This window comes from Rhipicephalus sanguineus, chromosome 6 (genome assembly GCF_013339695.2).
Source record: "Rhipicephalus sanguineus isolate Rsan-2018 chromosome 6, BIME_Rsan_1.4, whole genome shotgun sequence".
NCBI lineage: Eukaryota > Metazoa > Arthropoda > Arachnida > Ixodida > Ixodidae > Rhipicephalus > Rhipicephalus sanguineus.
The window spans coordinates 79,201,876-79,319,576 of record NC_051181.1 but is presented as its reverse complement, the minus strand read 5'-3'; the positions used below and the strand labels follow the sequence as shown (position 1 = coordinate 79,319,576).

The following is a 117,701-nucleotide window of genomic DNA, read 5'->3' as shown; positions in this document are numbered from 1 at the left end:
TAACCTCGATGGTAAAAGGTTGTCTATAATCACGTTAAGAAGCACAATGCCTTATTTTTGTAAGTAATTGCATAGCTCGACTTTGACTCAGGCGTCCAACACCCATCGTTATCTACCCATTATCTGCCCATCACCCAGCATACACCCAGCATGTCCATCACCCGTCGTCCACCCATCATCTGTATCCACCCATCATCTGTCCGCCATCTGTCCATCACCCAGTATCTACCCACCATCCGTCCATCACCCGCCATCTGTCCACCATCCGTCCATCACCCACCATCTGTCCACCATGCGTCCATCATTACCCAGTACCATAATCCACCAAGATGGTGGGTAGTGGGTCCCATCATGCCCACCATTGGGCAAATTTTCAATAGGGTTAGAGCATTTACAATTTCATTATCAGAAAAAGACATCCTCATTAAATGGCCAGTCTCCCAATACGCACCTGTTATCAGGAACTGATGACGGTAGAAATTCCCAGCAAATTAAAAAAATATATATTAAATACGGAGAAAGGTGCAAAATCAAAGCCGAACCCCAACCATGCAGTAATGCGTTAAGGGACACATACCAAAATCGTATGGCGTACAGCGATGGTGTACAGCGATGGCAGTCGTACAGCGATGGCGTAGTGGTAGAGCATCAGCTTCGCATGCAAGAGGTCCGTGGTTCGAATCCCGGTGCCGGACAATTCCCAACCGGATTAAAAAAAAATCCGCGTGATGATGGAATTGTGTAAAAAGGCCTGGGGTGCAGCCTCCCTGGCGACCACAGCCAGCAATGCACTCCCTCACCAGTGCAGGATTGGCCACCCTGGTGTAGTACTTGGCCACTACCTCCCACATGAATACACCAATTAACCCTCGGCCCTCAGTCCCCAGCGGCTGCGAAGCAACTGACCAAGGCGGCGGCCAGACCTGCGACGCAGCGGAGGGTGCTAAGAATCTCTGGGTCCGGACAGGCCGCCATTGGAATCTGAACTTGGCTACGTATAACGCTAGAACTTTATCTAGTGAGGCGAGTCTAGCTGTACTATTCGAGGAATTAGAGGGTGTTCAATGGGATGTAATAGAGCTCAGTGAAGTTAGGAGGCCCATATACAGTGCTGAAGAACGGACACGTCCTATGCTATCGTGGCTTAGCTGACAGAAGAGAACTAGGGGTGGGATTCCTTATTCATAAAAATATAGCTCGTAATATAGAGGAATACTATAGCATTAATGAGAGGGTGATATGTATCGTAATTAAGTTTAATAAGAGGTACAAGATGAAGGTGGTACAGGCCTACGCGCCTACATCCAGCCATGATGATCAACTGGCCGAACGCTTCTACGAAGACGTAGAATCAGCAATGAGCGAGGTAAAGACACAGTATACTGTACTGATGGGCGACTTTAATGCAAAGGTAGGCAAGAAGCAGGCTGGAGATCATGCAGTTGGGGAATATGGCATCGGTTCTAGAAACACCAGAGGGGCGTTACTAGTAGAGTTTGCAGAACGCAATAATTTACGCATCTTGAATACCTTCTACAGAAAACCGGCTACTCGTAAGTGGACGTGGAGGAGTCCTAATGGCGAAACTAAAAATGAAATAGACTTCATAATGTGCGGCCACCCGGGCATTGTACAGGATGTGGAAGTAGTTAACAAGATCCGATGCAGTGACCATAGAATGGTAAGATCTAGAATTCAACTACACGTGAGGAAGGAACGGCAGAAACAGATACGCAAGAAGCCGATTAATGAACTAGCTCTAAGAGGGAAAGTACAGGAATTCAGAGTTTCACTTCAGAATAGGTATGCGGCTTTAACCGAGGAAACCGACCTTAGTGTTGACGCAATAAATGATAATCTGACTAGTATCATTAAGGAGTGTGCAGTGGAAGTCGGGGGTACAGTCGTCAGACAGAACACTGGTAAGCTATCCCAAGAGACGAAAAACCTCATTAAGAAACGACAAGCTATGAAAGCCTCAAGTGCAACAGACAAAATAGAGCTGGCGGAGCTTTCGAAGCTAATCAATAGGCGTAAAGTAGCCCACATAAGTAAGTATAATATGGAGAGAATTGAGCATGCTCTAAAGAACGGAAGAAGCCTCAAAGCTATGAAGACAAAACTGTGCATAGGCAAAAATCAGATATATGCATTAAGGGACAAGGAAGGCAATGTCACAAACAATATGGATAGAATAGTTGAGGTAGCGGAAGAGTTCTACAGAGATCTGTACAGCAGCCAAGACAGTCAGGATGATAACGTAAGAAGCAGTATTAGCGCAGAGGAATCTGACATCCCACCAGTATTGACAGGAGAAGTAAAGAAAGCCCTAAAGGGAATGCAAAGAGGCAAAGCCGCTGGTGAGGATCAGGTAACATCAGACCTGTTGAAAGACGGTGGAGAGATTATGTTAGAAAAACTGGCCACCCTGTATACGAAGTGTCTTTCGACGGGGAGGATACCAGAATCTTGGAAGAATGCCAACATTATCTTGATCCATAAGAAAGGGGACGTCAAGGACCTGAAAAATTACAGGCCCATAAGCTTACTGTCCGTTGTCTACAAGCTATTTACAAAAGTAATTGCTAACAGAATTACTACGACATTAGAGTTCAATCAACCAAGGGACCAGGCAGGATTTCGTACAGGCTTCTCAACAATAGACCATATTCATACTATCAATCAGGTGATAGAGAAATGCGCGGAATGCAACCAACCCCTATACATAGCCTTCATAGATTACGAGAAGGCATTTGACTCGGTGGAGACATCAGCAGTCATGCAGGCACTGCGGAATCAGGGCATCGACGAAGCCTACATAAACATAATGGAAGAAATCTACAGCGGCTCCACGGCCACTATAGTCCTCCATAAAGAAAGCGAGAGAATCCCAATAAAGAAGGGCGTACGGCAGGGAGACACGATCTCTCCAATGTTATTCACCGCGTGTTTACAGGAGGTTTTCAGGGCCCTAGATTGGGAAGAATTAGGGATAAGAGTTAATGGAGAGTATCTCAGTAACCTGCGATTCGCTGATGACATTGCATTGATGAGTAACGCGGGAGACGAATTACAGCTCATGATTACTGAACTGGATACGGAAAGTAGAAGAGTAGGTCTGAAAATTAATATGCATAAAACTAAAGTAATGTGGAACAATCTTGGCAGAGAACAGCGCTTTGCGATAGGTGGAGAGACACTGGAAGTTGTGAAGGAGTACGTCTACTTAGGACAGGTAGTAACCGCGGAGCCGAACCATGAGAGTAAAATAACTAGAAGAATAAGGATGGGATGGGGCTCATTCGGCAAGCATTCTCAAATCATGAATGGTAATCTACCACTATCCCTCAAGAGAAAGGTATATAACAGCTGCATCTTACCGGTACTTACCTACGGAGCAGAAACCTGGAGACTTACAAAGAGGGTTCAACTTAAATTGAGGACGACGCAGCGAGCGATGGAAAGGAAAATGATAGGTGTAACCTTAAGAGACAGGAAGAGAGCAGAGTGGGTCAGGGAACAAACCGGGGTTAAGGACATCATAGTTGAAATCAAGAAGAAGAAATGGATATGGGCCGGGCACGTAGCACGTCGGCAGGATAACCGGTGGTCGTTAAGGGTAACTGACTGGATTCCAAGAGATGGTAAACGCGTGAGGGGGAGACAGAAAATTAGGTGGGTAGATCAGATTAAGAAGTTTGTAGGTATAACGTGGCAGCAGAAAGCACAGGACCGGGTTGATTGGCGGAACATGGGAGAGGCCTTTGCCCTGCAGTGGGCGTAGACAGGCTGATGATGATGATGATGATGTAAGCAATAGGAAACGTATATCAGTTTCATCTCTATAGAAAAGAAGTCCGTGCGCCAGCGACTTCTTTTCACGTCACTGGTTACGTAACAGTGACACTTGCGCAATCACGCTTATAGGACATACATAAATTGAAGGTGATTACACCGACATGCATGCCCACTTAGAAAGCGATAAAGACGGAATCACGCTTATAGGATGATTGCTTTTATGCTGCCCATATAATATAACAATAATTGTGAAGGTTTTAAGTCCCAAAACCACCATATTGTCATGGGGTCGTGGCGTCGACGAAGGCAGCAGTCGGCGTGTGCAAGATGAAACTCCTTATTTGGCCGAACTTGTGGCCGGGAAACGGAAACTCAGACTACAGCAATACACACTGTACACTGATAGCGGTGAACAGAGGGTCGGCCGTCGAAAAACTGCTCTGCGGCAAGGCGCGCCGGCATTTTATACATGCGGCATCAAACATTCGAGCCTTATCGCTGGTGGCCGCGTTAGTTCCAGAATAATCTCAGCTGTTCGCGTTTTCGCACTCAAGCCTATAGGAATATTCTAACATAATCTGCAAGGTTTCTAGCCATTAGGGCGCGGCTTGCGCAAGGCAGCGGCATACGCGTGCAACGGACTAGATAAGAATAACAAAAGAAGCGTGCGTGGCAATATGATTATGAGGGACGCCGTAGTGGAGGGATCCGAAAATTTCGACCGCCTGAGGTTGTTTAACGTCCACCTAAACATAAGTACACGGGTCTCTTGCATTTCGCCTCCATTGAAAGGCAACCGCCGCAGCCGGGATTCGATCCCGCGACCTTCGGATCAAAAGCTGCCCATATTTATCGTGAAGGTTGCTCGAAGAGTAATTGCAATTACTTTAATTAAGCTATAAGGACTACTTATTGATTTTGCGAACAATGCCCACTCGGTAACGTAATTCGCCGAACGGACAGATGGAATCTTTCATTTTTTGTGTGCTTTCATTTCACGAGAATTGCGACAATTCCCAGTCACCGTGTCGGTGAACTTCCGTGGCTGCTGTAACCTTCGAAACTGGCGACAGTTAGGCACACAGTTAGGGCTAAATAATATCATTCATAATAAATGATGCACTTCACTTATGAACTTTACACGCGGGCAATGCAGAAATGTATACAGCGTCGAAGGTAAAGGGATATTTTCTTATTTTCCGGCGTCACGCCATCGTTGCCTCTACGACTAAATCAGCTGATATGTAACGTCCTTATACAGAAGATTTCAATAATCAACTCCCACAAAGGGCCGTTTGGTGTATAAGCTTCACTGTGCTTACATACATTAGGCTGAATATTCTTCGAATAAAGCATTTTTATTGTCATTGTCAATAGCACAGCTATCTTCCATGCTCTCTTCGAGTATAAACCTTGTCCGTCTCACCTCTCAACAAACGAATATGCACTGGCTGTTGCGGCATTTTGTCTCTAACAGTCGACTGAAAGTTTTCGCCCGTTCTATGAAACATTCTTTCTAAGTACTTCTGTATTTTGCGAATTATCCTAAGGTGTTACCCAGGTGCATAGTAGCACCCATGTATTACGAGGGTCATTCAAAAAGCAAGGGCCATTTGGTCCCCAAAAAATAAATATTCGTTAGTAAAAGCTTTTATTGGCGGATTTAGTTCAGTACAAACCTACTTCACTTTTCTACACAATCACCTTTAACTTCTAAGCACTTTTCGTACCGCTGCACCAGTTTCTTTAGTCCCTCTGCATGGAAGTTCGTCGCCTGGGAATTCTTTGCTGTTTGAGTCGGTCGGCAAGCATATTTGGTACCCTCCTTGCACACACTGTGTGATATCCGAGCTCCTCAGTTACAGTCCTGAAAATTTTAGTGCGGCCGACAAGAGGACATTCATGCGACAGACCACTAACTGGCAGTCGTCGAATTAATCGCAATTCTTCATCCACTTGTCGAACAGTTTCAGTATTCTGGATTTTGGACCTGCCACTCCGCTCTTCGTCGTGTGAAATTTGTCCGGCCATTTGTGAAGTCTCGACATCTTTTTGTGACCTTTACATCACTCATCACTTCAGGTACATAAGCTAGGCATAACTCCCCACAAATTTGAGAAGCTGATGATCCTTTTGTCTCCAAAAATCGAGTTACACCTCGCACTTCACAACAGGCGCGAGCAACGATTTTCGCACACATTGTTGTTTGCATTCCCCGAAAAACAGACGACTACAGAGTCAGAACAATAACTTCGGGATCTTCGCGAAGAATTAACAGATGGCTCTGCACGAAGAAATCTTCATTCTGACGCGTAACGCGTAAATATTTAAATATTAGCAAACGGCCTTTACTTTTCGAATAACCCTCGTATTACTACATTACAATGCCAAATGATTATAGCACTCCTTTGGCTACCGCCCATTCAATTGTTTATGCATACCAACCGATTCGGCATCTCGCAAGTTAGGTCTCTCTCTCTCACACACACACACACACTGACGTCAGCGCAGCGCGTATCCGGATTACAAATACGCGCTACGTATATAACGCATAGAAGCGTTAAAATGATAAAAATGTCCCTGTGGTGGTGTTTGCACTGTGGACCTTTTGTACCGAAATCCGCTGTTCCGACAACTACGCCACGGAGCTTGCCTCAGTAGGCAGAAAAGTTATAGTTTCTCCTCAACGGCGAAGCAATGAATGCGATAGCAAGAAATTGGAATGTCACGGGAAGAACAGCTTTCTGCACGCTGATCAAGCACAAAGGATGCAGGCAAAGAAAACACGCAAGGCGTGTGCGAACTAACAACTGTCACAGTTCGACACTTGCAGCGCGCTGCTCACACACAAAGAAGGAGGCGCGAAAAGAACGCACAGGTATACATAGGACGAGCGCGAAGTGTCACAGTTGTTACTTCAAGTAACCCCTGCTTTGGTTCTTCTAGCTAGCAGATTACTCTTTTCGCAAACGCAGCCGCTGCAGCGAGCACAGTGACCTTTAGTGACGAAAGCCAACAGAGCGCATGATGGTCCGTTATTAGAGAGAAATGCGTGCCATATAAACATGGGCGGAACTTCAAGACTGCCCAGACAAGAGCAAGGCATTCGCGCTGTGTAATGGAATAGTTGCGCTCGGCAGCTGTAAGGAGGCGGTTGGCGTAGGCGATAACGCGGTCGCGTCCCTGTTGTCGTTGGGCTAGGACGGCTCCGATTCTGTGACCACTAGCATCGGTTTGGATCTCTGTCGGAGCGGATGGATCAAAGTGGGCAATATAGGCGGCGTTGTCAAAAGTGTGACGAGGCGAGAAAAAGCGGCGGTTTGAGCGGGACCCCACGTAAAAGGCACGTCTTTCTTCAGAAGTTCAGTGAGTGGTCGAGCAATGGTTGCAAAACATTCCACGAACCTTCTGAAGTAGGAACAGAGTCCCACAAAACTCCGGACGTCTTTGGCTGACTGGGGTACAGGAAAACTCGTGTCTGCACGAATTTTCTCTGGGTCCGACTGCACAGCTGAAGCATCGACGAGGTGGCCCAAGACTGTAATTTGCCGGCGACCGAAGTGGCACTTCGACGAGTTCAATTGGAGGCCAGCTCTGCGGAAGACGTCAAGAATATCTGACAAACGCCGAAGGTGAGTCTCAAATGTAGGCGAATATACAAGGACATCGTCGAGCTAACAAAAGCAGGTTGTCCATTTGAATCCTTGTAGCAGAGTCCATCATACGCTCGAATGTGGCTGGGGCGTTGCACAGACCGAACGGCATAAGCTTGAAGTGATATAGGTCATCGGCAGTTACAAACACAGTCTTTTCTTGGTCTTTCTCATCCATAGCAATCTTCCAGTAGCCAGAGCGTAGGTCTATTGAAGAAAAGTAGCGCGCGCCGTGTAGGCAATCAAGAGCGTCGTCAATTCGGGGCAAAGGGCTAACGTCCTTCTTCCTAATTCGATTCAGATAGCGGTAATCAACGCAGAAGTGCCACGTGTCGTCTTTCTTTTTAACCAGCACGACGGGTGACGCCCAAGGGCTCGATGAGGGTTCAATAATGCCTCTGGCCAGCATTTTGTTCACTTCTTGTTGAATTACCTTACGCTCTGCGGCAGACACCCGATATGGTCGGCGGTGAATGGAAAGAGAATTGCCGGCGTTTATGCGGTGCTTTACAAGATAAGTCTGGCCTGGTGGTTGATTATCGACGTCGAAGATGTCGCGCTAAGAAGCCAAAAGGCGGCTTAGAGCGGCTGATTGCTCAGGTTCGAGGTCCGGGGCGATCATGTGACGTAATGCCATGTCGAGGCATGTGGTATCCGGCGGTCGACAAGGAACATCTGAGCACACGTCGGCAGCAAATGTGGTGACGTGGTCATCTTAGAAGGATCGGAGCGTGGCGAGTGAGATGCCTTGGGGTAGCACTTGCTTCGTGAAGCCGAAATTTACAACAGGGAGATATATCGGGTTAGCGGCTACGGTGACAACGCAGTGTGGTACAGTGATATCGCGTGCCTGAAGGACATCGGCAATAGGCGTGACGATGTAGTCCCCGTCAAACACCGGTGAAGACGTAGCCAATTCGACGAATGTTAGGGCTTTAGGCGGCATGCGGATAAAGTCTGTGGTACAGAGGCTGTTCTGGTGTTTGGGGCTAGCATCTGGCAGAAGAGGAAGTTCCAAGCAAAGAGTACCGGCAGAATAGTCGATCAGGGCAGAATGCGTCGAGAGGAAGTCCATCCCTAAGATGAGGTCGTGAGGGCAACTGCGGAGCAAGGTAAAGAGGACGGGAACGTGGCGGCCGGCAATGCTTATTCGAGCGATACACATTCCCGTGACGGCAACAGTTCCGCCATCGGCGACGCGTACGGCTTGAGTTGTAGCAGGTGTGAGTACTTTCTTAAGTGGATGGCAGAGATGCGCACTGATGATGGACATCTGAGCTCCAGTATCAATTAACGCCGTCATAGAAATACCGTCCACTTGCAGATCAATTAAGTTCGTGTTCGTAGGGAACGTCAACGGAGCATTTGGTTCAGACGAAAATGATGCAGCACTACCTCCAGGAGCTGCACGATCTAGTTTTCCGTCCGGGACGAGACGTAGTTGGGCGGCGAGGAATAGCGGTGTGGTTGAGGCGATGGGGAACGACGGCGTTGGGGTGACGGTGACCGAGCAGTGGGGCGGCTGTTGGGTGCGTCAGAGGCAGCGTACGTACGGATGGGCGAATACTGCTGAGGTGCAGCGTATGGGCGAGAAGGCGACGAGAATTGGCCCCAATACGGCGACGTCCAGGTGGTGCGGCAGTGACGGCAGACATGACCCACCCGGTGGCAGCGGAAGCAGATGGGCTTGTCGTCGGGAGTTCTCCATTCGGATAGGTTGCGGGACCTTGAAGGAAAACAGGAGTCATTGCGGGGTGCACTCATTGGTGTCGGTCGGTATTCGGGTCGAGAGACGGAGCAGGCGACAGGGAAAGCGAGATTGGCAATTTCTTGCCACACAACGGCCTCAATAACAGAGACCGTGGGGGGGCGCTTGGACAACGGCTTGGTCGAAGTGAGGTGTGTGCAAGGGCGCTGGACTTGCCGCTTCAAGCTCCCGTCGAACGATGCGTGTCACATTCTCCTCAAATGGTGGTGTGGCGCCGACATCGGAGCACGTTGACGTGACAGCCGTGTTCGGTAGACGAGCTAATTGAGGCACAACGCGGCGGCTTTTGGCCCTTTCGAAGCGGCGGCATTCCTTATTGATGAGGTCGATGGTCGACACATTTGTGTATACCAGCAAATTGAAAGCGTCGTCCGCGATGCCTTTGAGTACGTGGCCCGCCTTGTACACATTGGACATTTGCTCGTCCACTTTTCGGCACAGCGCGAGCCCGTCCTGAATGTACGAGACGTACGACTCGGTCGATGACTGCACACGGGTGGCAAGTTTCTTTCGTGTGACCGGACGGGTCCCCAAAGATGTCGCGTAGTCGCTCCTTGAAAATGTCCCAGCGGGTGAGCTTGGTCTCACGGGTGTCGAACCAGACACGCGGGGTGCCTCCCAAGTAGAAGATTACGTTGGCAAGCATCATGGTGGGGTCCCATCGGTGAGTTTGGCTAACACGCTCGTACATGCTGAGCCAGTAGTCAACGTCAAGACCAGCTTGGGCGGAAAATGTACCGGGGTCGCGGGGGTGGGACACCGTAAGGTAAGTTGTGGTTGGCGCCGCAGCTGTAGACGGAGACGGCCTGTTGTCAGTGGTAGCCATGGCCGGAGACTGGACGGTGAGGCCGCTGCGAAGCTTCGTGGTAAGACGTTCCACCTCCACCAAATATGTTACGTGAATGACGACTCGGTAGACTGTAGTCCGTACACTATTGACACGATATACTTACGGTAGCGGTCGCAGCGCTGACCGTTTCAGCTCAGAGCCAGAGCGGAGAGAGATCTTCCTTCTCTTCGTCCGGCGCACACGCGCATGGTTCAAGGGGCTGGCAATATGCATGTAGCAATATAATGGCTATCGCAGTAAAAGAACATCCCGCACGCAAGCACACGCCTTCAACTGATTGACGCATTTTCCAAAACTCTGATCATTTAGGTACTTTCTCTGTGCAAGCAAGCGCGTTCAGACGGTGGGCGCGTTTTCACAACACCGATGAAATGTGGTCGAGCACGGCCGCGCTGGAGCACTACTTCTAAATACAGCGTTCCACCGCGGCCTTAATCCAGTTTACGTCCAACAAATGTTCAGCATTGGAGGCGCTGTTGAGGCCGACTAATCTCCCACGTCACGTGTGACACGCAGGGCGGTGAGCGAGTCTCCGCGATGGCTCGTGGCTCGGGGCGAGTTCGCGCGCGCCGAAGCGGTGATGATGCGCGCGGCACGTCTCAACGGTGTCTCCCGGAAGAAGGCGCAGTTCCTGTGGAAGGACGCCAGCAAGGAACTCAATAAGGTACGACACGTTTCTGCCTCCGCACCACTGCTGCTACGCGCGTGTTATGTAATAACTTCAGCATATATAGGGCGAAAGCCTGGGCTAGTTGGTGCGGTAGCTTAATTAAAGAATAGCGCAACAAAAAGAAAAAAAAAAGCGACATGCGTAGATAGTACAGCACAGTGCAAGCGCTGGAGGCTAGCTCTTCCTGCGTGACACTTTCGTCGTCTTGTAATTGTAACTTACCTCATCTTTACCGCAGTGCCCGCTGGACCATTCTTAGCTCGCGTGAATACACTGCACCATGGCGGGTGGCTTCGTGCACGAGCGCTTTGCGTGTACGTTAGTGATGCAGAACTGTCGATGGTACTATCGATACTATCGATAGCTGTGTCACTATCGAACTATCGATGGTGAAAAATACTATCGATAGCGCTATCGATAGTAAGAAATTCGATGGTACTATCGATAGTATAAAATCAACAGCGCGGACTCACTGCAGAATAAACTTGGTTCCCCGCGCGCGTGGTACATAGGGGAGCCGGAGGAGCAGGCTGAAGAGCAAGAAAGTTGACATGCTTGTGTTCTTCACCAGAGTGCTTTGCTGACACATGATCATAAAGTCAAACTGTTCAGCTGTAGCGGAAAAGAAGCCTTTACATGTGGTGGGACATACTGACATTGCATTTTATGATTTCAAATTAAAAAAAAATCAAGAAGTTAATTGTAAGGTGTAACTGGTTGCTTTTGGATATGAATTTATTGATGAATGTATACCGCCATTTTCGCTGTGGGAATAATTAATTTCTCTGTCAAAAATTGCTCATAAATTAAGCGAAGCTGGTAGTAGGATATCGCAAATATTTTGCAATATGGCCGGCCAGCAACTGCATCGTTATTCACACCACTATCGATAGTATTGTCCCGTGGTTGTGACGGTGATGCTGCAGCAAGACTGGGGAATACGGAGCTCTTTATTTGGGCGAACTTGTGCCCAGAAAATCAAAACTCAAAATACAAGCGATACATGCTGACTGACAGCGGCGGGAGCAGTCGTCAGCCGATGAGTAATCTGATCATCGGTGGAACGCATCGTCCTTTATACATCAGTCATCAAACCTTCCAGCGCAATCGCTGGTGCTCGCGTAGGCTCTCGAATAAACTTGACTTTTCGAGTCCGGCACGTAATCTTAACAGAATAATCTCAAACGACTGTGAAGCTTCTCAAACATTACGGCGCGGTCTGCGCCAAACGTTGCTAACAGTCTTTGTAGGTGAAACCCGAATACGCCAAAACAAAGCCATAAATTCGCGTGGTAGTAATATCGCCAGTAATATTAACGATGGTACTACCGATTGCACTATCGATAGTTTGTCGATAATATCACTATCGATAGTTTGGCTACACTATCGATAGTTTCAAAAAAACTATCGATACTATCGATAGTCAATTTACCGATAGTTCTGCATCACTAGTGTACGTTCCGTATCGTTATGATAGTGATGTGGCGCAGAAATGTAAGCTATTGGGCGCGTGCTGAGCACGCAAGGTTGAAAGGTCAGTTAGAGGTCGGTCGAGCGCACGGCTGTGGAGGCTGGCGGCGTCCGTAGATGCTACCACGCGTTACAAGCTTCCGTTTATGCTTTAATTATGGCACAGGGACACATCGTATTGTGTTTTGTTTTTATTGTGTTTTGTATCGTTACAGCGTTGGTCTCTGGATATTTTTGCAAAAAAAAAAGGGAAAATGGTAGCTGAACCGGCTGACTGACCGTTCCAGACAAGTGTGATGCAGACTGTGTATACAGGACTTGTGAACCTTAGCAAAGAATTATACTTGTACCAGCATACGCTTAGTATAGCTTAGCTGTCATATAGCGTGCTCAAAGGCAGTGGTTCTATAGTGATAATTAAAAAAAGGCGTTGGAGGCCGTAGCAGCTGTGCCGCTTTAAGAAATTTAAAAAGCTGTAGTTATTGTTATCGCATATTAGTATGCAACTATATTTGGTAATTCATGTCTGCAACCTTCTTGTAATTCCAAGGTTGTGCGTTAGGTTGCCATCGGAGGCGAGTTGTGTTTCCGTCCACTTTGATTCATTTTTTTCCTTTATCTAATATTTGCTGAACCTCAGTTAAAAACTGCAAATAACACCCCCCTCTGTCGGCTTTCCTTGACTTCATTACCTCTTGTCTTATTATGGCAGTGTCTAACAAAAGTAGGCCTCTGAATTCACTCTCTTCTCTAGGTCATGCCATACACTAGTCACTTAGGACTGCTTCAGCAGTAGTTCAAAGGTATTGGTAGATAGCGACGATGATTTACTAAGGCCACAAGTATACACTCGAGACACTGATCATGAAGCTAGCGTAATAATTTGGGCTTACTTATGTTCTTATAGTTCGGAAGTCCTCTTACAGTTGTGAAACTGTGTTAACAATTTTTGATAGCACGACCAGGTTGCAACCAGACGTAAAGCGGCACTCCAGATGCCTCTATGTCTATTATACGAGCCTGCCCCTCGAAGAATGTGTTTTCCGCCTTCGTGTCGCTTTCATTATATTGCGTACACCCACAACCAGTTGCATTCCGGAGGGGCGCCACAATGTTCGAAAAAACGATGAGACATAAAAATGCTGCGAAAGGCGATGCAAGGATCGTTTGAAAACTGCAGGTCGTGTCGGAAATGACTGTGCGAAATTGTTCGCCGCCTTCGATCGCAACCACCACGCCATGGAGGTTGTTTCACCACACTATTGAGGTTGCGTGAAGAAAAGACGGGAGTAGAGGTGCAACGCAGCAGGAATGTCAACTTTGTGGCGCCGATCACTGCGGAGTGAAATGTATGCTGGTGGTTCAATTCATCTCGGCAAAAAGAGAGATGAATTGTAATACCGCAAGACGAAGGCTATTCAGGATGGGCGGGAAGTCGAGTAACGTTACGAAGATGTTTTCGTCGACCTCCCGCTGTAGGTAGCTATGATTATTAAAAATGAAAAGCGGTTTTTTTTTTATTCCGGACACTTTCAAGAATCTGAGTACAGAACGTGGATCCGATATACAGCATGCAGATAACGTACGAAATGTTCACACTAATTAAAATAGACTAGCGGTTCTTCATCATTAAATCTAAATTTGTACGAGATCTTCTACACTTCATCTATGTATAGATGAAGCGTAGTCTATTTGATTAGAGTGAAGATCTCGAACAAATTTATATTTAATTATGAAGAAACGAAGAAGCCTGGGCGAGTAAATATCTAGCGCGTGGTTACTGCTGTCACTATGCTTCCAATATGTAATTACAAAAAAAAGTGTTGAAGTTACGTGCTTCCTTAGGTATCTGTAGTGAACACTACAGCTTACAGGAAAGTATTTTTGAACCAATAAACTGGAGAAGGAAATGTTTTATGAGTAACCAGTATAGTTCTACATTCAAACGGCTTTAGTTTGTTCATATGCCACATCTGCTAGAAAATGTTTCTATTAATGATACTGTAAAATTCGCTTACAATGACACATGCATCAAAAAATAGTGAAACATTCCCAGAAATCTCGTTCAAGGAGACGTTACTATCCCTTATGAATAGAAAGGCACCTTTAACTTTTAGGGAACATCATATCTAACGTAGATATGCTGAGTTAATTGTTATTAATGTGCAGTGAACTGCGAGCTGTTGAGAAGGATGCGGTTTAGCCAAGAAAATAGGCCAGGATTAACGTTTAGTTTACAAGCCTAAGCCGGAGTCATTTATGACACACCTTACCGAAGAACTTAAAAGAATCGAGGAAACAGGCCACCTACTGAGGAATTTTGCCAAGTACAAAACGAAGCCTCTGAGCACGTAAAAGAAAATAAATGGGCTTCGCACGACAAGTTCTCTCGGAAATTGTGCTCTGTTTTTTTTTTATTGGGATAGCAATTATATGGACGCTCCCGGCTGATTTTTGTCGTCGCCGTTGCCGTCAGGTCCCGGATATATATATATATATATATATATATATATATATATATATATATATATATATATATATAAAACCAACAAAGAAAAATAAAGCAGAATAAAAAAATTGTAGTGCGCCCCCCGGGATTCGAACGTGCGACCCTTCGCTCTTTTTTACATATTACCGACTGAATGATTTCCCAATTGGTGAAATAAACAATGTTGAAAAAAAATTGTACAGAGCGCTGGCGAGAAAAGGGGTGCAATAGTTCGGTATTGAAATATTCCTCTGACAAGCTTCAATATGTCTCTTGTGTATGAGCATGTTCATGTATATTGCAAGATCAGTGATAATCTACCGAGGTGGTCCCTTCGAAACAAAATTATATACACCTAGGTATTTTACAAGACGACTGTGCAGACTGGCCGTCGGCATGAATATCGTATAGGTCCATGTAAGCGCCGCACTCGTCTAAGGGCGGCACCCACAGCTTGGCAGCCCTAAATATGAATTTATGAAAAACCCTGCCCGAGAACAAGAATTCTCAGAAATTCCGGCCAATCTATTTATTCCTAGCAACGACGTAGTATGTTCCAACAGAGAAATCGCAAGTAATCGTAAATAGCTTTATAGTAATAGGAATTTCAAAACACCATGTGTGGCACAGAAGATGTCTTAATGAAAGAAAGCGCAAAAAAAAGAGGACGCAGAGAGGAAGGCGACAACAGGAGCGCCTTTGTGTCCTCATTTTTTGTGCTTTTTTAAATTATGACGCACCAACTCGTCTAACAATCCATTCATCGAAGATGGCTTAATCGATGAATGAGCTTTCCAAACCAGCTTGAGTCGCTCTGGCCTCAATATAGAAGACCGAGTAGTCTATATCACGATCGGCATGACTTAACGAATAAGGCCATGATTTAAAAAAAATTGTGTTTGCTTCCATGGTAGTGTTCGATAGCGGTGAAATACGCAGAATAATGCGGTAAGTTTCATACTTGCTGTCGGAAGAAATTAAACGAAGCAAGCAGGTCTCGTACTTGTAGAAGAACCGCAGCTCGTTAAGACTGCGAATTAAAATTCCTCACTCACATGAGTCTACCGTGTAATAATTTATCCCTATTAGTGAAAAAAAAATGAACGCGTTTCAGCTGTGCATGTCTCATAAGCATACGTTTTCAGAACTGTGAGCGCTGGTCCGCGGTGCTGAGGGAGTCGTCACGCGGGGTGCTCATGACGTCACCTTACCTCCGCTACATCCTGGTCATGCTCCTCGCCAGGTTGGTCGATCATAATGACTCATAGACCACAGTACAAATCTGTCAGGACGTCAGGTGGTGACGGAACTCGCATATGCTTATTTGCGCGAAGGTTGCTTCTTATTCAGTTTGTAGATGGATAACAATAGCAAAAGAGTGCGTACCAAATATTGCTGCCTTACGGACTGCTCCCTTTACCAAGGTTTCGGTGACGCTCAGTCAAGCCGAGGACATATTATGCCGCAAGATTGAATTTTCGTGATTCGGCGGCGTCTTTTAATGCTTAAGCATCATCATGCTACTTTCTCGGCAATTCCGTTCACCCGTTCTCCTGTCGTAACCTAAGGCGTCTCCCACAGGAACACATAGGACTTCATAGTACATCCACGTGAAATATTAACAGTATATAGCGAATAACAACTGGAACCCACGGCTTACCAAATGTGTCGGGGCTTGAACCCTCGACCTTATTCTGAGCATGTAGACTGGCAGGCCCTTGATTTCAGAAGTGTCCAGGAACTGGAAAGCCGAACCGCTCAAGTGTATAGGGGCTCGAAATCTCGACCGATCACCGAAACTTCAAAGTGCTCAGGGTAACGAACCCCTGACCTCCGAAGTACATAGGACTCAAACCCCCCAAGCCTTCTAAGCATGTAGGGTATCCAAGGCGATGTATCATGCCTTTCTTGTTAGTAGGACCCCTGAACTGTTCGCAGAGTACAAGAAGATGCGAAACAAACTTAATGCAGATCTGAAAAAAGCAAAGAATAACTACTATCAGAACCTATTCACGCATAACCAAACTAACACGAAAAATGTGCGGAAATCTGTCAGTGAAGTCGCCGGAAGAATTACAGCTCCTACGGTTCTTGCAGAACTAGTGGTTAATAATTGCGTCATAACAGGCGAAGCTTTAGTGGATACAGTAAATGAATATTTCGTGAATGCACGAAAACATGATAGCGTAAATGTAGATAGTGAATTGCCAGTGCAGGCCTTCAATCCCTTATCAAATACTATATTTTTTGAGGCAGTCACTATGCAAGAGACGGAGCTGCTGCGTAGTAAACTGTCAAATGACGTTTCGGCAGGATTCGATGAAATAAAAGCGGAACCAGTGAAGCATGTCGCCAGCGTCATAGCACCGATTCTTACTTACATAATGTACTTAATGTTTGAAAAAGGCACATTCCCAGATTGCCTAAAGATAGCAAGGGTAACTCCTATCTACAAGGGAGGAAGCAAGAATCAGCTTGGCAATTATAGACCTATTTCAGTGTTACCACTGTTCTCAAAAATATTTTAGTGGGCCATAAATGAAAGATTGACGAAATTTTTATATAAATACAACATAATATCCAACTCTCAGTATGGTTTTTTAAAACAAAAGTCTACGGAGCAAGCATTACTCCATGGAAAGGAGAAAGTTATTCAAGGAATTGAGCAAAAGTATTACACGCTGGGTTGATTTTCGACTTGCGAAAAGCATTTGATTCCGTCAATCATGAAGTGCTGTTGTTGAAGCTTCAACAATATCGGATAAGGGGCATTCCACTAGAACTCATTACAAATTATTTACGTCATCGGTATCAATTTACAGCAATGAATGACTTTTCCTCTAGCCGATTAAAGGCCACAACCGGAGTACCGCAAGGCTCGATACTCGGGCCAACATTATTCCTAATTTACATCAATGATATAGCGGATATAGGTATAAAACAAGACATCGTAATATATGCAGATGACACCAGCGTATTTTTCACGGCAAATATATAAACTCAGTAGAATCGATGGCAAATTCTTATCTAGAAGAATTACCTCTATGGCTATGTCAGAATAAGTTACAGTTAAATGCCAATAAAACGCAATACATATTATTTGCACCGCCAAGCAAGCGGGATGCAGGTGATCTTGTTATTAATTATGGATGCACACAACTAACACAAACAAAGGAACAGAAATTTTTGGGAGTATGGTTCCATGAAAACATTAAATGGAATACACACATTTTACATTTGACGGCAGACGTAGCCAAAACCATAGGTTGCATTCGTAGAATTCGTTCGTTAATACCACTGTGGCTAAAAAGAAAACTTTATTATTCATTAGTGTATTCAAAACTTACATACTGTATTTTAGTCTGGGGAACAACCACGGACTCCAATTACAATCGGTTATTAGTTTTACAGAAAAGGGTTCTGCGTCTATTTGAAAATTATGTAGGAGACATACGCGACTTACGCACACAAAAATTGTTCAATAAACACAGCATATTTAAACCGAATCAGATCTGTTTCTTTAAGCTATTGCAGTATATACGCAAAACAAATGCCTTTAAAGAAAACACTCCTACCGATAGATACATATAAATTCAGGAAAGTTGAACGTCAACTACCTTAAGTCAGGACATATTACAGAAAACAGACAATACATTATCAAATCGCGCATTTCCTGAATAAATACGAAGACACAGTCAGCTGGACTGATTCAGCAAAAAAGAAATGAAGCAAATATTCAGGACACATCTCTTAACTTCTGAAGTCGGTACGTAACGGTCTCTATGCTGTCTCCAAGTTAGAAATTCGTAGGTATTACTTCTTGTGTTCCATAACACTTTAAACCTGTAACTCTTGTTTGTTCAGTATGTTTCATGCAGTGATCATAAAATGAGCCGCTCTAAAACCTTCTGCAATGTCGAGTACATCATATATCTCTTTTGCTAATAAATATGAGCATAACATTGACAATTGTCTTGAAACAACATTTTTAATGTGCCGAAATGTCTCTTTTGTGTGTGTGCGCAAGTGTTTTTTTATTCTTCATTTTCTTTTATTTTTGCCCACTGTTATCACCACTTTGTTATACCGTGATCAACACTTTGCATCATTGTAATTACTACCGGTGTATCATATCATTACTATTTCATTTTGTATATAACTTATTTTCTCGAAATGTATAGGTTTACTATTTGCTTTCTGTGCTGCACCTGTTGCGAACCCCGGGGGGCAGAGGCCACCGTCAGGCGACTAAAGCTTTTAGGCTCTGTCTCCTCAGGAAATACCTGAAATAAAGCTGAATTGAATTGAATTGAATTGAAAGAGACGGGCTAGTGTCACAGTGCTTACGCTTACTTAGAAAACCACGGTGCAGTTTCTGTAGTATTTTTTTAATGAGAGTATACTTGCCTTTTTTATCGGTAATGAATGACGAATCACTCACACTGACGATACGAAGGACGTGGGCTCACATGCAACCAACGATAATTGTTAACCAGTATTGAGAGACAAGTTAAGGCAAGTAAAGTGCACAAGAACTCTTACAACGAAAGGAAAGCGTACACACGAGGACTTGTTTGTCTTTTTTTTTCCTACGGCTGTCCATGCTTTCGTGCGCTTTATCTACCTTAAGAGACGTCGACATACCAACTAGGCCGGAATCAGGCCTGATAGTTTCAGTACATTTGATAGTTTGGAAAAGCATTCGGATGTTAGCCTATACGTGAGAGTCGCGATGAATAGAGTCATTCGGGTTCAGTTTTTTTTTTTTACAATTTCTCTATGAAAAAAATAACGTCTACGTCTCTGTGACGCATCTAATCGCACTCCAAATGTACAGTATTGCACGGAAGTTTCTCTGCATCTACAGGAACCATGCGGTTTCATGCCGTCCAAGATACTGTTCACGTTTTATCATTAAAATTACCGTCGAAAATGATCGGTGCAGGAGTGCTGTACCTGAGGGTTGCGTGTGTCTAATTATCACGTGGTCTCCGTTCTCGCAGGTTCTCGTGGAGCCTGGCGTACATGAGCGCCATCTCGCACGTAGTGCGACGTTCGACGCTCGGTTCTCTAGTGGCCAAGTCTCTCGCCACGCTGGACATGGCGTCGGTGGTTGCCAGCATCGCGTTCATTGAGCGTTACGGCCGACGGAGAACCGTAGCCACGTGCTTCTTCATTTCGGGCGTGTCCTGGGCACTGATCGTGTTCGTGCATGACGGTGAGCATAAGCCAATCCTTTCAATTTACGCTTGCGCATCAAATTAGGAAAAGCAAATGTTTTTATCACTGCGACCCGCAATGGGAGTCATAGTCATCACTCGTGTTATACTAAATGCACCGTTTCTCGCCATGTCGCTAAACCTGTTTAATCACTGTAGTAACGGTTCGGGTCACAGAAATGCGATGCAGCGGCGGCCATTGTGGGCCCTTGATTTAATTGGATGTATTTGCTTTGTTTCGCATTTGACATCTGTCGTAGTAAATGCGATTTTGAGATGCCACATATTGAGCGATTCGTAAATGTAGTAGAACAACGATCAAGCGAGCAACGAGTTTGATAGTTGGGCCAGTTGGTACATGGTTGAAGGTGAAATACCACCAAGGAAACAACGGACACAGAAAATGAAGGCGACAGGAACAAGCTGAACCAACAATTCATTGTTAGTTGTCAGTCTAGCTTTGTCTTGTCGCCTTGTTTTTCTGTGTTCGTTGTCTCCTTGCTGGTATATCATCTTCGATCACGATGGGTGTTTTTTTTTCTCAGCATATCCTAAACAGCCGACTTCGTGATATGTGCGCGATTCTATAGGATGCTGTTCACCGAATAGAAAATATATAGCCGTTAGATCAATAGCTGAAAACATTGAAGTTGATGAGTTATTATCAGCCAGAAGCCAGCCGGTACTTAATCATACTCATTTACTGCCTTGCAGGCCAACTACCGCGAAATGTGTGTTCAACATGCACGGTCAAGTACACTGCTGTTGTAACTACGCTGCAGGCCCTCTTTAAACGTTCTGGCATTGTCTATTTCGGCTTATAAGCGCCTATACTCTGGGTCGCTGAAAAGAAGGAGCATCGCTTAGGATATGAAGGCCTTCAGCGTATGGAGAGAAAGAAGGAATACGTATTTAGGCAACAACTCCGAAGCGATAACTAGAGCGTAGCTTTCACTCATCATTCCATCATGGCGTATACTACTGGATGATCAAATATAAATGCACGAGTCCGCTTAGAAACGGAGCTTTATAGATGCCTGCAAGTCTCTCTACAACGGCGGAGGCCGTTTACCTCGCTCTAGCACTGTCCTTAGCGATTAATTACGCCGTTTATTTGATTGGTTGTAGGGCGGAGGCGGCAAGGATACTTTGAGACGCCGCAGTAGCAAGTTCTATGATATATTTTACTATAGCTGGCTTGTTTGCCTCTCAGCGTTTAATGCGCGCTCTCATTGGAATGTAGTAAGATGGCTAAGGATTGGACCAATGACCTCCTGCTCAATAGTAAAGCGTCACAGCCAATTAGAAATTACAGAAGGTAGACGCGCAGAGGCAAGGGCGTACCTGGTTCTTGTCATAGCTTGCATTTCCCACTGCAGAGGACTACTTGGAGTACGCGGTGCTATTGGTGCTGGGCCTCGCGGCGCAGTCCCTGGCCGGCACCGTGTTGCCCGTGATGAACGTCGAGCTGTTCCCGCAATTGGTCCGCACTTTCGGCTACTGCTGGGGCGAAGGATCCAACGTGCTTGGCGCGCTCGGGTCGCCATACATCATGCTGCTGGTCAGTAGGGGCCCATATGCAGTTGGCAACATTTGTGGGACGCCATGCTACTTTTCGTGTAGTAGCTTACACCGAGCCGCTGAATGTAGACGGACCGTGGTAACGTGCGGCTTTTCATTCGACAGTCCGAGAGATTTCATGATGCCCGTATATGCAACCTAAACTAACCTGTACCCGCCGCCAACAAAATTTTTAAACATCAATGTGTGCAGTAATATCTGCAGATTTTCCACGAACCAGAATTCGTAGCAATCGCAGAAATACGACTAACAAAAGACGCGTGGAACAACAATTTTCGGCCAACCTATTAACTCGTCTAATCCAGCGTTTTCGCGTCGCAAAAAAAAAATGGACGTGGCGTAAAAGTGAATATAAAGGTGTATGACTTTGTCTACATGGCAGAACGATGTAAAAAAATTGAAAAGACATGACCACTTGCCTAAGAAACAAACGTCATGCCACTTTTGTACTTATAAAAACCACAGGGTTTCTTTTGTACTACAGGATTTCATTTTGAGGCCGCCGTTGGCTAGATAATACGCTTCATGCACAAGATAGCCAACGAGATCTTTTAGTATGTTTCTCTTCATTTGCTCAATATAGTCAGTAATGATTATATATAAGCTCACTCTGGCATATTCACTATACCAGACTAGTGTTGCGGAGTTGCCATTCCGGAATTGGAATGACTCCGGAATCATTCCAAATTTTCACGACCCCGGAAGGAATGGGGACAACGCTTGGAGGAATGGAATGGGAATGAAATTAAGCGCCTTTCGCACGGAATGGAACGGGAATGGAATTACGTATTTTTCCGAAAATAAAGCACCCTTTTCGTCTAGGCGCTGTTTTTCAAACTTCAAACATCAGCAAGTCAGAGCCTCGAATTTAACAATAAAGCAGTATTTTAAACATGGCTTGGCTGATTACAAGCACGGTACATTTATAAGCAACGTGCCTACTACAAACCGAGGCATAAGTTAGTGTGTACAAAGAAATGTATTATCCCAGCAGATACTGAAGGGAGAAACAAATTATCCCTGCGCGTAGGTTCCAATTGATACTGTCACGTGGTCGTGACGTCGACGAAGGCAGCAGTCAGCACGTCAGAGATGAAACTCTATTTGGCCGAACTTGTGGCCGGGAAACTGAAAGTCAAACTACAGCAATACACTCATAGCGGCGAACAGAGTGTCGACCGTCGATCAACTGCTCATGGCTGGGATGCGCCGTCTTTTATACAACACGCATCGAACTTTTCAGTCTTATCACTGGTTGTCGCGCAAGCACTGGAATAATCTAGACTATTCGCGTCCTGCGTGCAATCTTAACAAAACGATCTACTACACTCGCGAAGCTTCTCGAACACTGCGGCGCGGTCAGCGTGGAGCGTTGATAACCGCCCTTGCTGGTGAAACCCGAATACATCAAAATAAAAGAAGAGGCGGGCGTGGCAATACCCCCCACACGAAAGTGTCGAATACTCTATGCACAGCCTGATCTTTATCTCACGAGCAGTTTAGTACCTGACACACTTAAATAACATTTGCGACAAGGAAGACATTGCATACCTGCGCATAGGCAAACACAGAAAGTTCTCCTCTCCCCATCCATGCTTGCGAGGCGCGCTTGACAAGCGTGAGTGCTCACGAGCAGTGCGGCCCAGTGTTCCGTATTCGATGCAAAGGCATAAGGTGCCGGACCGGTGCACTGTTCCAACTAATACCAGCAGATCTACACTGTAAACCACTTTACACCCGTATAGGTGTAACTTGGTGTCTATAACTCACACCCCTACACCCCAAAAAATAGGTGTACCAAGCAGGATTACACCTATACAATGGGTGTAATTTCAAACTTTCACCCAATGGGTGTGGTTGGGTGTAAAAGCATATTACACCCAAATGAAAAAAAGGGTGTAGGGTGTAAAAGCAAATTACACCCAAACGAGAAAAAGGGCGTTAGGTTGTTTATGCACAATTACACCCAAACATCCAGGCAAAAATTTCCATAATTCGAGTGGTTCCCCCCTCCAAGTTGGCTCCCATTGAAACGCTAGAAAGCTTACCCTTTAGCCAGTCCTTTCAAGGGCGCATGACCTATTATAGTGGCTCCTGCCACAGAAGGAAAATTCTGGCAGCAGCACTGATTTTATGGTGCATATGAAGCACAGCATATGTGGCCCTTACATATACAGTGCAATCGTGACTGAATACAAAGTCGTTACTTAAAATGTGTTGACACACATTGCAAGATGTTCACACAGTTATCCAATAGTACAAAATAAAGCCAAGCTTTTATAAACACAAAGCTCGTACATCCGAGACAAATTCTACAGTATTCAATGACCTTTCTCGAGTGTGCGGAGCGGCATCGCGTATGCCGCCAAACAAGGAGCACAAATGACATGGAGCACAAATGACCAAGGCGTTTGTGTCAAAATATGAAGCAAGGGCGCTATTTCCACTTCATAATGAGGAATTCAATTTAACATGCTTCATTGTAACACAGGCGTATAGTGCAGTATGGGTCTTAGAACAAGCTACACCCGTGCGAGTGGGGTGTATTAGATGAAACCGCCCTCGAAAAGGTAGCAGTTACAGGGAGAAGCACAAATGAACCTTCGTCCCTGTCAGCCCCCTTGGGGCACTACAGACACCTGGTCCCTTCGGGCGCACCCCAGCATGAATTTTCCCGCTGTAGTTGCCCTTCCTAAGAAGGGAAATATTGGTGCCACTTCTTATACCTGCACTTATGCAGTTGATAAAATAAGGTGCCATCGTCTTAAATGGGTTGCATAACATCAGTGTATGTGTTTGAAATCAACAGGAACACGCAAGGTACGGTCTGGTCGTTCTCCTGTTAAAGAGATAGTTCAGAAATGTGCAATTCCTTGATGAGAAAGTGGATTATTAAAGTTTCAAAATTCCAGCAGTGCCCACACCATTGTGCCTGTTGTCGACTTTCTTAGTAGGGTAAACACTGTCATCACACAGCTGTAGCTGATACACGAGCAGGGTATCAATGCTCCGTGACAACTCACGCAACATTTTAAGGACTCAGAATGTCGTTTTCCACAGCAGGCCTCCATATTATCTCTTTTCTGGGAAAGTACATGAGTGAAGTAGAAAACTGTGCACATTGCTGGAATTATGAAATCTTTCCCACTTTCTCAAGAGCAATAGATTGTGGCTCCAACACAAAAAAGTGAGCAATCGGGCCATGACGCGCACGTTGCAGCGCATGCTGAATGCGGTAATATGCAGGAAATGCATGGGAATAGAGACGTTATGACCACGACAGCCCTGCAGAAGCATTACCTACATAACAACAGTTCAATCAAATTTTACACGGGCATGTTCAGAGAAATTTAAAGATTATCCCTTTCCAAGCAAAGACAACAGAATAATTAGTAATTGAATAAAACGAGTATTTATTTCCTTTAAAAATATTGACAAAACTTAAAGCTTGTCATATAGCTCAAAAATAAATTTTAAAACAATATTCGATGCAATGATTTCACTGACAAGTACTGGCAGTTTTGTTAAGCAAAAGTTTCAATAGCAAAAGATCTCAATTATTAAAACTACTGCAAAAAAGTCACAAACTCCCTTGAATATAAAAACTAAGCCAATAACCCACAAAGTGGAATGACCTGTGAGAACATGTTGAAATCAGCAGAGACAATATGGCTTGCATTAAAATGTCACAAGAAAATGAGCAAGAAATTGAAATGAAATACTAGTACCGCCATAGTATTCGTTTCTGTATAATGTAAAACAAATAACTACTCGTTACCATATGAAAATATAACTTTATGGCTTAAGCTCGAGTTAATCACAGGTGGCGACATACTTTAAGCAGAAGCTAAGGCCTATTTTCTAGGCTTTCTTGAAAATGTTCAGGAGCTTTACTACTTGTGTCCTCGGAGTCATTACCCACTGGCCAAGAAGGAGCCATTCAACAGCGACGAGAACGTTGAACGCCTTGTGATGGCAGTCGATATTTAACAGCCAATGTGCTGCCATGAGTGCAACTACTCATTCTTCGGCATTGGACCCACTGAAGAGCAGTTCTTTGTCCACATGGAGGAAAAGCTTGCTTGCATAGGGAAGATCGGGGCCATCGTACACAATGCAAGGTGTTATTGGAACGCTCGCTCCCTGCATGATAAAAAATAAAAAGATCATTGTCTGGAAAGCGCTACGCAGACTTCAATTATTTGTTTCAGTAAATAACAGTTTCTGTACCGTGTACTATCGTGAGTAATATGAGCTCGAACATACGAGCACGTGGAAAATAGCCTCAAAACTGAGATAGGGTGATACGTGGATGGCGCTGCCGAAACTGGAGGGGAGAGGGGGGGGGGCGCTGTTCCGCTGACTGTTGGCGCTCCCGCCTCGCTAGCGTTGCTGCGAGATGTCGGCTGATTGCGTGCCAATGACCGCTAGCAATGATAACAAAATAAATGAGGCGCAGAAAATCCTCAGCAGACACCACCGAGACACCGATGCGCAAGCATGGCCTGCGCATCGTGGCAGGCTACGTCACTGCCGATATCTCAGCAGCTACCTAGCAAGGTATATGTAAACTGGTAGCGTAACTTCCGTAGAAGCCCACGTGTCAAGCCGGTGGCTAGTTGTTGCAACAGTCGCCATCTATGTGAGGAGGGGACAAACAGAATTAAAAAAAAAGAAAAAGATGACGACACAACCGGAAGCGGAAATGACGTCACGTTTTAACGCGATGGGCGCGAAATTATGAAATTTTTTGACAGGGCGCCGCTTCTTACTTTTTTTTATAGCTGCATGTTCTTTTTCTTATCACTATGACGGCTCCATAATGGAAGCCTGCAAGATAACGGGAAGACGAAAAAGACAGATTTGATAAATAAGGTGTATTTTATTGGCGAAATATTGCAGTTGAACAGGATATTACCCCAAAATATATAACACAGTAATCAGAAGTAGCATAACAATTCAACGTGCACACTGTGATGGTGCAATGTGGGCCCAGGATCCGAAATAATTCAACCGGCAGTCAGGTGATTCTGTACATACAACACAGACTTTAACACAACCGATAACTCTGACGATTCACACACAACACACTACAGCATTCCTTATTTACATCCTAAACGTCCTACGCGCCTCGCACACAAACTGTCCTACTCGCCGTTATGAACTGTTGCCGCTGCGGCGAGGTCGGTCGTCACCGGTACTCCTTGGGCAGTCAACAGTCACGCTGCCTTGACCGTGGCGAGGTGGTAGTGGTGGTGATGATGGCACTGCAGGCCGGTAGATCACCAGGCCACTGCAGCGCAGGTTAGCTGCCCGTCGCCAACATGAGCCGCGGCCACCTCGTGACACCACTCGGGCCCCAGGACCTCAGGCCAGGAACAGACTAGGCTGCCGGTCTCTGTGTCAGCACCGGGCACAGAGCGGGAATCAGGCTCACCAGGTCCACATGGCTGCCGGACGCCTGGTTAAGCGATGTCGCGACCCGAACCGCCGACCAGCGGCTGCCGTTCCAACCGTGTCGCGCTCCAACTCCTCGAGCCGCACGCCCCGCTCGCGCTTCCTTTTCGTCGTCTTCCCCTCCAAGGCGTTTCGCAGAGCAGAACTGTCGTTCCCTCTTCGCCCCGTCACGGGCCACACAATCCACATCATCACACACACAAACCTTGCACACGTGTTGCTCTTGCATCCGTAGACAGCGCAGCGTTTCTTCGCGTAGCGTGGCGGACTCATCGTCCCGAAGGGCGACAGCACGCCGGCCGCGCGCTGGCAAAACACAGTCACTGAAACCGTTCCCGATGGCTGCGATGGGCTATATTACCTTCTGCCAAGTACCACGACTAGAAAACAACGGTTATGCGAGGAAATATCTACGGACGACAGGCACAAACCTACTGCGCAAAAACGAGCGACGACATTTGCATCTCAAGATGCGCAAAACCGTTGGCCCATGTTACCAGACTGCCTGCATGTGCCCGCTGTTTCTGAAAATAAACGAAAAAAATTGGCCACTCAACCACATGCCCAAGACTAAAGTTTGATTAAAGTAATCTACTCATTTAATTCGTGACAAATAAATTTAAAACTAATGAAAATAAACGTTTAATTAATTTTTTGTTTTCATTATTTGTCCCCCCCTCACCTAGTAGCGCTTTAATCGTCACGCGGGTGTTGATGTTTGTCGCAATAGGTTTCCGACCACTTTTCGTTCCGACTTTCGCGACCTATTTAGATTGACCTTGTACCTAGTCTGATGTGGCTGTTCGCGTTGATGGGAATTCATATCACCGCTAGCGGCCACTGACACTCTCTAAGATGCTCTTTCGCATCAACAATATCGAAGCGGGAGGGTCAACAGCTAGTGGAAGCGCGGCGTCCTTTCCGCTTTGTTTCCGACAGCCGCCGCTGCTAGAGTTACTGTATATGCTACCTGTAGGTAGCAGAGTTGCGCATCTGTCTTCCAAACGCCGCTAGCAACCACGCATTGCGGAGAAGCTGGCGCTCGGGCCAATTTTTGTATTTCTCGACACCGCCGCTGCAGCGAAATGAATTAACACTATTCATCGACAGCCAATGTTTATCGCCGATCTTCGACACGCGAGACATGTTAATCGCCGACACGGTAGGCATGTCGCCTGCACAAACGGAGTGCGACTTCACAGCATAGCGTTGGTTGCTAGCCGGACCTATGCGCAACTCTGCTACCTAAAGGTAGCATATACAGCGACTCTAGCCGCTGCGAATCAGCCGACGTAAGGTTCAAGGCTGTTCGCCACGCGCTCGCGTGTTCGAGCTCATATTGTTCACGATAGTACCATCCAAAAATGAAGCTCATAACATGGCCCATATGGAACTGGAGAGAATTAACAGCTTTTCTACGTGCAATTAGCTTGTTTGGGAAAGAGAAAGTACTATTTGACAAATATCATCCGCATTTTTAAAGAAAAAGGAGCATTCTTTAGTGGCATGAAGGATTCCTGCACAGCGATGAAAAGCATATAAAACAAAACTCTGCACAAGGACTTCTCTTCAAGGCTGCAAGTTGCAGCCTTGAATGTCTTATAAATCTTATAATCAAATGTCTTATAAATCATTAGGCTTGTCTTTTACCAAATATTATCATTGGAGGTGGTCGTACAAACTGCGTTTTTTAATGTTTGTACATGTAAAAGTATTTAGCGAAGTTACAACGCCAAAGCGAGGCGAGGCGCATATAACTCTTAATAACCACAACAAAATAATGAAAGCTAGACATAATGGAAACGAATACAATAAAATAAATTGTGCTCGAACGCGGGCACTCAGGCGTACGCACGAAGGGGGGGGGGGGGCGACCCCCCTAGTCAATTCAGACAGAGGGGGGGGGGCGCAAAGTCTGCCCCCTACTTTGACTTTGTAGTAAGGCGGGGGGAGGGGGCAGCGATTAACCTTCCTACTTCCCTCCCTCCTGATGGGGAACCCTGCGCACGTCTAAGTGCACACTGATGCTCAAACTAGCGCTTGCACAGTTCAGGTAGTTAAGGCGATTCGGCCACACACAGACATGAAAAATTCATTCTAACACAAGTCAAGTTTAACGAACGGCTCCCCGTGCACGGGTGCCGGCATTATCAGGAAACCTATGTTACGGATGAATTAAAACGTCGGTACGAATTTAACGAAACGGAATGTATTTGCACTTAGGCGAGCTTCGCGCGGCGTACCTAAAACGAAGCAACATGCTGCGTTAAAATGACCCACACGCATCAACCCGTGCATCACGGTAGTTTTAGCGCACAAAACGAACACGGACGGAAAAGAACGACGCGGACACCACGTCGTTGTTTTCTGTCCTGTTTTTTTTTTCTTGTGCGAAAAAAATGCACTTGAATTACCAACAGGCCGAAGCATACGCGCCTTAGACACGCTTGACGCTTAGAGGTAACAGGCGCCGTCACAACCCAACTATTCTTAAATCAAAATAGTGGTTCATCGAGAGCGGGGCCCCCTTCCAACACCACCGCCAACAGGAGGGCACCGCCACAACTGCGTTCAAATCCCCCACCGAATCACAGCCGCGCATGCGCACACTGCTTTCAACACCAAAAAAAGCAAAGCTTGCCCGCGCCTAATGTCACACAACTTTGCCTTCATCCCGATGAAACAATACACTCACATATGCTCGCTACGTTAGCAAATGCTCACCGATCGTCAACCAGTTAAGAAAAGCTTAGTTAACGGCATTAGATCGCGCTCTCGGAGTTAACAAAGCGCTGGTCGTAGCAACGTGATAGTGGTACATACCGTTTCAGTTCGAGTGCTCCACGATATGAAGCTGCAGGTCTCCCTTTGAGTATAGTGCATCTTCGTAATAAGCAGCACTGGCAGAAGGTAAAGGACGAGCACACAGCGCACGCACACTTCAAAGAACCGAAACACACCGATTGCAAAACTCGACCGATCGGGAGGCGATGCACGACACACGCAGAAAACGATGGAGTCCGGCGGCGTGTCTGAGCGCGTTGCGTAGGTCACGTGGTGATAGAGCTGTTCCGCGCGCTGCGCAAGCGCGGCGGCTGCGCCGGCAGAGGAGGTGGCGCCCCGGTCTTTGTTGGGTCGCGTGGGCGCAGCTTTCTTTCTGCGGCAGTGTTATGCTTTGTTATGCTTTACACAGTGTATTCGAATCGCAGTAAGCATTGCGACGACACAGTAAGGGCTGCTTGACTACAAGCAGGGCTTAAAGTCTCCCTTCACTGGAGGGGAGGCCCTCACAAAGCGGCAATATATATGTAATATATAATCTCAAAGAAACGATCGCCTAGCAGCGATCTTTTCGCCGCTAAACTGGTGCTGCTGTGGTCTCAGCGGCTCTGCTACGCGCAGATCGTGGCTTGTTGGAACGCGGTGCGAGCTGTCATAGCGAAGAATAAACGCAGGATTTCTCGATATATCTGTCAAGATCCACTTTCGCGGTCGTATTATCCAGTTTTGGCAAAAATGTGATGGTATTAAACTCATGAAAATGCATTATTTTCAAGGGATGTTGGCAGGAAGTAAAAACGAAAACGTATTAGGCTAAAAAACGTATTATGCAGAATCGTGTCAACGAGATTTCACTGTATATGTATGCTATAGATTAAGCGTTAGGAGAGGTGTTTGCGATGATCACAGAGCAGTGAAGCCAACTGTCTCTAAACTGAACAAATGCTTATGAATGCTAAACAAATACATATATTACTCTGAATGTATTTCGGGCATTCATTCAACGTGTCAATTCAATCAAGCAATAAATGAAATTATTTTGGAAATGATTTCTCAAAAATAAATCTGGATGTAAAGGCTTAAATATATGTGAGCTCAAAATAAGTAACATCATTTGACTCACTGCATTCAGAACCTCAGGCACGACAATGCTATATTTTATTTTCACTACCACTTGCCTAATAAAGTAGGCGAAATACATGCGTCTTTGCAATTACAGCAGACTTGTGATGCACAACTAAAAGAATGAAAATTGAGTGGCAAGCTTAGCAGACCAAGGTGAACCATTACTGATTCACGAGCAGGTAGCTTCACACTCAGGTGCCTCGTGAAACAGTATCCTGTGCCAAGACGCTCTGTCGAACAGGGTGGTGACCCGTGGTTTCAGGAGGCGTTGCCCGTGGTGTTCAATGTCTCAGTTAATTGCATTCAGCAGTACAACGATACCTGTTTACACCTACAGGTCAATTCACTGCGCGAATTGACCCATAGGTGTAAAATCCAAAGAACACCCATGGGTGTTTAACAGAACATACACCCATTGTACACCCAAAAATGAAAAGAGGGTGTGCGAAGGGTGTGCAAAGAAGACATTATACCCTTTCGGATAATATTGACAGAAAAAAAGGGTGTACGATAGGTGTTTTATCGCAAATACACCTATAAGGGTGTGAAACGGTTTGCAGTGTACAGGATTTTTGTAATAAAACTTCACTTATTAAGTGAACACAAGAGACTCCATCTTGTTCTATCGAACTTCTTCTTTTTTGTCTTCTCCCCCCTGCCCCTTGTCTTGTTTCGACTTCTTCTTCTTCTAGGTATACGCCTCTCGGCTTGCTTCATTCCCCCCAGCATGGTTTACATCCCTCCTGGGATGATACTTGAATATATTTCCAATGGCAGCGGATTCCACGGTGTCATTGGGACCCATGTACCATATGGTCTTCAAGTGTCCTTGTTGACTCGCCGTCTTTATAACGCGAAATGGGCCCTTGTAGGCTGCGTTGAGACTCGGTCCTCTTTTCACCAGCACTAAGTCACCGACCTCGAGTTCTGGTAATGCTGTATTTTGTCGCTTGTCAAAATTTCTCTTCATTCTTTCACGGTACCTTAATACACTTTCTTTTGATCTTGCCGCTCCTTGGAGGTTTATGTTCTTGTCAATGCCAAGGCTTACGTCCGCAGGCAGATATGTTGGTCTCCCAGTTGCAGCAAATAGAGGCGTACATCCCAGTCCGGTTGTGTATGAACGGTTGTGGTGAGCTACTGCCGCTTCCAGACAACATTTCCAACCACCTTTAAATGATGGATACATACTAATGTACTGCTTAACGTCTCTGATCGCCCGCTCAGCTAACCCATTTGCGGCAGGATGATAGGGCGCAGTGAACCGCAACTTGATGTTGCGCTTTTCAGCCCATTCCTGTAGCCGACGACTTCGGAAGGCAGGTCCATTGTCTGAGACGATTACCTTTACGTTGTAGAACATCTTCCTGCTCAGAAAAGAAATCACGCTGTTAGCGTCTTCTTTGCCCGGCCTTGCTGCGATCATCCTGGTGCACTCATCAATGCACAAAAGGAAAGCTTGTGTCCTCTGAACTCCTTCAGACTTTTTCCGTAGTTCCGCAAAGTCCAGATGAACTACTTCAAATGGCGTGCTAGAATGTGTTGGTATAGCCATTTTCTGCGTTGGTTGCTTGAATTTCACTTTGTTAATCTGGCATTTGTGACAGGATGATACATAGGTCTTTGTGTCTTGCTTCATGCGAGGCCATGTGAACCTCTTTGTCAATTTCATGTAGGTTCTCCAAAAGCCATCGTGTCCGCCTGATTCGGGGCTGTCATGATACAACTCTAGTATTTTTGGAACTAAAGAAGTTGGCACGGCAACTCTTCCATGTTCAGTTTGCTGCAAAACCTCAGTTCCTTCCCATATCTTCACTGCATTAACTTCTTCGTCTGGGGGCACAATCGCTAATCGCGACATTGCATCCGCGTCCTTCATGGAGGCTCCGGGGCGATGAGTTACCTCAAAGTCAAATTGCTGAAGTTCACCCACCCAACGGGCAACCTTTCCTTTCAATTCCGCCATCCTTAATATATACGTTAGGGCTTCGTGGTCTGTATAAAGCTTGAACTTCACGCCTTCCAAATATGACCGGAAGTAGCGGACGGCTTTTAAAACGGCAAGAGCTTCTTTTTCTGTTGTCGTGTAGTTTAATTCGGTCTTGTTGAATGTGTAGCTGTAGTATCCAACTACACGAAGCTGTTGGTTTTGTGGTCGTGAGGAATCTCGCTGATACAAGACGGCCCCTGTTCCATAGTGAGACGCATCGGTGTTTAATTCGAAGGGCAGCGAAAAGTCTGGTAAGCACAGCACTGGATCAGAAGAAATTATGCGAACCAATTCTCTGTAGGCGTCGTCACATTCTTCTGTCCAACAAAAGGGAACATCCTTCTGCGTCAGTCTTGTGAGGCAGCGACTTTTCAGGGCATAATCTTGAATGAAGGCTCGAAAATGACCCGCCAATCCTAGAAATACACGAAGGGAGTGTACGTCGTACGGCTTTGCTAGTTTCGTAATGCGAGTCGCCGGTGGATACCCTCCCAAGCAAACTAGTTCGGGGTACAGTTGTGGAATTACACTGCCTTTGTTCGGTATCCGTAGGTGGTCCTCTTTGTGTGCCGGCTCCGCTTTGTCAGCTTCTTTATCAACAGACACTTCATCGTTCCAATAAATATTCAATCTCAACCGCTTCATATCTGGACGAGAGAGGAGAAAGTCGTACGCCACTGCGTCTAAAACTAGTGCAACAACTTCTGCAGTTTTAGACTGGTACGCCACTTTCAGACGTACCCACTCACAATACTCTTTCTCGCTTCCATCGTATCCACGCACAAGAACAGATCTCCCTCGGAATACGTCTTCATTATTAGCATTGCTTTTCTTGAGGATAGATACAGACGCCCCACTGTCTATCAGTGCGCGTATGCGTTGTCCATTGACCTCTAGGTCTATATGCAACAAGCTTGGAGAAGTCAAACAAACAGTCTCGTTTTGTGTCTTAGGGTCAGACTGAGAACCCTCATTAGTTTTTTTCTAATTGCGAAATACGTCCTTCCGTCATAGACTCCATCTCAGTAGTGTGCAACGACTCGCGGTGACTTGCCGCTTGCGAAGACTTTGGTGGCTGCGCACGAAACTCCTTGTTTCCTGACGGTCCTGTCCCTTGAACATCTCGATGCGACTTTTCTGTCCTCTCCGTCCAAAGACAGGCCATATCTTGGAGTGACTGTCGCAATGTCTCCAAAGTTTTCGGCGCTCTAGCTTGAACCTGTCGTTGCAGTTCCCGAGGTAAGCCGTGTATGACGAGCGTTATAATGGAAGTCAGTGGAAGGTCCGGCTCTGCAAGTAGGAGCAATCGACGCTTTTCAAAGAAATGCTCGATCACTGGTCCAGACCGGTAGCGGTAGAAAATGGCTTGATCCCATCGCTCAAGCGGGCTCCCACGGAATGATGAGATGAAGCTCTCCTTCCATGTGCTCCATGCATCACATTCATGTCCTATGATACGCAACTCGTACCATTTTCGTGCGATGCCACTTAAAAACGGGAGCATATGTTTCACTCGTTGTTCGTCGGTGTCCCAGCCGTTCTGTTTACAGGCGTATTCAAAGAAACTAATCCACGCCTCTGGATTGCCCGACGTACTATCAAACGGTTCAGGTTTCACAAGCTCAGTAGGACGGCTGTCTCTCAAGCACAACGCCGATAAAAGGGTTTGAATCATTTCGTTTTGTTGGACAACTTGTTTCTGCTGAGCTTGAATCGCCTGCAGAACAACGGAGAGGTCTGCATGGGAAGTTGGCTCCGATGCAGCTGGCTTCTCTAGTTTCGATGTCACAAGGCGGTTGAAAAGGGAGACTTGAAGGTTTATCTGCACAGTCTCTTTTTCCAAGAGTTCGTCGAGCGACATAGACGCCTTCCCGAGAACTATTGAGATGAGCTCACCTGTCGTCACGTCGACGGGAAGATCGACTGGCGGATCTCCAGGGAGCGCGTACTTCGTGAAGACCAGGCTGTCTGTGGCTGGCTGAACGAAGAAGGTAACCCACATCATGGATCGTCAAAGCCGACTGCGCCAAAATATGTAATCAAACTTCACTTATTAAGTGAGCACAAGAGACTCCATCTTGTTCTATCGAACTTCTTCTTTTTTGTCTTCTCCCCCCTGCCCCTTGTCTTGTTTTGACTTCTTCTTCTTCTAGGTATAGGCCTCTCGGCTTGCTTCAATTTTCTTTCCCATAACCAAATCTCAGTTTTCTCCATAATGCCACGCCCACTTCTTGTCTTGTTTTGATGTATTCGGGTTTGACCGGCAGGGACGGTTATCAACGCTCGACGCTGTCCGCGAAGTAGTGTTCTAGAAGCGGCGCGATTGTTGTAGATCGGTTTGTTAAGATTGCGCGCCGCACGCGAATGTTCCAGCTTTGTCTAGAGATAACGCCGCCACCAGCGATATTGCTGGAAAGTTCGATAGCGCCTGTATAAAAGCCGACGCGCTTGATCGCTTGTGAGTTGATCGACGGACGACGCCCTGTTCGCCGCTATCATTGTACAGCGTGTATTGCTGTAGTTCTAGTTCTCATTTTCCCGGCCACAAGTTCGGCCAAATAAACAGTTTCATTGTGCAAACGCCGACTGTTGTCTTCGTCGTCGTCACGACCACGTGACATCTGGTGGAGGTGCTGCTTCATGATCCGGACGCCACCGCGGAGCGCTGACCCAAGCCCAAGCCGCGAAGACTACTCTAAGGACAACCCGGATCCTCGAACCAGCCGCCGGCAGAAGGGACTGCAACCAGAGTACGGGCTCCTTCCCGAAAACGCCAGGCAGCCGAAGATCGTCACATCGACCGCGGAGACGATGACTGACGCAGTGCCCCCTACGGCGATCGTGATGCAGCCACCCAGGGAGCCGCCGACGTTCCGTGGTTCGCCATGTGAAGACCCCGAGACTTGGCTCGAGACCTTCGAAAGGGTCTCAACATTTAATAACTGGAACTGCGAGGACAAGCTGCGCCACGTATACTTCTACCTAGAAGACGCCGCGAGGACGTGGTTCGAGAACCGAGAATCCGCCCTACAAACATGGGATCTCTTTAGGACTACGTTCCTAAGCACGTTCACGAGCGTGGTCCGCAAGGAACGGGCCGCGGCTATGCTGGAGACCCGTGTGCAGCTGCCCAACGAAAATATTGCCATCTACACGGAAGAGATGAATCGCCTGTTTCGACACGCCGACCCAAGTATGCCCGAAGAGAAGAAAGGGAGGTTCCTCATGCGGGGTGTCAAACAGGAACTCTTCGCTGGATTGATAAGGAACCCGCCGAAGACGGTCGCTGAATTCGCATCGGAGGCTTCCACGATCGAGAAAACGCTTGAGATGCGAACGCGGCAATACAACCGCAGCTTCTCGGCTACAAGCTACGCCGACGTTCAAGCCCTAGGACCCGCCGACCTGCGTGAGACGATTCGAGCAATCGTGCAAGAGGAGTTGCGAAAAATTCTACCTCCGTCGCAACCTCAAGTAGAGTCCATCGCCGACGTCGTGCGCCAGGAGATTCAGCATTCACTCGGCGCGCCTCAGCTAGCAGAGCCGCAGCCCCAAGCTATTAGCTATGCTGCTGCAGCCCGCCGTCATGCTCCTCCTCCACGCCCCCGCCAAGACGCCACACCGCCGCAGTACCGTCGCCAGACGCCGCCGCCTCCACCGACGCCCTACCGACCACCTGTCGGCCAGCGTAGCACCCCGAGGAAGACCGACGTCTGGCGTGCCCCCGACAACCACCCGCTCTGCTACCACTGCGGAGAGGCCGGCCACACGTACCGCCGCTGCCAGTACCGACAGATGGGACTACGGGGATTCGCTATCAACGCGCCGCGCCCGCAGCCAGGCGAACGGCCGCGCGACATCGACGACTACCTCACCGGAACACAGTGGCAAGAACGACGACCTTCCCGCTCTCCGTCGCCCGGCCGCTACATGTCACCGCACCGCCGGCCGTACACTGGCCCAAACCGGGGCCGGTCGCCTAGCCCGTATCCGGAAAACTAAGGGCAGCAACCGATGGAGATGCGGTTGCTGTACGACGAACTACCGAAGATCCTCCGCCGCCGACGACGACGCCGCGACGAAACCTTCAGAACACGACGCGAACCAGACAGACCCCTGACGACGAAATCTCGCAGACTGAAGAAGACCCGACGACGCAAAATGGAAGCAGGGGAACACACCGACGCAGCCGTGACCCTACGCCACGACCTAACTGCAACGCGAGACGACGAACTAGCGACCTCGACGTTCTTATCGACGGCCACAGCGTCACAGCCCTCGTCGACACCGGAGCCGACTATTCTGTCTTTAGTGGACCGTTCGCCACCAAGCTGAAGAAAGTAAAGACCGCTTGGAGTGGACCCGAAATCCGGACAGCTGGAGGCCACCTGATAACGCCGATTGGTGTCTGCACGGCGAGAGTCACCATCAATAACCGGACTTATCCTGCGACCTTTGTAATCCTACAAAACTGCTCCAGGGATGTGATACTTGGAATGGACTTCCTAAGTGACCACGGCGCCGTCATCGACTTGAGGTCTGAGTCGATAACACTGAACTCGGACAAAGCGCTCCCGCCCCACGCGATGCCAGGCAACCATGTATTGAATGTGATAGAAGAGCAGGTGACCATTCCGCCGCGCTCCAGCGTCATTATTTCCGTCGGCACCGAAAGACCTGCGAACCTTGAAGGCGTCATCGAGGGTGATCAGCACCTACTCCTGAACCGTCAAATATGCGTCGCACGAGGTATCGCCGAGCTGCGTGACGGTAAAGCAAAAGTAGTGCTGACAAACTTCAGCCACGAATATAGGCACCTCAACTTTGGTACGACGGTTGCCTACATCGACGAATGTGTAGCCGCCAGCGATGCTTTCGCCCTCTTCGATGCTGCCGAACCTGCTTCGGCGAATAGAGGTCCCGAACCGGATTTCGACGTCAACCCGATCCTTTCGAAGGCCAAGCAAGACCAGCTCAAAGCCCTGCTCTTGCAATACAAGGACTGTTTCTCGTCGTCATCGCGGGTCCGACAAACGCCCCTCGCGAAGCACCGCATTATAACAGAAGAAAATTCTCGACCACTCCGTCAGAGCCCCTACAGAGTTTCTACTCGAGAGCGCGACGCGATAAAGAAACAAGTCGACGAGATGCTACGCGACATCATCATCCAACCGTCCAAGAGTCCGTGGGCGTCACCCGTGGTGTTAGTGAAGAAGAAGGACGGGACACTGCGCTTCTGCGTTGATTATCGGCGCCTGAACAAAATCACGAAGAAGGACGTGTACCCCCTCCCACGAATAGACGACACCCTGGATCGACTTCACAACGCGACGTACTTTTCGTCGATGGACCTCAAGACCGGCTACTGGCAAATCGAAGTCGACGAGAGAGACCGAGAAAAGACTGCCTTTATAACACCCGACGGCCTCTTTGAGTTCAAGGTCATGCCTTTCGGTCTTTGCTCGGCACGTGCGACGTTCCAGCGTGTCATGGACACCGTACTGGCCGGATTGAAGTGGCAGACGTGCCTTGTGTATTTGGACGACGTCGTCGTGTTTTCCTCGACCTTCGACGAGTATCTCCGGCGGCTTGAGGCAGTACTTCAAGCAATCAAGACCTCTGGACTGACCCTGAAGCCAGAAAAGTGCAGATTCGCGTATGACGAGCTCTTGTTTCTGGGTCATGTGATCAGTAAGTCTGGAGTGCGCCCAGACCCGCGGAAAACAGCTGCCATCACCGAATTTGCGCCACCCACCGACAAGAAGGCCGTGCGCCGATTTCTCGGTTTATGTGCCTATTACCGACGCTTCGTCAAAAACTTTTCACGGATCGCCGAACCACTGACGCTTCTCACGAACAATAACGTGGAATTCAGGTGGGAAACGGCGCAAGTGCAAGCCTTTCAAGAACTTAAACGACGCCTGCAGACACCACCCATACTTGCGCATTTCGACGATTGCGCCGATACAGAAATACACACCGACGCAAGCAGCGTAGGTCTCGGTGCCGTCCTTGTGCAAAAGACTAACGGGCTTGAAAGGGTTATCAGTTATGCTAGCCGGTCACTATCCAAGGCAGAAGCAAACTATTCCACAACAGAAAAGGAATGCCTTGCCATCCTCTGGGCTACGTCAAAGTTTCGCCCCTACCTCTATGGCAGGCCCTTCAAAGTTGTCAGTGACCATCACGCCTTATGTTGGCTAGCCAACTTGAAGGACCCTTCAGGTCGTCTCGCACGATGGAGTCTCAGGCTTCAAGAATTCGATATTACCGTCGTGTACAAGTCCGGACGAAAACACTCTGACGCCGACTGTCTGTCTCGTGCCCCCGTCGACGCGCCGCCGCGAGACGACGACGACGACTGCTTCCTCGGAACTATAAGTGCCGACGACTTCGCCGAAAGGCAACGGGCCGACGCGGAACTGGGGGGCCTTATTGAGTACCTCGAGTGCAAGACCGCCGTTGTCCCGAAGGTATTCAAGCGAGGACTGCCGTCGTTTTTCTTACGGAACGGCGTTCTCCTGAAGAAGAACTTCTCGCCACTTCGAACCGACTACCTTCTCGTCGTGCCCTCATCATTGCGACCAGAAGTCCTCCAGGCCCTACACGACGACCCGACGGCTGGACACCTCGGTGTTTCCCGCACGCTCGCCAGAATACAGGAAAAATACTACTGGCCACGCCTTGCTGCCGACGTCGCCCACTACGTCAAGACTTGCCGAGATTGCCAGCGACGGAAGACACCGCCGACTAGGCCAGCGGGACTTCTGCAGCCAATCGAACCACCTCACCGGCCGTTCCAGCAAATCGGGATGGACCTACTGGGGCCGTTCCCGACGTCGACTTCCGGCAACAAGTGGATCGTCGTAGCGACTGACTACCTCACCCGCTACGCCGAGACAAAGGCCTTGCCCAAAGGCAGCGCCGCCGAGGTAGCCAAGTTCTTCGTGGAGAACATCGTCTTGCGACACGGCGCCCAAGAGGTTCTCATCACCGACAGAGGTACGGCGTTCACGGCTGACCTAACTCAGGCGATCTTGGAATACAGCCACACAAGCCACCGCCGCACCACCGCGTACCACCCACAGACCAACCGCCTCACCGAGCGTCTAAACAAGACTATCGCCGACATGCTGGCCATGTACGTCGACGTCGAACACAAGACGTGGGACGCCATACTTCCGTACGTGACCTTCGCGTACAACACGGCCGTACAGGAAACGACGCAGATGACGCCATACAAGTTGGTCTACGGACGGAGCCCGGCAACGACGCTCGACGCCATGCTACCAAACGTGACCGACGAGGAAAACATCGACGTGACCACCTACCTACAGCGCGCCGAAGAAGCACGACAGCTCGCCCGCCTACGGATCAAGAACCAGCAGACGACTGACAGTCGCCGCTACAACCTTCGACGACGCCACATGGAATACCAGCCCGGTGACCGTGTATGGGTATGGACGCCAATACGCCGACGAGGACTTAGTGAGAAGCTTCTTCGACGATACTTCGGACCGTACAGGGTACTTCGACGCCTCGGCGCACTCGACTATGAGGTTGTCCCTGACGGCATTACGAACTCTCAGCGGCGCCGTGCGCGACCTGAAATCGTCCATGTCGTGCGCCTTAAGCCGTTTTTTGCGCGTTAGCGAGCCTGGGGACTCTATTTTTTCCTTTGTCATTGTAATTTAGTTGTGTATGCACTTGTTTTTTCCTCTTCTATGTTCTTTCACAAGCATCGGGACGATGCTTTTTCAGAGGGGGGCAATGCCACGCCCACTTCTTGTCTTGTTTTGATGTATTCGGGTTTGACCGGCTGGGACGGTTATCAACGCTCGACGCTGTCCGCGAAGTAGTGTTCTAGAAGCGGCGCGATTGTTGTAGATCGGTTTGTTAAGATTGCGCGCCGCACGCGAATGTTCCAGCTTTGTCTAGAGATAACGCCACCACCAGCGATATTGCTGGAAAGTTCGATAGCGCCTTTATAAAAGCCGACGCGCTTGATCGCTTGTGAGTTGATCGACGGACGACGCCCTGTTCGCCGCTATCATTGTACAGCGTGTATTGCTGTAGTTCTAGTTCTCATTTTCCCGGCCACAAGTTCGGCCAAATAAACAGTTTCATTGTGCAAACGCCGACTGCTGTCTTCGTCGACGTCACGACCACGTGACAATATTCACGACCGCTCCAGACGCGTGGCAAAACTGCTTAGTCTTCTTGAACACTACTTTTGTCAGCATAAAAATACGCTATGTCGTCATTTTAGCATTAACACATTTAAGCTTAAACAATAATAAAACATCACCATTCGTTGAAATATGTACCATGAAAACACTATAGGTAGCGGGAGAACTGCCCCTATGGTAATTAGTAGAGTGGTTGTACTGCACGAGATATGTCACCAAGCTACTATCCCTCGACATTGGTAACGTGTTTTGCGTATTTTCTTGACTCGATAAAACTATCAAGATGCCTTTCTTACGTTGAGGGATTACAGGAATGGAATTGAAGTGCCCGGTCATTCCCGGAGTGGGAATGGGCTAAGTTTTTTTCATTCCGAGTAATTGAAAGGAATAGAATTGCGGCAAGGTCTAATTCCCCGGAATGGAATTGGAATGGAATGGAGGCGCCCATTACGCAACACTGTACCAGACCCACCACAGTCAGAGTTTCGCTGGCTTCCATCTTCACAGTATGCTGTGAATCAGCCCATCCACTATAACTGAAGGGCTCTGATTTTTTTCTGTTGCAATCGCTCCAACGCAAGTTGATTTTTCTGCCTATGGGCTCGTGAGCCCCGTCGTGTGGTAGATTTGCACGAGTTCGCACGCGCGCGCGAGTACATCTTTTATAGTTTTTAATTTGCCAACAGACGCTATATTCAAACTGAAGCCTCATAGTCAGCCTTATTACGGTCTTTCACGTCACGCGTACTGCTCTCCTCGTACTTCTGTCATCATTCTTCCCTCCATTAATCTCGAAGGTATTTTTCTTCACGACGTCACTGCGTCAACGTCTCACGGTGTGTGCTTTCGAACGAAACTTCACTTCAAGTTTCGGCGTATATGTACTTTGTGAACGGCGTAATTCGTTAAACAATCAATGCTTAACAATAAATGCCTGACAACCACTATGCAGAAGCGAACATCGCGTGAGAATACATTTTGCACAGAATGACAGCAAATGCAGTCAGTTGCAAGGCTTCATCGAATTGGGGTTTGTAATAATCGAACACTTCACGAAAGATTTGCTTGCACTGACCTAGTCTGACTAAGTAAGGGGGAGGTAGTGAAATAAGTAATCAAAGTTTACGATCGATATGAAGACGTGGCGTTGTCATTAGGAACTCGTGCGAGGTACAGCGCTTGACAACTGTAACACGATACTCGGAGCTCGTGGCTGCTGGTGGTGAGGGCAAGAGCTGGCGTGACGCATAGTGATTGCATCCGGTAAACAGTCGTTCAGTCTGTTGTTCTCGGTGGCTCCGGCGGAGCGCTGAAATCCTTCGTAACGCAGGCCCGCCAGCTCCGGCCGCTTTGCGCGGCGACGCTTGACCGCAGTGTTTCGAAGCCATGGCAAGCAGCGTTCCGCCGGTGTTACCGATAAGCAGTGACTGAACGACTGCTTACCGGATGCAGTCACCATGTGTCGCGAACGGTCTCACCCTCTCCGTCACCCTCATCGACGCGCTCCGAGTGTCGTGTTTCAATCGCCGAGAACACACATCTGGCTCGTCTTCTTTGGATCGTTGCGTTCGTCCTTATCTAGAATCGCGCGTATTGTTAACGCCGTCTGCACTAGCTCGCTTTAGATATGTGTTTGTTTTGCGTTCGTCATTGCAGGCGGACAACACTTATCCGTGGCTACCGCTGGCCCTGTTCTCCGTACTGGGGCTGATCAGTGGTGCCCTGACACTCACGCTCCCTGAGACGGCACGATCGGCCGGCGCCATGCGACCCGCTGCCCGAATCATGTGCGAGTGAGTACGCATGCACGGCACTTCCCTTTTAGAAGCCGTATTCTATAAGGTCGACAAACTTTTCGGGGATAGTTCCGCTCGTACGCCATGCGACGTCCCCGCGCAACGCCTGACACGGAAAAGCACTGACGACTGTGCTATAGCTGATCTGACTGTGCTATAGCTGATCACGCTGAAGATGACGTGTCCGAAGCTGAGTCACCGAGAATACGGCTCCGTGTTTCAGAAAATGTTCTAAAATATTCCCAGACATAACTGCGGAGCTAGTGTCTTCGTTAGCTACAAGAATGACGATTTATACGGCGACGCAAGAATTAGAGGACATCGCACAATTTGCTTAAATTTCTGCCTTCCATCTTCAGGCAGATTCCTGAGCTCGCATTTAAACAAATTACCTCAAATAATTTTATTATAAGCTTGACATTCACGTTTCTGAGTAATTAGAAATGTTCACAAGAACTTCTTGCTTACAGATAGCAATGATTCACTAAATACTCACAGAGTCCAAATATCATTTCGCCTGAGACGATTCGAAGGCAAGATACATAGAGTGTGGCTATTTTGGCCATGCATATTATATGGAAGTCCGATGTTCACCAATTAACTATCACTAATAGAATATCACGAACCTCACTTTCATTACGTCACAGTATTTAAATTTCACTACTAGACTCAGTACACCGCTTAACTGATTTGATTATAATCATATTTAACTTTCACTAACTTACCTTTGACCAATTCGCTTTCACTATTAACGTTCACTATTAACGTTCACTAATTAACTCACAACTCATTTATGTCACTTTATTATCACGTATATGCACTGTCGTGCTTCTTCTCGCTTTTGTATGGATTCCCCTTCTGTTGCCGTCAGTAAGGCGATTCACGCGAACCTTCTTTTTTTTTACTTATATACTCTCCAAGCGGCCGGCGCCGCTCCGCGGAAGCTTTGCACGACGTCTGCTGCGCCAGGGGATCGTCTTATTTTTTCATAATCATCTCAGTTTCACGTTTTCGCAAAAAGAGTCACAGTTTCACCGCAACGGCGAAGCAATGAATGCGATAGCAACAAATTGGAATGTAACGCGAAGAACGGAAAGCAGCTCGAAATTGCCAGCGCGTCGTTCGAGCCCAAAGGACGCACGAAAAGAACGCACTTAGGTCGAGAGCGAACTATCATGCGTGACAGCTCGATACTTGAAACATACATACACTGTTGAAACATAAAGCAGGACGCACGAAACGAACGAACAGGTACACACAAGACGAGCGCGAACTAAATGTCGCAGTTGTTACTTATTTCTGTTTGAACAGTGCGCTCCTTTCGCAAACGCGGCTGCTGCAGCGAGCGAAGTGATCTTCGTACGTTCTGTGACTTAAGCGCGGACATCGCGGAGTAAGCACAAGACATAAAACCCCCCGCTCCACCCCCACCCCCCGCCCGTCCTTTTCTTTCCTTTGAGATACGCGCATGAAGGCGACCACACCCTGTAGGGCAAAGAGCCTCGGCGTTCGCAGGAGGAGTGACGACCTTTAAAGCGCGCCCAGCGCGCACATCGCGCCATCTCGCTGGTGAGTAAAAAAGCACGCTGAAGTAAATAGTGTATATAAATAGCTCGCCGTTAGCACGCTGAAAGACGCTACTTTCCGTGGCTTAGCCGTCTAACGCCGCGGGTTTCAGAGCGAGAGGTTGGCCGTTCATTCCGCGCGTCGGAAAGTATTTCTGAATAATTTTTCTTTGTGGCTTTTTTACACACACACACACACACACACACACACACACACACACACACACACATATATATATATATATATATATATATATATATATATATATTATTACAGGTAGCTTGTTTAATAACTATTCACAATGCACAGCGCAGGGTGGACAAGATGGCGACAGTCCAGCAACAACCAGCAAGCGACGTCGTCTTCCTCTTTCATACAGCCACGCTGTCTGGTATCATAACCCCCCGGCGGTAGAAGCATAGTCTCGGTGCCTAATCTACACAGATGTGGTCGAAGGAGGGTAATAAGGCTTTAGCCGAGACACGTGAACGATGTCGCTCGTAGCTGACGATGACGTCGTTGGATCGGCTGGGATGATCTCATACGTGACGTCAGTCACCTGGCGAACGACACGGTATGGTCCAGTGTACCGTGACAGCAGTTTCTCAGAAAGCCCCACACGCCGAGTGGGTGACCAGAGAAGCACAAGAGAACCCGGAGAAAAGTGCACGTCTCTATGACGACAATCATAGAGCTGTCTTTGGTGCTCCTGTGAAGCTTCTAGGCGGTTATGTGCGAGTTGGCGCGCGTGGTCGGCGCGGGCGATGGCTTCGGCGGCATATTCGGTGGCGGAGGGCAGCAAAGTGTCCAAGGGTAGCGCGGGTTCTCGTCCGTATAGGAGATAGAATGGCGAGTAGCCGGCAGTGTCGTGACGTGAGGAATTGTAGGCGAACGTCACATATGGCAAATGAATGTCCCAGTCCTGGTGATCAGCCGCAAGGTATTGCGCGAGCATGTCGGTTATGGTCCTGTTGAGGCGCTCCGTGAGACCGTTTGTCTGTGGATGGTACGAAGTTGTAAACTTGTGCTTGGTATTGCAAGACCGTAGGATTTCTTCAACGACAGCTGAGAGGAAGGTGCGGCCACGGTCAGTGAGAAGTCGGCGTGGGTCTCCGTGCACTAAAATTATGTCGTACAACAGAAAGTCCGCAACGTCGGTAGCGCAACTCGTCGGAAGTGCTCGTGCGATAGCGTACCGCGTCGCGTAGTCTGTGGCGACAGCAATCCATTTATTTCCGGAGCTGGAGAGTGGGAAAGGGCCAAGCAGGTCGAGACCGACTTGAAAAAAAAGGTTCAGCGGGAACCTCGATCGGCTGAAGGCAGCCAGCTGGAAGGGCAGACGGCTTTTTGCGGCGCTTGCAGGGCTCACAAGCGGCGACATAGCGTCGAACAGAACGGGCAAGTCCAGGCCAAAAAAACCGACGACGTACACGGTCGTATGTGCGGGAAACGCCCAAGTGGCCCGCCAAGGGAGCGTCATGAGTCATACCCCGCACCTCCACCAATAATGTTACAGGTAGCTTGTTTAATAACTATTCACAATGCACAGCGCAGGGTGGATAAGATGGCGACAGTCCAGCAACAACCAGCAAGCGACGTCGTCTTCCTCTTTCATAGAGCCACGCTGTCTGGTATCAATATATATAGTCTAGGCTGATTTGTATATATATATATGTGACGCTATGAATGAAAGACGGGCCGTGGCTCATACGCCATACTTTTATTCTACTGCACGCGCACTTCTTCCTCGTCGGCTTCTCCTGCCATGGCTTCATACGTCACATGATTCCCCCTCCCCCCGAAAGAAGGCGTGAGTTACAAACAACAACGAAAAGCAAACAAACAGAATTAGAAGTGACAAATATCAAAATGCACAAATCGTTCCATGTCCCAGTGGAGTTCGGTAAACTCGCAAAAACTTCAGGGGAGAGTGCAGCAGTCCGGTGATATCGAGAACAGCTCTGGTGGGCGAGGCTGGCTGTTGCGTCCTGGACAACATACCCATGCCCTGCGCATGCACACTGATGAAGACACGTGTCGCAGATATGTCACGGCTGAATAATACTGGATCACCTTGTTGGATCGAATGTCAGCATGCCGTACGCGTCGGGTTGTTTGTCGTGACTGATACACACTGTGTGCCTTCCGTTTGCGTGTTCGTTGACCGAAACTGACAGGACGACGTCGACGTTCTTGTGGAGTACAATTGATGGCTTTATGCCTTTTTTGTCGCTTTCTGTGGTGCAGAAGATGTCTCTGGCGGTGTACGGGCAGATGCCTTACATCTTGAATTTTCCTTTGGCATAATGATCTTGTCTTCGGACGTTCTTCAATCCGTGAGTGAGCTTCCGATGAAGTTCTTATTCGTCGTTGCCTTTGTTGTAGTTTTTGTTGTGTTGGATGATATTCCTGTTGTTGCCTTTGTTGGAATTCCTGATGTTGCGGAAGTTGCTTGTGTGGACTCCTATTAGGAACACGAGTTAGATTTTCTTCGTAAGCTGATGTGGTGTCCACTAGGTAGGCGGCGCACTGTGGCCTGTTGTGATGATTGTCGGGCACTGTACATAGAGCGCCATCATTGCTAGAAAGCTCTTCAGAGGCTTCTGCGATGTCGCTCATTACGGACGCTTCTGACTCACAGCTGCGTGTGAGGTTTGATACATCCGTGCCTTCTGCATCGATTCGACTCACGGGTGCATTAGCACTGGGTGGCGATACCGCAGCGGAGATGACTTGATCAGGTTCCAGTTGCGAATTTCGGCAAGACTGCGGAACTATTGAAATAGAACCTTGCTGCGAAAGGCACCTCTTGGGCTCATCCTGAGGTCGTTGGGTATTCTCCCAATGCTTCAGCTCGCTTACCGTGAACGCAGCGACCTTATCAGGCAGTTGGTAGGCGTTAGGAGCAACTGAAGAGCCGCGTGAAGGATAACCAGGCGGTGGTCTACGTATACGAGGCGAAGAATCAAAGGCATCGGGTGCTTCAGTAACGCCTCGTGTCATACGGTGGAGTGAAGACGTAAATGACGAGTTTCGTGCAGAATGGAAATCTGATGGATGTCTAGATCTTTTGGGAAAAGAGCTTGGACTGCGATGGCATAGTTGAAATTTCTCCAGATGGTGGATTACAGGCGAATCTTCACTGTAGTCTCTAAATCGGGTGATCATTTCTTCCCTGATTTTGTTCCATGATTCATTGTTTTGGAAGATGTGCGTGAGGTAAAAGCGGAAGGCCTCACCGGTGACGTAGTCGTTGAAGTTTTTGACCATGTCCCGTTCTGACCATGATGCAGCGGTAGCGTGGACCTCGAAAAGGTGGAACCAGTCCTGGACGGGTCCATCGTCCGCCGATCCTGCGTACTTCGGGATGTCGAGGTCTGCTGATGATGCTGCCATGAAGCTGGTCACTGTATGCAGCGATGATGTGCGCAGATGGTCCGTATGTGGTCAGGGTGTCTTGTTGAGAACGTTGATGATGCGTGGCTGATGAAGTGGCTGCCAGGTCTTCATCCTGTCGACTTGTGTGACGCTATGAATGAAAGACGGGCCGTGGCTCATACGCCATACTTTTATTCTACTGCACGCGCACTTCTTCCTCGTCGGCTTCTCCTGCCATGGCTTCATACGTCACATATATATATATACAAATCTGCCTAGACTGTCCATATAATTGCTATCGCAATGAAACGACGCGAGAGGCACGCGAACGGCGTTTTGTGTTCTCAATCATGCGAACGCAGCGAAGACGAAGCGATCTCGCAGCTCACACGCTTGAAGCCGCCAGCCGCGCGTTTGGCTTTTTTTTATTTAAATAAAGTATTATCTCCTGTAAGTTCACAAAGAGAACGAGGGCAAAGCATGAAAAATGGACAACGTGTACTGGGGAATTGGAGAAGAACATCGATGTGGACGAGTTGGTTAATGTGCTCGTGTGCGTCCCTCTGTGATTTCATTACTTCACTGCTGAGCTTTTCTTTCAGCATTTACGCGCTTGCGCTGCAAACTCTTTCAAAAGTGGACTAGGGTGGACATACGAAAGGCGCCCGTCGTTTGTGCACCCTCATCCCCGTTGCGACGTGCCTCGTGATCGTATACCGTGAAAAAAAATACATAAAGCACTTGTAGAAAATATGTGCGCACTATTACCGCAGCTTCTCCCTTTCATGTTCCTCGTGTTTTCGGACACCGTTTGCTGTTATATTAAAGTTGTAGTAGCTGACTAAACCGTCACAAGACGATGCTGTGCCATTCCGTAAGAGGTCATCCTTTGTCTATAAGGTGAATCGCTATATTCCTTGCAAACTCGAAGACGCAGGTTTGATTCCATGCAGTGGCGGCCCTATCTCAATGGCAGCTATACGCGAAAAATGATCCGTGTACGTCGATATAAGCGCAAGTTACAGAACCCCAGGAGGTGAGAATTATACTGGAGTTCCCCCCTGCGACGTGCTTCATGACCGTTTGCGACACAGCGTCCTCATTTGGAGACGCGACTTGCTTTCGTCATTTCTGTGCATTATTTGCCAAGGAAGAGACCGCAAACGCTGAAAATTAAACATTCTTGTTGCCTAAAGTTGTCTCACATTATTTCTGGTTCACATATGTTGCTACACGCGATCGCTTTCGTGAAGGCATGCAGTACCGACACGTTGGACGTGGGCCATTTCGGCAGAAATTTCAAACGATATTTTTTTAACCTTTTACGAATGCTCGCTGCCAGCAGATTACTATCGCATATGATTTGAGTGGTTCGTTGAATTCGGTTTATGAAGAAATGTAGCATAACTTACTGTACAATAGGTAGATAATTATTTACGTTGCAATTATAATTAATTGCTGCAAAATGCACTAAAATTTATTCTCACACTGGCAGCTGCTTTACATTTGGTCTCCAGAACCTTGGCATCAATTTATGTAAATTTCAGGCATCTATGAACAGTAGATCATTATGTGTATCACAAAGGGATAATCGTATATCGTGACTGTAGCACGTAAGACCCTAGAATTAAATTAATTTGATTCTTTTCTGTCTTGTTTTCGTTCAACTCAGTCACTCCTCATCATAATCAATCAGACTTCGCAAATCATTCTATTACTAAGCAGAGGCTGTTAAGCGCGGGGCATGGCGTACCGTGTATTTTATCTAATTGGAGAGGGCTCTGGCAGTATTCTTATTCGAAATAATTTTCAGAAACCCATTCATACTACCGCATTGATCCTACGAGAGATCGAAGTCGTTTGGCACGAAAGCTTAAGCTCGAATAGCAGCTTTACAAAACCATAGTGGTTTCGTTTCTCGGAAGGTGTACGCGCCGTGACGTAGTGACGCAGATTGTGGTCACGAGAGAACAGCCCATGGCATGGTGCTTGCTCCTTCCAGCTAGCTCAGTCTTCTACACAGTCAACTGGTGGATCTGCCGTGCAGCTGCTTATTGCTCAGCGCAATTTCGCAGCATGTCAGACATTTGAGCGAGCCAGTATAGGAGTGCCGAAAACGTCGCAGTGTTCCAGCACCGCCTTAAGACGTCATTTTCGGCTATTCAAAGAGTGTAGAGTGCCAACACTACTTGAAAAGTGTTCCATTTCTTCGCCTCTCGATGCAGTAGCGCAATAATTTTTGTTTTCTTGTTCGTTTTCTTACAGCCCCGCAATCGCGCCTCGCTCCAAGAATACCAAAGGCGGTGACATCAAACTGTATTGACTTTGGTGGAGGGCCGCCTCAGCAGCACGGCAGTCCTTGGACCTTACCTGATCCTTACGACTCGAGGAGCAAGTTACACGTGCCTGCTATGGACAACATTATAGATAGTGATCGACAAGTGTCGGATACGTTTTGTTGAATCAAGACAATGTTTGCTTGCTTATCGTTACCGCTACTTCGTTTGGCTGCCAGCCCGAACAGCGGTAAAGTGTAAAGTATGCGTTCATGTTTAGTGTTCATGTCGTTTCAATCACCCTGTGTGGAGTCGTACATGCTTTAGCAATTAATCAACTGTGCATACATTAAATATTATCAATGCTGTTTCAACCTGTGCCGAGGAGGACGGAGGGGGGATTTGCATGGTGGTGGTCGGTAGTGAGGGGTGCTGGGGGTTGGGGGTGAGAGTGTTGATATGTCACACGTTTTACGTTGCCCATATGCCTTCATTTACTTGTGCTGTGGCCCGACTGCGCTCAACGAGAAGAGGGACCGAGGGTTAGCGAAACATCTTAGCGGAAATTAATGCTAGCTTTGAATTGAATCTACAAATATACAAAATAAACGAAGTTCATGAAAATAATCAGTTTTCCATACCCACGACTTCCCTATTACACGACAGATGCTTCACGACTTCGCCTTAATAATTCGAGCGACTCAGGATCACTGGGGCACCTAAGGAGCACTGGGGCATCAATGATGGAATCGGTACAGGAGCCGGCAAGGCCAGTAGATGCTGAGAAGTGATCGTCTACATGATCGGCAGTGCGTGGCATCACACAGTCAACATAATAAACACCCAGCACTCGAAGGCTGCGAATATGTGGGGAACCTCTCCACAGGGTGCATGGGCGTTCTTCCGTCAGTCCACCCGCAGGAACATCTGCTTGGCAAACCTTTGGTGTGTTACGACACCATGCACTCTAGCACGCTGTGGTGGAAAAGACATTCGTGAAAAAAAAAAGAACAATTAAGACAACGTCGTATTAGAGGCGCCAAGCCTGAACGAACTTGGGCAGCCTTCTCTGTTTCTCTTTATTTTGCTCACGGGCACTATTTTTCCGCAGTCTTTTAGCCTCTGCTATTTTTTTCTTCTCTCTCTCTCTCTCTCTATATATATATATATATATATATATATATATATATATATATGTATAGCTTAAAGTAAGCCTCACATGGAATCTCTGCCCACAGGCAGTTATAATCTCGCCACGATAGACTACAGCCTGTGCCCACAAGCGATGAAAAACGTCGGGTGTATAGAGCGCAACGCGACTCGTATGAGCCAAGTGGAAGGGCAAGCGTCTGTAGCGGACTATGATGCGGGTGCTGCTCAGGAGGGTGATATGGCAGCTTCGTCGCCAGCTTCAATGCGGTTGAAGATGGGCCGGTCACTCGTGAACGTATTCTGGGAGGGAGGTATACGACAGAGACCTGCAAGTGACCACATCAGGAAGAGAGAAAGCTTGAGGACGCTTGAGCTTCGCCTGCAAGAATAGAACGCGATAGCGTGATCTGTACCCACTTGCATGGTCTTCTCATTCTCTTGACAGGCTTCTCAGTGGTAACCTCAACCGCGCCGCGAGCAAAGGAACCTCTGTGCACGTAACATTGGCCGTTTGAAATTCTCCTAGAATGCGTGCCTTCTAGGAGTGCAGTTGCGAACTGCCCACTACGTCATAATACATCATATCAGGAATCAGCGAAACCAACTACGCGTCCGTAAGCAATGTGCATAGCTGCACACTGCACAACGTCGATGCCGATGGTGATGATTATGATTAATTATGCCGGAGCGCTTTGTGATTGTTGGGCCTTTAAACGACCCACTAGTTGCACAGTTCACATGGTGTGACGCCTGGTGCAATTCCACCCTTCTGCCACGCAATATTGCGCCCGTTAACGAGACTCCCTCCACTACATGACGCCTGTAAAAAGTTCTTTATTAGATGCGATGGAGCTTATGGCGCAGTTCAATCCGGTGGTGGTGGTGTGCGGCGTGACCACCCTTACTGCGCATGCGCATCCTGCTTCCCCTCCTGTCCTCTCTTAACCCCCCCCCCTCTCGTGCGCCTCATTCTCTCCTGCGCAACGCCCCGATGAGCGCCAGCACAGCCGCGTCCCCTCCCCCTCTCTCACCTCTCCTACGCTCCCTCCCCCCATCTCGCGCGCCTGTCGACCGCGTTCCCCGCTCGCCCAATGAGAATTAACGGTCACGCTAGAGAAAAGACCCGACGCGCGTGGCGTTCCTCTTCGCGTTCCACGACGCTTTGAATGGATGGATGCAGTTTATGGCGCGGGACTTCGCCCCAGCTTAAGAACCGGGCGAGTCAGCTCCTAAAAAAATTACACCATCTCACGCTGAAGCGAACCATCTCCCCGCTGCTTCGCATCCGCACATGGTTGCCTTTAGCGGGAGATGGTGTAATTTTTTACTTATTTTTTAAGCAGCTTTCATCAGGGGCGTGGCTCTGTGGTAGAACACCTGTCTTCCTCGCAGAAGGCCTGCGTTCGAATGTCACTCGAGCGAATGATTTTTATTTTTTATTTACTCGCAGCATCTCGATTTTTTGCTCATGAACAACACCAATTTTTCGCCCACAACCAACGACGCGACACCGCCGCCGACACAGGAATTTCTGCGAAACGAGCTCTTTAACGCTATCTCGTTACAATGACTTCATTGCGCGTCAAACATCAGGAAAAGTTCGCGCTCAACAGGCTGTTTTTTCCAGAAAGAGGCGCACTCGATGCATGTCTTGCCGTGGTGAAATTCTAGCACAAATTAAGTCGTTCTCATCACTGTCACCACTCATTTGCTTCTCAGCATGTTGTCCCTTTTTGATGGACTTCTTTAAGGTAACTTCATTTCGAATCCCTTGGGGCCCCAATATTTTAATATTTAAATTGCTGCTATTGTGTTAAAACCCCTCTATTTGGGTACATGTCGCATAGTGAAACTCATCATCATCAGCAACATCATTATCATAATCGCCGTCGTCGTCGTCAATATCAGAGGAGTACGGCGAATCAACCATTTGATAGGCCAAGTCGTTAAACACACTCTGCCCACGTTTCTGAATTAAGTGCACTGTAGCAATTTTGTGTGGCGGCCTTCTTAGCCTGTGTATTTGTTGACACAGGCTCTTGCCTCCTGTACGCTTCGCCTAGTCGTGCATTACTCCACGGTTTCGCCGTTTGCAACAGCGCGCGCACTCGGCAGTGATGTCCGAAGAAGTGAACCGTCCTGCTTTTATTACTATTATTTATTTGTTTATTCTTTTTATTGGCATCAACAATACTCAAAATACTAAAAGAATTTTCATAAGATGGCTTCTTGGCCAATCCCCCAGAGTGGGTATGAGCCATGCAGTAGAGGATACTACTACTACTACTACCAGTCGGTGGGTCGCGGTGAGACTGCGTTACAAACGCAAAGGTCTAGCTGCTTCTCTTCTCACTACGTTGGTTCTTTTCAGCCAAGAAGTGCAGGCCGGTAAGTTTGGCCGTTGCTCCTATACGAACAAAGTATGACATTGACTGATTCCATGAACAATACAGACACTACAGATGAATTCGAAATATTTGTGCTTCGACTGAATCCCCACCCTTTTCCTAGCAAATCTCACGATATTTTATTGTTCTGTCCTATCGAAGCATGACGATTAATGTGTGATTCCCGCATCCCGAAGTGCGCTTGCCTTCTGAGTAACTAGGTACTGGTGCGAATTACCGCACTTCCTACACTTGAACTGCGTACTTCTTCAGGCACCTTAGCCAGTATCAACGCTGCATTAATGTACCCACGCTGCTCAGTCGCCGTGGGATGAACTTGATGTGCGTTAAGCCTTAGAGCTAAAACCGGTACTATACAACTGGCCTATCCAAAAGCGAACGAACTTCAACGAAACGACCGCTGAATCTACTACTGGTGCCAGTTTCACATAAAATGCAAAATACCAAAACGAAGTGTATTGGCCATTTATCACACATACCATTACAGTGCATAACAGCATTACACTCCTGTCACACGGCACATGCGACGTCATTCGCAGTGAATGCGATTAGGAGTTAATGGCATTTTTGTTACTGTTTCAAGGGCACAGCAAATGCCATTCACAGCTAATGGCATTCGCCCACTGAATGTGTTTTCCTAACTCATGCAAGCGCGGCATGTGTAATCTCGACGGTAGAAGCTCGTTACAAAACTGGTAATAGCAAAATCTAATCAATGCTAATTCTTTTATTAATGAGAATTGTTAGCTTTTTGATAAATGTTTGACCTATAACACGGTAGTCGCAGCATTTTGTGAAATTATATATTATTTTGCCCAGGCTCCGACATGACGCAAATGCCTCCTGTCGGCCACGTTTACAAACGCTAGTCTGTTCTTTCTTCTTTTTCAATTCCTGCATGCTGTTTTTTTTTGTGAAGTAGTTCCGCGGTAGCAAGGTCGGGATTTCGCGCGCGATATCAAACCGACAGGCATGAAAGCGAACTCTGCAGTTTCGGCAGCGGCTAATAATAGGGAGAAAAAAGCGCACTGCACTGACGACAAACATCGACGTGAATAGCGAATGCCATTTTCTACACCCGTGTTGACCAGGAACACAAAACCGAAAACCGCAATGACAGTCATCTTGAATGCCATTGCGGTTTTCCGCAATGGCATTGGTTGTGCGCAGTGACATTCTTGGTCGTCATTCGCAGTAAATTACATTGAATGTCATTTACTGCGAATGGCATTGCATGTGCCGTGTGACAGGGGTATAACACCTCCAAAAGCACACTATCCCAAACGAATGGGAGGCGCAGTTGTCTGACTCGCTTTGCTGAATATGAAAGTTCTGTTTATCGGTCCCCCATGTAAAATAGGTGGTTTCTTTCATTTTCGCAGCGCGGGTGCTGAACCGATTCGTGCGCCACTACGAGCCACTGTCCTACGAGCCCGTCGGCGTTCGCGGATTAGGGCGCTGGAAGCGCTCGGCCGCCGCTCATCGAGATGACAACAGCAGGACACGGACGGTGCAGGTCGCGTTCAGAGCTCATGGAAGGTGAACGAACACCCTTGGTACTCTCTTATCTCTGTCCAGTCCACGAGTACTTGTCCAAGCCTTTTAAAAGAGCACTAAAATAGGCAACACTGAAAATTATTATTAGTCGTGGAAAGTTGTAAGGCACAGGCTATGGAAGGTTTCACCGAAAGAAATTTCAAACTACTTCATCCCCCTCTCCCCCCCCAATTGATGTACGCACAGAGCATGTTCGTATGCCATGCCCTAACCTCTTGACGGTTTCTTTAATAGGAGGTGCTTCTCAAGCAGCGACAACCATGTTCGAAAGGAGTGCCCTTTAACCTAACCTCTACCATGAGATGAAGCATGGTCACTGACCAAGTCTGATGACCGAGTTTCATCTCTTCCAATGCCTGAGCAGACGAATTTTCGTAGAACTCTTGACTACCTAATCTCTACCATCTTTCTTGGCTTTTATTAGATGCGAAGTATCTTATGGCGGAGTTCAATCCGGTGGTGGTGGTGGTGGTGGTGTGCGGCGTGACCACCCATACTGCGCATGCGCATACTCTCTCCACCCATTCTCTCCACATCCCCTCTCCTCTCCCCCTCTGCACTTCCCCTCTCTACATCCGCTCTCCCCTCCCCCTTTCCACTCTTCCTCTGAAACGTGGGCTAGACATGCCGAAATTCTGCGCAACGCCGCGATTAGCACCAGCGCATGCGCGTCCCTTCCCCCTCTCTCTCCTCTCCTACGCTGCCCCCTTCTCGCACGCCTGCCGAATGCGTTCCCCGCTCGCCCTGTGAGAGTTAACGGCCAGGATAGAGGGAAGGCAAGACGCGCGTAGCGTTCCTCTTCGCGTTCCACGACGCGAAGTCGGTAGCATGCCCGAAGAACGCCAACGGAACGCGATCGTGCAAGTGCTCCGGCTTCGCATCGCCTAATGGTCCCCTTTAGCGGGAAATGGTGTAATGTTTTCTCTATGCCCTTCCTTTGGCTCCATTTCGTTCCTTCGTTTCGTATTTTAATAAGTTCAATTTTATCATAGTATGTAAAAAACTATGAACCAACTCCATTGCTTGCTTGTTTCATCACTGCGTCAGGCGATGGCAAGGTGTGTACGGACTTGCGGAGTGTTCCAGCTGTCTTGCAGACATCTTTTTACACTGCCTTGCAGAGAGTTCCGGCTCCAGTTGACCCAGGATCGGTCTGCATTCTCTGAAGACTTCTCCCTGGTGACGAACCGAGGGCGTGTTCAGGCCAGCCTCGACCACATCTACTCCGGACACGTTGCAGGTGCCAACGTGTTTTTGTCAACTCCAAAGTACTCTTCACTCATGTCATGATTTCTGCGTGCTGCATAATGTATCGACTATGACTTTCTTGTGACACTACTTTTTTTCTTGAAACTCATGTGTTCAACACATCAGAAGGCTACTTACGTGACACAGTGTGCATAAACCTTTAGAAAAAGGCTTTTTAACGGGTGTGTAAACCGCAAGAATATCTCGCACTAATGCACGGGCTCTAGGTCTTTGGCCTTGCTATCCTTCCGCGAAAAGCTTGCAATAAATCAGGGGCAAGCGCTTCTTGGAAGAGACATCAGGGCAAAGGTGTCCTATATCAGCACATGCGTAGCGCTGATGTCTCGTCGCTGTAAAACGGGAACATCAGCGCGATGTCTGGGTTGAAAGAGAAACGTTGTGCTGTTTTAGTGTTTCTCCCGTCTCTTCCTACGTCCTTGTCCGCACCTCTGTTGCTCTATTACCCAAGACATAGCAGGGAATATGCTGCTGCAACGATTCGGCGTCACTTAGAGCAGCTGTTAAAAAAAAAGGTAAACGAATCGGAAAGTAGCGATACTTAGAAGTTATCATGCTGAATGTCTCCGTGTATTGGCTTGAGAAAGCCCCATAATTAAACAACGCGGAGTAGACTCCGCTAGCACTACCTTATTTCAGGGAGCGGAGGTTGTCTAAATAAAAGTTTAAATCGCCAAAGCCATGTCAAAAATATATATGAAGGCCTGATTGTACATTTATGAGACGTGTCGGTTTTTATGCCATGACTAAGGGCGCCGCGTGGGAGCATGTAAAATCAGATTAATGAATAGAGAATACACACGTACTAGCGCGTGTGAGTGTCCCCCTCCACTCTTGTTATGATTCAGAGCATGACACATGTTTCAACTCCACACTTTGTGTGTGTTTCACCAAATAATATTTTGGTACTGTGAGAGAGTCTACATTATAAAAAAGAAACGAACATTGGACAGCTGATGTAAGACATTGTTATGTTTCGAAACCATCAAGGACATCAATCTTAGTGATTATATTGCTACGGGGATAATATATTTACACTATATGCACAATAACTCCAGCGGCTGACAAGCTGGCGCCCATGTCACGAAGTCCCAAGACGTCATCTTCTTTCCTGTCTTCGTCTTCCTCTTCAGCCCGTTGCATTTTTACAGCCCGCTTGCTCCTTTCTGCGCAAATACGCTCCGTAGCAGCAGTCACGAGCGGATCCTGCCTTTTGTTGCTTGGTCGACGAAGAGTTGCAGACACGCGGGCGCCCGCTCCGCACGTCGTTTCAATGTTCCACCTTCTCTATCTGTTATTCGTTTACGTCCCTGGTCCCGTCCCAGCGGCGACTGCCGCTGGAGTTCCTTACGGAGTGTAGAGTTACTGTATATAAAGGGAGCCTATAGAGTAACTCTAACGGAGTGAAGAAATTAGCGCCACCTTTGTGATCCTGATAACCACATTTTTGGGGGGACGTATCCGCCCACTCTGCGAACATGCATCATGTTTGCTCGTCGGCCGTCACGATGCTACAGCTTCATTAAATGCTGCGCCCCGAATGGCGGCCCTGTCTTCGCTGGCGCGCAGGCGCTCCCGGAAGCCGCGTGATCGGCTCCCTGGTGGACGGCGTTTTCAGTGGACGCATCTCGCTGACTCCAGGCGATGACGACGGGGACTTCTACGTGGAGCGTGCCGGTCCTTACCTGTCATCCTCCTCACCTACGGCCCTCTTCCACTCGCTCATCTACGCCGCCAAGGACGTCAGCTCCGATGGCGCCGGTTGCGGAGTGCGCGGACCCACGCAGGACGTCCCACGACGCCGACATGGGCGCACGCCGTCAGAGGTGATTCCTAGACGTATGAGGCCCAGGACCATAAGAGATCCACCCATGAGAGTTATTTCAAGCGCCCGATAATACTGTTTGATCTGTTTCTCTCTTTTAGACACAAATTTTTACGCTTCCCTACGCGAACAGTTACTATCTAGAGCGAGAGAAAAAAAACCTGTGCAGTTGCACTCAACGTGAAAGCTGTATTAAGTGCGGAGCAGTGATTCGCCTGTGCTTCAGTGGCGCTGGCATTCCAACGTGCGGGCTGCTCCACGTCAATGGCGGGAAAGGAACCCTTCATTAGTGATGCTGTGGCGCCCTTTCTCCTCTTTTTCCTCCTCCTCACCCTCACACCACTCCTGCCCGGTTCATTCTTGAACAGCTTACAGTGCTGAAGGGACGAGGACGAAGTTCAAAGAAGGTAGCGACATGAGCGCTCAGTTCGTTACCGTCTTTGACCTTCGACCTCGTCCCGAAGTGATTCTTATAAAAGGGGAGGAAGAGAAAAGTGCAGGGCTATAACTGTCTCTCAAACTGAGGTCACCTCGTCCTTTTAGCGCTGTAAGATGCTCGGAAATGAGCTATCACCAACTAGTCCAGTATTCCCTTCCTACCCGGTGTTTTTCCCAGTTAACTGACCGGCGTTTTTTAGGGGCGAAGTTCCTAAAGCCGTGGCTCTGTCCCTCCTAGCTCGTACGTAACCGCCTAGGCCGCGCGTATGTGCCAGTGGTGATGGCAACGAAGCAGCGCGAGTGTTCTTGGCCCAGCGCAGGGACGAATAAGACGTTGCAGTGCTTTCTCTGATCGATAAAGCGGTTTGTTTGTCGTGCTCCGTGTCCTCGTCGATGCCACGTCGTTACACTGGTGGAGGTGCGGGGTAAGCTTCATGCTTGGCACTCCATCGCGGAGCCGACAATCGAGCCCCGAATCGCCACCACGCGTCGAAACACCGGTCCACCGATTCAGTCGCCGTCTGCTAGTCGCCGTCATGACCGTGTACCTCGCACCGAACCTGTCTATCGGGGACGTCAAGTCGTTTATAGACGCTGCGTTACGTGACTACGACAACAAGTACAAGAACCGTCCGTTTGTGCTGGTTGGGGACTTCAACGTGAAAACGTGGGCCTCATTGCCAATGACTGGATCGTGCAGCACATGCTTTCCGAATATGCACTCAGATGTATCCATATGCAACCTACCACGATCCGAGGGACGTGCATAGACTTATTGTTTGCAAACTTCCCACTGCAGCCAGTACAAGAACCTCTCTCGCTTCATTTCACGGACGATAAAGCTGTCATAATGAAAAGACCTCGCAATTCAGCCGCCATGACAACGACGAAATGAAAAGAACAAACGAAGAAACGAAACAACAAACGAACAAGAACAAAATAAAAGTTGATTTTGTATAATATACGCACAGTCTTACGTCTTTCTAATCATGTAATAGGCTAACTTTCACGGGAGAATTACGATTTACCGATGACCTCCCCCTCTCGAGCTTCGCCCACTTATCATCATTCATTCCGCGAATATGGCGTGATTTTTTTTTTCGGAGGGTGGCCACGACGCGTACTACGCTACGTTTTCGTAATCCTATATTGTCGCAATGTGTTTTTTTTTCTTGTTGCGCGCTTTCCACTATGCTTAACCTTGGATGGAAGCAAGATTAGACACACACGCTTTCCTAAGAAGAGAACGTTATCGTCGCAGAATTCGGAACTGAGACGAACCAGACGCTCCGTGGCGACTGCCGTGGTGGCGCCTCCAGCACCGCAGGCCACTGGTGCCAACGTCAGCAGCATCGGCACCATGTCGGCTGATACCGGTGCGGACCAGGGGCTGACCGGACGGCAAGCAGCCTTTGAGGCTCCGCAGGGAGACACTCACATCCGCAAGGGCGTGCAGCGTGTGTGTAACATCGAAATCACCGTCGACCACACCTTCTACGAGGTGGGCATGCATGCAGTGCCGTTCACCGGATGTCGTATTAAGCGAAGCTTCTACGACTTACAGGTTTCGGCAGCGGCGATGGCATAGTTCGTAAAAAACCCGGCACCGGCGAGTGTACAGAAATGCCGGTGGGCACAAATAGGCCTTCGAAGGTGGGCCAGTTACACGCGCATTTGTGTGCGCCGTTTCCCAATAACTGATGCTGCCTCGATCGTGGGCTTGTCGGTGATCAGCCGTTTTCTGATGTGGCAGTCTGACACTTTTATCGATATCACTTCTCATTTCGCGTTGCCACATTTCGTTGTTCCTTTTCATTGCTGCATTTCATTGTTTCGTGCGTGACCGTCGTTGTTGCCTGTAACAATAGAAGTGTTGCGCTGCTAAGCACGTGGGTGGTGGTCCAATTCCTGGCATGGAGGAAGGGAAAAGCTAGGAGGGATAATTGCGCAATGCGTTAGAAAGAAAGAAAGAGCCAGTGAGGCACGCACACGCCAAGCTCCGTTTGCCCCCATTTTTAGATGCGAAAGCATCTTATGCTCGGGGCAGTGTCCGTTCTGCGGCGTCCACAGCCATACTGCGCATGCGCCAACTCTCCCCCTCTCCTCATGTGAGCGCGAGGAGGTGAAAACTGGTGGCGTGAGCGCTGCCTCCGCTTCTTTTCTCCTCTCCCGTTTCTCTCCACCACAGCTGTGCGCTCGTTTATAATGCGCGCTCGCTCCCGTTGCAATCTTCTTCGCAACGGCGCTATGGACGCTCGCGAAGCTGAACGTAAACGGCCACGCCGGCAAGCGAATCTCGATCTGCGGGGCTGCGAAAACGCGCGTTCGCTGTGCTTCCGTCATTCTCTCTCTGTGCAACGGTGTGCGAAAGGCCATGAACAACGTCGGCGCTAGTTGCAGCGGAAGCGCCACCACCGTGGAGCATAGGAAGGCTCGCGAAGCCGAACGTAAACGTCAGCGTCGGAAAACGGTAATTCAAAAGCCTAGACAACCACCGTCTCATAAGTAACATAAGAAAAACGGAAACTTGATGCGCACCCCCCGCGATGCTTTCGTATCCCACCATGGTTGCCCGTAGGGGGAGATGATGTGTAATTTTTTTCAATTGGGGAAGGGTTCTAAATTTTTTTGTTCCCTTCTATGAAGAATTAGAGAACTTGCTATACACCTTTTCAAGTTTGTTTGTATTTCAATGACAACACAAGGGCATCAACAACTACTGCTTTCAACGACATCATAATATGCGCATCTGCCTCATTCCAGGTAGTTCTTCGTGCACTATACAACACTCTTTTTTTGTTTCATTCTCCCATCTACAGATGGTGTCATCAGATGTGAACGGCGACGCGAACAAGGTCCATGCGGACATCACAAGCCTGGTGCACACGCACGTCGCCTCTGCGACGGAGATCTTCGGCAGCACAAATTTCAGCGGCATCACGGACATCTCTTTCGTCGTTCAGCGCTTGCAGGTACTCTCGGCACCTGTTGCGGACAATGCTTTGTAGAGAAAAGTACTTTTCCACCGACTACAATCAAAGTACTCTAAAGACTACTGAATCTTGTACGTACAGGGGCAGTCATTTTCGCAAAGCCAGACTTATTTCTATGCGTACAATCCGCCATGTCGACGTTCCATTTTGTTCTAGAGATTTTTTTTACTTCGCCACCAAGAAATAGTTCAACTAAGCCTTTAGAGAGCATTTTCCTTTTATGTTTGTTTTGTTCTACCGGTACAACGTGTTCAGATGCTTAGGTGTATTCGCATTCTGCAAGCGTTGGTTCTTAGCCCAATGGGTAAGGCAATCAGTATCACTTCGGAACGTGGGACACCATGTTCGAAAGCTAGCACCGCCAAGAAAATTTATTTCTCTTTATACAATCTGTTAATTCAAAGCAATTCGTCCTGCGTGAAAGCGGGACGGACGACCACAGTTCTCTTCTTGAGTTTGCTTATAAATGCTTCCGCAAAACTAAGGCCATGGTCCTGAATGAATAGCAGCAGCTCAAGCTCGAAGCCATTATGTGCGTCTAACGAGCTCTAACTAGCTTCCCACTTCATTGTGTGTATATGGGGGCAATCTTTAGTATGGAACAAGACTGTTCTGGTTTGTCGTGTCTTCAAAACTTGTGCGCGTATCAGCGGTTAGATTCTTGACTTCTCCATTTCTACCATAGTACACAATGTAAGTTATGCTCTGACATCAGCTTCTCGCAAAAGTGAAGGGAAATAACGTGGTTCGCAAGCCAGCACCCTTTATAGTGTAGACATTGACGGTTGTTTTCAACGTGAACATCGCTTCTTGTTTGCTGTTACCTCACCGCAGATCAACGACTCCAGTGCTTGCGAGGGCTCGGTGCGCCGGACGAATCCTTACTGCGCCGACACCCTGGACGCGACGCACACGCTTGTCGAGCTGTCCAAGACAAACCACGACAATTTCTGCGTCTCTTACTTGTGGACGTACCGCGACTACCCCAGTGGCACGCTGGGCCTCGCGTACGTCGCGGAGCTCAACGGTATGTGATGCAAGACCGGCGCGACACTGAATGAGCGTGATATTGGGAATTATTAAGTTCAAGAATTTCAAGTTGTCAAACTTTCCGTTTTCACACGCGCATTCATTTGTGGTCGCTCATTTCTGTCGTCGATGAATTTAAAAACGGAAGCAAGTCCGCTTTTGTTCTAGCGCTGGTACTGGAGTTAGCATTATTTCAAACCACATGGCCACCTGTTCAGAACCCTTTTACGGGATGCGCGGCTTGCTCGCGTTGCGTGCGCACAGTTGCTCGTAGGCGTGCGCAGGGTTCCCCTTCATGGGGGGGGGGGGGGAGGAAGGTTCGTCGTAGAGTTACTGTATATGCTACCTTCGTCGCAGCGCCCCCCCCCCCCCCTCCCAATTATGTCAATGTATGGCGTTAACATTGCGCCCCCCCCCTCCCTATTATGTGAATGTGTGGGGCTGACTTTGCGAAAGAAGGAAGAGTCCAAGAATGCTGTTCGCAGACTGAGTGGGCTTTTGTTAACGCGTCTTTATTTGCGTCTTGGCCCTTGCACGGCTGCGGTGAATGATCAGGGGAGGGATGCAATAGAAATTAAGGGGGCACAGCAAGATGGGGAGGCACAATAATTAATGCGCGTTTTGCGAGCTGATGCCCTGGCCGTAGAGCCCGAGATGAAGCCTGCTACCAGTGGCTGGAGCGTCCGGGTCATCCAGGTACTCCAGCAGTGACGGCCATAGCTCGTTGGCGGCCGCGGCGGTGCCGCGTTCAGATAGTGCCCAGCCCTGGAAAGAAGTCGGTCGCCATTCCAGAAGGGGTGCCCAATGTCTGTGTGCAGCGGGCAGTCTTAGATGACGTGCTCGAGGTCCATCCTGGTGTTTCAAGAGCTGCAGACGCCAATGTTATAGTTTCCCAGGCCACGAGGGTCTTCATTTCGGCGAAAACGCTGCACGTCGGCAGCAGGTATTCCTGCGGCACGTACACGCCGGAAAGGTTCTCACTGAGTGACTGTGTAGCACGGCCATTGTAAACAAATGGACCACTCTGCGCGGTCATTACTCACGCAGCGTCCCCGTCTTGTTCGCAGGTAACGCGGGAGGCCTGTGCGAGAAGTTTCAGTCGGACGTGGCTCTGCAGCTGACATCGGACTACACGGGCCGGGTCAGTCTGAACACGGGTGTCGTCACCTTCGTCAACAAGAACGTGCGCCTGCCCCACCGGGTCTCCGAGGTCACCTTCGCCCACGAACTGGGACACAACTTCGGTGCGCAGGTACGTAGCTGCACCCTGCATGACACTAGTGCACACAACTTCCGTCACGGTACTGCTCTCCAAGAAGCCCAGACGGCCACTGATCTGTGTTTCGCTTATCAGCTTGGCTTTTGCGTATAGAGCGTCTGAAACTAAATATAACCTAGAGTCAAGGGCACGGCGGAGGTCGCAAATTAACCCATAAGTCTCTGGGACGATTGATACAGCACTAAGTCTTGCTACTCCGGCGTTATGATGTTGCGCCTCCAGGCGAAACGCTGCAGCGATCAAGTTCATTATTATCCGCGATCGCTTAGCTGGTATGGCATCCTCCTGCTGAAAACGGGAATCTCGGGTATGCTTAATTGCATATACTCTACCGCCGTCGTCCAGCTAAGGCTGGATGCAAATATCAGTTTCCTGATTAGTTCACATAGTAGTCTTGTGCCGTTATGTATGGGAAATTTAAAGAGTTGTGCGTCTGTGAAATTCTGGGCGAACCGTTTAATGGCCAGGTCAAGGGATACGCATATTTCCTCTCACGTCCAGTGCCATTGGCAAAAACAACAGGCTTGATCCCTCCGTCATAGGAATCGGTATAACACGAAAGTAGAACGTCACACATTGATGTAAAAGAGCTCGCACAATGTCTATTGGTGTGTGGCAGCTATAGCACCGTTCAGCGTGGATGCACCCACGTTGATGCTTGGTGGTACATCCTTATTCCGACGACTAAAGTCCATGATCAATGAATAAACAGGCCCTTGTGGTAGTTGAATAAACAAACCCAACGCGCGTCGTGTCTCGCCTGTAGCCCGGCTGCGATTTCTTCCGGGGCGAGCGTTAGCGGGGAATGCGGTGTTGCAGCCGGGCGAGGCATGTGCGCGTCGCAGAGCTATTTTAGGGGCGAAGCTCCTTAAAGCGGCACCCGTTCGTCCCTCGTAGTCGTAGTGCGTAACCAGTCGTAACGCTAGTACCAGATCTTGACCTCCAAGGTGGTGCCGGTGGGAGATTTTTCCTGTGCGTTGTTGAACCGTGCGCGTTAACTAAAAGCCGAATTCTTCTGTCTCTCATTCCCCATTAGCAGCCATTGACATGTTCCAGTAGGAAACGTTAGTAGAAGTAGAAGTGTAAGTGTTAGCTAAAAGCCGACTTCTTCTGTCTCTCATTCCCATTAGCAGCCATTGTTTACCTCCAAGGTAGTGCCTGGTGAGATTTCTCCTGTGCGTGAATAAACAATAAAAATTTTGTTCAAAACGCCGTTGATTGATGAAATAAACCAATGAAAGACGCCAGATGTTTTCTAAAAGCAAAACGAAAGAACGCCAGATGTTTCTAAAGCAAAACGAAAAGACTCCAGCTGCTTAACGAAAGACGCCAGATGTTTTCTAAAGCAATGGTTTTCTAAACAATGAAAATTCACAGCGTACATGTAAAATTACAGTGAGCTGCAAGTCGTCATAACTCTCATCGAACCTTTAGTATAAACGCGCCCGATCTCACGTCGGTGATGATGTACTGGGCAGAATTCACGGAAGATTCACGGTTTACCGATGAACCTCCGCAGTTTCGCCCACTCATCATCATTCACTCCGTGGATATGCTGTGATTTTTTTGGTATGGATGGACGCTATGAGCGAAACCCACGCTTTGGCTAAGGTCGCCATCTCGCGGTGTGTTAAGGCATTGACAAAACTGCACATCTGCTATTGGAAACGCGCCGAATGGGACGGACATGTACTAACGACGCGTTGCAGGAGCTAATCGCGGAGGCCACGGTCATGATGCATTTCTTCACTTCGCCGCTCCCAGAGAACGACACCACCCCGCCGAGCAAGAGCACTGTGTGAGGAAAGTGAGATATAAGAGGCGCGTTTGTAAAGTCTCCAGAGTGTGGGACCGTGGCGCAGTGGATAGTGTGCCCGGCTTCTGTTGTCGTGGACCGAGAGGTCGTGAGTTCGACTGCCATCGACGGCACTTTTCTTTCTTTGCCATCTGATGGCGTGCATTTTTTCGACGTCATTTCCGTGATGGAAATGCGTCACTGAAGTCTTAGTGGACCCCGGTATAAAACGCTTTCGTGTTAAAACGTTGAAACTTCGCAAGTGCGAACAAGACAAATTTTCTTTTTCTTGTACAAACCTTCACAGCACGACCCTCCCGAGTGTATTCCCGGTGGCAGCGTGGGCAACTTTCTGATGTTTGCCAGCGCCTCTCAGGGCACGATGCGCAACAACCGGCGCTTCTCCATGTGTAGTATCGGCGACATCTCAGCTATCCTGGAGCAGATGCTCTCGGAGCATGGTACCCGCGCGAACTGCCTCCAAGGTGAGCTCACTCGCACTCCAGCTCTCTGTCTCATATCTGCTCTGAAAACATCACGAGAGATAGCCAATGATGTTGGAGTTGTTTTGAAATGGCAGAAACTTGAGCTAGTTGGCACGGATGTAGAAGAAAGACAAACATATAAACAACTCAATGCCCGCACTTAGTCTGCTATGGGTGAGAAGAAGGTGTTCCGCACTATGGCTCAAACGGAGGTAGATGCATAACTTATACTTGTTCAGGATTCCCATATAACTTTTGTGTCTTCCATCTTTCAGTTCATAATCGGCGTTTTTGGGCTGTCCACTTCCCTGGTGTCCGTATCTGCACGCTTTATTTTCTTCTACGATGTTTTTTTATCTTTGCATTTCTCCCTAACCATCGGCGTCAGCCTATTTCATGTGCATAGTACCAGTTCAATACAAACGCATATACAAGCAATCTTCAATTGCCCTTATTTCAATTGCCCTCCAGCCGAATCCCGTCTATACCTGCAAGTTTACCAATTACCTACCAACTTGATCGCACAACCTAATATCCTGTCGTCCTTGGCGACGTTCCCATTTCCTTGGCATCCATATTTTTGCTTTCCTTCACCCTAGTAGCGCCGCTGGTTGTCTTAGGACCTGTAGAACTACACCTTTTCCTCTTTTTCGCATAACGACTATCAAGCTCCACCCGATTCATCTCTGTTCTATTGCCATATTTGTGTCTATCAGCGTTACGCCTATCATTTTCATTCAGTTGAACTGTTCAGTAATGTCCTTTTAATTGGTGCCCTAACGTCGCACTCTCAACGGACTAGAGACGCTGAGTGCCGTTCCACACTGATAATATTAAAACGTGCTATCGAAGATTTCGACGGCTGCGGCGAAGCTCGCGCTGTTGGGGTTCCGTAATTAGATGGCGGTGTCTCTCCGGTATCACTTGGTAGTCGCTGGCTTACCCAGCACCTTCCACCACAATTGTGACGATGGTACGCGTTTATTTACAAGATGGGCAATGCAGAGGTGTAGCTCAGCATAGAAAAGTTTCCGGCGCCGCTCGCGAGCCAGCCCAGCCTCGTTCTCCTCTTCGTTGAATCGTTGCTAGCACGTTTCAATATCGCAGCGGACCATCGCTCTAAACGCGTACGCTGGGCCAATTTACGGGTGAGCGGTAATACAGCGACAGCCTTTTCTCGCCGTCCTGTGCAGAGCTGCGGGGCCCGTTCTGCGGCAACTCTATACTGGAGGAGGATGAAGAATGCGATTGCGGCTACGACTGGCACGATTGTCGCGAGACGTGCTGCTACCCGCGCGAGCACGGCCAGCTCAATCGCAAAGGTTGCACGCTTCGACCGGACGCCAAATGCAGGTGCGAAAACTGCCATCATTTCACTTGCGTCACAAAGAAATGCTCGCACTTTCGGCGATGCCGCTCGCCAATAGGACACCCCACACCAAGCGAAGGCGCCAGACGCCGGCCGACCCGTTTATTTTTATTGCGATAGCAATTACATGGACAGTCTCGGCGAGTTTTGCCGTCGTCCGCCGCCGTCATGCTCCGTATATGTATGTACATCTATATTCAAAAATCATAAATAAAAATAATTCAGAAGAAATATTTTCCGAAGCGCGTGACCGGAGATTCCAACCTGTGACCCCTCGCTCCGCATCGCGCTGCGTTAGACAACATCGCACGAGCACACGACCTCCAGCGTATTAACGGCGAGCTGTTTATATACACCATTTACCGCTAGTGGTACGCAGAGTTCGGAGGTGCTTCATCGCGTTCCCTATCACCCGCGATATGGCGCGAAGGGCGCGCTTTAAAAATTGTCGCCCCGCTAGTACTTAGGATGCGCGCCTCCGACTTCCACTTTGACATACAAAGCGTGGTCGCCCGTGCCCGCGCGCTTATCTCTTGAAGGGGGAAGGTTTGTACGTCTTGTACTTTCACCGCAAAGTTTGCGTTGAAGCATGAAGGTCACTTCGCTCGCTAGAGCGGCCGCGCTTGCGACAGGCATGAGCTGCTAGCTAGAAGAGCCAAAGTAGGGGCTAATTGAAGTAACAACTGTAACAGCTGTTAGTTCACGCTCGTCCTGTGTATATCTGTGCGTTATTTTCGTGCGTCCTTTTTTTGTGTTTGAGCAGCGCGCTGCAAGTGTCGAGCTGTGACAGTTGTTAGATCGTGCACGTTCTGGGTGTGCTTTTTGTGCGCCCTTTATGCTTGAATGGTGCGCCGCGAGTTTAGAGCTGCTTGCCGTTCTTCGTGTGATATTCCACTTTTTTTTTTACTTTTTTTTCTATGGCATTCATTCCTTCTCCCTTGCGGCGAAACTGTGACTTTTTTTACCGGCAGTGGAACGCGACTTCACGACATAGTCTAAGCGAATGCGCATATAGATAGGACGAACAGGCTACTGAGGAAGGAATGTTTATTCGGAGGGTTTGAACTTATATAACCCAAATTTTCTTGCGTCACCGAAAAAGCTGTTAAAGCCTAGGAAAAAAACAAGAAACTGTTTTTGTTATGTCACCCAAATGTCTTTCACGTGTTCCGGTCGTCCTGTCTGTATGTGCCCCGTTATTTTGCGCTTATTATTTGCCACGCTTCCCTGACACCACTACATTTGTATTCTGACGCAGTATATTAAGAGCAATCCCCTCGGCTTCGCCCGTACGGTTCGACTTGCGAATATTCGTGGTTGCGGCGTTTACCATCCGTTGTGTCCAGCTGTTACGTTCACTGCTTCAGCTATCGTAATGCGTTGGTAATAGTAGTCAATGTTAGTCGCCGATATGGGGGAGATGTGGCACCTGGCGTCACGTCAGAGGCTTGCACGCCTGCCCTGTAGCAACGCGCACTATGCAGAATGTGTTTCTTCACATCCAACAAAACTGCAACTACTAGTGAAGAGATATTTCACTTTCGTGTTATCACCGATCCTATCTGTGAAATAGGGATCAACCATCATATTTAACTTGCACCTGACGACAGTCACATTGAAATAGTGCTTTCGTCACTACGATGAGAGAAAACTCCAAAGTTGCTTCTTTTGCACCTGGTGACACAGCAGAAACAAGCGTCTATGGGGAAAAAAACCACACCTCTATGCAGGCCTGAAGGCGCCATGCATATACTGTGAATCAGGCATTTGAACACGAGTCTTCGTATGTGGAAGTTCAGGAACGCGCTTCCGACGCTGGAAAAGCAGTAATGCCGCGAGCAGCCTATCCGCCAATCTGTATCGCATTAATAGAAGCTTGGTGAGGCAAAACAGTCCTCCTAGCTCGTTTCTCAATGTGGCGCTTAGGCGGAAAAGGACGACTTCATGCATTTTCTAGCCTCTGTACGAGGTTTCAAGGGTACAGTGAGGTGTTGATGTCCTGTATAAAATTTCCTGCTGTAGTGTCCTATTGAAGTTCGGGACTTTGCATATTGTCTGCTGCTTCTGCAAGGCTGGATATCTTGACGAGGTCGATCATCACCGCAATGCCATTCGCCGACGAATTGGCCTGGCTCGTCATTAAATATTGTGTTTTTTTTACTATTTAATCGACTGTGAGTATATTCTCTTAGAGCGGACACGAGAACCACAGATGAAGTGCGCAATATATTTTCCTTTTTTATTTTTTTTATTCTTTTACAGATATTTTACTTGAACTAGAGATCGGCGAAGTTTTGCTTATGTAGTATGTCACCGTTGTAGATATGAAAAAATTTCTGAACGCGGCGTGTCGCTTGTCGAAACGTCCAAACAGGTACGCTCGTTGAAACGTAAAAGCGACACACCGTGTACACAAATTTTTCATCTCCTCAAGCTTCCGTATTCTCCTGAACTTGTGCCTAATTTGCGCGTTAGGCGAGACGCCTTTGTGCTAAATTTCTCTTCTTTCTCGTCACGTTCCTCCGCAGTCCATCCACCAGCGCCTGCTGCAGCGAGACCTGTCAGTTCTACAACGCGTCATGGCTCTGTAGACATGACGACGATTGCCGATTCGAAGCCTACTGCGAGTATCCTTTACGTTTGTGGAGGGTTAGGAGACGTTGAATGCGATACCGAAATATGCGGTGCTTTGATTGTTTGAAGACCGAACTTACAAAAACAAACCGGAGCAATTACTTGAAAGATGATGAGGGATGTGCCCGTTGCAACAAACGTCCCGAAGCTACTCAATACTTATGAATGGAGTGCCAGAGTATTCGTCTAACAAGACCAGTGGCAAGTGTTCATCATTTAGACGATGTAGGAGGCGTAGCGAATGTCAGTATTAACTGCTCAGTGGCTGAGATAAGAAAGACACGTTTAAAGGTATTGGTGAAAGAAAAAAAGCCGGCAGATCCCACGCATTGTGGGAATCGATGTAATGCGAAGCAGCCAGCAAAGAGCTGCATACATCGTCTTGTATGTCATTGAGGAAAATGCGTGTCATGGTTTTCATGTTAACTCATATTATTTATGTTCGTCACAGTAAGGTCGCGCAATACCGACTTCGGGGTCGATCAAATTAGAGAAACGGCCGCCAGCGCCCCATGAGCGTGGCACGCAAGTCATGCTGTACATGACATACGTGCCATGACTTTCATGTTAACTCGTGTTATTTATGTTCCTCACACGGTCACGTCGCAAGATACCAATTTTAGTGTATATCAAGCTAGCGAAACGGCCGCCAGCACCCCATGAGCGTGGCAGGTAAGTCATGCTGTACATGACATGCGTGGCATGATATTCATGTTAACTCGTGTTTTTATGTTCGTCACATAGTCACGGCGCGCAATACCAATTTCGGGGTAGATCAAGCTAGCGAAACGGCCGTCAGCGCGCCATGATCGTGGCACGTAAGTCATGCTGTACATGACATGCGTGTCATTATTTTCATGTTAACTTGTGTTATTATGTTCGTCACATAGTCACGTCGCGCAATATCAATTTCGGGGTACATCAAGCTAGCGAAACGGCCTCCAGCGCCCCATGAGCGTGGCACGTAAGTCATGCTGTACGTGACATGCGTGTCATGATTTTCATGTTAACTCGTGTTTTTATGTTCGCCACACAGTCACGTCGCGCAATACCAATTTCGGGATACAGCAAGCTAGCGAAATGGCCGCCAGCGCTGCATGAGCGTGGCACGTAAGTCATGCTGTACATGACATGCGTGTCATGATTTTTATATTAACTCGTGTTATTTATGTTCGTTACATAGTCACGTCGCGCAATACCAATTTCGGGGTAGATCAAGCTAATGAAGCCGCCGCAAGCGCCCCATGAGCGTAGCACGTAAGTCATGCTGTGCATGTCATGCGAGTCATGATTGTCATGTTAACTCGTGTTTTTATGTTCGTCACACAGTCACGTCACAAGATACCAATTTTGGTGTATATAAATCTAGCGAAACCGCCGCCAGCGCCCCATGAGCGTGGCACGTAAGTCATGCTGTGCATGTCATGCGAGTCATGATTGTGTTAACTCGTGTTTTTATGTTCGTCACACAGTCACGTCGCGCAATACCAATTTCGTGGTAGATCAAGCTAGCGAAACGGCCGCCAGCGCTCCATGAGCGTGGCACGTAAGTCATGCTGTACATGACATGCGTGTCATGATTTTCATGTTAACTCGTGTTATTTGTGTTCGTTACACAGTCACGTCGCAAGATACCAATCTTGGTGTATATAAATCTAGCGAAACCGCCGCCAGCGCCCCATGAGCGTGGCACGTAAGTCATGCTGTACATGACATGCGTGTCATGATTGTCATGTTAACTCGTGTTTTTATGTTCGTCACACAGTCACGTCGCGCAATACCAATTTCGGGGTAGGTCAAGCTAGCGAAACCGCCGCCAGCGCCCCATGAGCGTGGCACGTAAGTCATGCTGTACATGACATGCGTGTCATGATTTTCATGTTAACTCGTGTTATTTATGTTCGTTACATAGTCACGTCGCGCAATACCAATTTCGAGGTAGATCAAGCTAACGAAGCCGCCGCCAGCGCCCCATGAGCGTAGCACGTAAGTCATGCTGTGCATGTCATGCGAGTCATGATTGTCATGTTAACTCGTGTTTTTATGTTCGTCACACAGTCACGTCACAAGATACCAATTTTGGTGTATATAAATCTAGCGAAACCGCCGCCAGCGCCCCATGAGCGTGGCACGTAAGTCATGCTGTGCATGTCATGCGAGTCATGATTGTGTTAACTCGTGTTTTTATGTTCGTCACACAGTCACGTCGCGCAATACCAATTTCGTGGTAGATCAAGCTAGCGAAACGGCCGCCAGCGCTCCATGAGCGTGGCACGTAAGTCATGCTGTACATGACATGCGTGTCATGATTTTCATGTTAACTCGTGTTATTTGTGTTCGTTACACAGTCACGTCGCAAGATACCAATTTTGGTGTATATAAATCTAGCGAAACCGCCGCCAGCGCTCCATGAGCGTGGCACGTAAGTCATGCTGTACATGACATGCGTGTCATGATTTTCATGTTAACTCGTGTTATTTGTGTTCGTTACACAGTCACGTCGCAAGATACCAATTTTGGTGTATATAAATCTAGCGAAACCGCCGCCAGCGCCCCATGAGCGTGGCACGTAAGTCATGCTGTACATGACATGCGTGTAATGATTGTCATGTTAACTCGTGTTTTTATGTTCGTCACACAGTCACGTCGCGCAATACCAATTTCGGGGTAGGTCAAGCTAGCGAAACCGCCGCCAGCGCCCCATGAGCGTGGCACGTAAGTCATGCTGTACATGACATGCGTGTCATGATTTTCATGTTAACTCGTGTTATTTATGTTCGTTACACAGTCACGTCACAAGATACCAATTTTGGTGTATATAAATCTAGCGAAACCGCTGCCAGCGCCCCATGAGCGTAGCACGTAATTCATGCTGTACATGACATGCGTGTCATGATTTTCATGTTAACTCGAGTTTTTATGTTCCCCACACAGTCACGTCGCGCAATACCAATTTCGGAGTAGATCAAGCTAGCGAAACTGCCGCCAGCGCTCCATGAGCGTGGACGTAAGTCATGCTGTACATGACATGCGTCTCATGATTTTCATGTTAACTCGTGTTATTTATGTTCATTACCCAGTCACGTCACAAGATACCAATTTTGGTGTATATCAAGCTAGCGAAACTGCCGCCAGCGCTCCATGAGCGTGGCACGTAAGTCATGCTGTGCATGACATGCGTGTCATGATTTTCATGTTAACTCGAGTTTTTATGTTCGTCATACAGTCACGTCGCACAATACCAATTTTGGTGTATATCAAACTAGCGAAACGGCCGCCAGCGCACCATGAGCGTGGCATGTAAATCATGCTGTACATGACATGCGTATCATGATTTTCATGTTATGAGTTATCACTTATGTTCGTCATACAGTCATGTTACGCCATACTAATTTTGGTGCACATTCGATGAACCAAGCGACCAGGAGAGCACAAAGCCGTATGCCGCTAGATAGATAGATAGATAGATAGATAGATAGATAGATAGATAGATAGATAGATAGATAGATAGATAGATAGATAGATAGATAGATAGATAGATAGATAGATAGATAGATAGATAGATAGATAGATAGATAGATAGATAGATAGATAGATAGATAGCTTCGCATTTAAAAGGAAAGACATTGATCGAACGGGATTCGTTACAAACGTACGCTTGTGTGGAGAAAAAAACTGACAGCCATGCGGACTGCCAGAGTGTATAACATGTAGTAACACCTTACTGTAAAGAAAAAGAAAGCTGGCTGGCCACTTGCCCCGCATCTAAGAGTTTAATGCCAATGAAGACAATCATCATGGTCATCATATCACGGGAAACCACAGAGTGCTAACGAAGGCATTAAGACAACGAACGACCATACACACTGAACAAAGATAAAGGACGATCCTTTTCTTGTTCTGTGTGTTTTGCCCTCTGGTTTTCACGATGCAATCATACCAATTCGCCCTGTTTAATGTGCTTTTAACGAAGGCGTAGGTTAAGTACGTCCTTCACCACGTTCGGATCCTGATTGTTTTCAAAAACGCGTCCGCACTTGAGGTGACGATGGTAGCATGGATGATTACGGCCAATAACAATAGTAGTAATAATGAACCGATTCGCATCCCAGTCAGCGTTCTAACGAAACAATAATAGCCGGGGAGAAGGATATATTAGTCTGTCGAATGCCGTAGGCTGGCGCTGCGCACACAAACTTCAACAGGGGAGGGGAGAGAGTCGGGACATCCGGACATAACCGCTGCTAGATGCCCGTGTGACCTTGACCGACCTGGTCTCAGCGGTTGGAGCGGCAAGTGTCCCGTTCCGCCGCATAAGCACGACGGCGTGCTCTGCAACCACGGCACGCAGGCTTGCGAAGATGGCGAGTGCGTGCGCTCCATCTGCAGCGTCTACGACCTCGAGGCGTGCTACCTCACGGGGCCCCAGCGCACGCCTGAAGAGATGTGCCTCATCGCGTGCCGAGAGAACGGTACGTCTCTAATGGTGCTGTGGTAAGAACGCTTTGTAATCTTTTGCGAGTTATGAAAACTCCAGGGTGGTAACGCACGAGTGCGAGCATCTGTTAGTTTTAACAGCAGAGCTGTTTAAGGTTTTCGTTGAGCCGCTTGTTGTTAGCAAAAACTGCGCCTAGTTATGATGTCACTGCGTTGCCTAGCAACCACTTGGCACAGCTGCACCTCGCTTCGCCTAGCACCGGCAATGCTCCGCACCGCCGCGCCAAGCTGCTACGACCGCGCACGTGCTTCATCTAGCCATGACGTCACTTAGCTCGCCTAGCAACCACCTGGCATAGCTGCATCCCCATTCGCCTAGTCGAGCCATGGTTTCGCGCCGCCACTCCAGGCTGCCGTTCACCTACTCCGTTCAGTCGCGCCGACATTGCGTGTCTGCCGAGAGGTCATGTGACTTCGTCAGATCTTTCCTCGCACAGCGGTGTAGCTGGAGCCGAAGTCAGGACGTCACTGCGCGCCAATACCGCTCGCGGTCTGCGTGGGCCTCTCCTACCTGTGCAAAGCAGATGGGATGGGGGGAGTAGGGGTAGACCTTGGGCGTGACACCACACTGTAGATATAGCTAGGTGTCGTCACCGTGGCGACACACAGCCCGTCGAGACTTCGCGCCGAGTGCACGTAGCCGTGACATGGGGCGACCGAAGAAGTACACGACTCCCGAAGAAGAGGCTGCTCAGCGGGAAGCTCGTCGCAATGCCGCCCCGAATCGAATGCAGTGACTGCGGGCAGACCCAGATTACCACGCCACAGTTGTATAGCTAGGGGCTGGGAAAGGGAAGTGAGAGTGAAAAGATTGGCAAGGGCGCCAGCTCCGCTGGTTCCAGTCTTCGCACCACTTGTGCGTAGCTGCCCAAATTTTTTGGTTCATGACTGAAGTCAACCGCGTGGAATCCACGTAGAACCCGTCGGTCCCGCTCAATACCTGTCGTGTGCATACTAACTAAACAACGAGTGGAAAAAATTTGTGATGAAGTGCGCTTGTCTTTTAATGCGTAGTGGATGATGCATACCTTGATTTTGTCGAGCTGGTTCATCTCTACGGTCTTCTTAAAACATCGAGAAAGGCACAGACGAAAAGAACATAAAACATTACGATCCGGTCGTTTTTCTTTGGTCCTCCTTCTTCATGTTGTGTTAAGAGCGCTGTCCCAACTGGTCATTTCATCTGAAGAAAACTTCTATACATTCCTTGACAAATTGTGTGTGTAAACACACATGTCTGCAAGTAGTCTAAATAACGTATTTGTTTTAGACACTGCAAAAGAAAAGATGTTAAGGCGAACAAGCTTGAACGATTAGGCGTTACACTCAATCAGACTACTATTTTAGACTCTGCGTTCGGTGGGGAGGACAAAAAGGAAGCCTATTACAGGATTCTCGTGGTATTTAGGGCCTGCGTGATTCAAGACAACGGTTACTCATGGCAAATCACTCTTAGCAATCAGCAAAAAAGAGCGGTGCTTATTCAAACGGGTATATATTTCTTTCTTTTATTAACGGTCATTCAAGTCGAGTCTTAAGTCGAACTTTTTAGCTACTGTCGCTGTGGACTGTCAAACTGTCGCTATAGGGAGGCGTAAGTCAAACTGTTTGGCGACTTCACAGAGTCATGTCTAGTTGCAATGTTTATATTTTTTATCCTTATTTGCCGAGGTCTCCAGCAGCTTTGTTTAGACGAAAATTACTACGTCGAGTTTAGATAGACTCGACGCACTTATTTTCATCTAAACAAAGCCGCTGGCGATCTCAACAAATAAGCATCTAAGAAGCTAAACATTGCCAGTCGACCGTCGAGTCGCCAAACACTCTGACGAAACTTATACAGCGGTTCACAATTATGCACAGTGTCTGGAAGCGTGTGCATGGAGGCGTGCCACTTCGAACGCATGAAAGACTTCTGCAACAAGAAGCTGGAGCCCGGGGCGCCGTGCGATGACCTGCGCGGCTACTGCGACGTCTTCCAGCGGTGCCGCCTGGTGGACGCCGAAGGTCCACTCGCCCGTCTACATTGGCTTGTATTTGGAGGAAGAGGCCTGCGCAACGCAATGTCGGTAAGGGCTTGCCCGCTGTCGTGCAAAAGTGCAACATTTACCCTCTTTTGTTGCAGCGCATCTAGGAACGCTCGTACTATATGAATATAACTCCGTATTTTCTATTCAACAGACAACATGAAACTCGGACGTCGTCTCGGATTCGTATTCATGGGGTGCTTCATGAAATGCTTCCCAAATAATAATATCAAAATGGCTGGGGTTTAACGTCCCAAAACCCACGATATGATAATGAGAGACGCCGTTGTAGAGGTCTCCGGAAATTTCGACCAGATGGGGTTCTTTAACGTGCACCTAAATCTAAGTACACGGGCCTCGAGTATTTTCGCCTCCACCGAAAATGCGGCCGCCGTGGCCGGGATTCGAGCCCGCGAACTGCGGGTCAGCAGACGAACACCATAACCACTAGACCACCATGACGGGGCATGCGTCCGAAAATCATAAAATATAAAATAGATGTAATATTTGCTCGATGCCTTTATAATTACTTTTTCTGTAGCGGAAGCCATCTTAAGACGGCTGGAGATACCAGTTATGAAAGTAAATAAAGAAACTAAGTAAATTAAGTTTTGAATTAGTTGAAAAAGCGGTCGGATCAAATGAAGTCCTTCCTGCGAAGATCCCATTGCCGCTTTGAGATTTCCAAAAAGCGGCCGCTCATAATTTTAGCAGAGTGACCAAGTCTGACCACTTTTTGTCGGCGAAACCGAAACGCGGAAGAACGCAACTGCCATAATCTTTCTAGACGCCCAAAATGACCGAGTGTCGTTATATCAACCGTTGATCGTCTTCGCTTCATGGGTGTGTTGGCTGCGCTCGAGATTATAACACGCATGGCGCGCGGGGATCAACGAATGTAGAAGAACTAACATCATTGTGGTTGTCATGAATAGTGACGACATTCGGCTCGTCTGCTATTTGCGCTCATAGGCGCTTCGGTTTCGCCGGTGAATTTGGTCAAACTTCATTACTCCGTAATATTTATCAGAGGCCGCTTTTTCGAAAGCCCAGAGCGGCGATGGACTGTTCGCGGGGAGTGCTCCAATTTTCCCATTTGACTTGACCGCGTATCTCCACTGATTACCCCACTGATTGTGTCCGTCTTTTGTGTTTCCTTCTTGTCCTCGTGTTTTTTTGCGCAGTGTTTTTAGGAGCTGGCTCGCCAGGTTCTTAAGCTGGGGCAAAGACCCGCGCCGTAAGGTAACCTTAGTTCCAGAGGCGACCGCTACAGGCGCAGCTCGCGCGAAAAAGAAGTCTTCTTCCTCATGTTCTTCGAGAGCCTTGATAATGATAATAACGCAGGCAAAACCACATATAGCATAGTCAACTGTAGCATGCAGCGCTCGCTCCACTTCGGCAGTGCGCTTCGATACTAACAACATGAACGAAGAAGACAAGGCGGCGGAGCGGAGGGCTCGCAATGCAGCAGCATGCGGGCTCGCCGCCAAGACCCTGCGGTGAGAGCTCTCGAGGCCGCAGAGAGACGTCAGCGTCGTGCGGACGCCGAGATTACAAGCCCGCGAAGCCGAATCAGCGCGGAAGCGGCGGCAAGAGAAACTCGAAGAGGTACGGGCGCGGGATTCAGCGGCCAAGCGCCGAAAGTGGTCGCTACCTGAAGTTGGTGGCGCCGACGCGCGCTTCAAGCGTGATTTCGTCGAACACACATTCGGCCACAGCTGCAAGGTCTGTGACCGCTTGTGGTTCGACAGCAACCTGACCACAATCGCTACTATAACAACGTGTCACGTCTTTATATGACAGTAGAGGAATTGTACGGAGTATTCACGGTTTACCCGATTATCTCCGAGCTAGCTCCTCAATCTTCATTCACTTCGTGGATATGGCGTGTTTTTTTTTTCATTCAGTATTTTACACCAACTTGCCCACATCAAGCTCCTTCTGCTCCTCTGATTAAAATCTTAATTTAATTTATTTAATTAGTGTCCTAATTAACGTCTCTAATCACTTTAAGATGTCTGCCGCTACACAAAAAAGAAGTCACGGTGGCAGCAAGCAACTATTCCAGTTCCCTTATTTCTGAGCATTTTCGCGCCCATTTCTTGAAACACCCTGTATAGAGTGCTAGTAATAAATGAGAGCAACGCGGTATTGTAGTTCAAATGATTATCGCATTTCTTGGAAAATGCAGTTAGAGCTGATAAGCGAAAAAAAAAGAATATCGAGCAATGTTGACGTGGAAAGCAGATGATTCTTAGGTGCAAACAAGTTACCAACCTATTTTTTTTTTCGTGTCCACTTCTGAAATAAGGCCTCTTAGCGACCTCTTGTCTTACGCTTGCTAGTTCGAAGTATTGTCCATGAATGCCGCAACAGGCCACCTATTTGCAGTTCTCTTGCCCTAATTACTTGTCCTAAGCGTTCCTATAAATACGCATTCCTGTGCCAAAGCTCAGCGTATTCATTCCCGTCATTTTATTTCCCCTACCGATTGGTCCCACAAAACACCTGTCTGTCTCCGGGGAGCGACTTATTGCTTTCACATAAACAGCTAGAGGTTTTGTGGTCACTTGGTGTGGAGGTCACGACGTGCAGTGAAGACAGCCTCGCTGCTGCGTTGTTTGACAAAGGCACCTTGCATCTTCATTAGTTCTCAGGGGGGCAGCGAAGCAAGTCTCTAAATTACGCAGTGTCCATGCACGCACTCTACGTGAACGATTGCCTAGCAGCCAAAGTTGGCAAAGAGTTACATGCATTCCACCAAGCCAGAGGTTTAGCCAGGAGTGGCGCACAGGGCCCGTGCCCCCTCTCCCCCCCCCCCGATTTTTTTTTTGCCATGGCATATACAGAGCACAAAATGACACTAGACCACATCTGCCTGCCGGCGGTCGCCACTTCAGATCAAGGAGGTGTCAACCCCCCCCTCTGAAAAAAAATTTGTGCCTTCACCCCAGCGCCAACTACGGCACGTCTACTACGACGTTGCGGCAGCGAATTGGGTCGCGAACACACGGAAAAGCTGCAAGCGGAAGCAGTCACCAAGTAACGCCGTAATCACGAAGTCAGATTATCTTATTATGGCATTTCTTATTCTAACTTATCTTCTTATTTTTATTTAATGCAAAGATTAAGCAAGAGGGTGATGTGTTACAGATTTATGAACGTGCATAACCTGCACCCATATTCACAGAAACGTGTTAGGCTAAATATTTGCTCTAGTTAATGCTACAGCCGGATTTGATGCCGGAAATTTTTTAAGCCGGACGGCCTATGGAGAAGAGCAAAGAGATGATTTAAGTATTCGGCCACCTTAATGCAAAATATAATCCTCCTCCTGCAATTCGAAGTATCTGTCTTAACAATGTATTCAGCATAATGGCAAAGACGGCTCGAAGGCCAAAGCCATCTTGTTGTTCTTTTTCTTCCCAGTCGATGTATTAACCGTCCCCCACCCCTCTACGAAATATTTCTGCACCTAACGTGGTTTTACACTGCCTCCAGGATCGGAGGTATTGCAAGCTTTCTGCACCTACCTTGCTTTTGCACTGCCTCCATGATCGACCCACCATTGACCAAGCAATGATGTCGTAGCATGACGTCACGTCACAGTGACGTCATGATGACGTCATGTGTTGACGTCATCACGTGATGATTTTTTGCATCACTCTTGTTGACGTCGACGCCGACGGTCAATTTTCGAGTTTGATGAGGCATCTAAGGCTTTCGCCTTATGTCCTCAACCTAGTTTCCTCCGAGCTGCATATTCAATATTCACGTTGGGGCATTCAGTTTTCCAATTCTCCAATATCTCCGCATGCAGAAAAACGTGGCAGGAGTGTTGACACTCTTAAATGCATGTGAACACCTGGCGCAGCACTACTGGTACCTCACGCTGTTGGCCGTCGTGGTGGGCAGCGGGTTCACGGCACTGTTCATCAAGCTGTGCGCTGTACACACGCCCAGCAGCAACCCGCACCTCAAGAGACACCGCGCCATCAGCGAATCCGTGCGGAGGCCGACGAGTTTGCTGCACACGTGAACATCCATCCACTGGCGCCTCTTCACAACTAGAGATGTTACGCACCAGTGTACGGAGCACCTTTGCGCGCGCCTATAACTGTGTTGCATTTAATCTCGTTTTGAACATATATCCGCCAATTAAACAACCAACTCCCATGATATTGCGTATCCTTTCATTTTATTTATTTATACTGTCAGCCCCCATTAGCCCTAACACAGCGGTAGAAAGAAACGCGAAATATCCTAAATCATTTTCTGTACAAACAGAACGAGGATAAATCGCACACTTGAATTTTAAAAATTCACAACAAAAGCTAAATCATCTTGCCCATAGGCAACGAAAATAAGGATACCGTAAACGTACACTCGAATCACGCAAAAATATCACAGAAAAAGGAGAATTTACCGCTTGTACTCTATAGAAAATAAACGCTTTCGCAAACAAACTCAAATTTGTTAACTAAAAAAGTGACTTGAGCTACTTTTTGCTGTTGCTTCTGCTACAGCAGAATATTTTTGGTGATAAAAAAATATAATGTGAAGATAACACCTTTTCGTTCTTTTTTCATGGAAATGTTTTTCACGCTATTTAACTTTGTAGCAACAAATGCGAAGACGCATTTCGGGCTCATCAAATGATAATGATTTGAAATCATTATTCGCAACGGAAGAAGTTACAGAAGAAGTCGAGGAAGTAATATAAACCACAACACACCGTTAATCTCACGTGGCACTAAAGGGCAATCAATAGCAAATTAGTAATGAGCATTGGAGCGACGTTTTAAACTCAAACAGCATTCCCGCCATCGATTAGTTTAGCAATATGCTTGCATCAGAGGGATTCAGTGGAAGTGAGGTAGCCAATTAAGTACGTCTCAACAGGACTTATAGGGTTTTCTGCGCAAGTGCGATGCATCAGGGCTCTATCATTTTCATTATAGAAGGCTATTGGTCCTTGCCGGCGGCAAGTTATCTTTTCGTCCACTTTACTTTCTTCACATTTATATTCTAATTATTACAAATAACGCCCCCTATACTTTCTTGGCCTTACTGTCTGTTAGTCTCACTAATATTACAGAAGGCTGAAATTTATGGAAATAAAACCAAGCCTATGTCTGGAAGCTCTGATGAGCCTCAATTAGTATGCCACCTGGAGAAGTCCAGCCAGTGGTTTCAATCGATTACTGTTTTAGAGGACAAAAAGAATTTAATGGGGCTGAAAAAAAACGGTACCCTGTGTACCTGCCGCTAGCTGTGAGAAATTTCCGTAAATAAAGCTAAGCAATGGTCTATCAAATGCGAAGCATTTTTCTTGCGAACCAAACGCACTTTGGCCGGTATCTATCTATCTATCTATCTATCTATCTATCTATCTATCTATCTATCTATCTATCTATCTATCTATCTATCTATCTATCTATCTATCTATCTATCTGTCTGTCTGTCTGTCTGTCTGTCTGTCTGTCTGTCTGTCTCTATCTATCTATCTATCTATCTATCTATCTATCTATCTATCTATCTATCTATCTATCTATCTATCTATCTATCTATCTATCTATCTATCTATCAGGGCTGGGCAAAGACACTTTCAAATTGTATCGCGATACGATACAAGATACTCAGGCAAGAAGTATTTGAGATACAGATACAAGATACCACAACGCCGATTGTATCCGATACGATACATTCCAATTGTATCTTAAGATACTTCGATACATTCGGAAATTTTTACTTTATATATATATATCTGTATATACGGTAATGTAGCACTAAACGCCGATGCACAAAAATCTTCGCTTGAAATTTTAATAACTGTGACCAATTTTGTTTCATTCGAATGAAATATCTGTTAGTATCTCCAAAGTTTTGTGTTTCTTGCTGAAGGTATATTACTTTTGTTCCGAGACAGCTTATTGGGGTTGCTTTAGCTGCTTTATTTTTATTTTATTTAAATTACCCTCAGGGCACATAAAGGCGTTACAGAGGGGGTGGGTAATAAAACAAAAAATGCAGCAAAAACAGAACACAATAATACAACAAATTAATTAGAATACATGTTCAAACAATACTTAGTTATTAGAGGCTTAAGATATGATCGGTTAGGGCAGTCTTGAAGGATGACACGTCCTCAATGGAGGCGATGGAGGGGGGAAGGTGGTTCTACTCGGCACTGGTCTTTGGCAGAAAGGAGTCTGAAAAAACGTTAGTACGGTAGAAAGGAATAAAAACTTTATACTGACGGTCAAGACGTGACGATATGTATGAAGGCTCGGAGATGAGTTCCTGTTTACGTGGGTTATTTTGGTAAAGAATTTTTTTGAAAAAGGCATAGACGAGAATTTTTTCTTCTACTTTGCAAATCAATTAGTCCAAGGTTTGATTTCATTAGTGAAACGCTTGATGTGCGGGTATAGTTTGAATTAATGAAACGTGCTGACCGATTCTGAACTGACTCGATGATAGCTGATAATGTTTTTTGACCGGGGTCCCACACAGATGACGCATACTCAAGCTTAGGTCTAATTAGGGTTTTGTACAGCATTAACTTCAAATGGCAGGGGGCTTTAGAAAAATTTCTGCGTATGTAGCCGAGGGATCTGTTGGCATTGTTAGTGATTAGGGGTGTGCGAATATTCGAAAATTTCGAATAACGAATCGAATAGCATTCTATTCGATTCGGTACTCGAATCGAATAGTACGTACTCGAAATACCGAATATTTTTCGAATAGTTTTCGAATAATTAGCGCCGACGGAAGAACCCCAAAACAATGATACTTTGGAATAGTTAAAGGCCATTTTTCTTCTTTTAATCACTAAATTACCAGTATGCATGCAGCCCAAGCTTTTACGAAACTACCGACGCTATATTGATTACCGGATGAAGGCGTTTTTTTTTTTTTATGAAAGCTCCATACTCGCTCAGTTTTTACTATGCTGCCTCTGCATCGCATTAATCAGTTCCTGTCGTCATCTTGTAAGAACTGAAGGTGCACCTGCATTCAGCTTCATGAATAGCAATAGATGCAAGGGTTGTGTTTGCGTAAATTGTTCTTGCAGATACAGCTTTCAACACCGATGTCTACATGCCTTCAGTGCCGAGGACCATGTTGCGATGGCAGGTTTATGTGTTTCATTACCGCCTTAGCTGTATGCGTAGTCTTCGGTTCAAAATTGTTTAGATTTTATGTCTCAGTTTTATTTAAAAGCAGGCGACAAAGCATCTGCAGTCACTGCTTTATTTCAACCTACAGTTAGAAAATATTTCGAAGGTTGTGGTCGCTGCTGTATACGAGCTTACCTCAGATTTCATAACTGTGGTATTTTGAGTCAGTTAAAAGTAAGCGCGACGCTCTTTGGTGAAAGTTCGTGAATATTTGTTTCAAAAAAAGAAAAAAAAACGCTGCGGAGTTCTAGGACCGTTTTGAGAATGGTTGTCTTACTATTCGAAAACTATTCGAAAAGTATTCGATTAGTATTCGTATTCGATTCGGTGTCATCACTTTTCGATTCGTATTCGATTCGGTTCCAAAATTCACTATTCGCACACCCCTATTAGTGATGTATTCGATGTGCGCATGCCATGAAAGGTTATTGGTTAGCTGTATTTCGAGATATTTATATGAAGTTACGTAATCAAGGTTGATGTTATTGATAGCATAGCCGAAAGAAGTGGATGAGTCAGTGCGACGCCAAAAAGACATGATTTTGCATTTAATGGGATTTACGAACATAAGCCATTGTGAGCACCACTTAGATATGTTATCTAGGTCTGATTGAAGAATAAAGTTATCATGCTGATTACTTATTTCACGGTATAGAACACAATCGTCGGCAAATAGTTTTATAGAAATATTAATAACAGTAGGTAAGGCTTATCGTGACAGCTCTTTGTACACTTCCCTAAAAACGGTTTTTTCTTGCCGCTTTTGTAATTGGGTGGAGTCGACGCTCTGCTTGCTGAGCGGGCTGCCATATTTAATAAGATGTCTCGGCACAATGGTGCAAATACAGTTAAGTTCCACCTTGCCCGTAAACGTGTCACGGTTTTCGCAACACCCGATCACCGGACAGGTGTACATCAGTGAGAACGCTGGTAGCGACATTCTTTGCGACGCATCTTGTTTACGTAGATGGCATAAAACTGCAATTACTTTTATATTCTACTTATCTGCTGGCGTAAAGCGTTCGCTAGCGACGTACTCAGTAATGCGCGATCAGTAATGCAATTTTTCTTTTATGAGAGAACATCTGCAGCCCAGAAAATGTGTCAGACGTGTCCTATAGTTGCATGAGTGCCGCAGGACCCTGCCGCTATTCACACTATATTGCCACTTAAGCTCTGATTACCTGGTGATTAGTAACAGTAAAAATATTTAGAGAAGACTAAGAAAGAAAAACAAATATAACTAAGTAAAATAGAAAAGCGCTTCTGTATCAAACACAGCGAATAAGTATAGGAACATGATACAGGCGGCACTCCGAAGAGCTAACCATGTTTGTTGAATTTAATGTCCCACAGAACCACGATATGATAATGACAGACGCCATACTGGAGCGTCAGGAAATTTCGACCACGCAGTGTTATAAAACCTAAATATAGGCACACGGGCATCGAACTGCAGCCGCCGCGACCTACGGGTTAGCAGACAAACGCCATAACCACTAGACCACCGCGGCGGGTAACCCCTAATAGCCATGACAATTAGGTATTCAAGGCAAGACCACAGAAAATTCCTTGCCTATGTAAAACAGAGTAAACCCGCTCGCTGGCATGCTCAATTAGAAAAATGGAGAATTTTGTCTAACAATGTTTCTCCAATCCCTTTGCTAACATCTTTGAGACGGCTCCTAATAATTTACGTTATCATGAAAAAATTTCGTTTTCTTACTAAGCAGTAAGCAGAACTTTTGTTACTGTATACTCCAAGCACGCGCTGATTATTATATATTTGTTCTCGTCGCCTTGACATAACAGTAAACTTAAGTAGAATATAAGTCTGTAAACAGTAGCAGAAATAATTCAGACAGCTAAAAGTAAGAATAAAGCAGAGAGCTTACGTTGCCAGCGCATTAAAGACATATTGCCGTAAGCAGACCCGAAAAAAGCAATGCAGAGACATAGGTGACGCATGGGATGAAAAAGTACAGCTTAGAAAGAACTTGTGCTAACAATCCAATTATGATGTTGAAAACGCATTGAATAAATAAAAAGGAGAGGTACGCCAAGATAACTTCTGTTAAGTGAATGATTGTTCTGTTAAATCCAGCATCGGTACCGGTGGTGCTATAGCTGTTAGTCTTATTCGCACATAAGTCACTCTCATTGCATGTAAGTCAGACTTGCATCGACGAAGTCCTTCAAATTGCCGATGTGTGAAAGCCACGAGACGCAAAGCAACCCCTTTTCTTGCATTCTACAGATTTCGTAACGACGCACAACGCAAGGGAAACTTCGATAACGACATTACAGCGGCATCAGAATTTGTGCAAAAGACACTGCACGCATTAGCGTACGCGGTATAGCATAGTAGCTAAGAGCCAAGTGCCATAGCACTGACACAACTAAAAAGAAAAAAAAAGAAACCGTGAAAACAAAATGTCGTCTGGGCGTATTTGTTCGCGCGTTTGTCGGGATGACGCGAGCGCCACCACATGACTCTGCTCCTTCAATAGGGACGCACAGAGCTCATCACCTGCCCTCGCTGGAAAACTCTGGCGGAAAGATAAAATAATGTCATTGTGCTTAGTTTTATCTGGTGACTTAGTGGGAGCAGTATCAGCTTGAGAAGCGGAGTTCAACCAACGTTTGCACTGCGGTGTTGCGATCGCAGTATCTTGCATCTTAAGATACACGATACATTCTTCAATTTATCGGAAATACAGATACTGATACACGTCTTGCGAGACGTATCGCGATACAGGTACAAGATACCCAAAGAGTATCTAAGATAGTATCGAAGATAAATGCATCTTCAATACTGCCCAGCACTGCTATCTATCTATCTATCTATCTATCTATCTATCTATCTATCTATCTATCTATCTATCTATCTATCTATCTATCTATCTATCTATCTATCTGACTTGTCATTTCAGGTTCTCACATTTCATTGCTGCCTGCCGAACGCATGACCGTCGCTGTTTCCTGTAGCAAGTGAATCGTTGCGCTGCTAAGCACGTAAATGAAGGTCCTATTCCCGGCATGGGGGAAGCAAAATTGCACAGTTTCGCCGCAAGGGCGAGGCAATGAATGCGATAGCAACAAATAGGAATGTCATACGAAGAAAGGCTAGCAGCTCACTCCTTTACGGCGAATTGACGTCCGTACTTCATGGCTTCAGCGCGAACTGTCAGGATAAGAGCAAACCCCGTACAGAACTATCAAGCATCTGTTGTACCGTCCTCTAGAGATAAGCGCGCGAGCACAGGCGGCTACGCCCTTTAAGTCAATGTACGGACACCCTACGGCTCGGTTCCCCTCTTTGGGAGTATTGAAGTTTTAATCAATCAATAGATCAATACTATGTCCATGCGGCGAGACGAAAGATGGGCGTGGTGACGCCCTTTAAAGCGTTCCCTTTGGCACTTTGCGCCATCTGCTCTCTGGTCTGCGCTTCAATTAATGGCCGACTGCGTCATTAAAACAGTGATAGTCTAGAACTGTCGGATGATGAAATCGTGGTGCTTCAGTTAAAAAAAGAAAATTAAAACAGACTCGCACTAGTGGAGTCACGCTTGAAGAAAGTGCCTAGTTGGGCGGCCTTCCTTGTTTCGCTTTATTTTTTCTCTTCCTTTCTTCTTCCCTTTCTTTCTCTTTCTCTCGGTTTTTATCTGTATTTGTCTGTGTTTAATTCTATTTCTTTCTATCTCTATTTCTTTCTCTTTCTCGCTCTTCCTAGCTTTCTGTTTCTTCCCTTTCTTTCCCTCCCTCTCTCTCTCTACATGTATTTCTGGCTTCCTCTTTCTTCCCGCCTCTTTCTATTTTTTCTTTCTATTTTTTTTCTCTATATATATTTGATTCTCTCTCTTTCACTTCCTGTCTTTCTCTCTGTTTTTTCCAGCTCCTTTTTTGTCTATTTCTTTATCTGTCTTTGTATCTTTTTCTGTCTTTCTTCCCTCTCTTTCTCTGTCTTTCTCTTTCTTTCTATGTCTTTCTCTCACTCTCTGTACTCGTTCTCTCGTCCATCAGAGTTATTGCATCTCACGCCGGGCAAATCGGTGCACGTGTTGTGGGGGCGACGCAGGAGATCAAGAAGATGAAGAAGAGGGCGTGTGCGAGTTCATGATGATAATTTTTGTTCGCGACTAACGGGGCTTCACCGAGATTAAACAGCTGCGCTGTTAGCAAATTCTATCCGAAATTCCGGAGGCGCTCGAATAAAATTATATAAACTCGCAAAGAACAAAATATGTAAGAGCAAAGCCAGAAGACATCACGTTAATAACACCAGTCTTTTATCTTAAGTCCACCTTCATCCCATAGACAATATTGCTATCTGAGTACGTCTCTGCTTTCTGACCGCTTCTTATCGGACACAGCTGGACATTAACTCAACATTATCTATAGCTCTGCCACTGGCGAATCCGTCCTAACCAGGCGAAGCCATTTTATTTTTATTATTCTTATGAAGAAATAATACCATTAACACTCTATATTCAGTCAATTTTTAATTCGTAGTATTAATTCGTGTAAGCAGCAAATTATTTTGTTATGGTTATTAATGTACTAATAATTGCCATTACTACCTTCACTTCAATCTTCGTTGACTTTTTATCCTGAATACCCGAGCTATGGCTTATGCTCCCGAGTGACTCGCATATTTACACTAAAATACAAAGAGCCAACCTCGGTGGCCCTAATGAAGATGTTAAAATATTGGTAGACGACGATGGCAATGCGAATGCCCATCGCCTCGACGTGCGTACTTGCCGTCCTTTCTCTAGCCTCAAGGAAAAAAAACATTTCGAAATGTCATTCAGAAACTTAAGAGTTGCTCTTTACTCTCAAAATACTCTTTCCCTTGGGGCATCTTCTCTGGGCCACAGCAACAGGAACGTTTGCCTAACCGTATGCGAATTTCTTAGGGACACAAGAAGAATTCCTTGTTAATTATTGCCGATGAAAATTTTGTACATCGGACTTCCTCTCCCTAATTCATGGTATTCCACATATTCGGTCTATTCCTATTTTTATTGGTACAAAAACGAATAATTCTTCCATTTTTTCTATATAAACTAGACGGCCGATTAGTTCCTTTTCCTTCGTCTAAATTCAAAATTTCCCCACTTATATTAACCGCAGGTTTCATGGCCAATTCCCCGTAGTGGGTGAGCGCAAAGAATGAAGGGTCAAGCAAGCAAGCAAGCAAGCACGTCCGTCGAAGAAGAAAAAGAGTTGGCAGCAGGGACGGAGTCATTGCCTGGAAGGGACTCGCGCCAACGTGAAATATCATGGTCGACGTAAACCGAGCCGTGCGAGTTCTCGGCTGCAACTTGTTCAAGGGTCTGTTCTCCCGCTGCGGCAGTGGCGAGAACCTGCTCGTGTCGCCGTACGCTGCCATGGTGACGCTGTCGCTGCTTATGGCGGGGGCGCAGGAGGACACTGAGCAGGAACTCGGCGAAGCTCTGCAGGTATTACGTAACACATCTCACTAGCAGTGAGAAATCGTTGAACAGGAAATACTTGAATGTCTTCTTTCTTGTTTGGATCTCACTAGCAGCATTTCATAGCAGTTACGATAAATATGAACGTACAAGGCGACTAGCTGGGTGCGGCCAAAGAACTTCATGGCACTCTTGATAAAAAACAGCAAAAAAAATCATGACCATTTCATTCTGTGGAGCTAGGTGACCGGTGGAGCTGACGGGCGGACTCCCGTCTCTGCTCTCGTCGCCGTTCTTCATAAGCGCGCTGTTCCTCAGGCGTTCTCACAATGCGCGGCCGCGCCGTAGTTTCTATGGACGACCGTGCCAACGCAGCGTCTCGGCTCGATTGACGTGGCGAACACGTACTCGCTTGTTTCTATCGCTTTAATGCATTACCTGCTGCACCGCTTCCTGAGGGTGCCAGGATTTTTTCGACTTAAAGAGGTCATGAACCATCCCTCGTGCTGGGTGACAAAAATAACAAAAGAAAACACATCCTGCCGAAAGCAGACACATGGTATGAAGCGCTCAGCCAACTCTTGCAGTCGGGCGTGGCTAGAAGAGTTTACAAGTGGATTGCGAAGTTGCTATTTTCTCAAGCATCCTCTTTTCATACAGAGACCTGCGCTCACTCTGTTGAGAGTTGCCAGCGCCTGCTGTCTGACGTCAAACAACAGACAGTATGCTATTGACAGAAAACCGACATAAATCAAGAGCTTCGTTTAGATCAGATGTGCTTCTTGCCCCGGAGTGCCATCAGATGCCGGCCCCGCGCTGCATAGTGTGCTAAAATCGCACAGTGAGCCACGCTCGCGCACAGGAATCACAACGGGAGAGAGCGATGTTTCATAACGGGCGTTCAAGGTCATGACGCGCGCTGACGTAAACTGTTTCCCCCGTGCCATTCCCACACCCTCCTCTGTTTAACTTCCAGCGCCCTTTTCGAGACGAGAGAAGAGACAAAGTGCTTAAAGCGTGCGACAAATCTCTGTAACTCCGCTCGTTCTTGACGGATACGAGAACTTTTTGAGGCAATCAGTTCGTGAGGCAATAAACTCCGATGCTGAGGCCATTCGATGATTACTTGGAAAAGTGCCTGAAAACCCCTTTCATGATTCAAATACACATCTGAAGCATGAAAGTGATAAAACCCCTGGTACCTTCTAGTTCGCAATGGCACAACTAGCGCAATAAAGTTAGCTCTTCCAGAGCTCCCTAGAGGGCTTTAGGAAATTCTGCATAAGGACAGCAACATGAAGCAATCAAGGAGATGTGTCATAAAGTTCCGCCTGTAAAAACAGCAGTCGTTAGAGGGCGTTTTCTCTGCGCCGATGAATGTGCCGACATTCAAACTGTTGATCAGGTATACATTGCTTGTGCAAGGTAGTAATAAGCAGCAGCTTGCTACCGAGCACCGCAGAGTTGTTCGTCGCACTTACAATGGCGACAACGCTTCCTAAATCTCGCCCCTTGCCTGAATCTGTCTCGTGCAGGTACGTCTGCCACTGATACACGCCGCCATGCGCCGTACCCTCCTGTTCCCCACAGCCACTGGCCCCACGCCGGAACAGGAGAAAGTGTACTTTCGCATGGCAAACAGGTGGGTGGGTTGTCTCGGCAACCGTCCTTCAGTAAGAGCTAATAACAACGTAATTCAGGAGTTTTACGTGTCAGAACGACGATATGATTATGAGGCCAGCCGATGTGGCGGACTCCGGATTAATTCTGTCTACCTGGGGCTCTTTAACGTGCACGTAAATCTATGTACCCGGATGTTGCAAATGAGTTCTGCGAAAACCCGCAAGGTGGCGGAAGGCAAACAAACAAAGAGTTATCATAGGGAAAGCTGACAGCCAACTTTTTGTAGCACAAGGCTACAAGGAAATCCATACGGATTTCTCAGACCTGCTCAGACAGAAAGCTTCATAGTGGCCGAAAAGTTCGTCCTGGTTCGGCGATCGCACCCAACATCAACGCCTTTCCATGGCGGTCGCTCTCCCAACTGAGCTAACCAGGAAGCTACAAACGGGTGGTTGTCAGCTTTCCTTTTCACAAGTACCTGGGGTTTCCCGCACTTCGTCCCCGTCGACATGCGGCCGCCGTAGCCAGAATTAGAACCTGTGTCACTCACTCACTCAATCAATCAACCAGTCAATCAATCCACCTATCTATTGATTGATTGATTGATTGATTGATTGATTGATTGATTGATTGATTGATTGATTGATTGATTGATTGATTGATTGATTTTATTTTAGTACTAACGAATGTCGTTTGGTCTGCCATATGTCGGTGCAGAGTGCTGGTGGGCTCTGCACTGTCACTGAACGACTCCTACTGCAAGATCGGCAGTCGCGTTTACGGCACGACCGTCGAGGAAGCGGACTTCGACGACGATGCCGACAACGAGCGTAGCACGGTCAACGAGTGGGCCAAGCAGAAAGCGGGCATCACCGGCGACTTGCTGGGTGCCGAGTGCACCTTGGCCGCCGACACGGGAATCGTGCTGCTCAGCTGCGCATCCGTGCGGGCTGTCTCGTGGCAGCAGCCTGTCTCGTCCAAGGTTTGTCGCGTCCTTTGTGCATTAAACACAGTTGACATCATGCATTGGTCCAGGCGGGACGTCCGGACGTCTTCCAGACATCGAAGCCGTGCCTGGATCCTGCATGAGAAAGAGACCTGGATCTGTACCCAGGCTGCCCGATGGAAAGGCACCCGGCGGGCGCGCACACACTGGAGGATATCACTGCACGCATAGGCGCGTTCGTACGGGGGGGGGGGGCTGTGTCTGCGTTGCCTTTCGTCCTTGTTTGCTTGTGCGCTAAAAAGTGAACATGAATTACCAACATGCCCAAGCATACCCTCTTTTATTTCAAAGTGTCTTTGGTTCGCTAAGAAATTGTTCGCATTTAAAGCTGCGATCGTTACGAATCGGCAGTCGCGTTTTGAAGACCGCAACATCAGTCAGATCTTGGCAGCAGTTCAATCACAGCGTTATATCCAGCATAATGTTGTTCTGGTACTGCTTTAAACTTCTTTTTTTCCGTAGTGGCGGTGCTGTTACTTAACTGGTAAAGTGGTTTGCCTTTACTCTGTAGCTTAAGACAGACTGAAAGTTGTTGCAATAAGACAGTTTTGCAGGCTAGTTGGTTCATAACGAATGGGTGGCGTAATACGCAAGCACGGATGAAGGAAGCATGAAAAGAGACAGGAAAGCGAGCAGACTTCCAACTGTTTATTGCGCAACAGCGTTCACGGAGGCTAGGGGGTTCGCGCACACGGGCTACGCATGTATGTGTATGCCTATATATTGGCTTTTTGTTCTCAAGAAATAGACATGCTTCCGCAGTACGCCACCCTTTCAGACTGAAAGGTTTGCGTCACATGTAACTCACAAGCGGTGGCGTGAAACGGTAGCACACGATGACTATGCGCATCCCTGTCCGAATTTGTTTTATAATCAGCTGCCTGTATACGCGTATATAGCTGCCTGTATATAGCCGCCTGTATACTCATCCTAGGCGTACGCTCCAGGGGGGCAGGGGGGAGGGGCGGTCGTCCCCCCTCATTACCAAAGAATGGGCGCAAAGTATGCCCGATACGTTTACTCAGTTATGGCCGCGCAGATTTTGAACGATAATGACGGCCGAAGGCCTCTAACGTTGCATTCCCAGAACTGTTTTTATTTCTCATCTTTACTGCCGGTTAACTACAGATAGGCGGGACATTGTGAGAAGAACGTCACCACCGCTCCATGATTTCTTTTCATCCGCTGTGAAGCATCTTGTACTTTGGGCTCGTCCAACCTGGGGGGGGGGGGGGAGGGGGGGGATGGATGCTACTATGAAACTTAGCACCCCCCAATGGGCAACCCTGCACACGCCTATGGTAGTCGTTTCAGTACGCCATCACTGTCACGGCACACATTGCGGGTATTGCACTTGCTGCATCCCGTCCGTATTTAAACCAAGGAAGAAGTAGGCTTCACAGAACAACGGACAACAATTTATTGAACGCTCACTCGTCAGCTTGATGACAGAAGATGCGCAAGGCAGGGCAGGCAGGAAGCGAGGAGCAGGCGAGCAGCGACTCCAGTCAGCGTGCGGTTTTGTTGGAAGCCAGACGATGATCCTCTCCCTGGGCTGCGCGAAGGCGGCCGCATTTCAAGGGCACAGGATGGGACACGCGCGTCACTAATGCGCATAATGTGATGCTATCAAGCCAGTTAGTGAGGGCGTGGCTCCTGCAACAAGTATATCGCGCATTTTGTGATGAAATGTTCAACACAAACAGAGCGCTCGTCTTGTGTTCATGTATACCATCTAGTCCTTCTCTGCTCACCCTGCAGAATTTTTTGCTAAGAACCGACTAGACAACTGCAAAATTCTTCTACCTTCAAATGGATTTCTTCATAATGCCACGAAACTTTCAAAAATACAGAAACTCAAGACTGCCAAAATCATTTGGCTTACGCTTTCGGTCAAAAATTCACACGAAATCTATTCCAACAGAATGTGACAAAATGCAGAAATTCAAGATTTCCAGAGGCTGTAGCCTTATTTTACTGGTCACAAATGACACCAGATATTGTTTCTGAAGCTGTTAGTTTACGTAGGAATTAACACATAAGAACAGCTTTTAATTGTCACGTATGCCCTACCATAACGTGCAGAGCAACTTATAAACACTATTCCCTGTGAAGAGGTTGTAGCCGAGATGGTTAAGCGTTCGGCTCACAACCGAAAGGGCGCTGGTTCGAATCCCGCTGGCGGCCTCGCTCAGAAAAAACGAAAGCCATACAGGGATGCGCTTACCATGGCTAAGACACAGTTCGTGTCCGAAAGTCTGGTGATTCGAATCTCGCCAACGGTAATGCTGAGTATACAATGACGCCATCATGGGTGTATCGAGGCTCGCACTGACACCCCCACCATTGGAGTTAACGCGATAGAGAGGCCGGCTAGGCCTATGAAGCATGGTCGGGAATTTTTTTTTCGCTTTTTTGTTAGTTCCATTTTCTAAATAAAAAAGGAGGACCCCCGGTTCACTGCGCGGGAAGTGGCCACTGGTCCCGCGCAGAAAGTTGGGAGTCCTCCAAGCGTTGCAAGCTTCGCACCACTGCGGCACCACCACGAAGCCCACCTGTACTCACTGGAAACCGGTGCTTGGCCGGCCGGCACTGGGGATCGAACCCGGTACCTCCCGTAGTGGAAGCAGACGCCCAAGCGTTTCGCCACCGCTGCGGTGAGGGTACCAGTAAACAACGCGCGAGGTATTGGTTATATGAATATGCGACGAAAATTAAAAAGAATCTAATGAATGAATGAAATAAAGGTGAGGGTCACTCTAGGTGGGACGTTGCCTTATTCCACGAACACTCTTGCCGCTATCGCATCCATTAGGAATCCCAAGGGTTTTAGCCTTACCTTCTTTTTTTTCTGTAGCGATACCCTCCCCGGAATTGGAACCACCGCCCTTTCGGCTTCGAGCTTAACGCCTTAGCAACTCGGCTACGGGAACGGCACAACCAACAGTGCTTACAAGTTGGTCTGTACATTATTGTCGCGCATAATCCTAAAAGTAATGCTAGGATTGCATGTCCAAGCCTCGCTGCAGGTGCCATTTCAAAAATATTTGGTGTAAATGATGACGAAGACTTCGTGGTATATCCTTAATAAGCCTTTTATTGTCGACTTTTCAAAATATCCATGCATTACTATAAAACAAATCATAGAAGCATTTTTTACCAAAAAGGCAAGGCAAAAGCCTCAACTCTCTCGGTGGAAGATACCCTTCAAATCAATTTTAGGAAAATTGAACAAAACATTGAAAAGTAGAGAAACTAAATAAGCCCAAGCACCATTTAATCAAAATCTGGCAAACTTTTGAAAAATCGAAAGGTACAAGACTTACAAAGGCTATAGGCTTAATATTTAGTTCCAAAATGGTCCCTAATTGCTTTCATCTGATTTCGACAAAACTTTGAAACATCGAAAAATACAAGATTTCCAAAGACTAGATGCTTACTATTTACGCCGAAAATGGTCCCAGATCGGTTTAATCTGATTTCGACGAAACTTTGAAATATCGAAATATAGCAGACTTCCAAATGCTATACACTTACTATTTACGCCGAAAATGGTCCCAGATCGGTTTCATCTGATTTGACAAAACGTTGAAAAATCGAAATATACAACACTTCCAAATGCTATTGGCTCACTATTTAGGCCGAAAATGGTCACAGGTCGATTTCATCCAAATTTGACGAAACGTTGAAAAATCGAAATATACAAGACTTCCAAAGGCTATATGCTTACTATTTACGCCGAAAATGGCCCCAGATCGGTTTCATCTGATTTCGAAGAAACTTTGAGATATCGAAATATAGCAGACTTCCAAAGGCTTACTCTTTAGGTCGAAAATGGTACCAGGTCAATTTCATTTGATTTCGACGAAACTTTAAAAAATCGAAATATAAAATACTTCCTTTCACCACAAAACTTTCACTATTTAGGCCGAAAATGCTCCAAGGTCGATTTCATCCAAATTCGACGAAACGTTGAAAAATCGAAAAATACAAGGCTTCCAAAGGCTTATTATTCCAAAGGCTTACTATTCAGGCCGAAAATGGTCCCAGATCGATTTCATCTGATTATGACGAAACATTAAAAAATCGAAATATACAAAACTTCCAAAGGCTACACGCTTCTTTTAGGCTGAAAATGGTCCCCAAATCAAATTGATCAAAATCCGACAAGACATTGAGAAACCGGAAAAAAAAACAAGATTTCCGAAGACTAACATTTGTGTCCTAAAATGGAGGGAAGATCGAATTCATCCAAATTCGATGAAGACTAGAAAAATTGCAAACTACAAGATTTATGAAGAATTTAGGCTTACCAATTAGGGCCGAAAATAGACACAAAATCAATTTCATACAAATTGGATGAATATTTGAAAGATCAAAAAACACAAGATTTTCAAAAGCACACTCCCATTCGCAAAGAAACCGCGTAGCCCGAAGAAAGAACGGCAAAAAGAGAGACGTAAAAATGGTACGAGCGCTGAAGTTACACTGAATGTGCTTTTTTCTTTGAGAAAAATGGGGCGCATTTATGACTGCGCACGTCACCGCAGAAATCTACCAAGAAACAACATCCTTCTTCATTTGTGATAGTCATGGCGTTCGAACATTATTTGTACAAAGGTTAATCAAATATGCTTAATATTATGCGATCCGAGGCTATCATGCGGCCAATTTGAAAACGTGGCGTTATGCAAAAAAGCAGCGTGCGAGTGAACACAAACTGGACGTTAGGAACAAACATGTAGGGATATTTGTATCGTGAACAGCGCGAAAGCACTGTTGTTTTCCGTACCACGACATTTTTTCAACGGGCGCATGATAAGCTCTAACGCATGATCATTGATGAGAACTAACAGACAATAATAGCAAGGATGCCTTCCGCTTTGCGCTTTCCTTTAAAAGCCTTCCGCTTTCCTTGGCATTACTGTCTGTTAGTTCTCATTAATCTTGTGTCTAACAAAGAAAAACGAGCCCTTAAAAGTAATCTATTTCGGTGCATAATGATTGAGGCATATTTCCTTACACAAGAAGGAAGTAGTCGTCGCAGGCGTGAGCACGAGGGAGGCAAGGGGGGCGGTTGACAAGGTTTAGACGCAAAGTTTGCCCGATACGTGTACTCAGTTATGGCCACGCAGGTTTTGAAACGATAATGGCGGCCAAAGGCCCCTAATGTTGCATTCCAAGAACTGTTTACTTCTCATCTTTACTGCCGGGTAACTAGGGACCAAACTCGGGCCATTGTGAGAAGCACGTCACCGCTCCATGTTTTCTTTTCATCCTCTGTGAAGCATGTTGTCATTTGGGCTCGTCCAACGCGGGGGGGGGGAGGGGCGCTAATGTAAGACTTAGCCCCCCCCCCCCCCCCCTAATGGTTAACCCTGCGCACGTCTATGCTCAGAAGGAAAGGATTCAGTATTATGCAGCGTCAATTCTGTTCAAAAATTTCCTGGACTTTGGCGAAAAAAGCATCAGTGAGAAATTGGCAGATGAATCAGTCATTGGATGGCGGTTGGATGAAGGGCAAAGTTGACGCTACATCAGAGGATAGCCAACATAAACTAGCATTATCAATCACATAGCCATCTTTAGCCACCATTAGTCAAGACTAGCCAATATTAGACCGTCGGTACGCGAGAAAATACGACAATTGAAGTAACGTGACCTAGTAGGAAGCTCTGTTAGACGATGCAGAGTCTTCGGGATCGGTCCATCTCGTACTTTGTCGGAAAATCGTCATGCCCCTTCAGAGAAAGTGTATGGAAGAGGCCCGGGCAGCACAAATCAGTGCATTCGGCAGTAACGAAGAGTCTTCATTCACTGTACCGACACAAGCCACGTTCGATGACGGCAAGTTCTCGTCTCTTCCACTCGTGGAACGCCGCAGGTGAGCCCGTTCGGCCAGGTACAAGCCGCACCGACGCTGGAAACTTGCGCCGCGTACGGTTACGCTTGGCTCGAGGAACTGTCACTGCAGGCAGTGGACGTGCCCTTCTTGTGCGAGGCATTCTCGGCGACTGTGCTGCTGCCCGTCGGCTCGAAAAGCCTCGAGGAACTCTGCCAGAATCTCACCGCCGAGGTGCGCTCAACGAGCAATCCCGATGCTCCCAGGAGCAGATGGGGTGATCGCGATACCTGACTTGTCAGCATAGCCTATGCATAGCAACCGCCGCGGTGGCATTCGCCGGAAGCAGAATTGCAGTGAACTCTTCAATAACAACTCCTTGTGGACATTGCAAAATTAAGTTTAGTTATGAGCAGCACGTTGCCCAATAAAATCACGAGCTATTATAGACGCCGTGGTGCGAGGTGATTCATAAATTTCGGAGCAGCAAGGGCAGAGTTGCCAGGTTTGGCTACTTTGCGCCAATTCGGTTACTTTTTGAGACTCGTGGCGCAAGAAAAAAACATCTCGGTGTCTTGGCTACTTTCTGGCTCCTTTCTTGTTCCCTCGGCCTGAGTCAAATTATCAATTCCTGGTAACGTCGAAGCCGCTGCCGTTCGAGTACACTCTAAGAAAAAAAATGAGTCAAAAGAGGGTCATGGAACCGTGACTCTCTTCGGGCGTCCATGTGACCCCTTTTGGAAGGTACAGGCAGAGAAAAAGAGTTAACATTTTGCAAGGAGTCACTGGACGCTCCTGAAGCGCGTTTCGAATGGCTTCCGTCATGAAAGAGCCGCCGATACGCCATACATATCGCGCGCTTGCCCTTTGGCGCCGTTGTGGCGCGTTGCTCGCCGACGGAGACGGGGTTGGCGCCGGGGTGGCGCGCCGCTTCTGGCTTCTCTCTCAGTCGTCTCAGTCAGCCTCAGTGTCCTCGTCTATTGGAATGCGTTGCGTGGTTGCGTTGACAGCCCGGGTTGCGTGTCTTGAAGTTTCATCAGTTTCATGTTCATGCGCGTCTTCGGTGGTGTTGACGCCGGCTCCGTGCACGAAGTGACGCTTGGAGGGCGGAATATTCATGGAGGTGCGGATACGGACAACGGGCGCCAGTTAACGGTGAGTGTACTGCTTTCGTAGGCACTAATTATACAGCTTTAGCTGGGCGTCTGCAGCAGCTCTGCGGAAGTTATCTGCCAGCCATTTCCAACAGCAGCCTGTGTCCGCGGGGCTGTTGCGGATGCCCAACTAAAGCTGTCAGTTAACGAGTTGCCACCGTTATGCGCGTTGCTGTTCAAGCTCCCATAAAGTGAGCGATGCAAACAATTATCGAGGATCATCTCTTGCTGAATGCACGTTGTGTCAGCACTACTGAAGGTGCAAGATGTCGTTTTGAGATGCACTTTAGTCTACTTCATAATAACATTTCCATCGACCTTGAGTGTACAGCGTGCTCCTTCGCGTGGGAACGTGAAAAAAAATGAAAGCCTGTGTACAGAACGCTCACACGCACTATATATAATGGTTTTTGTTGGCTTAAAGACGGTAGTTTGAGGTGCAGATATAGTACGGTGGCTTGCAGAACGTACTCGGTAGTCATTCAAGTTGAACACGCCTCGCCGGTAAGGCGAAAATGCTAGAGACTTTCGACGGCGCCCGTTGCGCCCGCCGCCGTGCACTTTTTTCCTTCGTTACTGTTCGCTGTTTTTTTCATGGTTTGCCAACATCTGCGATGACGCTATAACAGAATCAAGTGAGTGTACGTGATTGTGGGAGTTATGTGTGCTAATTCTAGCATGTGACATGTCTGATCTCTACGTAGACGGCGTCCGCACGCGCTGGGTGTCGTTCGGGCCCGCGTACTCGCATGTGTTTATCTGAGTATGGGTTACGTTTGTAAAACATGCGGTCAGTAACCGCTCACGGCGTGCCCCTGACTGCCGGAGGATGTGCTTGGGTGTCGGGATAAGCCGGCGCAAAACCGTGTTTATTCTGAAACCAAATTTTGAAGCGATTTCTCAGAAAAGAAGTGCGTTCATTCGTGTATAGCCAGTGCGTATTGCGACACGAGGTTCCCGCTGCTTTTGACGTGAAAATTTGTTTTCGTTGCGAAATTTGAACGAAACACTCGTGGCAGATGTGTGTACAATAACGGTGTGTTGAACAAAGGGTGATTTTAAATACAAATAATGTGTGTGTTTTGGTTATTCCCAGAATCCCGGATCACTTCTGCCGCCTCTTCACTCCAGTTGACAGCCACACTCGGGGAAACGAAAGTGCCCCGTTGGTCTGCCGCCTCACCGCTCGTGATGGGAAAATCAACAGCGGCGTTCGCCGTGTCAACGAGGCAGTCGGTCCTACATTTCTTTTGGTTGGACAAGACGACGTCGGAAAAGAGGTGAGTGGCACCCACGCAAAGGAGCCTAAACCAATATCGTTTGTTGTTTAAAAGAGGCTCACATCATCTTGTGCTACAAGTTTGTCGCCAAGTGACGTGTTACAAAAGGTACTATTTGCAAGTTGTGTTTTACACGATAACGGCAAAAATGATGGCTCATCCCTCCGTCATAGGAATCGGTATAACACTAAAGTGAAACGTGTCGTCACAGAAGCAGTTTGTTGTTTATAGAGCAGTGGTATATGAGAGCTCGTACAATGTCTTCTGTTCTTTGGCAGATATAGCAACGCTTGATGTGGGCGCATCTCACTCACGTTGACGCCTAATCTCACACACGTTGACGCCTAGTGGCACATCTCCGTACCGACGACTAACGTCCATGATCATGATTTAACCCTTGCGGTAGCTGAAGTTCTTAACATATACGTGGACACCGCATATGGTGAGACCCACGCAAAGATGGCATCCACACGCATATAATAAACACTGATACTCGATATGCACTCCTTGAAAGCGACGTGAAATGCGAAGAGAAGCGCTACGCGCGTTGTGTATTCCCTCTAGCCTGGCCGTTACTCCTCACAGGGCAAGCGGGGAACGCGGTGCGACAGCCATAGAGTTTCCTACAATACTTACTAGAGGGAACTCTGGCGCTAGTGTCTATAGGAGCTGCAACGCATGACGCTTCAGCCAGCATGGGAATGATGGGTAGTACACTAATTTGTCTAAACTTCGTTCTTTCGGCTCCGTTTGGCTGCGCGTCTCCTGCGTCCGTTTTGTCGCAAAACAAAGTTCAGCAAAAGTCAGCAGTTCCACTTCACCACTTTAACCTTTTTTACGCTCGCCAAATCAAACCTGGTCACGAAGGTCACAACGGTCTATTCTTTTATCCGAAACGAACGCCAAAACACAGCAATAAACAAAGCCACAAGTACGTTTGAAGCCGCAAGTACGAAAACTAGGCAAATTTGTGTATTACCCATCATTCCCATGGTAGCTGAACGATCGCAGCGCCAGAGTCCCCTCTAGTTAATTTTAGGAAACTCTATGGCGACAGCCAGGCGAGCGTCGGAGAGCTATTTTTCGATATGGATGGATGCTATGAGTGAGGCTTGGGCCAAAGCGGCCGCCTCACGGTGTGTTAAAGCGTTGACGAAATTAAACTTATATCGGAAACGCGCCTAATGGGACGGTCGTAGCAGCGGCGCGTTTTTTCTCGAGCCTGGTGGCACAGATGTCACCGCCCCGTTATAAAGGAGACACTCACAACATCCATCCATCAATCCAAGAGCATTGCGAGATGAAAGTGTGAAAGATAAAAGGCGCGTACATGTAGCCTCGGTAATGTGTTTGGCCGTAGCTCAGTGAGCTAAACGCCCGCCAGCCATGGTCGTGGGCCGAGAAGTCATGGGTTCGACTCCCGTCAACGGAACTTTTTCTTATAGTTTTTTTTCTTTGCCATCTGATGGTGTTCATTTTGCTGACGTACTTCCGTGACGGAAATACGTCATGAATGTCTTGGTGGACCCCGGCATAAAACACTTTCGTGTTAAAAACTTGGCTCCTTACCATATGTGTTTGCATTTGTTGTTTTGTTGTGAGTTTTCATTGTGTCTATGTGAACCACTTATTTTGTAGGCTTCGCTAACCTTTACTGCAATTTCATTTTCTCATCATAATATCACTTTCTGCTTTTCAGATACCGTTTTTCATGGTGCTCACGCTGAACAGGAGCGACAACCTAGCAAGCCACAAGTCTGATGCCTCCAGCCGTCACCATTTTTTTTTATTTATTCTTAATCATAAGGAATAAAGTTTGAAACATGATGCCTATTTCTGCAGTTAATTTTGCAATATATGGCACTATGCACACCAGTCACACATTTTAGTTGGCTATACTCATAGAAGCATGTAAATGAGGAATACCCAAACTTCTTAATTGGAAATCAAAGACCATCTTTACGCGCTTTCTATATAACTTTGCTGGAAAATATGTGTTGTTTTGACGAGTTCTATTAAAATGATGCTAAAACTGAACTATTCTTTTTTTGCAGTCGCTGGGCAGAACGGCAAGTATTATTGGACTTGCTTAAAATAAATACTCCACTATTTTCAACAGTAGTCGCGCAAAAGTAGAGCAAGGGTCCAATGAGTAGCTTAAAATACTTGTGGAGTTGCTTGACGCTTCGGTGTGGGTCTCTTGACCCCCGTAGGAGTGTTACCAGCAAGAGTCGTGCGACTCCCTATAAGTGGTAACGTGAGCCTTCGGATGAGAGTCTTTCCACTCTTCCTAGAGGGTCAGGGGACTCTCCTAGAGCGAGCCGACCCTGACCCACCAAGAGAGTCACCGTGACCATTTAAGGAGAGTCCTATACGTGGCAAGTCAGAACTCTCCGAAAAGAGTCACGCATACTCTTTTTTTTCTTAGAGTGTATGCAGTGCGAAAGCTTGGCGCCAAACGCACGTTTCCAGCTTCTAAAACATAATTCGACACTTGCATTAAACAAATTAAAGTCTTTTGTATATGTGGCTGGGATGCGGGGAAAATTGTTGCATGGGGCATTATTTTTCAAACCACCTATACCGCTGTAAGCGACCTTAAAGCGTCATTTGAAATGAAAATGACAATGGAAAGCGCTCTGCACTCATCGGCATTATAAATCGGATACCCATCGAACTGCTTGTGTCATTCTCTAGGACTGTTATTAAGGAATATTGACTGATCGGACTTAAGTAATAATACCTGCGGTTTTCATATCGTGCCAATACCACAACAGGATTATGAAGCACGCCACAGTGCAGGGCTAATGTGTTGTTTAGCGCTCAGGAGATTTCGTGCTCGAACTTTTGTCATGACGCCAGAAATTATCGCTAAAGGGACTAAAGCTATGCTTCAATCACAGCAGTTGTGATTTCGAGCATATTCCTGTAGTACTCATTTTTATTGTCGCCACAACACTGTTACTTGTGGTCTTAAGAAAATGTCATGCAATACACGTGAAGAGTGTGTCATTTTTGCAACAGCGCAAGAAAGTTCGTTATTATGCACAAAATGGTTGCGAATGTCAACGATTTTACGCTGGAAATCTGCAGAATTCTGATAATTTTCAAGAGTTCATTCTGTGCTTATTTACGTTTCCACGAGAAGGCTTTTGCTTTTCGTCATATAAATAAAAAAAAATTAGCGCAGCCTGCACTAAGCCGCGCAAGTCTGGGTAACAGCAGAACTCGTGGGGACCTAGCTGGTCCTGGCTTGGCTAGGCTTTTACCCTCAAACCTATCTCATTCCCACCCCTTGCTATATTATACTATGCATGCCGGGGTTTTTTTTTTTTCGTATCTTTATTATGTTTTGCTCTGTTTCTTTCTATCTCTTTCTCGCTCTGTATATTTCTTTCTTTGTCTTTCTAACTTTTTTCTCCCTTTCTTCCCTTTCTTTCTCTCTATTTTTCCTTTATTTCTATGTCTTTCTCACTCTCTCTCTCTCTCGAACAGTAACTCTAACGGGTCCGGCACGGCAGCGCCGCGGCGCGGCAGTTCACCGCGAAAGGGCCTCGCTCCTCCCATGTATTTGCGCGGCGATTTGGACACTACCCCTTATTCTAGGTCACTCTAGTTATATCTGTCAAGTACCGAAGTTACTTATGTTATTCGAAACGAGCTTTCAGTTATTTTTATTGTATGAGTTATGGTATACAATCAAAATCTTGCTAATCCTTCTAAATTTATCATCGTTATGTCTTCATTATCTACCGCGCATATTTTATAGCAGGGGTTTCGAACATGTAGCACAGGGGCCGCTGTGGCCCGAGGACCTTTAGCTACCGACCTGACCCGCACATTACTCCATTTGTCTCTTTTTCTTTCTTTTTTTTCTTAAGAGTGTTCGTGAGCTACATAGACGTGAAGGGTCTCAAGCATTTCTTGCGTGAGGCGCCCCGTGCGGCCACCATGCCACGTGTTAAAACAAAACCGTGGAACAAAAGCTTCATATCATTAAGTACACGGATCAGGGCCGCAACTAGATGTGGCCTATCTTGCAGCTAGCGCTCTCAACGTAAGGTGCGCTGGTTAACCATATCAACGCGCCGCGGCCTCATTACTGTGCCTTGGCCGGAGTGGAAAGGCGCGCGGTGTTCCCGCGCACCTTTCCAGTCCGGCCGTGGCAGTGCCTAGAATTTAGTCTCATCACCGCACGCAGGTATTGGAGCGGGTGTTCGCCGCCGTGCGAAGGGTCCGGCGTGTTGTGCGTGTCGAATTGCCGGCGATCAGCGCCGAGACTGCGTCGGACCTGAAGACCGTGCTGCTCGAGATGGGCGTGCAGCAGGCGTTCTCGGACGAGGCGGCCTTCCAGCGCATCACACCCTCCTCGCCCTCGCGCGTCTCGTGGGTCTTGCACAGGGCACGGCTCGACATGCAGGTGCTCCTTCATGCAGCGCGTCATTTCGGTTCCCGCTGGCACCTATGGTCAACATGGGAGCTATTCTCGAACTGTCCATTTATTGGACTGTCCATTTCGGCATCCGTTTATCGGCCGGAGCTTGACGAGCAGCGTGTCCCATTTCCGGTTCTTCTTCCCTACGTCATTTCGACGTGACGGAGTTTCCACAACTCTCGACGCAACTGAGAGATGCGCTTCAATTCGGCGAACGCAGCCTCCCGAGATCCGCTCTTGGCCGCGCGGTCCTCGGAGGCTGTGCATTAACTATGATTCCGTGATCACTTTAGCCCTCTATTTAAGTTTAACGTGGTCTCCCATTTAACGCACCTGCGCGATTGCGTCATGACTTGCGGCTTTTTGCAGCAACTGAAATCGCTGTGATGACGTCAGGCCGAATTGGATTTGTCTATACGTAACTTGCAAGTGACGTCAGTTCCTGTCTTTCGTCCGCCATCACCGAGCACATACGTCTCAGTGACCGCGCGCTGTGTTTGCGTTCGTGCGCGGATAGTTCGGCGTAATGAGCGTGTTTTGATCGTTTGCCTTGCGCTGATGACGAACGAGAATCGTTCAGGACATTATGCAGCCTGCAGTGTCGTCAGTGGTGTCGCACGTAATGGTTGAAACAACTTCGCACGAGCCACCTACAGCGGCGCTCTTCGCCGCCTGCATTTTGCGACGCTCAAACTACACGGGTTTCGTCGATGATTACTGCATAAAACCATGGCCCAATAACATGTTTGGCGCCCAGTCGGGGTGCGTTTCACCGAAGAGCTAAGAGGGCCTCCCGAAAACCAAGGCGCGATTGCTGTGTTCAGTTCAGTGCTTCAAGTTTCGACAAAATTCCGTGGTGATACACTCGTCGAAAAGGTTAGGAGATTCGGAAGCATAACTTGCCTGCTATGAAGTGACACCCGCACACACAAACGTTGTGCAACGTCTGAGGGCCTTCCTGTTTACGCGCGCATAAGCCACCTGCTCCGCTTCTCGGACAGCTCTTTCGTGCGGTCGCACGGCTTTGTGATCACGTTTGGCAAACAGTGCGTCCCCGCGTCTGTTTTAAGGGCGTAGCTCCTCTTAGTCTAACCTTGTCACGTCTCCGTTGTCCGGCGTAAACGGCAGTATCTCTGTCCGGCGTAAACGGCAGATGGCGCTGTCTCATAGAAGTACATACAAACTGCAGTTCAGGGGCGATATTCTAGATGGCGCTGTACACAATCTGTGTCGGCATCACCATTTCTCGTCTCATTTCCTAGATGACGTTGGTCCAATAGAATTGTATGCAATATGGCGCTTGTGTGAATCGACACTAGATGGCGCTAGAAGTGCCGCTGCTCTCCGATTGGCTGCTGCGCGGGGATGCGCGGGGGAGCGAGCGCCTCTCTCATTCTCCTGGATCGTCGCCGTACGTGTCGGATCGTTGTTGGAGCATGGACGATGCGCAGCGGCGGGCGCTCGCTTGGCGGCAGCCAGGCGCATCCCGAGACGGTGCGCGCCAAGGACGCCGCTGCGAAACGGGCTCAACGAGAAGCCGATCCCTAGACCATGATTGCTTCAGGAGCTTCGCCCAAGCTCTTCATAATTCACCCGTGGATATGCTGTAATTTTTTTATTGATTTACACTTCTCGTGCAGCAGCCAAATATCGCACAAATCGCCGTTGCAATGTGCAGCGTTCACGGGCAATGCCAGAGACGCACAGCTTGAGTCGGTGTCGTCTGCTGCCTTGTGCTCAGTAATGGCGGCGCATGCCGCGAAATCGTATCCCAGAGTTCCGCGGTGTGACGTAGTTGCAAGTTATGTATAGAGTTTTCTTTTAATGCACTAGAGGGAGGGAAATGTGGCGCTAATGCCTATGGGAGCTGCAACGCATGGCGCTTCAGCCAATATCGGAATCATCGGTAGTACATGGATTTGCCTAAGCTTCGTTCTTTCGGCTCCGTTTGGCTCCGTGTGGCCTGCAGCCGCTTTGTCCCAAGGCGAAGTTTACGAAGTTCAGGTTTACGGTTTCCCGATATTTTTTTGTAATTTTCCATGTGTATATATGCACGTAGGCATAAAAACGCATGCATGAACATACATAAAGTATGGATGAACCTCACCCCCCCCCCCCCACCTCCCGAAAAAAATTCTGGCTACGTTACTGCATACAGCCTATACCAATTTGTCCATGTGTAGTCGACGGTATACAGCGGAGACTCCTCGTATTCCCCTTTTAACTAAGCCACAATTCCTACGCGTAATTGGCTTTTTCCCGTTTGGTAACAGCGCATGTTCTAAGCACCGAACCTTTCTACTAATGCACGGACACGTTCAAATAGCTTTCAAGCGAAGTTGATACTGCTTCACAGCTGACGCTGACGTTTCTAGGTGTGACCGCAGAAGAAAGCCCGGCGCCCGCGAGCGCAAAGAAATGCAGCGCTCGAAGGTGCGCCGGCCCTACGCGTATTTGTACGCTAAAGTGGTTGCTTGGGCGAGTTGGTACATATTGGAGGGAAACAGCACGAAAGACCAGGCAGAGAAGCTTAGAATAACAGAGAGCTGAGCTAGTTGGTAAGTATTCATTCTAAAAAGACAGGGCGTGCAAACACGGACACAAGAAAGAAGTCAGGACACCACAAACGCCAACTAACGACGACTGAGTTGTTAGTCGGCGTTTGTGGTGTCCTGACTTCTTTCTTGTGTCCGTGTTTGCACGCCCTGTCTTTTTAGAATGAACAGGCAGAGAAGGACACATACAATGTGTCCTTCTCTGCCTGGTCTTTCGTCTTTCGCCCTATTTCCCTCCAATATTTGTACGCGCCGTTTTCCAATAACTGATGCTCCCGGGATTGTCGGCGATCAGCCGTTTCCGATATGGCAATCTGATATTTCAACGAGGTTATCGAGGTCACTTGTAATTGCACGTTTTTGTTTCAAAGACATCGCCACCTTCGTGACAAACGAACGTCATGCCATTTTTGTACAATCGAAAACAACGCTGTTTCTTGTGAAATACAGCATTTCATTTGGGACCACCGTTGGCCGCCGCTAATGAGGTATGCGTCATGCGGAAGAGAGACGCCGGGACGTTTGAGTGTATGTCTCTTTATTCTTACAATATAGTTGATAATGATAATGTACTGACTCATTCTAGCACTATTCACTATTCCAGACCCATCACAGTCACTGCTTCGCAGGCGTCTATCTCCACATTAGTTGAAGGGCTCTGAACTTTTATTAGAAATTATCCTAACTCGTTGCGAAGTGTAGGTGCCAGACGCCAAGAAAGGACCCCGTCTTCAATAAATAAACATAATAGCTAGTTAATGAGTATAAATAATTAATTAGTAATTATTTCGCTTTGCAGGCTAACAATGTCCCGTCTCCAGAATCCTGCTCTCCAGACCCTAATCAGGCAGGTGGGGTTGGCCCGTGTGGGACCATGGCCCCTGCCTCCGAAATTCCGTTCCTGGTAAACAGGCCGTTCATGCTCTGCGTGCGCAAGATGGATATTCTCCTGCTGCTCGCCTGTATTCGGAACGTCAGTTGACTTTACAAACACAGCAACTGATTCGTTCCAACGCGTAGATCGTCGTGGTACAACAGCCACACTTCTTGTGCGCTTTGTCTGATTCGTGATTTTTGCCGACACGTAAACGACTTTTATATTTTCACTTGTTCTTATTGCGTTTGTTTAGCGCGTGCTTGCTGAGCGGTAGGTTTCTTCGTAATTTCAGGTAATTCCAAGCGGTTCCCTAATTTGGCATCCTTACCGCTAAGTGCGTACTCGGGGCAGCTGCGACCACTGTTCTGCCATAGTGTCTGGTGGATGTGGTCAAGTACACCAGCTTCGGTTTGTTAAGAACTGCAAATGCACCACTCGACGGAATTTAATTAAACTTGCATATCCACACGTAGGCAAATATGGGGCAGTCATAGAAGAACGTTTCTTTTTTTTATTGTTCGTTAAGCTAGCTCTCGCTCTTATTGTAATTTCGGCAGAATTCTTGTAGTTTGTTCATTTCGTATACGTAGCTGAGTTTTACCGTAGCCGTATTGCTTTGGTGCTTGTAGCTCTGTGTGTGTGTGTGTGTGTGTGTGTGTGTGTGGTGTGTGTGTGTGGTGTGTGTGTGTGTGTGTGTGTGTGTGTGTGTGTGTGTGTGTGTGTGTGTGTGTGTGTGTGTGTGTGTGTGTGTGTGTGTGTGTGTGTGTGTGTGTGTGTGTGTGTGTGTGTGTGTGTGTGTGTGTGTGTGTGTGTGTGTGTGTGTGTGTGTGTGTGTGTGTGTGTGTGTGGTGTGTGTGTGGTGTGTGTGTGGGTGTGTGTGTGTGTGTGTGTGGTGTGTGTGTGTGTGTGTGTGTGTGTGTGTGTGGTGTGTGTGTGTGTGTGTGTGTGTGTGTGTGTGTGTGTGTGTGTGTGTGTGTGTGTGTGTGGTGTGTGTGTGTGTGTGTGTGTGTGTGTGTGTGTGTGTGTGTGTGTGTGTGTGTGTGTGTGTGTGTGTGTGTGTGTGTGTGTGTGTGTGTGTGTTCATTAGGTGGCGTAGAGAGGGCTAGCGCGATCTCTACGTCGCGAGATAAAGGAGCACAGCGATTGGTGGCAAGTGCCACCGCCGAGTATCGCCACTTTTCACAAAGAGGCATCAGCGGAGGAGAGGGGCTTCCCCGCTCTCACGCCTCCTCGCCCAAACTGTCGTTCTACGCGTCGTTTTGTCCGCGGACTGGATCCGCCGGAACCTAGCCTACAGATTGGCTGTGTTTTTTTACATGGCGAAGCTATGTAAGAAACACAGCGTAAACACAGCTCTTGTAAAGATGGAAGAACATTTGATCCCCTTGTTCATATTGACTGGTATTCAATTCTTCCATTCTGGTAGCTAGCGATAATAAAACTGGTCATGAACTCTAGGAGGCAAGCTTCATCAAAAAGGATACCGCGCGCATGATTCATATCTCGATCACATTCTATCGTCTTGAGGTACACTTGTTTGAAGCAAACGCGTATGTAACGGCAAAGATAATCATTCCATGTCATGTCCTATCTCTTGTCTTTCGGCGCCCCAGAATTGCAGCTTCGCGGTCCCTACGTGGGACTGAGTCGGTTGCGCGATGCCGTCGCATTCCGCAGGACCAAATTAATTTGCTTTGAATTCAATAGCGTCATTCTGTGTTGAAGTTCGTGGTTGGTGCTCTGTGTGCCCGTGTGTTTCTCCTTTGCGTGTGGATCTCTTTTTAGCGCGCTAAAATTCTTTTCCAGAGTTAGCTTAATTCAACGTGTCGTCTGTTTACGTGTCCACGTTGACATGCCCTGTGGTTTGCTCTAACCTTTATCAATAATTCTTTGATTGTCACGCCGTCGTTTAGTGCTGGTTAGGCGCTACTCACGGACCCCGTCCACGCAGCACTGTAGAGTATAGAGTAGGTATTTGTGTCCGTGGCGAACACTCACATTGGGGGTTCGCCAACAACGTGGCAGTTTTAAGAGAAAACCATTAAGATAAAGTTCTATTTTGTCTATTAAAGAAGAAATAAAGGAGAATTGAAAACATTAGGAGTAGATAAATAGAAAATAAAGGTACAAATAATGAAGCAAAGATATTGAACAAAAAAACATGGTTGATCCCTCCGTCATAGGAATCGGTATAACACGAAAGTGAAACGTGCCCTCGCCAAAGTAGTTGAATGTTTATTATACGTTGGTATGCGACAGCTTGCACATTATCTATTGGCGTTTGGCAGCTACAGCACCGCTTGATGTGGACGCACTCACGTTGACGCCTGGTGGCACATCTCCATACCGACGACTAACGTCCATGAACATGGTTAAACCTTTGTGGTACCTGTAGTAGTTAACATACACCTGGACACAGCGTATGGTGAATCCCGCGCAAGTATTAATTAAGATGGCTTTCGCCTTCCAGTCGTCTTACGTGAATGCATAAGTGACCCTGTCAGTTTATTTTTTCGCTTGAATGCACGTTGGTCTTACGTGCCGTCCTCTCACCCGTTGCTCCCTCTGTGTATATCCCGTAGTAGGTACGTGGTGCAGTTGCGAGCAGTCATCATTATTACTGCCAGAACGCACCTATTGCACCGAGCCGTATGGTTCGTTCATAATGCCCCGATTTCTTTCCAGACTTCCGTGTTCAAACGAAGCGTAGTACAAGACGGGAGCTTGAAGAGTAAAAGAATCCTTGAACTGGGGCTGTCGCTCGAGCCAACGATTCGACAAATGGGCCAAAGTGGGCTAAAAGAAAAAAATTAAAATGTTCCTATTAAGCAAATAAATTGGCCCAGCTTGCACTAAGTCGCGCAATGCCGGGTCACAGCAGAGCTGGTCCTGGCTTTGCTAGGCTTCTACCTTCACACCTCTATCTTTCCCGCCCCTTGCTCTAATATAATATACACGGCCATATATTTGTATATATTTTTTGTATCTGTGTCTTTTTATCTCTCTCTCTGTCTTTTTATCGTTTTCTCTTTCTTCCCTTTCTTTCTTTTTCTCTCCTCTTTCTCTCTCTTTCTCTGTCCCTTGTACTCGTTCTCCTCTCGCCCTCACCCTCACATCTCTCCTCCGAACCCACACTTCCCTTTCGCACACCCTTGCTACACTATACTACACGAGGCGGTGGCTGCTAGGGTGCCTGGATAGCCGAGTGGTTACGACGCTCGCGTCCGGATCGTTGGTACGCTGGTTCGAATCTCGGCTAGCCGACAATCTTTTGCCAAGAATTTGTCTTTCTCTGTCTTTGTTTCTCTCTCTCTCTCTCTATTTCTCTCTCTGTGCAGTCAGTGCAGTCATTTTCTCGCCCATCAGAGTTGCTGCGTCCAACACTTGACAAATCGGCGCACGTGTTCTGGTAACGAGGAAGAAGAGGAAGGTGATGAAGAAGAGGACGAAGAGAGCGCGTGCCGGTTCATGATGATGATAATTTTCAATGTACGAGCACGGCAAACGTCGGCCATAAGAGCTCTGCTGTAAAAACATCATTGTTCATACATAAACCACCTTATTTTGGAACTATAGCCGATTCCGGGCCAATTCCTCCAGAGTAATTCTGAGCCATTTTTTTATAAAGGTCTGTATCTCCACCTACTTCGTAGGCAAGAAATTCGAACATTTCTATTCTATCACATTTAAAAGCAGTTAATAAGTTATTCAGAGCAAAATAAAAAAAAAACATAGCAACAAAACTTTTTGCAAGTCGGTGTGAGCGCGCAACTTACGTATAAAAGTGTAATCACCTGGATAACGCGCGAATTACCAAAATAACCTATTTCTACGTATATTGGTCTCGAAAAAAAAGCAGGCAAGTGTTCCAACGGAATATAATGCCGCGCACTTTGGTAGACCATCGTATTATATTAGGCCTGAACATAGCCGTAGGGATCTGCTTATATGTTCAAACGTAAAAAAAAATCACGCCATATCCACGAAGTGAATGATGATTAGAATAACAGAGAGCTGAGCTAGTTGGTAAGTATTCATTCTAAAAAGACAGGGCGTGCAAACAAGGACACAAGAAAGAAGTCAGGACACCACAAACGCCGACTAACAACTGAAGAGACGCACAACGGCTGAAAAGAAAGAAGGCACGAAAACTTATCTGCGCATGCCCATGCAACAGGCGAACCTATCAATCCTGCACACGTGGCGGTCTACGTTGAAGATAACTGTTAAGGCATTTTGATTTCATCTTTATGCAAGTTAATCGACGGTTGGCTCACGCAGCGGAGGGCTCTCAAGGCAGCAGCAGTGCGGGCTCGCCGCCAAGACCCTGCGGTGAGAGCTCGCAAGGTCGCAGAGAGACGTCAGCGTCGTGCGGACCCCGAGATACAAGCCCGCGAAGAAGAAACCGCGCAGAAGCTGCGGCAAGAGAACCTCGAAGAGGTTCTCTTGCCGCAGTTGGACAGTTGGCTAGGCTATGCCAATACGTTGCATCTTGCGAGTCCTGCCAACGCCATAAGCGTCCTTCGCTGTCGCCGCCCGGCCCACTTCAACCTGTAGACATTCCTGCCGACCCGTTCTACCGCGTCGGCCTCGATCTCGTTGGACCATTTCCAACGTCGCTGACTGGGAATAGGTGGATTACCGTCGCTACTGTTCTTGAACCAAACCCGTCGAGACTGTCCCTATAATTGCTATCGCAATAAAATATATTTTGAGTAGTGAATGTTGATGACAATAAAAATAAATAAATAAATAAATAAATAAATAAATTTTAAAAACGTACGCAACAAGGAAAGAGCGCAATAATTGTTTTTAAAACATTCATATCTGACACTTTAATCTTTGTCCCAAATCCGCCTCCTTGTCTTCGTTCTTGTTATCAGTATCGAGGCGCACTGCCGGAGTGGAGCGAGCGCCGCGTGCTACAGTTGGCTATGCTATATGTGGTTTTGCCTGCGTTAATATTGTTACAAGCCGTGACGAACAAGCAGGAATGCTCCATCGGGTCGATGAAGACGACGATTGCAACTGCGCTCGCGTTGTTGTTGTTGGCGTTCCGTCATCTTGGCTGAAGGACTCCCCGTGTACATCCTGCAAATACATTTCATTCTTTCTTTCTTTATTGCGGGTATTCTCACTCCCGTTACATTTTGGTGGTGGTGCGGGGTACCAACACGGTATAACGGAGCTCCGAAGCGGCCGACACTTGGTTGAACCCACGATGGCAGAAGAGGGTTTGGCCCCTGCAGCAGCAACCACCACGACGACAGTTGTCCTTCCACAGCTGAAAGATCCGGGCACGTTCTGCGGGACTGAAAATGTCGACATCGAAGAATGGTTGCCGATGTACGAACGCACCAGCAAGAATTATCGCTGGGACGACACTCTTATGCTGGCGAACATCCTATTCTACCTGAAAGGGACAGCCAAAGTATGGTTCGAGAATCACGAAGCTGAAATTGGCAGCTGGGATGCGTGCAAAGAAAAGATGCGTGCCCTGTTTGGCAAATCGACTGGTAGGAAGATAGCGGCCAAAAAGGAGCTGGCGTCTCGTGCTTAGGCATCGATGGAATCCTACCTGTCTTATATACAAGACGTGCTCGCCCTTTGCCGCAAAGCGGACGACAGCATGGAGGAGTCTGAAAAAGTTGCTCATATCTTGAAAGGTATAGCAGATGACGCATTCAACCTCCTGATCTGCAAGGACTGTTACACAGTTCATGCCATCATCCGTGAGTGCCAGCGTTTCGAGACCGCCAAAAGCCGACGTATTGCCCATCAGTTTACTCGACTTCCTAATACAGCAGCAACACGGTCGTGCGAAGACGCCCCCCTACCACAGGCACCACTGACTGCGGAACACGTGACGAAGATAGTCCGACGTGAACTCGAAGCTATCTCTCCCGCCTCCACGTGCTCTCGTTCCTGTGAGTCCAGCTCGCAAATGGTACCACTAGTCCATGCCATCGTTCGTGAAGAGCTTTCGAATGTTGGCCTGGACTCTGTGTGCACCGCCGCTCCCTCCCGACCGATTGACCGATTGACCGTCGTCCGCCACTTTCGTACGCCCAAGAACAGAGGCCAGTGCTTCCTCGCAATCCCGCCGAGTGGAGGACTGCTGACGACCGGCCCATTTGCTTCAACTGCCGTCGTATTGGCCACGTGGCCCGCTCTTGAAACAGCATGTGGTATTGGCATCAGGCGTCCTATGAGTCCAACCGTCGCCCACAGACAAATGATGGTCAATTCCAACCCCACCGTGAGTCACCTCAGTCCACCAGTGATGACGTTTCTTCCATGCCGTATCGTCGGTCACCATCACCGCATGGTCACCAGTCCCGCTCGCCGCAGTCTCGTCGCCCGTCGACTCGCTCACCCCAATTCCGCCGCCCTGCAACGCCGACTTCTCACCTGTCTCGGGAAAACTAGACGATGCAGCTCCCGGAGGTGACGCTGCATCGATGATTCGCCCACTAAATTCTCTGACCACACTGCAGACTCGACGCAACCTTAGTGACGGTACAGTGGACGACGCACATGTTGTTGCTCTTGTGGACACAGGGGCCCAATATCAGTGATGAATTCAGAGCTTCGACGCCGCCTAAAGAAGGTTTTAACGCCGCCCACGGTGCCGCTCATCCAGGTCGCCGACGGTAGAATGTTTCCCGTGCTTGGGATGTGCACTGCACGTATTAGTGTTACTGACCGCTCCACAGCTGTACTATTTGCCGTGCTCGAAAAGTGCTGCCATGACCTCATCCTCGGCATGGACTTTCTGTCCGCCCACTCTGCCCTTATTGACTGTGGAACCGGCTTACTTCTGCTCGACCTGCCATGTTACTACCACGCTCCAGCAACACCTGAACCACGTTTGTGTTCTATCCAGTACGTCCGCCTAGCGCCTCAAGCAGTTACGTATGTGTCCTTGGGCTCTTGTCCTCCTATTCCCGACGGCGATTATGTGTTGACTCCGACAATTGACGTTTTGCCAATCTGCGGTCCATCATCCACGGTCTACGTTCTCACGCCTCCGACCCGTCCCTACACTTGTTCGTGCTCCGTGATGGCATTCTCTACCGGCGTTACACGAGCTCCGAAGGCCCAGAGCTTCTACTAGTTGTTTCCGCAACGCTCCGCTGTACTGTTCTTGAACAGCTTCACGACGCTCCAACCGCCGGACACCTCGGAACAGCCCGCACGTATGATCGCGTACGGCGTCGATTCTTCTGGCCAGGCCCGTTTTACCCTTCTGTGCGCCAATACGTTGCATCTTGCGAGTCCTGCCAACGCCATAAGCGTCCTTCGCTGTCGCCGCCCGGCCCACTTCAACCTGTAGACATTCCTGCCGACCCGTTCTACCGCGTCGGCCTCGATCTCGTTGGACCATTTCCAACGTCGCTGACTGGGAATAGGTGGATTACCGTCGCTACTGACTATGCGACACGATATGCTATCACGCGAGCACTACCGACAAGCTGTGCAACTGACGTCGCGGACTTTCTGCTTCACGACGTCATTCTCCACCATGGAGCTCCACGTCAACTGCTGACCGACCGTGGTCGCTCCTTTCTCTCAAAAGTCGTCGACGACATTCTTCGCTCGTGTTCTACGCGTCATAAGCTCACCACTGCGTACCACCCGCAAACTAACGGACTCACTGAGCGCCTCAATCGCACGCTGACCACGATGCTATCTATATATGTTTCCGCGGACCACCGAGATTGGGATAACACTCTGCCTTACGTGACGTTCGCCTACAACTCGTCACGCCACGACACTGCTGGCTTTTCCCCCTTCTATCTCTTGTATGGCCGCCATCCCACTTTGCCGTTTGAAACTCTTCTACCATCAGATACCTACACTCCTACAGAGTACGCCCGCGATGCAACTGTTCGAGCTCAAACAGCGCGCCAGATCGCACGGGATCGTCTTTCTACTTCGCAGCTGTCTCAAAAGTCTCGCTACAACAGCCATCACCGGGCCGTCTCCTACTCCCCAGGATCGTTGGTCCTGCTCTGGACAGCTTGCCGCCACGTTGGTCTGTCATCGAAGCTCCTCTCCCGCTATTCCGGGCCGTATAAGGTCTTGCGCCAGCTTACTGAGGTCACGTATGAGATCACCCCGTTGGACAGTACATCGTCATCGTCCGTCCCCTCTAGTGACATTGTGCACGTATCCCGTTCGAAGCCGTACTTCTCCGCCCACGATCGTGCTCTTTCCTAAGCGCCGAGACGGCGCTCCCAGCGGCGGGGGCTGTATGTTACAAGCCGTGACGAACAAGCGGGAATGCTCCATCGAGTCGATGAAGACAACGATTGCAAATGCGCTCGCGTTGTTGTTGTTGGCATTCCGCCATCTTGGCTGAAGGACTCCCCGTGTACATCATGTAAATACATTTCATTCTTTCTTTCTTTATTGTGGGTGTTCTCACTCCCGTGACAATATCATTAGAGGCCGGATCTTTAGGCATTTAAAAAGCGCGTTTTATGCGCCAGAAATAGGCAGGCAAAACGACGCTATAGACCTCCAATATCGTAAATATAGGCAAAATAATGTTTTACATATATGCAAATAATTTCAAAGGAAGACGTGCCTGACGTATATTTATGACAGGAAAACAAGAAATATTGTTTAAGGTGGCACACAGGCACCAACGGCTGAACGTAGCCGTGCAATTGTCCTTCGTCACGCACGCTTTGCAGAACACGCTCTCTCCACTTAGTCTGCGGCATGGTGAGTCAAGTGCCCAATGTCCAATCAACACACACCTCTGTGCCTTTCTTTTCGGCATGACTGAGAAGGGTAGAGCAAGAGCAGACATCCAGATTGCTAAACGAGTAGAAGGAGGGGATTCTTCCTATTGGCCAGGTCGAATCGCGTAGAACCAGTTAATCCACCGGCGGTGAACACCTTAACCCTTTCTCTACCGAGTTTTACGGCCGAAACCAATTCAAAAATAAGGCTTTTTCTTCTTTGCCGATTTTATTGGACGTGTCTTGAAAAAACTAAAACGCTATTTAAAGGGCCTTTCTTCGCAAGATACAAGCAAAATAGTGTTATTTTTATAACATATGCAGAGGATTAGCTTCACTGCATTACACGAAAAGTGCCCTAACTTCTCCTGTATTCGGTGCATAAAATGTTTCTGCAATTAAAAAAAATAATGCGCTGGGACAAGGGAGCCCGTGAAAGAAAGCTTTGAGCGCGTCGGTGGGGGTTTGTTTACAACTATCGGCGTCTACTGCTGATACGGTGGGGCGCGGTCTTCGTCCGAATCAGATTATTAGAGAAAAAAAAAATTGGCCGCGTATCTGCGTGCTTCGCTGCAAATGTCGTGTAAAGACGATAGAAGAGGCGCTGTGTGAGATATGGACGCCATCTGGCAATACGTCGGGAAACATGAGTGCTGTGTTGCGTGCTGGTAGTCCCGGCGCAGAAGCAGGCGAAGACCGGCGGTGACCAACGCGACCGGCGGGGAGGCCAGCCAGCCCGAAA

At 47.6% G+C, this 117,701-nt stretch overlaps 3 protein-coding genes across 3 annotated transcripts; all 3 read left to right on the top strand.

Annotated features, from left to right (window-relative positions):
* Positions 1 to 10,600: 10,600 nt before the first annotated feature.
* On the top strand, positions 10,601 to 50,426 carry LOC119395931 (solute carrier family 22 member 1-like). The gene is made up of 6 exons (XM_037662963.1): positions 10,601 to 10,733; positions 15,843 to 15,940; positions 19,701 to 19,915; positions 21,296 to 21,477; positions 42,696 to 42,832; positions 50,045 to 50,426. The coding sequence occupies exons 1-6, from the start codon at positions 10,650 to 10,652 to the stop codon at positions 50,100 to 50,102; spliced, it is 774 nt and encodes a 257-aa protein (XP_037518891.1). The 5' UTR covers positions 10,601 to 10,649; the 3' UTR covers positions 50,103 to 50,426.
* Positions 50,427 to 51,274: 848 nt separating this feature from the next.
* Positions 51,275 to 80,848, top strand: LOC119397371 (disintegrin and metalloproteinase domain-containing protein 10-like). The gene is made up of 14 exons (XM_037664803.2): positions 51,275 to 51,518; positions 54,998 to 55,154; positions 56,294 to 56,412; positions 58,008 to 58,264; positions 59,963 to 60,202; positions 61,521 to 61,673; positions 62,529 to 62,725; positions 63,771 to 63,975; positions 66,105 to 66,282; positions 67,476 to 67,635; positions 70,180 to 70,278; positions 74,567 to 74,757; positions 76,646 to 76,851; positions 80,684 to 80,848. The coding sequence occupies exons 1-14, from the start codon at positions 51,275 to 51,277 to the stop codon at positions 80,846 to 80,848; spliced, it is 2,571 nt and encodes an 856-aa protein (XP_037520731.2).
* Positions 80,849 to 89,281: 8,433 nt separating this feature from the next.
* LOC119397370 (antithrombin-III-like) lies at positions 89,282 to 98,199 on the top strand. The gene is made up of 4 exons (XM_037664802.2): positions 89,282 to 89,461; positions 90,970 to 91,076; positions 91,775 to 92,039; positions 97,948 to 98,199. Exons 1-4 carry the CDS (start codon positions 89,282 to 89,284, stop codon positions 98,197 to 98,199), a joined length of 804 nt encoding a protein of 267 aa, XP_037520730.2.
* Positions 98,200 to 117,701: the final 19,502 nt, after the last annotated feature.

Excerpts from the sequence above, each read along its gene's own strand:
- LOC119395931 (XM_037662963.1), top strand. The coding sequence starts at position 10,650 with ATGATGCGCGCGGCACGTCTCAACGGTGTCTCCCGGAAGAAGGCGCAG. Across the intron at positions 21,478-42,695 it reads CGCCATACATCATGCTGCTG|GCGGACAACACTTATCCGTG; the intron begins GTCAGTAGGGGC and ends TCGTCATTGCAG. Across the intron at positions 42,833-50,044 it reads GCTGCCCGAATCATGTGCGA|CCCCGCAATCGCGCCTCGCT; the intron begins GTGAGTACGCAT and ends GTTTTCTTACAG.
- LOC119397370 (XM_037664802.2), top strand. The coding sequence starts at position 89,282 with ATGGTCGACGTAAACCGAGCCGTGCGAGTTCTCGGCTGCAACTTGTTC. Across the intron at positions 91,077-91,774 it reads TACTTTCGCATGGCAAACAG|AGTGCTGGTGGGCTCTGCAC; the intron begins GTGGGTGGGTTG and ends ATGTCGGTGCAG. Across the intron at positions 92,040-97,947 it reads AGCAGCCTGTCTCGTCCAAG|GTGAGCCCGTTCGGCCAGGT; the intron begins GTTTGTCGCGTC and ends GGAACGCCGCAG.
- LOC119397371 (XM_037664803.2), top strand. The coding sequence starts at position 51,275 with ATGGAATCTCTGCCCACAGGCAGTTATAATCTCGCCACGATAGACTAC. Across the intron at positions 55,155-56,293 it reads GCGTTCAGAGCTCATGGAAG|AGAGTTCCGGCTCCAGTTGA; the intron begins GTGAACGAACAC and ends ACTGCCTTGCAG. Across the intron at positions 62,726-63,770 it reads GTCGCGGAGCTCAACGGTAT|CGTCCCCGTCTTGTTCGCAG; the intron begins GTGATGCAAGAC and ends TTACTCACGCAG.